This window comes from Magallana gigas, chromosome 3, assembly GCF_963853765.1.
Source record: "Magallana gigas chromosome 3, xbMagGiga1.1, whole genome shotgun sequence".
In the NCBI taxonomy this organism is placed as follows: Eukaryota; Metazoa; Mollusca; class Bivalvia; order Ostreida; family Ostreidae; genus Magallana; species Magallana gigas.
The window spans coordinates 430,907-547,514 of NC_088855.1; the positions used below are offsets into that span (position 1 = coordinate 430,907).

Genomic DNA, 116,608 nt, shown 5'->3' on the forward strand with positions numbered 1-116,608 from the left:
GATGGGGTGATTTCTTGGAATTCTGATATTGACTTTATTGCTTGTATCAATAAATGGGCAGGCGTTGTTTGATGAAATGGGAGACAGGCAGAGATCTGCAGACTTCGCGTTACACTTCATAAGAACCGAGCTACAGCAATTTAGTCAAGGTATTGAAACGATTGTGACAAAACAACTCGAGAAAGTCGAAAATATCGAGGAAAAGATCAACAATATAATAGCGACACAGGGCAACGAAAGTCTCTCTACTATTCATACCGAGCAGAGACTCTTGAGGCAGGAAATGGTGTCTCTTTCGACCAGAGTTGATACTCTGTTGAACAATAGTGAACCCAATAATTTGATGAAAACCGAGAACGTTCCTTGACGATATAAGAAATGCTAGCTTGTATGTGGTCGAACAACTTTCTTCAGGAGAAGCTATTGATATGCTTAGAAATGTGGAAAGGATAAGCCAATTTCTTTCAAAGGTACATTACATAAACGGTTCTTATTGCGCGGGCATTTTGGAGAAATATCCAAACACCAGATGGAGGAACGGCGTGTATAATGTTACAGCTTCGTCAAATAGATCATAGGCCGTGTTCTGCGATATGACCACTGACAACGGAGGGTGGACGGTAAGGTCTCTCTCTCTCTCTCTCTCTCTCTCTCTCTCTCTCTCTCTCTCTCTCTCTCTCTCTCTCTCTCTCTCTCTCTCTCTCTCTCTCTCTGAGTTACATGTGTGTCTCTTTGATAAAAGAAATAGCTTTTTCCAAAGATTAATTCATTTTAAGTCAGTTCAATAATGCAGTCATTGTTTATGCAATAAATTTTTTTTGATTGGTGCTTTTGAAAAATATATGTTTGTATTGTGTTGTCGTAATTCGGAACAGGTGATTCAGCGGAGAGTAAATGGTTTGGTGGACTTTTACCGCAACTGGACGGAATACAAGAACGGATTTGGATATGCTGATCACGAGTATTGGATAGGTTTAAATTCTCTTTTTTTCAAGCTTTTTAAGGTACATTTGAATAGAAAATTACAAAACTGTTTACCTTCAAATTTTTTTAAATACACTAAAATAGAACATTGTTGCGAAATAAGGGCACTGCTATGATGTTGGTTTTTTTTTTTTTTGGTGCAGTGCAATTGCATTTGTGGTAGTACATGTAGCACTGCCATTGGTTATATTGAAAGTGATCTGTCGGCGTGTAAACATAAAAAAGCGGACGGAACTCATCCATTTGTCATACTGAGCACCATTTTATTAGCAAATAAATAAACACTTTTGGTTTAAAAAAAAAGAGTGAAGTATACCGATGTGTGAAAATAGAATGCAGAGAGAATTTTTTCGATTTGCCATGCTGATCCTCACTTTATTCTGTTTCTCATATAGGAGACTTTCTTTCAAAAATATTAAAAGGCATTATTTTGAATCCGTTTTGCGACTGAAAGGAACTATATATATCTTTCTTAACATTAAATAAAGGTCTACTTGGTAGCTGTTATAAATATATTGAATGATGAACGAAATTATTTTGACAAGAATTAGCAAACACACATTTTCAATTACATTAAGTAATACGGTAGCTATCATTAGACATTGAATTTCTTTCCTAAGCGATTATTGTAATTAGCTAGATTTTCAAAAATATGCAGCATTGTTGCAACCACTATTGAAATAAAACCACTATTGAAATAAATTATTTCAATAGTAGTTGGGAATGTATTTCATTAGAAAAATCACCTTGCAACCACTATTGAAATAAAACCACTATTGAAATAAATTATTTCAATAGTGGTTGGGGACGTATTTCATTAGAAAAATCACTTTGCAACCACTATTGAAATACAACCACTATTGAAGTAATGTTTTAATAGAGGTTGGGGATGTACATGTATTTTATGATAAGAACTACTTTACAGACACCATTAAAGTTCAACTACTATTAATTTTTGTTTAATTGTAGATGGGAATGAATTACTTATAATCATAACTATGTAATCACTGTTACACATTTGGAAAGAAAGAAGTTGTATATCATATTTGCAAACTATTTTGAAATGCAAGAAATCTAACGAATAATATCAAATAGACAATTATGGTACAATTTTCACTGCTGTGTAGAAGTAAATAACCAATGCTCGCAGATAAACATGCATATACATTTGTTTTTATTTAACAAACAATTCAAATACACAATTAAGGTACTAAAGACTTGCATATTTTATGGTAATTGTAATCAAGACTATGTGTAAATGTACTTAATTTAGGATTGTCACTGTTGTGCAGAAATAACCAATCTTCACAGATTAACATATAGAATTGTTTTCATATTTTTCTTTACCTTTCTCTTTATATAGATAAATCATGTTTTATGGAAATTGTAAATTATTTGTACTAGAAGACAACGTTGTAAATTGCCAGAACTTCTATTCAAAACCCCTGCATATTAACATTTTACACCTTGTGCAACTCCTCTTTCAGCAGGTATTAATGTCTTTTGTCAAGATATTAGAAAGGAAATCAACCCCTATGTTTTTTCTCCCTTTGGATTGATCTTTCCTATTATTTGTTTACTCGAGCAGCAAAAGGTCATGTGTACGATAATAGTTCCTATAATGGAACCCTTACCTATATGGTGGCCAAAGTTGTTAGCTAATTCTATAGGGTCATTTTGTATTGATGTAAACGGTGAAAAAGAAATAGTTAAGATTCCATCTAAGAACGGTTTTGTGTTGGATAATTTAGGTTTGAGGTGGCCGTTGTTTGCTTTTATGGTTTTATTTGTGTGACTTATTTGAAGTTATTTCTACATCTGGTTTTTATTGCAGGATAATCCAGGACAAATTGAGATTGACTGGGACATAATAGATAGGAGGCTTTTGGAACTGGACGGGAATATTGATACTGATCTGATCCTCTAATCAACATGCTAGGATGTTTTGATTCTGTATAAAAAATTCTGAGCTGTTCTTACCTTGTATACAACACACTTAACTGTTCTGATCCTTAATCAATATTCTCAGATGTCATGATCCCTTATAAAACATTATCAGCTGTTTTGATTCTTTGATTCCTAATACAGCAATCGCAGCTAATATGATCCTGTATAAAGCACACTCAGCTGTTCTGATCCTTTATAAAGCATTCTTAGCTGTTTTTGGTCCTTTATAAAGCATTTCAACATGGATTGTAAAGATTTGAATTAAGAATTACCTCGGTTTGTTTTTGAAATATAAGCGATAGCCCTCGTTAAAATGGATGTCTTGTCATTTTTTTTCGAGGGGGGGGGGGGGAGGCGGAAATGCACTTATTATTTCAAATTCAGGAGAAACTGAAACGCAAATAATTACCTTTCGAACCTGTGTCTTTGTGTTGCTTAGTTTCCTTTCCATCTTTTTTTAGCACAAAGATTAATTAGGGCAAGGAAACGTGAATCAACGGTAATGATTGTGATAGTTTTGTAAAAGGACAAAACAGGTAAAAACTCGGTGATAGTCCTAGGTACCAGTGAATTTACTTCTTTATATTCGTAATACGTTGTATCTATTTAACGAATTTGTAATAATTATTTTAGCGAATTCGGTATATACCTGTTTTTTCACATGACTACCATTTGTGCTTATGGTTGCATGAAATATGCCTTGGTAACCTATAATAATTAAATTGTAAATTTAAGGATTTCTGAGAGAATAATCAATAGCTTCATTGGTAAGGCTTTTTTTAAAACTATGAAACACTTCGATATAAAACTAGTTTTACTGAAAAGGTACGGTTATTCTTGTTTTCACTCACTGAGCAAGTGTATTCAAAACTTGCCGTACACTGTATATATCATCAACAAGGTTAGCATTTAAAAAAAGGAAATAAAGTCAGCCAGCGGAATATTTATTTTAGATCAAAAGTGAATATACAACCTATAAAAATTCAAGATATATAATATCCAGAACGATAATATTTGCGGGTGTACATTGAGTTTGCACGCTTTACTTTTATAACTGTAGGGTAGGAGACAGGCGTGCAGCGTTACAATGTATAACTGCACACCAACTTTAATTATTTATAATTAGACTTTTAAAATTGCAAAGGTTTCTGAATTTTAAACCACACATCCTCTCAAATTCGAGGAATGTATTTATGTGGACTCCGGAACCCAGGGACAGTCAGTTTCATAACTTCGAATTTCATAAACGTGGGCTGACTAATCAGTTAATATACATTACAAACTTCTCTCTTCACATTGATTGAAATGGTGTGGTCAGGATCTCATGTATATGATGCATTTTCATGAAACTGGTTTTTTTTTCTTTCTGTATAATTATGATTTAAAAATATTAACAATTAACAATGATTTGGAAAAAAAGTAGCATTGAGGCTGGCTTAGTAGTTTCCAGTACTTTGAGTACTTTGATTATTACACATAATTAATAATTAATATAGTTTTACATTACTGAATATCGGAATGATAATGCTTCGAGTATCACCTGAATTAAGAATTATAATTAAGACATGAAAAACCTGATTTTAATTTATAAAAGAACTGTTCTTCCATCATGTTTTCAATGCTAGGTTTTCCTGCACTCATGCGCAGTAATAAATGAATGGCGGACCACAATATATTTATCAGACGTGTAGCAAAGTTTAGAGACAAATAACTAAAGACAGAACATGTTTTATGGGCCAAGAATTTGTGAAACGTCTAATTATAAGAAGCATAATGTTTATTTTTACTCAAACTCATGTAAAAAAAAAAAAAAGAACACGCCACAAATACCTTTAAGATATCTAGTTTACAGACATTTTGAATTATCTAGAAAGAGAAAATGTGCGAGTATTACACTTATTCCATAATGTTATGAATGGACCAGTGTGGAATGTAGATTTTTCTGTCACAAATCTTCTTATAGTGTCTGTTTCTTTATAGTCAATATCCATCCACTAGACTAAGTATAAGGAAAGGGCGTATTTTCGAAAACCTGATATTTGTTTTTTCTGGCATGGGAACACGTTTAGTCTAGAAAATGTTAGCGTTATTTGATAAAAAAAAAAAGAAGTAAAATAAAAATATAAAACCATTAAACAAACTATTAAACAAAACAAAACGACTACCCCCCCCCACCCCCCCCCCAAAAAAAAACCCACCCTACCCCCTAAGAACCGATTAAAAATTCAGAAAAAAACTAGAGTAGTTAAACAATACAAGTGCTAATGTCATATGAAGCCCTGACAGTTTGACAAGACACATATAGCCACCACTCTAAGATAGATAACTCCAGCAGAAAAAAAATTAATCACCAAAGCAACCGACTATCAACCTTTTCGTTTGAAAAAAGGCGTTTCTGACAAGCAAAAATTGACACATATTTTTTTTAAAAGACCTGAGAAATTGCGATTGATAAACATACACTTTAGTTTCGTTGGTTTTAACATTTTACGTTTTTTTTTTCTAAACAGCTGAATTCGTTTCGAGTTCCAAAAACTGAACTGCTGGCTGTAAGCGAATGTATTAATTTGTGAATGTTATCGATATAAATAAAAATTTGAAAGATGGATCGAATACAATTGTATTATTCTCTAAGAGACCCTGTAATGTATTGTCCTTTACAAATATTTAGATAAATAAAAAAGTAATAATTTGCGCAAGAAAAGTTCGATTATTGAGAATCAAAAGTACATAACAGTTTTGTTATGTCAAATTCTGGACAGTATGCTTACATGTAATATGAATATCTCATTCATTGCAGTTCACGTGTTTGAATTCCTGAAAGAAATAAGAAAAAAGTGGGTTATAAAATTTAAATTCTATTGAGTTTTACTATCTTTTATATAATGAATTTCGTTGTTTATGTTTTACCAGAAATGCCTGCGAAATTTCACACTTTGTGAAATCCATTGTAACATATGACATAAGCATAAGCAGTGAACACAAAAATACGAGATGGAGTACGCAATAATATAGGGTGAAAGATTGTGTATCCTGACTCTGTCATTCTTGATATACATGTATATCCACTTTTTATCATAACTAGTATATGATTTCAGTGACGGAATTGAACACTCATTTTAGTCACGCTACTCTTGGGATTAAATGTGACTATTCAACTGCCTTTGAGTATATGGTTAAGGTAGTCCTATACTCGGCACTAAATGGGCTCAAGCATTAAAAGCTTAGCTTTAAATGATAGATATACATTCTAGCAATACATATACAAAAGAAAATATGTATGTTTACATGCTAGTTTGTTTGCTATCACCTCTCAGACGGGTGTACCCCCTTGCGAAAATTATTGACAATTATGAAATTTGCCAGACGTCCGTTTTTCCTAAAAATAATTACCAATTTTGGGAAAATTAGAACTGAACATACAAAATAGAGTATAAATATTTATCTAAGCCATATCTCATCAATAATTTTGCGCAAATTTTTGTAAGTAAATACGCTTTATGGACCTGATGTATCAAAATAGAATACAGAAAATGCAATGCTAGTATCGCGTTTGGTAATTTTTTACTATTTTATGGACTCAAACTTAAATTCATGGTGTTTATTCTATAGATTGACATCTTAGAAAAAAGATTTGGTAAAATAAATTATATGTTGACGGATTACTTTTCACGCTATAAGCTCTAAACCAAGTAGACCCTGACGAAAAAATCCGTAAAAATCACATTTTGCTTGTTTTCTGCCTAGATCTGTCAACAATGTTAGATATCATTTGAACATTAATTAATTGACGATTGATTAAATTCGAAATAGCTTCTGTCTCTAAATTTAAACCGTTTTAGGAAAAGAAAAAGAAAAATTGGGGGGGGGGGGCAAAACAAAGAAGATATAAGCATACCTGAGATCCTGGTTAATCAGAAACTTCGTTTTTCATTTTACTTTAACAGAATCGAGTTTCTCAACATTAATAATTTCTATCTCTCTTAGAATACATATATTACCGTTCTAATTGCTTATTATTGACATTGTTTACAACAGCGATGTAGGGCAAAATCAATACCGGGTATCAAAAACGTTTTGTAAAAGTCGAACCAATATTGTAAAATCCGTATTATGACGTAGTGTGATACTCGGACTACTTTAATAAACGAGCTAGTGTTTAAACGAATCTTTCATGTTTATTATAATACAAGCTGGCCTGGTTATCTTTGTATGATTTAATTTAATTTCACATACAAAATCTCAAGAATCCGGGAGCTTCAGGGGATTTGCCCCTGACCCACACCAAGGCTCTGGACCCACTTGGGCCGCTTAGACGCCCCCAGATCCCCTGAGTATAACTTGCGCCTTTAACGTCAAATCCTGGATCCGACTCTGGAATTAACTTATACCTAATTTATAGCGGCTAGCGAAGCGAGCTCTAAGAACCAGTGTGTGCGGGAAAAAGAACGAGCGAAATCTACAGTTTTTTGTCTACGTCCCATAATGCTCTCTAATGTTTTCACCCGTGGTGCTATGCCAAAAATGGCCGACTTTTAACTCGTAATTTACGGTGACTTAAAGTTTGAAGACACGTTTTAAGTACAGCATATGCTTTGGCGAGACTCAAAAGATTTGTTACATGCTTCCATACCTTCGTATTGAGTCGAGACGAACAAAGTCATGGATGACGTCACAGTGCACTCGCGCTATATTTCCCGCGATAAATTTAGAGGTGGATCAAACATCTGTAATGAGTGTACTGGCTATTTCAGTAAAGTCTGCGATACCTGCCTCATTGACATATGATTTGTTTTTAATCTTTTTTCATAGGCGTCGGAACCGGGTGGGGGGCTAGGGGGCCCCTTTTTTGCTAAGTTAGACCTAACCATTTTGCACATAGCAGAATAGAGGGTTCAGCTCCCCCTCCCCCCCCCCCATTTTTTTTTCGCAGGAAATATAACTATTCCGTAATGTACGTTTGAAAGATGGAGAAGTTGGAGTCAAAGGCATACTATTTTTGGAAAAAAATCCCCCCCCCCCCCCACGGATTAGGATTTTCATGATTTGGGGAATTAGATTTTTTCTCTCAGTATTTCTGAGGATCAGTCTAGCCCCCCCCCCCTTTCAATTTGCTTCCGACGCCAGTGGTTTTTAATATATAATATAGAGATTTTATATATATATATACTAGCAAGAGCCATACTATACTGTCATATCGATCCATTTTTAAACTAAATAATTGTGCATGCATGTACAGTAACGTTAGGCAGGTAAGTATATGAATAGGGAGGAAATAAACAATAGGACATTTTGAACTAAATAAAAAGGAATGAAATGAAAAAATAAACAGGTAAAAAAATTACGTAGATACTGCATATAGTCAGACCATAAATCTTAAAGTGGGAAATTACACACCTACAAACAGGTACCGCGGTCTCTCTCTCTCTCTCTCTCTCTCTCTCTCTCTCTCTCTCTCTCTCTCTCTCTCTCTCTCTCTCTCTCTCTCTCTCTGGGTTGCGCTGTATGTATCATAACCATTAAGATTAGTACCTTTGGCATACTTATTGTAGAGCAATACTCTCTCAAAAATTCTTTGACGTTCGTTGATACCTAAATAAAACTATAAATTGACAATGATGCAAGGTACAGTATGTGTAATTCTTGCTGCGCTCGCCAGAACGGTAGCACCGTAAAACATATTATAATAATGGATACATGTGATACTGTACAGTGACTGTTTTGGCACACAAAATGGTCACGTGGGTGTCAATAATCAATTACAATGAACAAATTGGACAAAAAAAAAATGTTTAAGACCGCGCAAAGATAGTCAGGAAACGCCGCATGTCAAGTAGAGGCTTCCGTGCATCACAAAAACGTAGAAAAAAAATTCACTTCCGTGTCAATAACAAGACGTGCACACACACGTCAGTCTTGTTAGAGGTCACGTGATGTGACTCCAGATTCAAAGAGAACTACAGAATCATCTACACATACAGGCAATAGACAAAGTTAAAGTAGGTTAAAAAAAAAAGAATAAACAGGTTTTAATAAATATTTCAGAAAAAGTAGGCTCATAGAAGTTATGAATACGCGTCTTTGGTTCGATGAATAAAGCATGTACAACATTTCACTTCTAGGTCTGGTCGATCAGATTCCTGATAAGTGTTACTATTTCGATACTTCTCGTGATAAACATTTCGTTGAAACAGGAAAAAACAACTTTTTAAAATATATCAGTCGAACACATCTTTTGAACACTTATATCAACCCGGACGAAAACTACCCTTAAAACAACCCAGGGGAAAACCCAATTATTCATACTCTATTTGGTTGCTTGTTTTTACCGAAGAGCTTTAGCACGTGCTTCAAAAACTCTGCAGGCGAAATCTAATTCGAAGAAACCTAATTTCAAATGTCAATTTAAAATTGATAAAAACACATCGTGTTAGGTTATATTCATAGCAAACATAAAATATTTTCTTAAATAGGCTCGATGCTCACCAAGTCCTCCCGCAGACTTTCTTTAGAATTTAACGAGGCCGAGTACTGATCGAGTACGCACGCTTTCGCGCAGCGTTTTATTTCTATTGTGACGTCATCATTTTGCTTGGTTGACGCCATGGCGTGATAGTTTCAACTACAGTTATTCATGAAAATTTGTTGAAATTAGCTCGTTTGATGCGTAAAATTGATATTATATTGTGGAATAAACATAAATGTCTCGAAGTATGAGCGATATCTGGGCTCGGGTCGAAAACGTGAAGAGGGTTCAGCAAGCTTAACCCTCTGTCACGTTTTCTTAACCCGCCTAAATATAGCTTAATTCAATTAGTTCAAGACAGTAACCATGTATTTTATATTAATTACGCTTAATATGTGATGTTATATATTTTTTTTACTACTTAAATATGTCTGAATAGTTTAATAATACTATAAGGATCACCATTTTCGCCTTTGTCAAATAAAAAATAGCCATTATCTGACCATCTTCGCTAGCCAAGGGTTTTCGGTCCACTTTGCTCCCCATAAACCATTGGCGGATTTCATTGCCAAGACTCGGTGACGAGCTCCGTTTTATGATTGGCTGCAGCTGCGAGTAGCTGATCCAATCGCAGTGCTTGTAAATATAAACTTTAAAAGAAAACACATGTGTGATCTTTGGTAAATCATTCGGTGCTTTTAACAAATTGAGACACAAGTTCTCGAGTACAGTGCCTCGCCAACGATGGTCTAACCAGGTCGCTTAAAAAAACTATATATTTTACTGGGATTGAACATAGTTCTACAAACTCGTCAAGGCTCGCGTGATAGCATGGGAAGTAAACATGCCGAGTGTAGAAGCTGCCCATCCCGTTAGTATATACGTTCCTGCTTATGGTTATTGCTTTTAAATGTTCAATGAGATTTATTTTATTTAATTTCTTTGGTTCACAATATTTACGACAACGATACCTGGTTTTATGACATGAAAGCTTTCATATAAATCGGCGACTTTTTCACTCCTGGTACAGGTCCTTACAAAACACTATGAATAAAACATTCCATGCTTTCCCTAGTATATAACTTATGTCGTATTTAATAGCATCGTTAATTATGTTCCGATATTCGGTAGTCAACATGTTTTCAAGTTGTATTAATGCCGTAGTGTGTATATAACCCGTTGTTTCATTCGATTAAAATGTAAATATGCAAGGGGCGCAACTCAAGTTGCTCGCTAGATAGCGCCACCACATCACCGAGTTTTGGCAATGAAATCCGCCAAGGGTTTATGGGGAGCAAAGTGGACCGAAAACCCTTGGATAGCGAAGATGTTATCTGACAAATCTGGAAAATTGTATGGATCCAAGCAATATTGAACTCTAGCCTCGTTCAACCAAACGCTCGGCTGACACCGTAAATCTCCGAAAACGATTTACAGAGATAGCCGAGCGTCGAGTTGAACAAGACTATATTGAACTCTGGCGTAGGAATACATACGACTACAAAAAATATTTAAATTGTTCGTACCATTTAAAATCTGACTATTTTCAAGGTATCTATAAATAAGTTTCCTTGAAAAACAATGCTTTAGCATACATTACATCGAATTCATCAATTATTTTCAAGAACTGAGTCTTGTCAGCAGCAATGATTTGTGCTGAGGTCCAAGCACTGTTTCACTTTCGGTTTGTCTGAGTAACTGCATAGGAGAGTTGATTAAAATTAACTCCCCAAAAAGGTATCAATAAAGTCAATGTTACAACAATAAAGAAAATACAAAATACGGTTACTGGACAAATATTTTACAAAATTTAACCCTAATTGGTCCGTAAAAAGTAGGTTATAGGGTTCTTATAAATATAAATGAAAAATTGATTTTAAAAATATAGACAAGAGGCCATGGGTCAATCAGACATAAGCTTCCAAAAAGTTGTAAATGCAGAAGTGAAGGAGTGGTCCACTCCCGCAACACTTTTGCACAATTTATAGATGAATGACTATCATCATTTGCATTTCCTACCTGAACTCAAACACAGTAGTTGTGTAGGACATTAATCAATCTAGCTGTAAATGGTGGTACGAACTTATTAATATAAGAGATCTTTATTGATATTTTTAGTAAACTATAATATTATTTTGAATTATGATTTCCAATTATTTTAATTATACATGTAACTGTAAAATTTTGTTGTGGATTAATGATTTTCTTTATTTCGGGGGATAATTGTCTAAACATATTTAAAATTGGTCCAATACAAATCATTTAAACATAAGTAATGCATGAAACTCATATGTACAACAAGTATTGGAATGGACAACTCATACGTTAACAACTAAATGATACAACAAGACACCGAATGGACAACCCATAGGTATGACAACTAAATGACACAAGTCATCAAATGGACAACTCATAAGTATGACAACTAAATGATACGACAATCACTGATACTCACAGACACTCATCGAAACTTTTTGAAACAATTATAATACGTTTTGCTTTTATTTTCAAAGACAAAATTGATGCTTTAATAAAAATGTTTTACGTCAAGCATCCAAGGCTATTCATAAAACATATTACATTAAATTTAGGTCGAAATGAATCTGAAAAGCATAGATCACACAAACGAATGTGTAAATCCGAGTGAGTGGATATGGTGTTTTATAAAATCTATTTTGGTTTTTGGATTTTTTTGTTTTAATAACTTCAAAGAATGCCATGATATTTTCTATCTCATAATGGGATTTGAAATTATTTGGAAAAACCTGCTTACAGAAAACCCTCAAGTCAAGTAGGCGAAATCGTTGCGTCATTGCGTTCATCCCCCCTCCCAACCCCAACCCCCTCCTCCAGAGCTCTAATCGTATATAACATATTAAAATAAATCTTGGTCGAAATAAATCTGAAATAGCATAGCTCACACAAACGCGTGTGTAAATCTGAATTAGTGGATAATTCATTTTGGATCACTTGGCTTTTTCATTTTATTAACTTTAAAGAACGCCATATATTCTATCTCGAAATGGAATTAATCATTTTGGAAAACCTGCTTACAGTAAACTATTAAGTCAAAAGGACGAAATCGATATAAGTTCATCCTCTAAAACCCCGAGTTTGTCAACATTTCCTAGAACTCTAATCGACTGTTTGAGAGTGTTAAACTTCCTTGTGATACCCAAGATAAATTTTGTTAATTTTGCATCAAAATTAGATATCCGGACGAAATATGAAATATAATCAAGATAAACCTTGTCAGATATAAAGGGTGGTCTGCCAGTGTAGCTTCAGTGACACACGCTCACTTAGTTAGATCTAGTTGGATCTCTTCCGAAAATATTGAAACAACTACCACACTAACATCCATTTGTTTCACAACACCTTACGGTTTTATAACTTGATATCGGTTTCACAGCATCGTAAGCGGATCTTACTGATAACTCGGCGATGGGAAGAGTGATTGGAATTCTGATTTTGACTTCTTTGCTTGTATCACTTAATGGACAGGTGTTGTTTGACGATATTGGAGACAGACAGAGGTCAGCAGACTTGGCCTTACAATGCATGAAAACGGAGCTTCAGCAATTTAGTCAAGGTATTGAAAAGATGGTAACGAAAAAACTTAAGGAAGTCGAAAACGTCATCGAGACAAAAGTCAGCAATATGATAGAGACAAAGACAACCAATTTGTCTAGAAAAGTTGAGAAAATCAGTGATCTTATTACCTCAACTCAGACCGGGCAGCGACTCCTCAAGCAGGAAATGGAGTCTTTAAATTATATTCTGGTGAACAAAGCAAACTGTGCCGACATTTTGAACAATTATACACATACCAGAGGGAGGGATGGTGTGTATAATATCTTTGATTCAAATAAAACAAAGGCTGTGTTCTGCGATATGACCACTGACAATGGAGGATGGACGGTAAGCTCTCTCTCTCTCTCTCTCTCTCTCTCTCTCTCTCTCTCTCTCTCTCTTCTCTCTCTTGAGAAAAGAAATAGCTTTTTTTTCATAGATGAATTTATTTTAAGTCGGTTCGTTAATGCCGACATTGTTAATGTACAAAAATATTTTAAGGTTTTCGATCCATATTAGGATTTAATTTTTCTAACCTTGAATATCCATCACGTCTTAAATACTCTGATATTAATTTAAAGCATTTTATAGTAGAAAAAGATTTACAGAGAGAAATTATCAAAAATATTATTAACTAAGCAGTAATTAATTAATGAAGATTGTATTAAAATCTATGGGGACAAGCACATTTTTTAAATAAAATAATTAAATACTTAATATCAATAAATGCTTAAGTTGAAAATATTTTTTATCATTAGAAGTTACTGTACATAAACTATTGAAAAAAAAAATTTATATCGTATAAATATTTTTTTTTAGATATTTTTTTCTCTTCAAGAAAAGGAAAAGGTCATTTATTAGGACACATTCTGCTTTTACATATTGATACTTAACCATGAAAATTATGTCTAAGTATACTGAGTATGAATGAATGAGTATTAAGCCCATTTCTACTTCAGTTATTGCGTAGATCAAAGAGATGCCGCGGACATTATTCTCCAATATACCACGAACGTCATCAGTAAATTATCAGATCAGAAATACCTATTTGTCTCGCACTGATCATGAAAGTACAACTTCAAACCGTAAAATGTTTTAAAATCATTTCAATTTCACGTGTTAGTTTCAGTCAAAACGATGTGTATTGCCTCAAATGTTTATTTTTAAGATATCAATGCGACTGTTCCTAGGACCTCCCCAGCACATTTTCACTGCGTGTTTTTACAGATAATATATAACGTGTAGTAGTAATAATCGTATTAAATTGCCCTTAAAAATTAGGAATATAACTCAAAGATATTTTATAAATAAGTGAAGAGTATTAAAAATCCAAAGAAAAATTCTGTCGTCTGCATGTGATTCCTTTGATCGATACACATATAAACATATTACTAACAAAACCGTTGGGGTCACACGGAACAGCCGTCAAAATGACCTAGATCGTCTCTCTATACATGTAGGAGAAACGAACTGTAGAACTACTGGGCTGTTAGTAAAACATGGTAAAATAGAAATAAAGTTCTTGTTTTCATGAATGTTGCAGGATAACCTCCTCGGTCTCGAAATGTTGTTTGAAATATAAAAGCCTCGGCTAACGCCTCGGCTTTTATATTTCAAAACAACATTTCTTAACCTCGGAGTTTACTCTGCAACATTCACGATAACTCGTACTTTATTTCTTAAACATATCTGTTATGTATCCAGATTCATTGAAAATATGGCTATTATAGATCGGATACCATAATTGATGTTGTCTTAATTCGGCAGGTGATTCAGCGGAGAGTGAATGGATCGGTGGACTTTTACCGTAACTGGACGGAATACAAGAACGGGTTTGGATTCGCTGATCACGAGTATTGGATAGGTAATTTATTCTCTCTCTCTCTCTCTCTCTCTCTCTCTCTCTCTCTCTCTCTCTCTCTCTCTCTCTCTCTCTCTCTTATACACACATACACACATCACTTATACGTGCTGTTTTTAAGGTACATTATAATGAAAAAAAATACGAAATTACAGCAAGCTCAAAGTGTAACCACATTACGGCGTTTTGGTGACCATCTGTGTATGAATACATCGGGAAGACCAATATGCTGTATGAAAATACAATTGATTAGGTGACTTGTTGGTTTTGATTTCATAAAAGATGTTCGTAATTGCACATACATTTCATGACGTAAATTTATACTGACCCCTAAATATTGAATGTAGAAGTTTCAATGACGACGATGGGGGAAATGTAAAAATTGTCGTTATGTTTACCGTTAGTATACCAACTGACACAAGATATAAAAGAAAGCGGACCTATTGGCTAGACTAAACCCGTTCTCGCTTTTGTGTGTCCGCCCGGATTTTGATTGGGTCCACAAGGGCGGACCCCGAGCGAACCTCAGGCGGGCCATGAACGAACAAGGAAAGCGAGTCCGATATCAAGAGAAACCAAGAAGCGAATCTAGGGCCGGTTCTAACCATAATAACTTTCAATCACAATTTTCATTAACATGCTTCTTCACCAAACGCCAAATTTATAATTACCGGCCGTCAACATCATTTTGATTATTGGTTATTTTCCAGGTGACCATTTCTTTTAATGATACATGTTTTCGTTTTTATAAGCGATCATCCTAACATGCTCAGTGATCGATTTTATTTTTACAGAACTAAGAGGAGGGGGTTACGGATCAGTAAGGTCCGGACTCTTCCTAAGTAATTCAAACATATAAACATATTGATTCATAGGAAACTCACATAGTCAGTTTACTTGATATAAACCATATCCCTGTTCCTTACTAATTTTTTTTTGCATCTGTGCATGTGCAAATATCAGGCATTTCGCATCAGTGGGAGGGGAGGGGGACCTACCCAATTTTTCTCGCAGCAAACATTTGTCTTAAAATAACATATAGAAAATTAAATAATCATGGAGTTATCCCCCATTAATTTGGAAACAAATATATACAAATTGTTTTTTCTCCTTGTCAATAATTTTTTGGGTTAGCCTGCCCCCCCCCCCCCCCCCCCCCGAATAGTTTATGGCATAATATCTCTATAACTGTAATAAGAGGCAGAGTATTGTAAATAACACTCACTGACATCAATATGAACAATTAGCACAAGTTGAAGTAATCCCCACGTGTACAATTCTGAGCTCTTCTCGCAATGTAACATTATAGAAACCAATTAAAGGAATAACATCGTTTGAAAAAATTCGCGTAATAAATATATAAAAGTATCATTATTTTATTTAATCAAATGCTGTATGTTGCATGTTTGTTAACAATATTGTAAGGAAATATAATTATATATGTCATTTTGACCGACTTTCATGTGTGCTTCCATTAAGTGCAAAATTTAGTGAGAGTCCGAGAAGATTTGGAAGAACCGCTACAGAACAAAATTGGGCCTCTGTGTTGCACACTGACTTATTCCTTTGTGCATAAAGTCTTTCCTGTCGAAAAAGGTGCCCGTGTTAATTAAACTCAATCTCAAATGATCCGGAATATTAGTGCACGTTTGATTTATGAATTATTTTTATATACTGCACCCTCACTCTTTTTTCGTAAGTATCTTGCCGTTTCCGGTTCCATTATTGTAGTTCACTCAATTCGTACCCAAAAGGCATGTGGAAAGAAAAGAACTCAATAATATTTTAAACAGGAAAACATCTTTATTTTTCAATTGATCAGACTAAGTCAAAGTGTTTTCAAATGTCAGCGGACTGTCAAAAATGATTTCGATACTATATATATTTGTATAAGTGTCAATATCATAAAATCTATCGTTTTGCGTTTCATCAAAAATAGTATAAACTGCGTTTTCGATTGATGTAATACAGATTCAAGTACCGAATAGAGAGGACGCATGATGGTACATATGTATATGCATTATAAACAGGCCTGCTTTTCCTAGAGAGGACGATGCTAGTAAGCAGGGCGATGTTTATGCTACAGTAACTATTCCTTTATGGCGTAGCTTACGTCGTACATGTCATTCACAAGAAGCAATCGCAACTTCTCGGGCCTTTCCGGCAAGCTCGGAAAAACACCTCGAATGTATTACCTAGGCGTCCATGACAACCCCCTTTTTATAAAACTTGATATAAATACAACACATTTTACGACCTGTTGAGATGTAAGCTAGACTTCAATAAAGTAAATGATATACCCTAAAATATAGCACAGAAACGACTTATAAGGCTGTCTAGTCGATTCTTATTTTAATGGGAAGCGACTCCATTTTGTATAAAATTCTAACACCCGGTAATGTTAATACATTCGAGGTGTTTTTCCGAGCTTGCCGGAAAGGCCCGAGGAGTTGCGATTGTCACAAGAAGTAAACCATCTCTCAAAAGGACCGTTAAAGTGGGTAAACGGGGAAAAACCAGAGCTTGGAATCTGCGTGGAGGAAACAGTAACTGTGTATGCAATGGATATGACTTGCCTGCTTGGTGAAGGGTTGCCGTGTGAAAAACGCTCATGTAAATTTACGTAAATATACACTGACGTGCACTGGTAGTAATCGACAATATCGTGATATTTGTGAATATATATGATCAAGCAAATGGAAAAGGTAAAAGACTGCAATTGTCCAACCTTTTAATTCCCCCTTTTGAGTGAAAATTGTGCGTTTGAAAGAAGTGATTAATGCATTTTAAGAACAATTTTAAAACAATTAGTAACTACCGGCTAATTGTTCTGTAACTACAAGGACCATATGCCAAATGAATATTCGGAGGTCGGAACGGCTGTATTTAGCCTCTGTGTATACTATACTCTGTCCCGAGCTTCTTTCGATAATCAAAAATGTGCCTTTGTGCTCAAACTACGTTTATCCACTAATATGAAAAATTTCCAGATTATCTGTTTTGAAACGCCCCCTCTACCGCTTCAGGTTTCATCCAAAATCAGAAAGTCTATGGGTCGGGATTTTGCATTGCATCAGCCGTTATATTAAGGTTGAAAAATTGCATGATGCATTTCCGTAAGAAATTTGTTTTCGTTCCTGTAAACTTTTATGAGTGAAAAATGATAATTGTTCACGAATAGAGAAAAGACGTAAACATTTCCGTAAGAAATTTGTTTTCGTTCCTGTGAACTAAAATGAAAATGAGTGAAAATGATAATTGTTCAATGAAGATATCTTGGATATATTGCCTTTTATCGTTTTCAACTGTATTTCTTTCACAGGTATGTGTATTTTTATTAAAGATCATCAAAAAAGTGATGGAAGCAATAACTTGGGACAGACTATAGGATGCAGATCAATTGTTAGCGATCAAATAACGTTACATACGTATTATTGCCATACCATTTGACATTCTGACCTCCACTCTCATCCTTATACAAAACGTTTTACCTTCAAATTATTTCTCAATACACTAATACACTAAGTAGAACCTTGATGCGGAATAAGGACACTGCTATGATGCTTTCTGGATGCAGTGCGATTGCATTTGTGGTTCTATATATAGGCACTGCCAGTTGTAATATATAAAGAAGCTGTCGGCGTGTGAACATAATACAATGCAGACAGAATTCATTCAATTATAATGGTGACCATAGTTTAACAGGCACGTAGCATCGTTTTTGAAAGTGGGGGGGGGGGGGGGGGGGGGGGGGGGGGGCCAGACTCATCCAAAAAATCTTGACAAGCCAAAAAAAAAAAAAAAAAGGAAATTTAAACTTTTTCTAAATCTTCAAAATCCTAATCCGGGGGGGGGGGGTATATAACTTCAATTTCACTCCTTATTTCCTTATTTTCATTTCAATTCTTTACACACTCCCAAAAAAGTGGGGGGGGGGGCAACTCCATGATAATTCAATTTTTTATATGTAAATTTTTTAAAAAAATTTGCTGCGAGAAAAAGTGGGGGGGGGGGGGGGCAGGCCCCCCGTGGCCCCCCTGATGCTACGTGCCTGTTTAATAAGCAAATGAAACACTTTCGGTTGAAAAAAAATCAAGGACACTGGTTTGAATCTGTTTTGCGGGTGAAGGTAACTATATGTAAATTAATATAACATAGATGTAGTAAGTTATATGTGTGTTAAAGAGTGTAGTACAGGTAAGTGCCGATGTGGGGGCATAAAATGCGGACAGATTTCATACATGTACGATTTGTCATGCTGACCTTCATTTTGTTCTGTTTTTCAATAAATAAACTTTCTTTCCAAAAATTTCACAAGACATTGTTTTGAATCCGTATTGCAGGTGAAGGGAACTATATATATATATATATTTTAACATAGATAAAGTACTACTCGGTAGCTGAAAATATTAACGAATGAACAAAAATATTTTGACAAGAATTAGCAAACACACATTTTCAATTACATTAAGTAATATGGTTACTATCATTAGACATTGAATTTCTTTCTCAAGAGATTATTGTAATCAGCTAGATGTTAAAAGATATGCAGCATGCACAGATCTAATGTGAGGGGCCTGGGGTAGGTAAGGTACGGACTCTCCAAACATATAAACATGTAGAGTCAAAAATGATAGACTCACCCAGTCCTCACCATGGACTTCCTCACCCAGTCCTCACCATGGACTTCCTCACACAGTCCTCACCATGGACTTCCCCACACAGTCCTCACCATGGACTTTCTCACACAGTCCTCACCATGGACTTCCTCACACAGTCCTCACCATGGACTTCCTCACACAGTCCTCACCATGGACTTCCTCACACAGTCCTCACCATGGACTTCCTCACACAGTCCTCATCATGGACTTCCTCTCACAGTCCTCACCATGGACTTCCTCACACAGTCCTCACCATGGACTTCCTCACACAGTCCTCACCATGGACTTCCTCACACAGTCCTCACCATGGAATTCCTTCATTTTTGGAAAAAATTCTCAGCATATAAATATACGTTCGACGGAACTAAGAAAAAATCAAAGTACTGAAGTACTGAAAGCCGGGCTCTTTTGGTCTGTCTTTATGCATATTGTGTAGTAAAGACTGAAAAAATATCTCTCTCTCTCTCTCCCTCTCTCTCTCTCTCTCTCTCTCTCTCTCATATGCTTTTAATGTCGGCAAATCATCAGAGAGCGACCAAGTTTTGTAAGCGGCTATAAACAAAAAAATATGTCTGTCTAGTAGAAGTTAAAAAGTTCAACAGTTGCTGCCTTGAATTTTGCAACAAGCATTATATATTCAATCCCCATTTCTTCATCGCGCAGCAAGGTAGTTCATAGATTTCATGCGCAGTGTATGTGTCCAAAATACATAGTAATGTTTTAAAAACACGTTATTAATAAGAAAACTAAAAACGATAGACAATTCATTCGAAATTTAAAAAAAAGAAACAAAATGCCAACACTTTTGACAAAACGTGGCTCTTTGTGTAACTATTTGGTATAGTGGAAGCTTTTCTATGACGCTGTTTGGTTTTTTGTTTACTTTTGAAGTTGTGCTATTTAAATTTACATTGGCGATTTGCCTGCCTATAGCCAGGACTCTGCTTTCAGCAGAGCCCGGCTAATCATGTAATACACATTGGATTTTTTTTTTAGGAAATGACATGCTACATAGATTGACATCAACGAACCCCCAAGAACTGCGAGTAGATATGGAGAGATTTAATGGAGAGAAAGCCTATGCTGTATACTCTAATTTTTCTGTCGGGGACGAGGCCAGTAAATATCAGCTACAGGTGACTGGATACAGTGGGAATGCAGGTAACAATTATACAGCGTGTCTATCGTTCAGAACTTTAATATTTTTCTGCTCATTGACTGACCAAGTAAAACTAAAACAAAATTAGTCAGCACTTAATAATGATAAGTAATTTTTCTTTAGTCATTTTTTTTAGCAATTCAAATTGTCAAGTATGGTTATTGATGGCAACTTTTTTATTTGAAATACAGGTGTATGTTTTAGGGTTACACTTTTTAAATTGATTGTCCTATTGACATAAATCACTCATCATAACCAGTGTAACTGTAGGGATTAGCCTGGATTACAACAATAACAGCTGTCATAATAACGACAATGATCAGTAATGGTTCGATTCGATATCGAGATTATTTTCTTAAATCATACAAAGTGTAAGAGAAGAGTGTTTGTTAAACAAAACTTCAATATGATATACTAGTATACATCTATGTATAAGTATTTTAATACCATTCATATTGATTGTTCTATTTATTGAAATAATTCACACAGTGATGTACAACCAATGTGATTGTAGGGGATAGCCTGGATTACCACAACAACATGAAGTTTACTACACTGGACCAGGATAACGACGGGCACAGCAGCAGTAACTGTGCCACCATGTGGAGATCGGCATGGTGGTTCAACGCCTGTTTTCACACCAACCCTAATGGAGAGTACGCCGACTCTGAGAAAACTAGTACTGAATACATTGCATGGTATCACTGGAAAAACTCCTATATATCTCTGAAATCAATGCAGTTGATGATCCGCCCCCGAGCCTGACATCTAGGTTGAATGTTAACATTGTTATGAAGCCAAGAGCATTTATCTCTGCATTGATATTTCTGTAAATTTAATCGTCAATATCCGATTGTGTTACATTTAAACAATAAAATGTTTTCTTTGGTTATTCATGCAGGATATGAAGGAGGCGGCATAGCAGAAAAAAATAGATAACCCGCGTTAGCGGATTATTTAATTTTTTTCTACAATGATTTCTACCATCATAATAAAATTGATTGTAAAAAGTAAGTTTAATTCACTATATTACTGTTATAGAACATCAGTACGTTAAATAAAAGAAACAACCAAATCGTCTCCTGTGAAACTTTTGAGTCCAACATCATCTTGATTATTTCGTGCAGTCCGTGATCTTTCTTAGGTCGCTGTAGGATTCGACCAATCGATAAAAGGGAGCGTGTAGATTTCAGTGTGATTGTTTCTTTAGAACTATGAATTGATTATAAGTTTCCGTAAGAAATAGAGGGAATCATACTCAGTAGATGTAAATATTATACTGTAAACAACCGTTAATCAATCAGAAATGTATAAACATTGATATGCAATAACTTTAACTCAAAGATTTTTTTTCATTTTATAGTATTACATGTAATATAAATATATATTAAATCAATTCTTGTATTGCCAAAATAATATTTAAAATCAGAACAGAAAACAGTTTTACAATTTTTTTGTTTCGCATTTAATTGCAAAAATATAGCTCATTGGTTTAATATTCAAGGAAATCTTTTTTTTCTTTAATGTGTACAGTTTATTACTTATATTATGGTTCTATTGACAGGTCGAGTTTGTTATACGCCATTTAAATTGGAATTTCATTTTTTTTTTTTTAGTTTTCCTAATAGCTACACTCATATATAAACCATCTGTTATTCATTGTACAATGAGATATCAATTATTTGTTTATGGCCACGATGAACATTTTCAAGACTATACTGTTGAAGTTTAGTACATTTTAAGAATTGCATGATAATTGTTTAGCCGTGGATTGACTGTGTGGCTATGACGTCTCATTGTAAAATCTGGATCGATAACCAGGTGATTACTGTACATTGTATTCTTTACTGAATAAAGATTCATTTTATCAGGACTGTTTCTTTACTCTTATGATTTTTTTTCGGGGGGGGGGGGGGGGCAGATGAACTGTAGAGTTAGAACACAATCCCTCTTATTAGCTCATCTTCCTGTTAGATGGAACTTTTTTTAAGCAATTGACCTTCCTAACTATCTGTTTTTGGACATCTTTTTCTAGGACTATTTCAACCAAACTAAATATGAAACATTAGAGCTGACATGAATTCATAAATACGCATTATTTCCCTTTTATCACCGACTACCGCCATATTAGTTGTCGATTTCTATTGTTCTGCTCATCGCTACACACCCCCTATATAAGGCCGAGAGCACCATTCATGCTTCACCGCATTCAGGAATTTCATACACCCGAACACGTTACATTGGACGAAAAGACGTGTAGAAACGCGTTTTGAACAAAAGTAATATGACAACCACTGCACTGGCAAGGAATATCCAATGAACGACGAAACAAGACAGACTGAAATCCAGGCACAGATACTTCAAAAATTCTTCGAAATTGTAGACCGTTTTCTTGTGTACATGCATGTTATAACATCGCACATGCGCAAACCACACACTGTGGCAGATCAAGCAATGTCAATGTCACTCAATGATCGCATGGATTTTAGAAACGGGGCATTTTGTAGGAACGGATGGACATGATGTTACGTTGTTATTTTCTTGGATTTACTAACGTTTAGCTACTGTGTTGGATGTAGTGCCGCCGGGGTTTTAAAAAAAGATGCAGACGTTATGCACTCTGTATAAACCTCACACGTGTTCGATGTGCATGCGAAGAAGGGCAGCACTGTCTGCAAAATAATACGGATACCTTGAAAATTCGTTCAAAGAATAAATATATTTTGTATTTCATTGATTGTTTTTTCCTTTATTCTTTATTACATCATTTTACTTCAATGTGTAGTTCATGCATTTAGACGTCCATGCAACCTGAATGCCTCGATCGGAAAGCAACCGACCGTAACTTTCACAACCGGTATATATACCCCAGTGGCAGTAGAGGAGCGATCGAAACTAATATGGCGACCAAAAGCTTTTATGAATTCATGTCAGCTTTAATAAAGGGCTTTAATTCCTTAAAAGATATAGCAAGGCTCACTTCCAATGAGATATATATAGGAAATTATTTAGTTAACCTAGTATCACATTTCCAATTTGTTCAAATCTTGACCATCATGGGTAAGGAAGCGGTTCCCTTGAGACCATCTTGGGTTAGGAAGTGGTCCCTTGGAGACCATCATGGGTTATGAAGCGGTCCCTTTAAGACCATCATGGGTTAGGGAGTGATCCCTTTAAGACCATCATGGGTTGTGAAGCGGTCCCTTTGAGACCATCATGGGTTAGGAAGTGGTCCCTTTGAGACCATCATGGGTTAGGAAGCGGTCCCTTTGAGACAATCTTGGGTTAGGAAGCGGTCCCTTTGAGACCATCATGGGTTAGGAAGCGGTCCCTTTGAGACCATCATGGGTTGTGAAGCGGTCCCTTTCAGACCATCACGGGTTAGGAAGCGGTCCCTTTGATACAATCTTGGGTTAGGAAGCGGTCCTTTTGAGACCATCATGGGTTAGGAAGCGGTCTCTTTGAAAGCTAAACATGCATCATAAAAGGTAAATAAAAGTGTTTAGTTTGTATGAACCATGTCCCCTGTATGTCTGAAAGGAACGAAACAATCTAAGTAAATTCAGCATGCTAGACCTCCTATTTGTACGTACAATCAGAGAAAAGGCATCCCGTCGACAGATTTTGGCAAGCGTTGCTTGGAGGTCGTCTTCCATTGAATCTTGAAGTAAAATGTTTGCTATTGCTAGTTCCTCAAGTATTGATTCATGTTTTCAAAATGTTGTTATTGTTACAATTTAGAAACAGTTTTGTGCAAGTCCAGTGATGCGTTTTCTATAGTTAAGCCGCTTTATGAAATTGCATTATACGCCCCACTACGTTTTGGCGCAAGTCCTTGAATTAGACTAAAGCTGGGGGGGGGGGGGGGGGGGGGGGTGCGCTTGTTATTTCAATTTCAGGAGAAACTAAAACACAAATAATGACCTTTCGAACCTGTGTCTTTGTGTTGCTTAGTTTCATTTCCATCTTTTTTTCCAGCACAAAGATTAATTAGGGCAAGGCAATGCGAATCAACGGTCATGGTTGTGAGAATTTCGTAAATAGACAAAACAGATAAAACTCGTTTATAGCGAAGTCCTAGGTACCAGTGAATTTATTTCTTTATATTTGTAATTTGTTGTATCCGTTCAACGAATTTGTGATAATTATTACAGCGAATTCGATATATACATGGTTTTTTCATTTGACTACCAGTTGTGCTTACGGTGGCATGAAAAAAGACCGTCTTTGGCAACCTATAATTTTAATGATTTTTTGTGAGAATAAACGTATTCGAAGAATAGTTTCATTGGTAAGGCTAATTTTTAAAACAATGAAAAAACTTCCATGTAAAAGGTGTACATGTCGCTATTGTTCACTTCTACAAGACTCAAAATCAATCCGCTTTATCTGGAAATTAGTTGTAACCAAGTTCCTAAAAATTTGCAAGAATTTGTTAAGAATTTTGTAAGAGGAAGAAAAGACTCCATAAAACCAGTTTTACTGAAACACTTGTCGATTATCTAAAAAATTTTTTACTTAACCTACCGCTTTTGGCTAATATGAGGCCAATATGAGAATTGTAAGCAGTGATATGAGAGAAAGGTTTGTCAGCAGAATGTAACCTATACAGTTAAATGTAAAACCCTACAAGTTTGCTTAGCTTTAGCTGCAATATGTAGCCCTCTTCTACTTTGTTTTCTAAAAAGATGGCCGGAGCGAAAGAAAACTAAAGACTACATTTCGCATTTGTATCACGTAACGGTTCCTTTAAACACCATTTTTGTCAGCTGTTCAGATCCGTAGAACAATATGGGCGGTTCTGATACTTTATCCAGCATTCTTGGCTGTTTTGATCCTCTATCCGGCATTTTCGGCTGTTTTGATCCTCTATCCTGCATTTTCAACTGTTTTAGTCCTCTATCCGTCATTCTCGGCTGTTTTGACCTTCTATCAGGCATTCTCCGCTGTTTTGATACTCTATCCGGCATTCTCGGCTGTTTTGATCCTCTATCCGGCATTCTAGGCTGTTTTGATCCTCTATCCGGCATTCTTGGCTGTTTTGATCCTCTATCTAGCATTCTCGGTTGTTTTGATCCTCTATACAACATTTTCAGCTGTTGTTCAGCTCCTTTTTATCCTGTAAAAGGCTGACCAGTTGTGTCATCTAGTAACTATCTAATGAATCATTTTTTTCCTCACAGATATTTGCAGAGTGTAAAATTCTGAAAACTAATTTTTGACACTGTCTACTGAAACAGAATACTGAACAAAAAGAAAATTGTTATTCATGTATTTGGTATTAACAGTAACGAAACTCCTTTTTATATTAAATTAATGCTTATTACAGTTAAAAGCGTCATATTACAAAACATAACAAGCACCTGCTAAGCATTCCAAAAATAAGTGGATTTCTGTCACTGCATTAATTAATTCAATCCACTGTAACTCATGAAGCACATCATAAACAACAACAAACAATCCACAAATGTGTATCAAAACACAGTTTTGAAAATTCCAATGCACTTCAAATTAAGTTTCTTCTATCCATGACCAAGCATCAGGCAGACATAGAGACGATGTAAGAATCTGTTGCCATCTATGAAACACTTAAACATTATACCGTCGGACACACAGACAATGGAAGCATGTACTACGATCAGGACACACTACACATATCGTCAGACACAAACTTCATCTCCCCTTCCAGTAAGTTGTTGATGACAGCTTTGGTCAGATACCGTGATGTTCCATGTTTGACGTTTGGCGGCGTGCTATAGAACTTGGTCATCTCATCCTGCTTCTCATGACCTTCACTTTTACTAAGGTCACGCTGAAACTCCTCAAAAGCATCCATGATTATCTGTTAAATAAAAATATTCCAATAAACAGACACATTCAATGGAACATTTAAAATACAAATAATAACCTAACTTTCACACAAAGTAGTATTGTTGTTTATTATATGAAAATAGTGTCACTGAATGACTGTGCCTAGCATTAACAGAGCAGAATTCAACATGATAACCTACAACCACCATCGTACCTTGCAATAATCATGATAACCTACAATCTACATGGTAACCTCCAACCTTCATGGTAACCTACAATCTTCATGGTAATGTGTGCTTATCATATAGTAATGTATTGTCATCATGGTAACCTACAATTATCATGGTAACCTCTAACCTTCACGGTAATGTGTGCTTATCATATAGTAATGTATTGTCATTACGGTAACCTACGATCATCATGGTAACCTACAGTTATCATGGTAACCTCCAACCTTCATGGTAATGTGTGCTTATCATATAGTAATGCATTGTCATCATGGTAACCTACAATCATCCTGGTAACCCACCTTGTCCATGTTGACGGCCTGATCAAATGAAGCTTCTGGATTCCTCTCTAACATTGTGGAGACCACCATAAATGTCTGTCAAAGTTAAAAGATAACTTGAACACTGACATCAAACACATAATATATATAGGTATCAAGTTAATTACCATCAATGTCTATAGAATTTAGGAAAAAACTGTAAACAACTAATATCAATATATGATTATCATAATAATCAAAAGAATATTGATGAAAGTATACATTACTGTAATATTTCTTTCCTACCTCCTCCATAATCTGTCTGTAAGCTATAATACTGATTACATTGAGAGTGTGGAGTGCCTACCACCACCATAATCTGTCTGTAAGCTATAATACTGATTACATTGAGAGTGTGGAGTGCCTACCTCCACCATAATCTGTCTGTAAGCTATAATACTGATTACATTGAGAGTGTGGAGTGCCTACCACCACCATAATCTGTGTGTAAGCTATAATACTGATTACATTGAGAGTGTGTAGTGTCTACCTCCACCATAATCTGTCTGTAAGCTATAATACTGATTACATTGAGAGTGTGGAGTGCCTACCTCCACCATAATCTGTCTGTAAGCTACAATGCTGATTACATTGAGAGTGTGTAGTGTCCACCTCCACCATAATCTGTCTGTAAGCTATAATACTGATTACATTAAGAGTGTGGAGTGCCTACCTCCACCATAATCTGTCTGTAAGCTATAATACTAATTACATTGAGAGTGTGGAGTGCCTACCTCCACCATAATCTGTCTGTAAGCTACAATACTGATTACATTGAGAGTGTGGAGTGCCTACCTCCACCATAATCTGTCTGTAAGCTGGGTCCACAATCTTACTCAACATCTGCTCCACCAGCAGCGAAAAGTTGAGCTCATACATAGTCATGTCTGACAGTGTGGGTTGCTAAGAAAAGGAAAAAAAACTGTGTTATTAAAAGTATGTACATCATTTAAGTTTTGGGTATGCATTTAAAAAACAACATCATATCTGTACTAATTTCATTTTGTGCTACCTCTGGTCAGAAATTTAAAGCACACACACACTTTATACAATTAAAACAAATAAAAAATTGATGCTGTTCTCCAAATACCTAATTTATAAATGATGATGAAATAGCCCAAAACTTTAAATACACTAATTTGCGTACACTTGCAGTAACAAAACTACAATTAATAGTTGTCCTTAAAGTGAACTAGATATAAATACAGTTTCAGTGAACTAAATATTGCTACATTAATAATACAGTATCAGTGATCTGGATATTTTTATCTCATTGATAATACAGTATGGGTGTATGTACCTGAGGTAGGAGGTAGCCAGCCACTTTTATTCCGTATGGAGTTTTCTCCAGGATGGACCACACCCTGTCGTAGAAATCCTTGGGGACCCTATTGAGGGCCCCGTCTAGTTGCCGTTTCTGTAGCGGAGTCCTTAAGTCTGCTTCGTAGACATTCCGCACTAGAACAGCAATCAACATGCCCTTCACATCGTTAGGGGAAAGGTCATGGAGTTCAATTCCTTCATCGTCCTGCTCCAGTTCAAATCTCATGGCACGCACAAACCAGCTGAAGAGCAAGATTTATCAATGTGAAGCTTCTGATGTGGTTATCATCTTTCATTGCTAATGATTTTTATTGACATGAAAATCATGATGTACAAGTCAGCATCATTTTTGCTTATAATTTTCAATTCAAACTGAGAAGTAATGTAGATCTTTAATATTAGATGGTAATGCCTATTTTTTCCTATGATTTTGCATATATATGCATGTTAATCTTATTATATATTTTGTTAAACAGTTACAAATATGATCTCTAAATTCAAAACTTGAGAGAACTAGAGGTACTGTGAGCAAGCTCACAATTGATACCCCCCGCTAAGAAAAAAATCATAACGCGTGTATTTTTGCTATTATAGAAAATATTGGATGAATCTATTTCACTGACCATTTTCTATAAATAACAACTGCTCTATTTTTTAAAACTGTTAATGCTAATAGGAGTAAACAAACCAATTTCTATACTTTAATTCCATTTTATTTTAAGTTAACTGTTAATGCATGAGGACATTTGCATCCTTCCATTGACAACCATGACTCTAATCAAACGAAATCCACATGTCAAGCAGCCATTTAATATTTAAACAATTCGAATTATTAGTATACTGAGCCAGATTTTTTCCGAAATTTTTTTTCCACACATTTTTTTTTTCCAAATAAAAATTTCATCAGGGCAGGCCATTTTTAGAGAGACGGGGATGAAAATCTAAAAATAATTTTATGTGGCCTGAGAAGAGCAAGCTTTGTGTCAAATTTTAGCTTCTAAATTTCAATTAATACAAGAAATGACACAGACAAAATTTAGCATTTGCGAAACAATGACCTTGAACTTCCTCAATTGACCTTGGGTCAAGGTCATGACACACCCTTATGTCATAAGCAATATTTGTGTGAAGTAAGAACATTCAAAAGAAGATATGGACCGGACACGAATTTTGCATTTTTTCTGCCAGTGACCTTGACCTTGCACGAATGGTCTTGGGTCAAGGTCATGACACACCCTTAGGTCATAAGCAATCTTTGTGTGAAGTAAGAACTACTAATATTTCTCCATAAGAAAGATATGGACCGGACACGAATTTTGCATTTTTTCTGCTAGTGACCTTGACCTTGCACGAATAACCTTGGGTCAAGGTCATTTCACACCCTTAGGTCATAAGCAATCTTTGTGTGAAGTAAGAACTTCCAATGTCAATGTTTCACTATAGGAAAGATATGGACCGGACACGAATTTTGCATTTTTTCTGCCAGTGACCTTGACCTTGCACGAATGACCTTGGGTCAAGGTCATGACACACCCTTAGGTCATAAGCAATCTTTGTGTGAAGTAAGAACTTCCAATGTTTCTCCATAAGAAAGATATGGACCGGACACGATTGCACAGACAGACGGACAGACAGACGGACAGACGGACGGACGGACGGACAAGGTGATTCCTATATACCCCCCCAAACTTTGTTTGCGGGGGGTATAAAAAATTCAAAAGTGAGTGAATTCACCAGAGGAAGGAAAGAAGCTAGTACCCAATTCTTATTTTGAGAATTCCATCAAACAGGTCGGGGGATGTGGCAATCAGCTTTCCAATTCCAAGTATAAGTTCCTGCTGCAGAACGGCCTCTTGTATGTTGTACGGTAAACAAATCTTAAATATCAGATCCTGTAGGAATCCGGGGCTAACAGGCTTGTCCAAAACTTCCTCTTCATGGCCGTACACCCCCACTGTTACCTAAAAACATACAGGTTAATTGTCACCTGTAAACATACACCCCACTGTTACCTACCAACATACAGGTTAATTGTCACCTGTAAACATACACCCCCACTGTTACCTACCAACATACAGGTTAATTGTCACCTGTAAACATACCCCCTCACTGTCACCTACAAATACTACAAATATCAAGATCTACAAAAATACAGACACACTTTCATACACAAACATACAAAACATCTGTCATTATAAAAAAAATCCAACACACAATTCCTATGTAACCAACAAACATACAGACCCATTGTCACTTAGAGAAATGTAGACCAACTGTCACCTACATACATACAGACCAACTGTCACTTATAGACATACAGACCAATTGTAAACTACAGACATATAGACCAACTGTCACCTACAGACATATAAACCAACTGTTACCTACATACATATAGACCAACAGTCACCTACAGACATACAGATCAACTGTTACCTACAGACATATAGACCAACTGTCATTTACAGACATATAGACCAACTGTCATTTACAGACATATAGACCAACTGTCACCTACATACATACAGACCAACTGTCAACTACAGACATACAGACCAACTGTCACCTACAGACATACAGATCAATTGTCATCTTCTGACATACAGAACAACTGTCACCTACAGACATATAGATCAGCTGTCACCTATAGACATGCAGACCACCTGTCACCTACAGACATATATACCAACGGTCATTTACAGACATTCAGATCAACTGTCACCTACAGATATACAGATCTACTGTCACCTACAGACATATAGACCAACTGTCACATATAGACCAACTGTCACCTATAGACATACATATCACCTGTCACCTACAGACATACAGACCAACTGTCACATATAGACCAACTGTCACCTATAGACATGCAGACCACCTGTCACCTACAGACATATAGACCAACTGTCATTTACAGACATACAGATCAACTGTCAGCTACAGACATTCAGATCAACTGTCACATAGAGATCAACAGTCACCTACAGACATATAGACCAACTGTCAACTACAGACATACATACCAACTGTCACCTACAGACATATAGACCAACTGTCACCTACAGACATACAAATCAACTGTCATCTACAGAAATGCAGACCACCTGTCACCTACAGACATATAGACCAACAGTCACCTACAGACATATAGATCAACTGTCACCTACAGACATACAGACCAACTGTCACCTACAGACATATAGACCAACTGTCATTTACAGACATAATGTATTGACCAACCATATTTACCTGTTTGCCCCTGACCAATATGGTGGTGACAGAGGGAGCCAGGCTGTCTACAGTCTTGTGTAGGAGAGCTGACTGGAGCCGCACTACGGACCACTCCTTGTAAAGTCCAGCCAGGTGAATCAGGTGTTCCATCTTCTGGACAATGGACTCCCCCTCGATCCAGAAGTTGGCGCCCTCCCGCTGGAAGAGGACCCTGAGGATCTGGCTCTGGGAGTAGATGCCATCAGTCAATTTCAACATGTGAATCAGGTCCCAGTTAGCTTTACGCATTAAATCCTGTAACATGAAGAAGACATTAGGGGCGACTACATACAAGTCTCAGTTAGCCTTACACACCAACTCCTGTAGAATGAAGGGGCAACATTAGGGGCATTTACATACAAGTCCCAGTTAGCCTTACACACAAACTCCTGTAGAATAAAGGGGCAACATTAGGGGCAACTACATACAAGTCTCAGTTAGCCTTACACACCAACTCCTGTAGAATGAAGGGGCAACATTAGGGGCAACTACATACAAGTCTCAGTTAGCCTTACACACCAACTCCTGTAGAATGAAGGGGCAACATTAGGGGCAACTACATACAAGTCTCAGTTAGCCTTACACACAAACTCCTGTAGAATGAAGGGGCAACATTAGGGGCAACTATATACAAGTCCAAGTTAGCCTTACACACCAACTCCTGTAGAATGACGGGGCAACATTAGGGGCAATAACATACAAGTCCAAGTTAGCCTTACACACCAACTCCTGTAGAATGAAGGGGCAACATTAGGGGCAATAACATACAAGTCCAAGTTAGCCTTACACACCAACTCCTGTAGAATGAAGGGGCAACATTAGGGGCAATAACATACAAGTCCAAGTTAGCCTTACACACCAACTCCTGTAGAATGAAGGGGCAACATTAGGGGCAATAACATACAAGTCCAAGTTAGCCTTACACACCAACTCCTGTAGAATGAAGGGGCAACATTAGGGGCAATAACATACAAGTCCTAGTTAGCCTTACAAGCTAACTCCTTCAACATGAATAAGCAATATCAAGGGGCAACAACAAATTTCCAGCATTTTTCAATCCTTGCCGGAGATGTCTTATTGGCTATTTAAAACTCAGGATAGGAATCACAGTAACCGATGTAAATTTAAGATACATAAAATAATGTTTTGTTATATAATATTTGAGAAAGCTTATATAATACTAGTAAATTTTAACTTGTCACTGTTGCTTTCTACTACTTATTTATTGGTGTTTTCTGTTATCAATATTATATCATGCATATTATTATATAAAATTAATACATGTAGTTAAGAAAGAAGCCATTTACCACCGCTTCTGATAATGTTATCACATCAAAGTATTAAAGTGATCAACTTTTGTTTGAGCCTGAGCACCATTCTTATGGAGGTACGAGATCAACACATTTATAACTCGATAGATTCAAGTCGATAATTCCTGCATAATTTGCTGTCTTTTATTCCCACTTTCTTTTGTGAAAAGCTGACAGACATCACATGTATAAGTTTATATTTAGGTACAATAATCGTCTGATACAAAACATACCACTCACTTAGATAATTTCTACATGTATTCTTCCTTTATGAAATTGTAAAGTTAAAAGGTTATTCATTTGGTATCTTATGCCAAAATTTTGTGCTCCCATCTGATTTAGATAATGATATCTTCTGAAATATCATAATTGCTAATAAGGCAAATTTTACGTAAAAGCAAAGAAGGTAATTCGTAACTTCATAAGTTTAATTAATAGATTAGATCATATTTCATCACCAATTGGATTTGTTTTCACCTGTTCATTGTATCTCAGGGTGGCATCATTCAGCTCTGGAAGCTTGGGGATCTCAGTCAGACTCTTAAAACTTGCACCCACAGTTTTCTCCTCAAAAGGAACAAAGATGTCCGAAGGATCTCCAATCTTGTCCAGGAAATCCAAATGTTCCACACAGCCAGAGGTGATGAGGGACTGATAAAACAAAAGTAGCATCATTGCCAGCTACAGGGAGCTGATTATTTATCAGTACATCTACATTAAAATTCAACTTAAACTATCAGCTCAGCTATCTTTACATTTCAAAAAAATGTAAAAATACAACAGAGTTCAAAATTTATGTTGCCTAAGAAAATGAAACTGTCATGAATTACAGTATCAACAAGATTTTCTTTTCTTTTACAAACTACTACAATCTTCTGTTTTAATGTTATATTCTACCTGCAGCTTTCCTAGTCTAACCCTGATTCCATCGACATCCCCACGTTTAAACTGAGCAAGCAGGTTTAAAAACTCCTCAAAGTTAGGTCCCCTGAATCAGAAAGTCATTCAATTATTCATAAATATCTACAAAGTGCTTAATGAAATGACGGTTTAATATCTGTTACTTTATTTGAAGAGATCTTATTATTTCCAATTATACTAAATACTGAAGTTTAGACAAATTTCCACATACTAAAGAAACATCCAAAAGCTTCAAGATTTATGTATACCTACCATCGGTACATCTAGTGCATAACATTATGTACATGTATGAAACGGACGTTGCTACAACCTGTACAGAACAATACGGAATGTGTGTATCCAACATTGTTATATCTTGTACCTGACATCCTATTACCTGATTACCTACACAACTCATTATGTGTATACCTGACATTGTTTTCTCTTATGATCATGCAGAAAGTGGGCCTCCCTGACAACTTCCAGCACTTAGACAAAAACGCCAGATCATTCTGCAAAATCAAATTATCTTGTTTCTATATTTAATGTCTGCCCTCGTCATGAGTTGAATAAATAATCATAAGTCTACATAAGACACTGAATCAAACAAGTTATCAAACTTGAATAGTAAGCCTTATTCATTACCATACTTTATGTATTGATTACACGTTGTAATCCTGATAAATACTGCTGATAAATGGACTTACCTTCAGATCGTCCAGCATGATGGGAACATCCTGCGCCAGGTAGAAATCACTGACCTCAAACACCAGGGGGTAGCACAGTACTGTGGAGCCACACACACGGTAGATCTAAACCACAACAGCGTCAGAGTTACATCAAAACAGTGAAAGATCTAAACCACAACAGTATCAGAGTTACACCAAAACAGTGAAACCACAACAGTATCAGAGTTACACCAAAACAGTGAAAGATCTAAACCACAACAGTATCAGAGTTACACCAAAACAGTGAAACCACAACAGTATCAGAGTTACACCAAAACAGTGAAACCACAACAGTATCAGAGTTACACCAAAACAGTGAAACCACAACAGCGTCAGAGTTACACCAAAACAGTGAAACCACAACAGTATCAGAGTTACACCAAAACAGTGAAACCACAACAGTATCAGAGTTACACCAAAACAGTGAAACCACAACAGTATCAGAGTTACACCAAAACAGTGAAACCACAACAGTATCAGAGTTACACCAAAACAGTGAAACCACAACAGTATCAGAGTTACACCAAAACAGTGAAACCACAACAGTATCAGAGTTACACCAAAACAGTGAAACCACAACAGTATCAGAGTTACACCAAAACAGTGAAACCACAACAGTATCAGAGTTACACCAAAACAGTGAAACCACAACAGTATCAGAGTTACACCAAAACAGTGAAACCACAACAGTATCAGAGTTACACCAAAACAGTGAAACCACAACAGTATCAGAGTTACACCAAAACAGTGAAACCACAACAGTATCAGAGTTACACCAAAACAGTGAAACCACAACAGTATCAGAGTTACACCAAAACAGTGAAACCACAACAGTATCAGAGTTACACCAAAACAGTGAAACCACAACAGTATCAGAGTTACATCAAAACAGTGAAACCACTAATACAGGACTAATATATTTACTGACAACTTCATAAGGCCTATTAAAAAAACATTGTGTGTTTAGGGTAAATCTGACGAAAAAAATAGGTTAGGTAGGTAGGGATTTTTTTTTTTTATCATATTTTTTTTTGCATGAATCCTAAGAATATTGTTTGTGTCATATTTAGAAACAGATTTTTTTAATAGAAAAAATATATTATTCACAATCGGATAAAAACAGTCATCTAAAAATGGTAGGATCGGGGCATTTTTGTAGGTTAGGTCGGGTTACCCTAAACACACAACTTTTTTTTTTAGGCCTAAGGTACAGAGGAAAGAGCTTAGATATTCGACACTTTAAATAAATGTGCAGAACAAATGACTGACTGAGAATCCCAGTATAAATACAGGTGCACAATGACCTTGGAAGTACTGAGGACACCAAAGGGGCGTTTGGGTCGCCCTGTGAGCCCCAGTTTCCTGTTGACCCCAAGGTACTCGTAGGCCTTTGACAACTCCTTGGGCGACCAGATCTGGATGGGCTCAATCTGGTGGGGAGTCTGCGTCTGGATTCCGTAGGTCGCTAGGAGCTGCTGTAGCCGGGCACTCTCAGCAATCAGGATAACCTGGATCACCAGGTCAGGTGGTGTGATCTATAAATAGATATCTAATTCTACCCACAATGAACTCTACTGTCAGTTTTCTTAAAGGCATGTTGGGATTGAATTTTGTTGATTTTTTTCCATATATAAAATAAAGTGAATGAATATCATAATTTCCTAGGTAATAAGCATCAACAATCTCAAAAATATTCACTCCCCCCCCCCCCCCCCACAAATGTGTTCCACATGTACATTGCATTGCAGTTTGAACATATTTTGACTAAATCCTTAACAAAACTTTGGAGTTCGTACAAAATGTTTGAATGACTGTAGTCTATTGACATAAACCTGACCTGGAAAGATGAGTATCTCATGTTGACCTTTGGCCTCTCTGATGCAGGCAGGTGTCTCCTGATGGGGTCAAGGTCATTGACATTCAGCAAGCCATTGACTGTACAGACAGAGAAATAAAATCACAGAGAGCATACTACAGTAAGGACTGACACCTCTGTGAGTGGGCACACTACAGTAAGGACTGGCACTTCTGTGTGTGGACATACTACAGTAAGGACTGACACTTCTGTGTGTGGGCACACTACAGTAAGGACTGACACTTCTGTGTGTGGGCACACTACAGTAAGGACTGACACTTCTGTGTGTGGACACACTACAGTAAGGACTGACACTTCTGTGTGTGGACACACTACAGTAAGGACTGACACTTCTGTGTGTGGACACACTACAGTAAGGACTGACACTTCTGTGTGTGGACATACTACAGTAAGGACTGACACTTCTGTGTGTGGACACACTACAGTAAAGACTGACACTTCTGTGTGTGGGCACACTACAGTAAGGACTAAGACTTCTGTGTGTGGACACACTACAGTAACGACTGACAGTACAGTAAGGACTGACACTTCTGTGTATGGACATACTACAGTAAGGACTGACACTTCTTTGTATGGGCACACTACAGTAAGGAGTGACACTTCTCTGTGTGGACACACTACAGTAAGGACTGACACTTCTGTGTGTGGGCACACTACAGTAAGGACTAAGACTTCTGTGTGTGGACACACTACAGTAAGGACTGACACTTCTGTGTGTGGACATACTACAGTAAGGACTGACACTTCTGTGTGTGGACACACTACAGTAAGGACTGACACTTCTGTGTGTGGACATACTACAGTAAGGACTGACACTTCTGTATGTGAGCATACTACAGTAAAGGCTGACACTTCTGTGTGTGGACATACTACAGTAAGGACTGACACTTCTGTGTGTGGACACACTACAGTAAGGACTGACACTTCTGTGTGTGGACATACTACAGTAAGGACTGACACTTCTGTGTGTGGACACACTACAGTAAGGACTGACACTTCTGTGTGTAGACCACTACAGTAAGGACTGACACTTCTGTGTGTGGACATACTACAGTAAGGACTGACACTTCTGTGTGTGGACACACTACAGTAAGGACTGACACTTCTGTGTGTGGACATACTACAGTAAGGACTGACACTTCTGTATGTGAGCATACTACAGTAAAGGCTGACACTTCTGTGTGTGGACATACTACAGTAAGAACTGACACTTCTGTGTGTGGGCACACTACAGTAAGGACTGACACTTCTGTGTGTGGGCATACTACAGTAAGGACTGACACTTCTATGTGTGGGCACACTACAGTAAGGACTAACACTACAGTAAGGACTGACACTTCTGTGTGTGGGCACACTACAGTAAGGACTGACACTTCTGTGTGTGGACATACTACAGTAAGGACTGACACTTCTGTGTGTGGACATACTACAGTAAGGACTGACACTTCTGTGTGTGGGCACACTACAGTAAGGACTGACACTTCTGTGTGTGGACATACTACAGTAAGGACTGACACTTCTGTATGTGAGCATACTACAGTAAAGGCTGACACATGCGTGTATGGACACACTACAGTAAGGACTGACACTTCTGTGTGTGGACACACTACAGTAAGGACTGACACTTCTGTGTGTGGGCACACTACAGTAAGGACTGACACTTCTGTGTGTGGGCATACTACAGTAAGGACTGACACTTCTGTGTGTGGGCACACTACAGTAAGGACTAACACTTCTGTGTGTGGACATACTACAGTAAGGACTGACACTTCTGTGTGTGGACACACTACAGTAAGGACTGACACTTCTTTGTGTGGACACACTACAGTAAGGACTGACACTTCTGTGTGTGGGCACACTACAGTAACGACTGACAGTACAGTAAGGACTGACACTTCTGTGTATGGACATACTACAGTAAGGACTGACACTTCTTTGTATGGGCACACTACAGAAAGGACTGACACTTCTCTGTGTGGACACACTACAGTAAGGACTGACACTTCTGTGTGTGGACATACTACAGTAAGGACTGACACTTCTGTGTGTGGGCATACTACAGTAAGGACTGACACTTCTGTGTGTGGGCATACTACAGTAAGGACTGACACTTCTTTGTGTGGGCACTCTACAGTAAGGACTGACACTTCTGTGTGTGGACATACTACAGTAAGGACTGACACTTCTGTGTGTGGGCACACTACAGTAAGGACTGACACTACAGTAAGGACTGACACTTCTGTGTATGGACATACTACAGTAAGGACTGACACTTCTTTGTATGGGCACACTACAGTAAGGACAGACACTTCTCTGTGTGGACACACTACAGTAAGGACTGACACTTCTGTGTGTGGACATACTACAGTAAGGACTGACACTTCTGTGTTTGGACACACTACAGTAAGGACTAACACTTCTGTGTGTGGGCATACTACAGTAAGGACTAACACTTCTTTGTGTGGGCACTCTACAGTAAGGACTGACACTTATGTGTGTGGGCATACTACAGTAAGGACTGACACTTCTGTGTGTGGACATACTACAGTAAGGACTGACACTTCTGTGTGTGGACATACTACAGTAAGGACTGACACTTCTGTGTGTGGACACACTACAGTAAGGACTGACACTTCTGTGTGTGGACACACTACAGTAAGGACTGACACTTCTGTGTGTGGGCACACTACAGTAAGGACTGACACTACAGTAAGGACTGACACTTCTGTGTATGGACATACTACAGTAAAGACTGACACTACAGTAAGGACTGACACTTTTTTGTGTGGGCACACTACAGTAAGGACTGACTTAATTTGGCGGAAATTAGTAAAATGCACCGACAATGGATTTTGACATCAGGAAATATCTATCATTTTTGAGTTTTATCTTTTCCCTATCCCTTGTATATAAAGCTACATGTATCTTTCATGGATATAAAGAACTTATAAAATGTTGTAAAGACTTACTTGCTAATAAGATTTAGCCTATCATCAATTCTAAGAGAAACATACTGATTCTGAAACACTTTTTACACTTTCATACATGTTTATTGTTTTCCCATTATAATGTTCAGTTAAATATAACTACATTTAATAAAGTAATCTATGTATTTTCAGGTACATGTAGGTATGTCAACATTTTAATAAAGGCAGGTATTCTGTCATAGTACAAATTGAGTCAATATTCCTAGACAGTCATACGTCCTGTTAGGGTATAAAAGTGATTGTTTATAATGCTGTACTCATCGAGTTCTATAAGATGCATTGCATTCTAATTCTGAAGCATACATTATGAACCTTAAGTTAAGGCTTAACGGAGTAAAAAACTCTTAAGCAATAAATATACAAGTTTCAATGAAATAAAATCATTAACATCAAAGGGAATTTACCGAGAAGCTGTGAAATGAAATAGACGGACTGTCCTAGCATGAAAGTTCCGTCGGTCGTTCCCTCGGCACTGGGATATCGCGTCATGCTGCCCGGCACTCTCTTTTCCTCATCAATATTCTCTTTTGGAACATAGAAGAACTTTGGCACCAGTTTACCTTTAATACAATGTACTCTCAATATGAAAATTTGTTTTGAAAGAACATTGAAAATGAAGATCGATAAACAAACATTAATGTGATTTTGGAAAATTATACAAGTGCTTGCTGAATTTTTTTAAACAATTTGATTGACATATACACCAAACTGTCCCCTGAAATTAAGTCTAAATCATATGGCAGAAATCATACAGCAGAAAGTTTGAATTGCAATTTAAACACATAAATATTTCATGTAAGTGCTTCACCTTCTTCCGAGTTGTACAGCAGTGGCTTGATCAGCTGCGAGTAATACTCTATACCGTCCTTGTCATGCTGGAAGACCTCTGTAATCAAACCACACAATGCTCTAAAATAGTTAACCATAAAAATCTCAAACATCTGGTACATGAATATTAATTTTGTATACAGTGGTTTCATCAATATCTGATTAATAACAATTTTCATTGATTTCGTTGAACTGATCAACAAAATTAAAATTAATGTTCATTGAAGTGCAATATCTAATAACAACAGACTGTATTGATAAAATCACTGGCTACAAATTAATGAATCCCTAAAACTGTGATTCACGAAAATTGATGTCCACAAATTTAGTCACACAGTATATAAAACAAAGGCATTTGTATGTACCAAGTTAAAGGTAATTAGTGATACTTATGTTGTAGTATAACATACTGTCACACAGTATCCAAAAGAATGGACATTAATATGTAAGTAAGTAAAAGTAAGTAAGTAAACAACAATAATGCTGTGCTGTAACTCACTGTCACACAGTATTACATGGGTAAATAATGAATCCCTAAAACTGTGATGTAACTTACTGTCACAAAGTATTACATGGGTAATTAATGACACTTAATGATGTGCTGTAACTTTCTGTCATACAGTATTACATGGGTAATTAATGACACTAAATGCTGTCCTGTAACTTTCTGTCAAACAGTATTACATGGGTAATTAATGACACTAAATGCTGTCCTGTAACGTTCTGTCAAACAGTATTACATGGGTAATTAATGACACTAAATGCTGTCCTGTAACTTTCTGTCAAACAGTATTACATGGGTAATTAATGACACTAAATGCTGTCCTGTAACTTACTGTCAAACATTATTACATGGGTAATTAATGACACTAAATGATGTGATGTAACTTACTGTCAAACAGTATTACATAGGTAATTAATGACACTTAATGCTGTGATGTAACTTACTGTCACACAGTACATTTCATGGGTAATTAATGACACTTAATGCTGTCCTGTAACTTACTGTCACACAGTTTAACATGGGTAATTAATGACACTAAATGATGTGCTGTAACTTACTGTCACACAGTATATTTCATGGGTAATTAATGACACTTAATGATATGCTGTAACTTACTGTCACACAGTATTACATAGGTAATTAATGACACTAAATGCTGTGCTGTAACTTACTGTCACACAGTATTACATAGGTAATTAATGACACTTAATGATGTGATGTAACTAACTGTCAAACAGTATTACATGGGTAATTAATGACACTAAATGATGTGATGTAACTTACTGTCACACAGTTTAACATGGGTAATTAATGACACTAAATGCTGTGCTGTAACTTACTGTCACACAGTTTAACATGGGTAATTAATGACACTAAATGATGTGCTGTAACTTACTGTCATACAGTATTACATGGGTAATTAATAACACTAAATGATGTGCTGTAACTTACTGTCACACAGTATAACATGGGTAATTAATGACACTAAATGATGAGCTGTAACTTACTGTCACAAAGTATAACATGGGTAATTAATGACACTAAATGCTGTGCTGTTACTTACTGTCAATCAGTTTAACATGGGTAATTAATGACACTAAATGCTGTGCTGTTACTTACTGTCAATCAGTTTAACATGGGTAATGAATGACACTAAATGCTGTGCTGTTACTTACTGTCAATCAGCATCATGATGTAGAAGATTGGCCACTCACACTCAATTCCATCAAACAGCTGTCAAAAAAGAGAGCACCTAAGTATATCAAATATACAATGTAGTACAGTAGTAAGATACACCAATTGAAACTAGTCTACACATTTGTCAAGATACGATACTTTGTTTACCATTTATATAAATATTTCTGCATTGATCTAACTTTTACTTTTTTGGCGATGACATTCTAATGAAAAAAATACATCACACAAAATTACACAGTCATGATGTCATTTGATATCAGAAAATTTTAAGATTGCAAAATAAATGAGTGAAACAATGGAAAAGTGTATCACTTCTACCCCATTTTTGCAATTTTTTTGAAAAGTGATAAAAAAAAATGGATACGGGGGATCTACAATCCAACAAATAAATCATTCACAGTTACTGATACATTTCAATAGAAAGATTTACAGTCTAATTTTAATTCAAAACCCTTTTGTTCATCTTTTAATTTTCTCCTGTACTAATATTTTGAATTTCACATTAGACTCTTAAACATGTACATTCATGTAAATTAGCTGTATCGTGATAGCCACTGTTGATCTCATCTTAACCTCAATCAACAATGGTTCCTTCAGAGTTAGGATTTACCATGTACCCCTTCCTAGCATGCAATATTCATGTAATATCAACAACACATACTTTGATCTCTGCGGGTTTGTAGAAACGTCTCTTGTTGTCTTCCAGTACTGTACGGTATCCGTCTCTCAGATATCGCTTTATACCATATTTCCCTTTTAGTTTGCGGAGAACTTTGCTAATTGTACGATTTTTTATGTCCTCTTCGTGTAAGGCAAAAGCAGGCCAGCCTATGGTGGAAAGAAGGGCAGCATCTGTGTTCTGTCAGAGAAAAACATTGCTACAGAGAAATCGCAAAGTCTCTAAACAGATCAACATGTCTTTTTACAATCATTTTCTTCCTTTTTTTATTTACCAACTGACTATCGTACATGTACAATAATAATTCTTAATACAGTGTGATTGGTATTTAATAAAAACAAAGTAATAATATCCTTTATTTGTTAACATTTTTTATATAGGTATATATTAAGTAGATTTTTGCACATGCATGCATTAATGTAAAAGCTGCTCCTTGAAACAGGAAGAAATCTTATTAACTAGCTGTCATGCAATAACAAATTTACATGAAACACATAATTAATGAAGGTATAGATACGTGTATATAATTATAATGATGATCCACGATACTTTGTAAAACATAGTAATCTACATTTTTATTTTTTTTTGCATTCTGCAAAAGGGGAATACCAGCAAGCAAATATTTTGAAGAGATGAGGAACTTTTAAAAAATCTAATGAACAATGGAAGGGGAGACTGCATGAGAAACATGAACATATAGATATGGAGGGAAAGGATTATATAACAGAGAGTAAACTCTTCTGATGATGATAGATGATAGGGTTATGACACAACAGTTCTGGGTTGTTTTATCAATAGAATGAGATTTCCATTCTTGTGCACCATACTCTGGACTATTAGCCTATTACTGATAAAATCGTTACTTTATCTTAGATAAATTTAGTACACAAAAAAGAGTAAAAACTTGAATTTCGAGCTCATTACTACCCATTTAGGTAAATATTATACATGTAGTACCAAGAAGTGTCAGTAATAGTTAAACTCCTACTTTCATGGTTTAATTCGATGTTGATTGACATTTTAATTGTTGAGTGACAGATCTGTAACTGTGTACATCATTGAAGACAGACCTTGGAGTTGGACTCTCTTGGTAAAATGCCTTCAAATATGGTGCGGTTTCTATTGTGGGCGTCGTAGTCCACAAAGACGACGGACCAGGAAGCCCCCTGCTTCCCGAACAGATTTTCTCCGTTCACAGCTTCCAGGGCGGCCTTAGCTATACCTATAGAGCTACAGAAGAGAGAACAGGCATTATCAGACCCACACAGGATAATGGTGGAGCCACCAGCACACTTACACCCCACTGATCTACACCCTACAACAAGCACCTGCTGAACTTCTTCTAACAAATTTATGCACTGGAATGCGACTCCATACAAAGTTCTAGGTAATGAAATACAATGTAAACCCAAAGTATTTCTGCCTACATTATCTAAAAGGAAACATATACACTTACAGAAGATGGATTTCTGATAACTGTCAGCAAGGCACTCTTATTTGGGCCTATCCTATACATATGTTTTGCCCCTTGCACTCGCTTGTTGGTTCTCATCGACTTGTAAAACTCAAAACACTTAGTTTACCACAAAAAATAAAGATGTATATCTACCAGAAAGTTAAATAGTTGTTTGGATTCTCTCAAACCATTTATACGGACATTGAGGTCCTTATTTTTCAATCCTCTCACAAATCAAATCTTTTGAAATCTTGGTGTAGTGACAAAAACTAATTTTTAAATTTGTTTGCCAGACAAAAATATCTCGCTTATTTTCCCGATCTGAATCCAGGTCACAGTCACCCACTGACCACCTGATTATCTTACCTGACCTTGTGAAAGCATATTCACTCCACAAATGGGTAGGCTTTAGGATATACTTCATGTGTAGAAAACAATAGATATTTTGTTTGCAGCTCATTTTACATTGGATTGACTTGTTTAGTTTGTTTTACATTGAGTTGACTTGTCTGGTTTGTTTTACATTGAGTTGTCTTGTCTGGCTCGTTTAATCATGCCAAAGACTTGGAGATGATGTAAAAGCGATACTAATTTGTTCTCATTTCAAAAGAGAAGCTGGCATGGATGGATGAATGAATGAATGAATTAATGGTCGCATTGATTATGTAACATTCAATAAAAGAATCTTTACCTACAATGATAAACGAATATGGATAGTATAAAGTGATATATCAAGTTAACAGTTAAACATATCATACAGACAAGTGCCCGCCAAAGGTTAACTACTGATACATATAGCAGTAAATCTGTTACCCTGGACTTGTTTCACCAAGATGTGAAGTGTACCTAGACATGACGGTGTCTGTGGACGATTCAAGATTAATGATTTTGTAAAATATCAAGGTACATGGCACTGATAGTTCTCTAACACAAGTGTCAGCGAAAAATCTGAAATAAAATGATTTTTTAAGATCCTACATGTATTAGCTATAGAGCAGGGATGATGGAGGCTACAGATGGTTAGACAGACACACGGGTAACACACCGAGCAGACGTGCATCAGCGGAGCTTGGACTCGTGCCAACAAACCTTAGAATTTGATTCTCGCGGTAAAATTGACTCAAAGATAGTTCTGTTCCTGTTGTGTGCATCTATATCAACATAAATGACCGAGGAAGACGTTCCTTGTTCACCAAACAAATTGACTCCATTGATGGACTCCAGCGATGACTTGGCCAGACCGATGGAGCTACGGACAGACAACCACACTTTTACAGGAACCTAACTACCGCCATACCCACATATATACAAACATAACAATGATTTATCTACCTCTATCACATAATCAAAAATTTGAAGTACCTGTGAAAGTAGTGCTAGTGCCATAGTGTTCAAAAACTATCATAAGAACATCTGAAGTTGTTATATTAAAAATATCACCAAAATACATGGACATTCAGACATGTATATACCTAGTTAATTTCTGCATAACTAGTTCAATCACATTACTTAGATCAAGATATTTTAAGTATGACATATTGTACTTTTTAATACGACAATATACAAACTTTTTACTCATTTTGTAACTGCCTTTGATAGTTTGATGTAAACTATAATATATAAAGTGAACCTTGCATGGATTTCTGTTGAGCCATTGTTGTACTTGCTTCCTCTTTCCCAAGTGCCGTAATCAGGGGTTCTGTATGCCCTCTCAACATAAAACACCAAATTCTGTACAAAGTTTACTTCATCCGTAGTAAATATAATCTGAAACCAAGTCAAAATTAGAATTACAACAAAGAACACCAATTATGAGCAACAGTTGATAAGTGATGTCTTACAACGATAGCCCAATGTTTTCTCCAACAAAGCAATTCAATTCAACTCATTAACCAATTGACAGCAATAAAGGGGCAACAAGATGGCAGTCATATTACTAATTTTTAAACATTTTCTAACATCAACACTGACCTGTAGTCCTGAGGTGATCATCTGGACCAGGAATATCAAGTACAGTCCAATCACATTAATCTGTTGGAAACAGAGGACACTAGTAAGAATATCAAGTACAGTCCAATCACATTGATCTGTTGGAAACAGACGACACTAGTTAGAATATCAAGTACAGTCCAATTACATGGATCTGTTGAAAACAGAGGACACTAGTTAGAATATCAAGTACAGTCCAATCACATTAATCTGTTGAAAACAGAGGACAATATCTAGAATATCAAGTACAGTCCAATTACATGGATCTGTTGAAAACAGAAGACAATATTTAGAATATTAAGTACAGTCCAATTACATGGATCTGTTGAAAACAGAGGACAATATTTAGAATATCAAGTACAGTCCAATTACATGGATCTGTTGAAAACAGAGGACACTAGTTAGAATACTAAGTACAGTCCAATTACATGGATCTGTTGAAAGCAGAGGACAATATTTAGAATATTAAGTACAGTCCAATTACATGGATATAATAGAGAGAGACAGCATATAGTTGAACCAAAGCTATACAGATATCCATGTATAAACCATATTACATTGAATACAAACCATGTGACAAATTTATCTTACCTACTGCCTTTGTCTCTAACAATACATACACAGGTATCCATGATTTAGTCTGACCAAAGATATACATTACCTCTAAGATTTTCTGTGTTTCCGGTTAAACAACCTGTAGTGGATACCTTGATTCTACCTGTAGTGGATACATTGACTTCTACCTGTAGTGGATACACTGATTTCTACCTGTAGTGGATACATTGACTTCTACCTGTAGTGGATACCTTGATTCTACCTGTAGTGGATACATTGACTTCTACCTGTAGTGGATACATTGATTTCTACCTGTAGTGGATACATTGATTTCTACCTGTAGTGGATACATTGATTTCTACCTGTAGTGGATACATTGATTTCTACCTGTAGTGGATACATTGACTTCTAGTTAGAATCTTAACACACCTGTAGATGACCATACTCATCGTCCCTGTACACAGGATCACCTGTCACCATGTGGAAGGCCGAGTGAAGGGCAAACTCTGCTCTCTGATTGGCCTTAAAGTCCTCAACCTGTTCCATTAAAACAAGCATTCCAGTCATAACAATGATAATGTCTGATTCAACTTACACTGCAAATTATTTACATTTGACTATGTGTTCTATTTAGTATTTTTAAAAAGGAGCAGCCTCCGCTAAACTCATTAATGTCTTGTATAATCATATGATTATCTTCATGACTGTATGAATACATAGACACATCTACTTATAATGAAACAGGATAATCAAATTTAAGCTAACATGTAACAAATAATTTTTGGTTAATTTAATTGATACACAATAAAAATAATACATTTACAGTATTTTTGCCTTGGTTTTAGCTCTATATTATATCAATGAGCAGTCTGTCTGACCTTGTCTGCCTGTCGAATCCAACAGAAGAGAATTCCACGCATGCATTTCACCGCGCTCTGAGCCAGCTCATGAGTCCTTCCCTGATCATCATCAACTTTCCTAAAAATGAAGTGCATGTCAATCATTTACTGTAATTAAATATATTACCTGTTCTGTTATTGTTGGGCAAAAGGTACAGGTAAGTCTTATTTACACACATGTATGTATACCAACAAGGAAGAGCATCATTCTATTTGAATGCCTAAAACAATTTGACTCCATTAAGTTCCTCGAGCTGTAAATTTCTGTTTGGTAAAATAAACTCTGTAGTCTGTTTTAATATAGTTGGTCATTCATACCTGTATGCCTGCGATAATGCCCACACAGCCACAGCGCAATAGATGCTGGCCCGGATGTGAGCTATATGGGTTGGATTATCTTCTTTTCCAATGTCCGGGAACAACCCTAAAGTGGGGCTCTGGTACTGAAGAATCTGTTTCTTCACTGAAATAAAAGCTCTTCTTTAGCATGTTAAGCTGATCAATTAGGACTCATTCCAATCAAAAATTAGTTTCTTTGAAAATTATAATTACATTGGGTATGAATGTATTTCTCTGTAAAATCATTTTAAGCTCTCCTTGTTGTTACCCCCACCCCCCAGTTCCCGTCCTTACACTGTATATAGTAGGTGTTCAAATTTTTAACGAGTTCTTCTTGTTGTTCAATCTGAGTTGACTTCTCGGGAACGCCTAGAGGTAATGCATAGTTTCTGCTATCTAGGCGATTGAACACTTGGCTGGATCGGTAAATTGATCCTCTTCTACCAGAACCCGAGCCCGACGAATGTCTGCGCGGTGGAGAATCGGCCATGTTTCTTCCTACTCGATATTTACCTCTGTAATTAGTGGAGACATATTCGAAATATGAGCTGAAGTTGCGCGGACTTTATCTTACATCAACAAATTTCCGTAATACGCGTAGAAATGTTCGTTCTCTAGTTTTTTCAACAGGAAATGTTTATTGAAAACTAAATTCAAAATAATACCGACGGAGTACAAAGATCCGGCAAATTACGTAAAATTTAGAAACTGATATACCAAAATATATGCATAAAGATTTCATTTTCAAGTTTATATAGTAAAAAAAAAATCGCTATTAGAAATGAAATCTTAAAAAATCACGTGTGATATTGTGTAAATGTATTTAAATCATAAGCACCTGACGTATATTGTATTCTCATAATAAAAAATCATTTACCCTCTACTATAGCAAATAATACAATTGTGAATTATTAGGTAGAGGGTATGAGAAAAATAATTATAACATCAGGTGCCTGTGATTTTTATAGGTTGTTCAAAATAAAACGTATTCAATACAAAATGAATACTTTTCTGATGCACAACCATATTAAATGATTTGAAGCAGGGATATGAAGTTAAAAAATTGTCTGTTGACTATGCTAAAATAGTATAAGATATGATAAAAAACGAATCCACAAGAGCATTGGCCACACATAAGCACGTAAGAATCATAGGCGTCGGAACCGGGGGGGCTAGGGGGGCTTAGCCCCCCCCCCCACTTTTTTTGCAAAGTTAGACCTATTAACCATTAGGCACATAGCATCATAGACGCCAGTAACAATACTGGTTGTTTAGCATCGCATACTAAAATACCAACACAAACGAATAGCAGTGGCCTAGCTACAACAGGAGGGCCATATATATTGAAATGTACATTCCTGCCAGATGCCAAAATGCTTGTATTTAAAGTAGTATTAAGCATGTGCCATTCCTCCTAACTTTGGCTAATGAGTAACCCTCTAATTAGCTTTATTAATAGAGTGCTGGATTGGTATTGTAAGCCTGAGGACCTGGGTTCAAATCCAAGCAGATCAAGGCAATATTCTTTGCTACACATCTTGCGCCATGATGTGTTGAAATACGAGTCTGACTCAATCTCTTCTTAACATAGCATTCAAAACAATACGTGTATATTTACAATTTTTTATGGTTCAACAATTTGCCTTGAAAAGATTTAAATAAGAAACAGCATGAAATTCAAAATGTATAATTTCACACGAATATTAATTAATATGATAATTTTATAACAAGACAAACAAAGAAAGAAAAATCAACAAATCACTTTCTGGAAAAATGGATTAGTCTTTATTTGATTTGACAGAATTGCTATCCATTTTGTTTAATTTTTCATAAATAAGATAGGACACATAAGCATCCGTGGCTGCGTAGCTCTTTTGTATATCCGTCAAAGGAAACTCGGACCAGTCACTTTTTCGAACAATTGGATTCTTGTTTATTTTCCTTTGGAATAAATGCTTCACAAGCCCATCTAAACTCCATGTTTCCTTTGACCCAAGCACTTGATTAGCATAGTGACTAAGGTCCACTACACAGGACTTCAGAATGGGTGCCACTGATAGTCCGTAATCCCGCTCTAGCTTCCAGAAGTCTGATTGTATTCCAACCCCAACCTTTCTGACCCTAGGACTTGAAAGAAGTTGTCCAAGCACTGGGGGAATGCCTCCAATGCATGATAAGTGAAAAATGTAGCACTTGTCAGCTGAGGTACACAGCTGTAACACTGCTGTCTTCTCTTGTCTACCTGGTCTATACGACACCGGCCATTCCATATCAAACCCCACAAACGACGGCCCATCCACATCTGTGAGTGTTGTGTTCAACTCCTCACACAAAAGGTTACAGTCAGATTTGTGGTGGGAGTAAACCAGTGAGCCACTAAAATGCATTTCCCTGAGAGAATCATTAAGAATTTTATCAAAGGTCCCTGCAGCCTCCTGAATGCGAGTCTCGCGAGACTTTTTAAATTGAGGCTCATCTTGTCCCTCTTTTGTTGCTGTCTCGCACAATTTCATCCAAGGCGGAAGCACCCGTTTCTTTGTATGACTGTCATACTCCGCTGACATGATAGAAGTTTTTGAAACTTTTCCCTTTCATCACTTATTTATTTAACTCGAACTTCGAACCCGAACAAAAGAGAGATACGAACTCCGCTCTCGATCATAATAAAACGCAGATGGTAATTGTGACAATTGTATCTTTGTTTAATCTCATTGAGACGAAGAGATTTTTGTGAACTATAAAATATAAATCTAAGGAAAGTGTTAAAATTTTAAAGGTTAAGATATTTAGATTTGTTCTATACTAAAAAAAATACTTAATGTCAAAAAATAATATGGATGTACAATACTAGTATTTAAATTTTAATGTTGATTGGTGAAAAATTTATTGAACATTGGGCCTCCACAATGTAAATTATTTAGTATTCTAAAATATAAAGGGCTTTTAAAAAATTCGAACTTATTTTACTTCATCTGACGTTGAATGAATTCTTTTAACCGGTTATACACGCACTCTCTGTATTTTTGTTACGTTCAGTTTATATTATCAATTTAGGGTTAGAATTAAGGAGTTGATAATAGGATGTTAACCTTTGATTAACACATAGTTTTTTGGGTTTTTTTTTTTTTGGGGGGGGGGGGTTAGGGGTTACCCTGGCAACAAAGTTTTCCTTAAATTTAGTAGTGTGAACTTTAATTAAAGGAGGTGCCCCTCCCACTTTTTTTTAAAGTAGAAAAGAAGATGGATGAATAAGACGTGTAAAATGCCCATATGAGAAATCATTAGATACTACAAAATTAAAATATCATTAAATCTGATACTTAAAAAAAATTTAAAAACAATGTATATTTAACGTAACATCGGCTTGTAACCCTTAAATATTTAAATACTTGCAACAGGTTGATTTAAACAGGCGTATTCGTGTCAAAACCTCCAAATGGTGTCATTTTTATACCTTCAATGCATTTTCTTTTATAGAGCGAGTCTGAGCTCCATATTTTTGTCATAGTCTAAATGCGGTTTAATGGAATTTAAACCGATTTTAATCAACAAAAATGTGGAGAGATGACCCTCTATACTTAAAAATGTAATTGAACGATATAGAAAAATTATACAAGGCCAACATCTCATATAGCATTAAAGAACGCAATTTGTTGTGATTGAAATGGCTCAGGGCTTGGAGGGTTAACCGGTGCACCAGACATTAGGTAACTTTATAGATCTTGGGGTTTTAGGTTTTGGGTTCGATACCACCAAAACTTATGTATTTATGATTTTTTTTCTCATCGTTGTTTGAAATATTCAAAATTAATATAGTTAGCAATTACCCTTTTGTAAACTTGTATTATAACATATCAAATATATTCAATTTAAAAAAATGTTAAATTTGAAATTGTATATTTTACGACTAAACCAAATGGGCAGTTGCGCCCCATCTTTTTAGGGAAATTAAGAAAATTAACATTAAAACAGAATATAGTTTTTTTCTTTCTTTTCTGCAAGATTTCGGACAAGTGATTTTGTCTGTCCCCTTACAAAAATGCTTGATGCCTGTGGAGTTACGACAGGCGCGTACACTTCCGTAAAAAAAATAAGGGCCCCATTGGAGGGCTCAGAGTCAGCATTTGTACATCAAGTCGAATTCAGTAAGTCTTTGGTAATCCACTCTTTGCTACACTCATAGGATAAACTGGTGTGACATTTTGATCAAGATTTCTAATATAAGGTTCAGTAGTATGGAACTTTTGATGTGTAATTACTGCTCGGTAATGAAGTTATCATTAACACACTTTTCCTCACGACTTTATTTTAGGAATAAGAAATAATTATTTGAGTAATACTTTATTAAGATCGGGCGTGGTCAAATCCACGTGTTGATCTAGTGGTGCGGGGGTCCAAACCACCCCCCTCTCCCCTGAAAAATTCTTAAAGTCACGTAGTATAATATATTATACCGAAAATATGCATCGAACTAACCTCAACCCCCACCCCTACCTCACACCCCACCGCCGCCCGCGGACAAACATTATCATCCCTTGGACCCCTTCGGGAAAAAAATTTCTAGGTCTGCGCATGAAATCCAAAGCAAGAAAAGTTTCATTTGTGAGATTTATAAATACGTTACTTTAAATCCCACTTGTGCTCCAGCGCAGCATTACGTCATTTGTGCCATGGATTGAACTATACGTTACGAATTTATATGATTCGTACGTAGAACATACCCAGGAAAATGTAATTTACAAATCATTGGAGAGAGGCTCGTAGAGAGATGTACAATTTATGTACAGTATTATGCTTTCTTTGGTGGTTATTCAACAGGGATATGATGTATGACAAGAGTTGTGTTCTTACGATGTTCGCTTCCTTCATACCGTATGAACCACTAAATAATTTCATTGAAAAATAAGTGCCCTAACCACCCACCCCACCATCCCCCCAAATTCTGGTCATTCATCTAAAGGGTAAAAGAAGCCTCAGTTGTGGCAACACTACGGAATGCCGATGGACTTCTAACCAGCCACCAAAAACCAAACATCTTGAATGAACAGTCCAAGGTATTTCCGACGGAGACAAGGGTTCAAGTCCCTTATCGACAACGAACAGCATTGTCATCAACCCACATATATAGAGAGTGTATAAACTATTGTCTCCAACCACGCAACACAACAGTAATGGGTCTTCTAGCTGCTTTTGTTGGTCTACGTACATCGTGGCCTCCCAGAAGTGATGTGGTTGAATACAAGGTTAAACCATTTGCAGATACCTGCCTGATATACAGGTCACCCCGATCAGTCAACGATACAGTCCAACTCCAGCAGGACCTAGGACCGGCTCTTGAGAAGTGATCGAAAAGAGGAATTTAGAGAGTGATTATTATATTTCTGAATAAGTTAGAATAAATTGAATTGAATTGAATTGCAAGTGCATGATGAATAATGAAACAATGAATAATGAAAATGTTATCGATAATAAAAGAATATTTTTATAATTACTCATTGCAGAAAACCAAAATATTGTCAATAATTGAAAGGTTTTGAAGAAATAGATAAGATACTGGTATGTGGATGTTCTATATTTTAGTTATACTTTTTCACAGAAAATTGGATTTATAAAATTCAGGAACGGTGGATCTGCGACAAACTTGATCGTAAACAAACTGGTAGAGGCTTAGTTTTAAATCTGATACATACTATTAGGTAAAACATAACCCTTTTGCATCTCGCGGGAGACTCACAGTGGCTTAAAAATCTAAATTCTAGATTCTCTTGATATAATGTACAGTACACCAATTTAAGCTTATGATGAATTTCTCGAAAAAATCGTACTCCCTAACAAACGTTGTTTTCCATATATATATATATATAGATAATATGATATCTATATCAATTTGTTTATTCCGTCCTCATTCCGGTCACTACAGCCTTATCCATCAGTGACATCACTGTTTCCATATATGGTCATGTCAAAATTCGACAAACTTGTAGATAAGATACCGATACCTTTATGCATACACAAATGTCTGAAGGCTTCCCTGCTTCTACTCTCAGTGCAATAGTCCCAAACTTTTTTGGACTGGACATTGCCAAACGGATCCTCCCACTGCAAGCGAGTAAACGTTCCCAACTCTCATATCAACGACGAAACCCGTCACGATAGTACATATTGCACCGAAATCTTTGGTCTTGTTTGGAGTGAGTGAGTAAGTAATTAAGTAAGTAAGTAAGTAAATGATTTATTATAGTGACATGTGTTTTATAAACAAATATCGATACATGCATATTATATAATAACTTGATGAATAAACACCCGGCCCATCGGACCTATATGCCACTTTATAAACATGAGTATACAAATAATAATAATAAGTTTAAGCATTGTTATTTTTTATACAGGATAGATTGTCTGCACATAAAAGCCGAATATACAAATTTTGCAGTTTGTCTAGGAAAGTTAGCCTGATAAGAGAAAACCAGTGCAGTCAGAGTCTGGCATGTGTAGTAATCGATTATTGAAGCCAATACTTGCGAAGAATTCGGTTCTAAGTTTTGAATAATATGTACAATGTAATAAAAAACGAAATTCGTATTCTATTGCTTCTACAGAACATATAAAATACATAGCCTATCGTTTACCCCCCCCCCCCCCCCGCCAAATCGCCCTGTTTCTATTCTGATAGGAAGAACACCACACCTAAATTGTGCTAAAATAGATCTGTGAGGTCTGGGTATGTCCATTGTAACGTATTTTTCTAAATTAAAAATCACTTTTTTGGAAATATCATGATATGCTCAAATTGATTTTGTGAACCTATCAGTTAGGCTATATAGTTAACCGTACAGTTTACGTTAAATTGTGAAGGAATAAATCAATAAGATCTGACACATCAGGCACGTAGCATCAGGGGGGGGGGGGGGGGGGCAGGGGGGCCTGCCCCCCCCCCCCCCCACACTTTTTCTCGCAGCAACAAATTTTTTTAAAATTTACATATAAAAAAATGAATTATAATGGAGTTGCCCCCCCCCCCACTTTTTTGGAAGTAAGTAAAAAATTGATATGAAAATAAGGAAATGAGGAGTCAAATTGAAGTTACCTTCCCCCCCCCCCCCCCCCCCGGATTAGGCATTTCATGATTTGGAGGGGGAAAAATTTGGTAGAGAAGAATCTCTTTTTTTGGAAGTATAGTTTAGTCTACCCACCCCCCCCCCCCACCCCCCCCCCACCCCCCCCCCCCCCCGGTTTGATACGTATACGCCTGTTTGAGTCAACATATTCCAAGTATTGAACATACCTACAGGTTACAAATCAATAATTCGTTAAATATATATTGTTTTAAATGATTTTTAAAAAACCCATCAGATTTGTTGATACTTTAATTTTTTAGTAGCCTGTCCGACCGCGTATGGGCATTTTACACGCCTTATCCACCCATCTTCTTTAAATTTCCTTTTTTTTTTTTTTTTTTTTTTTTTTTTGCTTGTCAAGATTTTTTTGATGGGTCTGGCCCCCCCACTTTCAAAAACGATGCTACGTGCCTGCACATTCAACACATTCACTGCTTGCAGTGTATGCTGTTAATCTTTTAGAATGGTAAATTCAAAATGATTATAATAAATTATAAATATGTCCCTCACTGTAGGTCAATTAATGCTGAGACCTGAATACGCATTTGAAAAGACCAAGAGCGACTAATATTGATAATTTCTTTGTATCTGTGTTCAACATTAGCTATCATCGGTCATTTTGTGCGCTAATTGGGTTATATTTCAATCCACTTTTCTATCTGATTACATTTTGCGTTATTACATTTTGCGTTCAACAAGATTCAAAATGTAATAATGAGGGTTTTGTTTTATCACATTTTTCGTTGTTATATGTACTACCATGTACTACATGCCCGGTTTAACTGTTTAATAAGTTACGCGATCAGAATTACACTTACTCTCTCAGATTAAACAATCACGATTACATATCCCGATTTTTGACGCAATAATCGGGCATATCTTTGATCCGCCAATTTTTTAAGTGACCTGAAATTGTCACGTGACAAAATAGCGGATATGTCAAGCGCCCTCTTGTGATAAAAACATAGGCGACATTTTGTGTTAAAAAAATGTTACCGGAATTTGGTGAATTTGTCGCATAAGAAAGGTAAATATTTAGGATTATTCACTTTCGTTGGAATTAAATGGAAATATACAGATTTGTTCAATAATTCCAGGTATCGATTGTGTTTAAAAACATAAAACCCATTTGTTTATATCCACCACAGTGAAAATGCAACCGATTCACCTGTTCTCACCTGTGAAAAAGGTGTATTTTTTAAATTTACAGCAACAAGTTTGTTTTTACAGTCATATGTACTCCTAGATATGACCACATACAAGAATTGTGTTTACATTTCATCATTGAAATCCCTAAAAGTGTTAAATTATTAATGCAAAATGTCCAACATGTTTTTGTCTAAGCGCTACCTGAATTTCCGGTTTGGATTATCGTCTGTTTATATAAAGCAGCAATTTATATAAATACACCGGCTATGATACGTATAGGTATTACATGAAATGAAATTACCACTTTATTATAGGACAAAAAACATAATAGGCCTATATATATCATATATCTTGATGAAACAACAATATGTAGGGAAAGTGTTTTAATACCGGTAATTATATTCTTTAAATGTAAACGCCCAATGTGTATGGACTTGATGATTCACATGAAACATGTTTTTGTATGTCACAAACATCTAGATCTATAACTTCTTCGGAGATTTTCCTAGGTATAAATTAATTTTCTAAGGTGTGCCCCTAATAATCAACAAGAAAACTGGACTTATAAAGTAAGGATTATTATTCATTGATCAGTGAAATAAATGCAACATTGTGTTTTACATAAGAAACACAACAGAGAAATTAAAGCTTATAGAAATGAAATGCAAGTTTTGAAATAAAATAACAATGAAATGATTGATGTAAGATTTGATAGATATGTCACAGTTAATCGTGTTAATGTTCTCTTATAATAAAATAAAGACTGTTGAAGTGGATAGATGAGCACCACCCAGAAAATATGTTGATGCTGGATGTGTTCCTACAGATAAATCTGCATGTTTATCCATATGATCAGCTTGCTAAGCTGGAATTATTATATATGTGTGCATAAGCGATCGTCCTATGGGAAATAAAATGTTAAAAAGTAGTGACTGCTTGGGAAATCAATTTAAGGTTTGACTTTTTTTAATTGTTTGATAATATTTAATTAATATGAAAATTATTAGGTTGGAGGGTCATTAAGAAAACATCTCATATTGATTGAAGTACTTTTACATTAAAATGGGAAACAATCTTCTTTTTTTGGTTTAAAACTTGGTTCATTTGGTGTTTCATCAATATTTATTGATCCAAATGGTAATTGTCTTCTTTTGTGGTCATTTTTATGAACTGTTTATTGACAAGCATTCCTCATGAAAATAAACTTTCTCATTAAAAACAGTACTCCATTCGCCTGCTTATGAGCTATTTATTTCACTGCGGCTATTGTTAGTACAGAGCTAAGTTTTAGGAGAACAACCCCCCACTGTTGGGATCAGCTGATATTATCAGATTAGGGTTCCATTTAGTAGCTGTGTAGTAATTGATGAAGTTCTGTTCTCAATGCTTAATTAGTGAATACTTAAGTTGGATAAATCGCCCATTTCCTGCAGTCTTTGATGGTGTCTGTTAGTTAGGGGTATAAACTTCATCTTATCTGTATTAGCCACTGTAGGATCTTGACGATGATAAATGTGCTCTGTACGTTGCTATTGATACAGAATTGTCAGATGTGTAGAACCTAACAGCCTCCTGTACGGCAGCTAGCAAGTAAAGTGCACCACGGAATTACTGTGTGATATTGACAAGTTGAAATGTGTTAAAGTAATTAGATACTAATATGATATTATAATAGTTATTGTACAAGTTGGAAGATGTGATGATTTGTGGGAAGGAATTCACAAGGAATGTGTTCAAGTAAGTAAACAGCTTACCATGTCAAAGAGAAAATGAATTCGACATGTTGTGTATTTGTGATCAGATTATATTCCTGTAAAATACACAGTAATCTTGTGTTTTGCATATTTGGAATTGCTTTATTGACTTCAATATCAATAGGAGGTGAGATCCAAAGATTGATGGGCCTGATGAAAACTTAAACTCAGACACTAACCTATAAAGGGGAGGGTGTCAGACAAAAACTCAGATACTCTAGTGTATTGCATATTAAACATTTATTTTTTACACTGATGAGTGTAAGTGAAAGCTGGGGGATGTTAAACTATGTGAAAGTAGGTCATTTTATAAGGTATCCAGTACTTCTAATAACTATTCTTTATTGTGTCCCCTAAAGTGATATTGAAAAAGTTTGTGAACTTTGTGTATTTATTAATAAAAAACAGTTCATTCTATTTATTGACCAGTTGAGGGGCAACAGGAAGATTGTACAACAAACATTCACAATGCCCAATAAACACATACACAAGAGGGAAAGGGTTGTACATGTATAATTAAAGGAGACGGATATAAACATTGGCATACATGTGTATTTATGTACTTAATATGTATATTTATATATATTAAACACCCATATATAGATGTGCATGTGTGTGTCCAAATACATACAAATCTTAAATAATTTATCACATGATGAGAAACTTAAAATATTTTATTTGATTTGAAACAGTATAAACACAAAATGCCGGTAGGCAACGCTCTGCCATTAGGACTTCATATACATGTAACCTATATTATTGAAGAACAATAGGTATGTAACATAAGTTAACTGTAGGAGACTGACCAGGTTGGTGTTTTGATAAAGCTGGTGTTTTATTTACATTGACTGTTAAGGTTAGACCTCTAGAGATATCACTGGATAATGGGTTATAACACTGTAAGTCTACAGCATCCATCCCTTACGTTACAGGATGTTGGGGTTAAAGAGATCTCTAGTTGAGACATATTGATTCATTTGAATAATACCAATACAAGGGAGATTTTTTGTACATTATTTTTTTGTAATTAAATGTTTGCTTTGATTGTTTGTTGTGGTAATTAGTGAGGTAAATAGTGGCAGGATCCGGCTGGTTGATTGCAGTGGATGTTGTATAAAGACTCTGCGTCCTGCTGATGTTAAACATTATTCGGCTTCATGGGTCCAATTGATTGTCAGAAATATGATTGCTTCAGACTGAGACTCCCTGCGGGTTCTTAGTTCCTGTCATTTACATACAGATGTTTCCTACTTCTGTACCAATAAGACCATGTTGCTTGTCTTCTTCTGAAGGACAATTATAGTCAGAGCTGCTAATGAAAAAACAGAAACCAAAACATAAAATGGTCTCCAAAGAGAAACTGTGATCAAAATCTACAGATTGATTTGAAAATGAGATTTGTATTGATATACTAATGGAGTTGCTTTTATATTAAAAACAACTGACACTTACATATATTTGTGGATAGGCATGCAAATTTCGGCCAATAAGGGAGTCTTGGAGAGAAGCTTGAATTTTGTTAAATTTATAACAATGCTTTTGTTTAAAAGACATCTTGAATTATTTTAATACACTTTTTTATTGAAATTTGCTGATTGGACAATTGATTGAGCATCCATATTAGCATATCTCGGTTTGAGTTGTGTAAATGAGGAGATTATGATGTCCATTGTATAAACACAAGCCTAGTTCTGTACTCGCTAATGCATTAGTGGTTCATGTATCTATAAACTTTAAGACAGGAGGGAATTTAAGATCGATGCAACGGCAATTTAGTTTAAACTTTTATCAGTGGAAATTTCAATTTACTAATCTCTCCTTGCGCAAAGCATATCGGTTATAAGATTTGATACAAGGGTTAATGCTGAATGTGCATTAAGAAATCTAAAGGTCTGGATGAGGTTAATTTTTATGCATCATTTGCATCAGGACACCATTAAGCCAAAACCAATTAATCCAGTAACAAAACTACTTTGTAGCGGTTTGGCTTCATTGACTTGTTGTTCAGTTTCTCGATTTCTCCGCGCGTGTTGTCTAAAAAGTAGAGCTTTCTTGCAAAGTTTATTAAAAGAAGAAAAGAGAGAATGCCAATTAAAGGCAGGTTGTGGTGATGAATGAACAGCCAGCAGGCAATTGTTCACTAAGACACGAGGAAGCTTCCTCAGTAACGTATAAACCAGAGGAAGTCATGAACGTATTGAGCAGCTATCAGGGCAGATCTTTATAGTTTTGTCTTGGAGCCAATACTATAATTCAACAGCATTGTATTAGTGTAAACAGAATGTAAGCGTTATTGATGTAACTGCCCAGTGATGGATGTACTCTCTGTCTGCTCCAGGCAGAACAAAGTCCTTAGTGCTGCACTAAATACTGTAGGAAAGTGACTTGTCTTGTGTATTATTGATGACCCGATCTTTGATTTTTCAGACCAAAATGCTATAGACGGCAGCATCCTCTGAACATCCTGCATATAAAGGAGTGAATAGCCAGAATTAGGATGGATAAAACTCATTCCGCCAGGACTTTTGTGTTTCTCTCTGACATTTTTCTCGGTGTATGACCAGACTACAAATTTGTTTCCTTGACTGAATATTAGGACAGAATGGCGGACCATCAAGACTTGGTTCAGGAAATCCCGAGTGTGGAGCGCATGGGAACGCAGGAACGGTTGAAACACGCTAAAAAACGTCGCTCCCAACAGCTGAAGAAATGGGCTAACTATGATAAACAGCTTGATAAGGACCATTCAAAAAAGGCAAAAAAAGGTCAGCCACCAAAAAAGCATCCACGACGGCAAAAGACTACAAGAGTTCGCTTCAAAGGAAATATAATGTTGCTGGAGTCAGCAGCTCGCAATGATCTGGAGGATGGTAAGTTTTTGTGATTAATTATTATTGCAAGTTTGAAAAAATCAGGGAAATATTTTCTTAGGAAAATTATTTCATCTAAAAAAAAGAAATAAATATCACTTTACCCACTTAGTTGATAAAGGTAAATTATCAGACTCATCTACAATGCATACAAAACCTACAACATTTCTAGGAATTTTGTTTTCGGTGTTTTGATGTTTTAATGCAGAAACTGCAGGGAGTAAGATCCTTTTTTTTCAGGGGATAAAGAGATTGATGATTGTTTGTGTAGCCACAATTTATGATTATCTCTAGATAGTGTTAACATCACTGTCTAGATTTGTAATAATAATATAAGCCACAAAGTGGAATTTTGACTCTGTTAAACAGTGATCCAATGTACAGGACCTGGGTTAAGGTTCTCCGACCTGGGTTCTCCGACCTGGGTTAAGGTTCTCCGTCTTGTCACAGAGCCGTAACAAGAGCATGGATAACTGATATTGTTTCTATTTGTAGTGAAGCGTCTTTTGAGTGCCGGAGTTAACCCTGATGTAACCAACGAGGACGGACTGACCGCCCTACATCAGGTCAGATTACCACGGAAACTGTTTACTTATTTACAGGAGTTATATTCTCTATAGAACACTCGGACCATTAAGGAAACTGTGTATCAACTTATGTATGAGATTGTCTCTCTAAAGCCTTTGTAGCTTAGAAGTCCTCCATTTTAGAAAACATTAGGCCACCATGGAAACTATTTATATTTGAAGACTGAACCATCTCTCTAGAATATATTGTAATTTAGAGGTCCTCTTTGTTTGATTCTCTCAGTATGCAACCTGGGAAGCATGTGTCTCTCCAGATTTGTTCTGTCCTATATAGAATTATCTTAAGGCTAAGCAACAGGGGACTTGCTCTAGTAGATAATACACATGCATCTTGATGCACTATGGTGATAAGCCTCAGGAGATATAAAGGTATAGAAGTTGATTACATCATTTCTGTGACTGGAAGATCAACGGTTTGGCAATATTCTTGTTATCTTTCAGTTTGTAAGCATGATTTAGAAGTTAATTACATCGGATGCATCACTCAGACAGAGTTACCTCCCCTCTCTAATTAATGAGAGGAATTTTCATTTTACAATTCTGTGAAAAAGTAATTAATAGAAATCTGACATCAAAAGACAAATTCTTAAGGCTTATTAGATAGGGAAGTGTTCATTATAAATCTATAATATCAAATGTCAGTAAGGACTGGTCTCAAAAACTATATTATCCCTGAGATCTTCCTTCTGATAAAACAATAACTGCTTCCTGATGCTTCATGGTCTTTCCTTTATATATTAATTCCTGCTACCGCCATAATTACTGTTCCTTTAAACCACATTGTCTTCCATTAACAATTCTGCTACAGTTTCTAAATACCACAATGTTCTACCCCCCCCCCCCCCCCCCCCCCCAGATATTCCTATTACTGTCCCTGTCACCTCATTATCTGCCCTTGATCTTCCTGCTAATGCCACTATTTATCTCTGTGCATCTGACCGCAATAACTGCTCCCTGTTACTGCATGATTTCACAGTGACATGATCTTTCCACTGCTACTGCAGTGACTGCTCCCTCCGATACTCGTCTTCTGTTACTCATAGATCCATCAACTTGAATGTCAGCCACTCTTAAATGATGTCTTTTCCAAACTCAAATGCAAAAAAGCTACATCTCTCCAATCAAATGGTACACAGCCATATTTCACCACCCAGCACTCATCAACAAATACAGAACTATCTGCCACTTGTATTGATCACAGAGGCACACAGAAAATTCTCCCAATGTGATGCATAACTTTAGGCTAATTGTTTACAGATGGAGCTAGCTCTTTTCAGTTTATTACTAAAGTTCATGTTAAAACACAGCAAGAAAGGAACATAGTGATTTTATTTCTAATACCCACCAAGGATATTTCTTGTAGATTAAACTCTTTACATTATTATAAACTTAGTACTAAGAAATAAAAATTCTGCTGACTGCATGTTTTTGATGTTCTTTATCTGCAATATTCTTTTGAAATCTATTTTTGATATTCTATTTTTATGGTTATTCTTTATCTGCTAGATTCACATACCCAACATGTTTAACAAAGAATTCTGTTGAAATTGATTTCTTCTTCATACAGAGGCGAGCCGACCTTTCCTTTTTTGTGTAAACATGATTTAGACACAAAGTGACAACCCCCTTCCTTTCTCTGTCTGTGTAATCATTGTAGATGTACATTGCATACAAATGTAATCAAAATGTACAACATCAGTCATAGATTACCTAAGGTCTCGGTGTTGAGCCACAATGATCTTTAATGCAACTTAATAGCGAATATATCATAATCTAGTCAAACAGTGAGTTAGATTTGAGTTTTATCAATAATAGGTCAGAACAGTGAGTTTGATTTGGGTTTTGTTTATTTCAGTGTTGCATTGATGACAATGAAGAAATGCTGAAGCTACTATTGGAGTTTGGCGCGGCTGTAAATGCACGAGACACAGAGCTGTGGACCCCACTGCACGCTGCGGCAACATGTGGTCATGTACATTTATGTCGCTACCTCATAGATAAGTAAGTCACAGACCTGTAGGCTGTACATCTATGTCGCTACCTCATAGATAAGTAAGTCACAGACCTGTACATCTATGTCGCTACCTCATAGATAAGTAAGTCACACACCTGTACATCTATGTCACTACCTCATAGATAAGTAAGTCACACACCTGTACATCTATGTCACTACCTGATAGATAAGTAAGTCCCAGACCTGTATACATCTATGTCGCTACCTCATAGATAAGTAAGTCACACACCTGTACATCTATGTCACTACCTCATAGATAAGTAAGTCACACACCTGTACATCTATGTCACTACCTCATAGATAAGTAAGTCACATACCTGTACATCTATGTCGCTACCTCATAGATAAGTAAGTCACACACCTGTACATCTATGTCGCTACCTGATAGATAAGTAAGTCCCAGACCTGTATACATCTATGTCGCTACCTCATAGATAAGTAAGTCCCAGACCTGTACATCTATGTCACTACCTCATAGATAAGTAAGTCACACACCTGTACATCTATGTCACTACCTCATAGATAAGTAAGTCACACACCTGTACATCTATGTCACTACCTCATAGATAAGTAAGTCACACACCTGTACATCTATGTCACTACCTCATAGATAAGTAAGTCACACACCTGTACATCTATGTCACTACCTCATAGATAAGTAAGTCACACACCTGTAAATCTATGTCACTACCTCATAGATAAGTAAGTCACACACCTGTACATCTATGTCACTACCTCATAGATAAGTAAGTCACACACCTGTACATCTATGTCACTACCTCATAGATAAGTAAGTCACACACCTGTACATCTATGTCACTACCTCATAGATAAGTAAGTCACACACCTGTACATCTATGTCACTACCTCATAGATAAGTAAGTCACACACCTGTACATCTATGTCACTACCTCATAGATAATTAAGTCACACACCTGTACATCTATGTCACTACCTCATAGAAAAGTAAGTCCCAGACCTGTATACATCTATGTCACTATCTCATAGATAATTAAGTCACACACCTGTACATCTATGTCACTACCTCATAGATAAGTAAATCCCAGACCTGTATACATCTATGTCACTATCTCATAGATAAGTAAGTCCCACACCTGTACATCTATGTCACTACCTCATAGATAAGTAAGTCACACACCTGTACATCTATGTCACTATCTCATAGATAAGTAAGTCACACACCTGTACATCTATGTCACTACCTCATAGATAAGTAAGTCACCCACCTGTACATCTATGTCACTATCTCATAGATAAGTAAGTCCCACACCTGTACATCTATGTCATTATCTCATAGATAATTAAGTCACACACCTGTACATCTATGTCACTATCTCATAGATAAGTAAGTCACCCACCTGTACATCTATGTCACTATCTCATAGATAAGTAAGTCACACACCTGTACATCTATGTCACTACCTGATAGATAAGTAAGTCCCAGACCTGTATACATCTATGTCGCTACCTCATAGATAAGTAAGTCACACACCTGTACATCTATGTCACTACCTCATAGATAAGTAAGTCACACACCTGTACATCTATGTCACTATCTCATAGATAAGTAAGTCACACACCTGTACATCTATGTCATTATCTCATAGATAATTAAGTCCCAGACCTGTATACATCTATGTCGCTACCTCATAGATAAGTAAGTCACAGACCTGTTCATCTATGTCACTACCTCATAGATAAGTAAGTCACACACCTGTACATCTATGTCACTACCTCATAGATAAGTAAGTCACACACCTGTACATCTATGTCACTACCTCATAGATAAGTAAGTCACACACCTGTACATCTATGTCACTATCTCATAGATAAGTAAGTCACACACCTGTACATCTATGTCACTACCTCATAGATAATTAAGTCACATACCTGTACATCTATGTCACTACCTGGTAGATAAGTAAGCCAAAGTACATGTACATCTGTTTGTGACAATAAATGCACTTTAAGAATCAATGGTATTTTCACATCCAAGATTTAGAGGTTAACAGTTGCATTTAGAATTTATGAGGTTTGCTGCTTAGCTGGGTCTTTTTTAATAATATGGATGAAGCAGCAAGAGGATTTTTCAGCTTAGTATATGTATACAAAACACTGGATTTTCAGAGATCTGGCCCCAGGATCACGCAGCAATCTTAGACTTAAATCAAAACCTGTACACTCTTAACGTCCTTTAATGATTGAAAACACTGACAAAGTTGAAATGCCACTAAAAGTGTTTAATATAACACTGCTAATTGAAAATTTCATTAGTCATTTAATGATAAGTAAACCAATAATTTTATTACTGACTGAAATTTTGACTTCAGTCTGAAATTGCCTCATGATCCTTAGGCCTGTTTGCATATACCGTATAACGGGTATTTTCTGCGGTTTTATTTTCTGCGGTATTTTGCGGATAAGAAAAATCCGCAAAAATTCAAAACGCAAAATATTCTTTTAAAAAAATCACTAATTTTGACACTATTTAAAATACAAGCTATAATTTTCAAGCGTGATCAGTCCGTTATTAGGGGGCTCTGCGTCGTATTTCACACCTAATTATCTCATGTTACCTGTGCGATATCAATTATAGCTGAACAGATGTAAGGACTGTGTGTTTAGTCGAGTATGAAATAAAAATGATCTGAGAAAAGTTCACAAGCAGTATTTAGTAGACTTGTAAAAGATTTGAGAGTTAGTTCTCATTCACATTGAACACGGTAAGAATGTCGATTTTAAGATATGTAAAGCGCGGAAGTATTCTTCCAAATCCTAACAGACAGTTATCGGCAAGTTTATCCCCTAGATCGATCCAAGAGTGTAACACACGGGTGTCTGAAGTTATGGATAAATCTACAAACCAAATTCGTTTTACGTTCCCTAAGGCAAATCCGGTAAACATATGTATTTTTTTTGGCGGTCTAATGTAACCGCAGAAATTAAAAACGCAGAATATAATTTGATATTTTTTAGGGGTTAAACCGCAAAAATTTCAAGCCGCAGAAAATACCCGTTATACGGTATTTCTGATATGAGATAAACATCATCATGTATTCAACTCTCTTTCTCAAGGGGTGCTGAACTTTTGGCGGTCAATGCTGACGGAAATATGCCGTACGACATCTGTGAAGATGAGGTCACGCTAGACTACATAGAGACAGAAATGGCTAAAAGAGGTAACGTCTCAAATACGACAAACCCCAAGTCAGACAACTTCAAACCAGGTCATGGAAAGGCAACTAAAAACATAATTTGTCTTCGGGAAATTATTTTTATTTTTTGCATTAAAATGTTGGTATTTGTAAGAATGTTGGCTTGAAAAAGAGAATTATTATCAATAGGCTACAGTTTTTAAAAACATAATGTTGGCCTATATGATTTCTTTACTGGCCAGACCTTGCCTAATCAAACTGTAGGAGACTCCTGTTTGATTTCATTTTTTAATTATATCATGCCTGGTAATTATTAAAGTAAGATAGTAGTTTCAGACAATAATGGCTTAGGGAATAATTCAGAACCCAGGAAGTCTATCTCCTTAGATAAGATACGGATCCTCTCCTTGATGAGTTGGCAGAGGATAAATCTGATGATTTGGCAGCTCCTCTACCCCCTCTCCCTGTGTTACAGCTGTGGCTTATAACCAAGACTTGTTACAGAACTCCCACATTCTCACAGGACACCAGCTCTTGTGCAGGAAGCTCTCTCTGTAAGCTCCAGCCAAGTTGACACACTTCATGTGAGCTGTGTTATGTAACCCACCAATTCATTCAGCACTCTGCACTCTGCTGTGCTGCATCAGATCCTTGACATGTATTAAATGGTATCTCTTCAATCATCTTTGTAGATACAGAAATGAAAACATTTTCAAGCCTCCTTGTGGAATGTAAAACTTTGTATCTCTGAAGTACATTACTTCTGCACGTTAATGTGATGGATGGCAGTCAGAATATCTAGATGTGTCTAAATACAATTACAGGAAAGGACATTTTGTGATTATATCAGAGAGTAGTTTGAACTTGAAAGCTCCTTTATTGACTTATCTAGTCCAGAATGCGTAGGAGTATTGCCAAAAGATTTCACTTTTCTTGAAAATGGGATCCTGGGGAACTTACTGACTGAAACATGAACTGTATATAGTTATATACCCATCCATCAAAATCAGCAAGACACACAATAGAAAACCGAACTCTGGCTCCAGCAATATAAGCTCCCATGTGTCCATGACTGGTCCTGCTTTATACCCCACTGGTATATGACCAAGTTCTTTGACTTTAGATTCCTACGTATGATTATCATAGGAGACACATTGACTTCTGTCGCTTTCTTTGAAGCTTTATGGGGGGATCATGTTTTGATAGTAGTTAAACCTTTGATTAAACCCTTTAATTATCTCTTTATATTATTGATTAAACCCTTTATTTATCTCTTTATATTATTGATTAAACCCTTTAATTATCTCTTTATATTATTGATTAAACCCTTTAATTATCTCTTTATATTATTGTCTGAAGATGTTTTGTAGATGAGATCTAATTGTGAGGTTTCATGTTGTAGGTATAACACAAGAAGACATCGACGATACACGACTGGTTCCTGAAAAAAAGATGCTGAATGACCTTAAACAGATTGCAAAGAGAGGCGGGGATCTAGAATTTATCAACTCCGATGGTGCCACCCCAGTAAGTATAATCACCACCCAGTGGATTTAGTCAATTTTTATATTAGGTCATGATTTGTATTTATATACAGCCTCTGTGCTAGCTGTAATTAAAGAATAAACTCGAGATTATGGAAAAATAGAAAGTTAGGTTTACATTTCTCACCAACATATTGAGACTTGGTGGAATGTATATTCATGGGATAATATGATCATTAAGGAGTCATTTCTGCTTTGCTATTGGGAAATGATAAATACTTTTTTTTAAAAATTCTGCGAGGGGAATAATTGAGTTTGAGGAAATAATTCTTCAATTGGATTTAATGCTCTCATAGTTACAATGCCACAATGCATACTCATGTTGAAAGTTGCTCTCATTACAAAGTTTACACTGTGATGTGGTAATCTTACAGAAATAAGCATTCAGAGTTCATCAGTTCTAAAATTGTTTTCCTGGGGCATATTCATTATAATTTTTAACATGCGTGCTATTGTTATGTTAGTAGCAAATTAGATTGTCCAGCTTTGCCTGATTAATCTTGTTTCTGTCAGTAATTTGTGTATTGATTGAAATATAACTTTAACAATTCTTTGTGTGTAAGTTAGTTATCATAAATGCAGATAACAAGTGTGCTGTAAAATCAGACTTCCCATTGGGGTAAATTTTCATTCATTTGCGATCTCAAATGGTTAAGTAGGAGTTTAAAGTTCCTGATTTATGAATTGTTTAAAAATGTAATAAGAATGAGAAAATATCTGGGGATTGATTTTTGTTCATAAATTTAAAAAAAAGAATGGAATATAATTTCCAACAGATATACATCTCCTTTAACAGATCAATGTGTCTGTACTCGATTTGTACCTATGGCAGTTGTTCTTAGTTAATTTTAAGTTGTTTGATTGTTTCTATGTGATTATTGATTGACTGATTGATTGATTGATTGATTGATTGATTGATTGTTTCATTGATTAATGTGTTGTTGTTTGTAGTTACATGTTGCTGCTGCCAACGGTTACCAGGAGGTTGCCGAGTTTCTACTTGACCACCATGTTTCAGTAGATAGGCGAGATTTCGACTCATGGCAACCAATCCATGCTGCTGCCTGCTGGCTACAGGTATGTCTCTCAGGTGATATACTGTTACCTGTATAAGTTTGACTGGTCTGTACCTATCCATACTGCTGGCTACAGGTATGTCGCTCAGGTGATATACTGTTACCTGTATCAGTTTGACTGGTCTGTACCAATCCATACTGCTGGCTACAGGTATGTCTCTCAGGTGATATACTGTTACCTGTATCAGTTTGACTGGTCTGTACCAATCCATACTGCTGGCTACAGGTATGTCTCTCAGGTGATATACTGTTACCTGTATCAGTTTGACTGGTCTGTACCAATCCATACTGCTGGCTACAGGTATGTCTCTCAGGTGATATACTGTTACCTGTATCAGTTTGACTGGTCTGTACCTATCCATACTGCTGGCTACAGGTATGTCGCTCAGGTGATATACTGTTATCTGTATCAGTTTGACTGGTCTGTACCAATCCATACTGCTGGCTACAGGTATGTCTCTCAGGTGATATACTGTTACCTGTATCAGTTTGACTGGTCTGTACCAATCCATACTGCTGGCTACAGGTATGTCTCTCAGGTGATAAACTGTTACCTGTATCAGTTTGACTGGTCTGTACCAATCCATACTGCTGGCTACAGGTATGTCTCTCAGGTGATATACTGTTACCTGTATCAGTTTGACTGGTCTGTACCAATCCATACTGCTGGCTACAGGTATGTCTCTCAGGTGATAATCTGTTACCTGTATCAGTTTGACTAGTCTGTACCAATTCACGCTGCTGCCTGCTGGCTATAGGTATGTCTCTCAGGTGATATACTGTTACCTGTATCAGTTTGACTGGTCTGTACCAATCCATACTGCTGGCTACAGGTATGTCTCTCAGGTGATATACTGTTACCTGTATCAGTTTGACTGGTCTGTACCTATCCATACTGCTGGCTACAGGTATGTCGCTCAGGTGATATACTGTTATCTGTATCAGTTTGACTGGTCTGTACCAATCCATACTGCTGGCTACAGGTATGTCTCTCAGGTGATATACTGTTACCTGTATCAGTTTGACTGGTCTGTACCAATCCATACTGCTGGCTACAGGTATGTCTCTCAGGTGATAAACTGTTACCTGTATCAGTTTGACTGGTCTGTACCAATCCATACTGCTGGCTACAGGTATGTCTCTCAGGTGATATACTGTTACCTGAATCGGTTTGACTGGTCTGTACCAATCCATACTGCTGGCTACAGGTATGTCTCTCAGGTGATAATCTGTTACCTGTATCAGTTTGACTAGTCTGTACCAATTCACGCTGCTGCCTGCTGGCTATAGGTATGTCTCTCAGGTGATATACAAGCTTAATTGGTCTGTCAGCTGTTCAGTACCTCCAGCTAAGGTTACTAGTGATTTTATTCAGATTTTCCCCAGTTACATGTAAAAAGTTTAGAGGATTCAAGGAAATAAGTCATATTAAAGAGTATTTGTCTTTTGATTCAGTTTATCTATTATTATTGTAAGCATGATATCCTCTTCATTTTCTGATGATTAAATGTTTCTGCTATGCCTTCCAGCCAGAAATCCTGGAGATTCTGGTGAAGAACGGGGCTGACATTGATGCCAAGACACGGAATGGGGAGACAGCATTTGGTGAGCAAACATAAATTCGGAATCCTCACATTGTTGACTTTCCAATCGCCAGTTGTTTTAATTTTTCCTACTTTTACTATCTTTAATTTGCTGTTAGTTGAATGATTGTTAATCTGCTGGTGTCAATAAATTACCAGTACTTAAAACTATATGTGGGTTTATTATTTTCAAAGTCTTGAGATGCATCAATAAACAGATTCCTTAGTTCAGATTTCAGCTCTCACTTCATAAGCTGCATGTTTCCCTTAATTCTTCAGACTTGTGTGAGGATGCTGAAATTCGACAAAAGATCTTAGACATGAAAGATGAAATTGAGACGAACAAAGCAAGTCGAACGAAGGACAGTGTTCGTCGTAGCGCACGTCACACCAGTAGATCGTAAGTAGACCAGTGGGGTGGAGGGTGACCCCCCCAAAAAAACTAGTTCCATGTTACAGTCCTTGAAAACTCTGGAATTTTAGGCACAAACTGTTAAAGGAAGCTTCTTTTAGCTAGTAATTTTGCCTAGCTTTTTATAGACCATTGTTTTGTATATCGTGCTTTGATCCCTTCTCCTTTTAGGGGGACAAAATTGTTTGTTTAAAGGACAATGGAAACAAATAGATATTCATTATTTTGTTGGAGAATAAATAAAGTCATTTCCATTAATCTATAACTTTAGGAGTCTCCGAGATTGTGCAGTAGTTACAGCAAAGATGATCTCAAACCCAGATTTGTAATTGATTATTCATGAAGAAACATTTGGAATTACAAACATCAATTTTTTAAAAGAATTATATTGCTAATAGGATTGTAAATGCAATTTATAAAAATAAAATTCAAATTTTATACATAAAGTTAACTAAGTATCCATAATTAGTTCCCAGAGTTATTCTGAAGGCGAAGATAAAAATTAAGATATTGTAGTTTTCTCTTGAAAAGTCCCATTCCTCTAATAGTATATAATCTAGCTAGTACCATCTCTTCCAACATGACCCTTGACCTTTAACCTCTTATTTTTACCAGAGGCCACTCCCACAAGTAAGTACATCTGTACTAGCATTCTTTAGGATTGTTTTTTGCTTTATTGAGTCACCAGTTATTCATAATTTTATACATATAACCCTCTTTAGTTATTTCTGTGTTCCTTTGTTAAACATTGCAATGTTTCATTAACTGTGTCACCCTGTTTGTATCCTAATGTATTACCCGAGGGCTAGCCCGAGGTCTATGTGCTGAGGACCAGGGACTATTTATACAGTATCAGGAATGAGTTACTGTACAGTATGACAATGTAATCAATGAGAATGTGTATAACTATGTATATAGCTCACATTGTACACATAAATGTAGACATTTACTGAATAATTATATAAAGTGTATGCTTCATACCATACTGCAGAGACTCTGACCTAGGAGTCAGTGCTCCGCTTGCTTTCTCCTATGTATCAGGATTACTGTGACTTACTAGTTATTGGCCATTCCAGTTAGCTCTCTGTCCATATGTCCGCCCATCTGTCTGTCCGTCTGTCTCTGACTGTCCATCTGTCTGTCTGTTATATGTGCATGTATCTTCAGTTTGTGTTCTTCATATTGTATTATACATTGTGCATTATTCTAGTATTCAGGCTGCATGTTGTATAAAAGATAGATCAGATTTTAATATAGAAATGCATAATAGAGAGATGTTGTCATATTACGAAGAATAATAATCACTGGGGTATTGTACACTAAAGGTCCTCACTCCATTAATAGTTTCTTGTAAATGCAGCTATTATGGGAATTGATATAATGATATGCAACACATACCAGTAATATTTCTAAAGGTTTGTGTGCCAGTATTTTTGGTTCTGAAATATGGTAACCCTACATCCATGGTTAACATTTTAGGTATATTTATTGCTAACAGATTGAGCAAAGAACAGAAAGTGAAATACAGGTGGGAATTGTGTACTATTTGTAGCTGAAGATTGCATTGAAGGTGAACACTTTTCAGAAGTTGAAATGAGGTCTATTAAGAAATGAGGGCATTATAGCTAAGACCAGTTAATGGGGCTATGGAAGTTGGTTAAAGATGTTTCTAGTCGCCAGTAGTCGGGAAGGTTTTAAGTCAAAGCTAATGTTTTAGTCGAGAAGGTTTAAGTCAAAGCTAATGTTTTAGTCGAGAAGGTTTATGTCTAGGTCAGAGCTGATGTTTCTAGTTTGAATGGGTTATGTTTAGGTCAAAGCTGACAATTGTCTTAATTCAAACCATATAAAGGATCATTGCAAACAGACTTCAGTAATCAGACAACTAACCAGTTATAAATATTGCCATTAAGTACGCTTCTTATATATACCAGTTGATCATTCCAAACAGACATTTAACAGATGGCAATATATTCAAAACCTCTACCAATTTATCTTATTATGAATGAAAGTAGATTTTCTGTGAGTTATGACTGTGCTTTGTAGTGTGTTGTGTTACCAGGTGTTGCCTGTTTTCTGTTTCAGCTTATCAAATAGCTCAGGTTCAGTGACAAACTCCAACACGTCTCTGAACGAGCACTACGAACACCCTCATCACCACCACAAAGCCAGCAACAGGTGATGATGCCGCCGCCATTAACCTCACTAACTCTCTCTCTCTCTCAGCTACTACTCACAGCTAGAAGCTGCAGCATTTCCTGTAGTGTTTTTATCAACCTTATGATTGCGCCTAAGCTCTCATGCAAAATCCATTGACACCATTCCTAAAGACCTGTGTAGCAAGGGTGTGTAGAATAATATCGATTAAGGGTGTCTATATATTAATTAAAACATATGGGGGGGGGTCACATAGGGTCCTTGTCTTTAGTCTTGGGGATGGAGTAGAAAAAGCTGATATATTGTGGGACAGATATGTATTGCATTAACTGCTTGCATGTCAAGTCAAATTAACCAGGCAGTAATAAATCTCTGGCGTGTCACTTCAAACCAAGCCTTGGATTGTGAGCCAATATACCGGTATATTTTTTTCTCTCTGTCTTTCTTTGCAATGCCATCAAATTTCTCGTTTCCAATAATTTAAGATAATAACTTAAGAATGCTTGCTCAGAAGTTAGGATCTGAAGGTCTAGGTCCAACCTTGTAAACATGGTAACAAACTTTCTCAACACCTTAATAATAAGTTTTAATATGAGAGTATGAATTTCAAGCAAATTTAGCCAAGAGAGATAATTTAGAACCAAAAAACTAGCCATTAAACCATCATTAGTTTAGATCACTTGGGCAAATTCTTGACTATTCTGCATTAATTGGGTTGGGGTATAGGAGTCCCTGCATCAGAAGTCATTAGAGTTCTATAGTGCTACAATAAAAGGTGAATCCCTTGCTCACTGATGGAATCGAGGTGGGGTATAAGGGGGGAGGGAGGATAGGGGTTAATAGGTGTTCACTAATGGAATAGGATTGGGGTACAATAGGGGTTATATTGGGATTAAAATGCCTTGTCACAGTAACAGTAGTTCTTGGTGTTTTAGGCATATATCTGTATTAGCAGTGTAGAAAATTGCCTGGAAATGGATGCTGGGTGGAAATGTTTGACACTAGATTTTATATTTACTCTATCTCTTCTGCTTGCTGATCAGTAGTGTAGGTGTTACGTTAACTTTTGCTTTTGCAGTTTGCTAATTTTGTTTTTATCACAATAGTAGTTTTCTTTATTTTAAAAGTTACTGTGGGTTATGTATTGGGATCAGTAGATCTGATTATAACGCTTATTCGATAATGACGATTATTTTTAAGTGTCTAGGAACCAGACTTAACACTTGACATGGAGAAGATACCTTTGTATGTGACATTTGTGAGTTTTCTAATATTGCATGTGGCAATTTGTCGAGTTTAATTTTTAAATAGAATATGATCATAGAGAGGAACATTTTTTGTACCTCTTCCTTCATGTCAGGAATACCATGTGGAGTGTATTTATATATTTATAAATTTCCATATGGAAAATTTTATACTTTATTTTCTGCATCGTATGCTGCATCATATACAAATGTTTGAGGGTATCTTTGGTTTGACTCGACAGAGTTATCCCTATTGCATGTTATCTCTGAGTTTTAGAACCAGCAATCATGCTTTACCTTGTGAGTGAAAAAACAAACATTTGAGTATCTGATTTTGATCAAAATATCTGTCCTCTATCTTATTTCTCTCTCTCTCTCTCTCTCTCTCTCTCTCTCTCTCTCCCTCTCTCTCTCTCTCTCTATTTGAAATCCAAACAATCAGCAATAGCATGTATCTTACTTCCTGGCAGATAGACCACTGGAGAAGCCATCTTGGTGTGGTGTAGTAGCTACCATTCTTCCAGTCGTGTTATCAGGATTGAATTGTCTTCAGAAAATCAGAACTAGATCTTTAGAACTTATTTGTAATTTTTAAGCTTTTTTGTATTTCTGAAATATAGTTTTGTAGTTTTTTGTATAGATAGCTATTTTTAAAAACTTGGTTGGTTTAATTTTTTTTTTGCTTTTAATTTTACTTTTTAACACAGAGTGTCTAATCCACCAGAGTGACATACTAAATACTTAATTGTACAAACTTGGCCGCCATTTGTACTGGTTCACTGATTTGTTATGATCAATACTTTGGTGGGAATTAGCAAGCAACATCTAATCATTTGCCATGTATCACATTGAATTTAACAATTGTTTTTCGTGTTTTGAGTATGTAATGCTTTGCGTAAAAATTAATGATTCATTTGACTTGTAGAAACTCTGCTATATAATAGCATATATCAGTGACAATCTTGTTTAACATGTTGGTTTACCTATACATCTACTGGTGTACTATATGACATTGAGTTAAATAAGGTTGTCGATGCCACCTAACTCTGTAATAAAAAATAACTTTTTTATATAGAGCGCTGTTCATTGATTCCTGTGAGATATGTTTTTGTCGCCACATATTTGATGAGTTCTTATTGCAGTATGTTTTTGACTGAGGTATCTAATGTTGATGGTAGACTATTTGAAATTTTCTGTTGGCTTGTTGCTAGTATGGCTGTTGTTATTATGGCTGTGTATTCACTGCTGCTTTGTGATGAACTAATTGGTGACGTTTTATTTCTGCAGTGCGTCAATCAGAAGAAGCAGCATGAGGGGAGACAAATCTCCGCTCTTCATGAAGGAGGCTCGGGAGGAGGCACTTCACTTTGGATGGCGACAAAACGGCGAAGAAGAAGACTTGATGGTCAGTGCATAGACTTATTTACTGATTGATAAAATAATTCTCTAAGAATAGAAATTTATAAAACTTTGAGACCAAAATTTTGTCACCTTTGGTTTTGCCTGATGGATATTTTAATTTTGAATTAATATATTTAAAAAATCTCGAGTATTTATTGAGTAAAATAACCAGATAAATTTATAAAACTTAAAGACCTTTATATTGTAACAGTTTTTTTAATTTTTGCAAGATGGATTATTGCCCAAATTTTTATGGTGATTTATAATTGTAGGAGGATGATAAAGAGAATAGCCCGGCAACAAACATTGATGATGTCCAGATTATCATAGATGAAGAGAAACCTGAACCACCAAAGCAATCCAAGCAATCATCACAACCACCAAAACAGGTATCACAGCCGCCTAAAACCACGTCACCGCCAGCAAAAACCACATCACCACCAGCAAAAACCACGTCGCCCTCATCAACACGGCAACCAAAGACTGTTGATACTACAGCACCCTCCAAAACTTCTCCTAGAAACCGGTCCACCGACAGACCACATGGAGAACGCCAGTCAACCAACTCAAGGTCAAGCAGACACGAGAGTCCGCCTCAAGGTCAGAAGGCTCGCCCCCAGCCTCCCCCTGTGGGGCGACAGGAACGCCCAAGTTCACAAGCAGAAACCGTGTCAGATAAACCCAACATTCCAAAGTCTGTGTCGGAACAGGAAGTTGTACGGCGAAGGCAGCAAGAAAAACGGGGCGAGGCCCCTGGTTCTCGTGCCAAGTCAAACTCGTATCAACTGAATAATAGTGAATCAGTGCCCGCAGCCCCCAATGTCCGCTATCCCTCTGGGCCGCAATCTATAACTCTAGCAGATCTAAAAAGACAGCGCGCCGAGTCAAGGAGCAGGGAGAACAGTTTAACAGACATTAGTTCTCAAGTGCAGAACATGTTTATCCACAGTCTTAGCTCGAATGACAGCAAAAAATACAGTTCGTCTTCCCTTCCCGGTAAGGAGGTCCCACACAAAGACAAGAACGGTTACAACACCAACAACAATACGCAGGGCTACCATCACGACGCGGTCCACAAATTCAAGGCCCCCAACAGTGCCCCCGTCATTGGGGAGGAAGAGAAACATGGCTGCTGTGTTGTCATGTGATCATAGGTGGGCGGGGCTTCAATGGTTTGGTCACATCGTAGGATGTAAAATACATTAGGAAATCGTTAGTGATTCTAAGATTGAGAGGACCCTCGGTCCTGGAAAGTGTGCAGCATCGTGTCATAGTGATTCATGCTGAATTGTGATATCATTTTTTTATATAAAAGAGAGAATTGTTGTGTGTCGATAGATAAACAAAGTTTAATGGTGTTATATTCCAAGATGTGAATTGTATTTATAACAGATTGCTTTATAGATGTAAAGCTATATTTATTTTCATACAAATGTTGATCAGTTTTTTGGAGATGGTCTTGTTGAACAAATGCTTTGTAACTTTTTTCCAGAGTTTGTGCTCATATTCTTCTATCATTGCTCAAAATATCAAAATGGCCATTCTGTAAGAATATTGCCTGGCATATAGATACATTGAATTTTGTTTTTTATAATTTTTTCTACAAAATTCTAAAGGTTAATGATAAAATTTAGATGTGTTATGAATCATAAATGTTATATGTCACAACTGCCTTGGGATTAGTGAAACTCCATTTTCCTGTGTCATTGAAAGGTCACATTCCAGACTCTCCTTCATTGAAATAAGGCATTCCCCTCTTTCCACATGATGTCCATACAAACCCTTATTCACCCTGAATATAAAGCAAGTTACGGTAATATTGTATAAGGAGTAAGTAACTGGGAGAGAGTGTAACATTGCTGTCAAGAATTTGTAGAACTGAGCATATCCCAATGAAACCTATTCCTTTGATTTCCCCCTAGAGAAGTTTATCCAAGTTATCATTTACTTAAGGAATGCATAAGGTGTAGAATTCATGACTTATTTTGGAGGCAGCCTAGGGGGGATTATGGGCCAGGAGACACCCCACTCCCCCCTTCCCATTAAGCACTGATCTGGAGCCACATATTTATGTATACTGAATAAAATGAACACATCTACTGCACGGCAAATTGTACCACAGGGTTTTTAGTGTATATATGCAATATTTTTCTGTATATTTTATTTTTAGAAGTGCTGTTAACTTAGAAGCTTTTTGCACATTTATATCGAAGCTATTTTATTTATGCAGTATTTTTATGTCAAGCACTGGTGTTTTGTTAGGGGTAGAATGTGATTAACAGAATGTAAACAAGATCAAGTATCAAAATAATGTCTCCAAGGAATGTAACTTGGATAGAAATCAGTTCATTGAGTATGTTTCATGGTTAGGAAGTTTTTTCAGAGGCAATTCTCTTGCTAATTATTTGATATCAATTCCAGATGTGATTTTGATACTGAGTTTTTAGATCTCTAATCAAATTTTTTATGACGTGTAATTAAATGGAGGACATTTTTGAGAGTGAGCAATTACTTGTCCAACACTGCTGGTATTGTTCAGTATTTAGTGCAATTTCCCTCTTAATTCATCATCATGATGTCTGCTTAAAGACAAATCAGTTAAACTGGTGTCTGGTATTATGTCATACCATGGCCAGATCTTATCCTGATTTTAAGCCAACCTACAGATATCTTGTCAAAAATTATTGAAATTACAAGTGGCGAGATAATTTGAGAATGAGAAAATGTTCTGACTTTTCCAGAATTAGTCAATTTCAGCAGGTTCTTGGCCTGGTATGTGGCTGTCAGACATCAGGAATGAAATTCTATGCAGATAATATGCATTAGTTTTCCATTTTTGTACCTTTTTGACCCACAATATAAAATTTCCAAGCAACAAATCTATTTTCAATCCATCTTGATAGGGAGATGTCAATGTAATTATGTTGGAAGTATTCGTACATAGGTCGGTCTTCATCATTCATTGGTCAAACTCCTCCTCTTCCTGTGTTTATAAGAGTAAATGTGATCAGATTATACAGTATGCAATGCCTTTTGCTACTTGTACTTATATCAAATGTACTCAATGACAATAAAAGGTTGCCTCAAGAGATATAAAAGAAAATAGATATCGGATTTTTCTATATTAATTTGGAGAGTTTTGTTATGAGTTCTTGTTTTCATCAGAGGAGCAATGTCACGAGAATCAAACTTTTCTTCATGGACTGTTTATCAACAATGTCTAGAGAATGACTTCTTTAAACTGTTAAAAAAAAAACAAACAGGTTGAGTTGTCGCGTTATGATTTCACTTTGCTAAAGAGGAAAGCAAACATAAACTGCACATGCGGTGATGCCAGTTTTTGTATATTAGGACATCCAATCTATATAGCTGATTTCATGAACAAGTAAACAGACAATGCAGTGCTTTCATCATTTGTTGGATTTTGATTTAGAATATCTTGCAGAAAAACGAATTATCTTTCCATTGCTGTCATAGGTGCTTTCACACTGACAAGTTTGTAAGGCTGATGGCCTTGTAAGCAAATGTGAGGGCAATAGCCTTTTGAGCAAGTGTGAGGCCAATGGCCTTGTGAACAAGTGTGAGGCTCTGTGCAGCTCTGTGAACACAAGTGTAAGGCCAATGGCTTTGTGAATAAGTGATCAAATATGAGGCCAATGGCGCTGTCAACAAATGTGAGGCCAATACTGTGAGCCCAATGGCCTTGTGAACAAGTGTGTGGCCAATGACCTTGTGAACAAATTTGAGGCAAATGGCGCTGTCAATTGTGAGCCCAATGGTCTTGTGAACAAGTGCAAGACCAATGGCCTTGTGAACAAATGTGAGGCCAATGGCTCTAGATCAACTTCTCAGTGAATGGTTCAGTGAACAAGTGTAAAGCCAGTGGCTTTGTGAGCAAGTGTAAGGCCAATGGCCTTGTGAGAAAGTGTGAGGCAAATGACCTTGTGAATAAATGTAAGGCCAATGGTTCTGTGACCAGTGTGAAACCAATGGTAACAAGTGAGCAGCCAATGGGCTTGTGAACAAGTATAAGGCTAAAGGGTCTGTGGAAAGTGTGAAACCAATAGCTTTGTGAACAAATGTGGGGCCAATGGCTCAGTAAACAAGTGTTTAGCCAAATTGTAAGCAAGTGTGAAGCTAATGGCTTTATGAACAAGTCTGAGGCCAATGGCTTTTTGCGCAAGAGTAAGACCAGTAGCTTTGTGAGGAAATATGAACCCAATGGCTTTGTGAATAAATATAAGACCATTGCTGTTGTGAATGAGTATAAGGCCAATAGCTTTATGAATAATTTTGAAACTTATGGCTCTGTGAACAAGTGCAATGCTTGTGGCCTTATGAGCAACTACGAGGCCAATGGCCTTGTGAACATGGATCAATGCAAGTGTTAAGCCAATGACCTTGTAAGCAAGTGTAAGGTCATTAACTCTAATCAAGTGTGAATCTATTGGCCTTGTGTGAAGATGCAAGGCCAGTGGCTTTATGAGCATGTGTGTAACTAAGGGCTCTGTGGTCAAGTGCGAGGCCAATGGCCTTGTGAGCAAGTGTGAGGCATTTGCTCTGTGATCAAGTGTGAGGCCAATGGCCTTGTGAACAAGTGTGAGGCCAATGGACTTGTGAACAAGTGTTAAGCCAATGGCCTTGTGAACAAGTGTAAAGCCAATGGCCTTGTGAACAAGTGTAAAGCCAATGGACTTGTGAACAAGTGTTTAGCCAATGGCCTTGTGATCAAGTGTGAGGCCAATGGCCTTGTGAGCAAGTGTGAGGCATTGGCTCTGTGTTCAAGTGCGAGGCCAATGGCCTTGTAAGCAAGTGTGAGGCCAATGGCTCTGTGAGCAAGTGTGAGGCATTGGCTCTGTGATCAAGTGTGAGGCCAATGGCCTTGTGAGCAAGTGTGAGGCATTGGCTCTGTGATCAAGTGTCAGGCCAATGGCCTTGTGATTAAGTGTGAGGCCAATGGCCTTGTGAGCAAGTGTGAGACCAATGGCTCTGTGAGCAAGTGTGAGGCCAATGGCTCTGTGAGCAAGTGTGAGGTGAATGGTCTTGTGAATTAATGTTAGATCAATGATCAAGTGTGAGGCCAGTGGACATGTGAACAAGTGTTAAGCCAATGGACTTGTGAACAAGTGTGAGGTCAATGGCCTTGTGGGCAAGTGTAAAGCCAAAGGACTTGTGAACAAGTGTGAAAGATGACCAGAAATCAATAAGGTCAAAGGCTGTGTGAAGATGAGGCCTATGTGTGTTGTAAGTAATTTGTACCAGTATATTAAATTTTTAAAAATCATACAAAAACACAACAATTGAGCTTTCAAGTTTAATTGTTTTTTTATAAATAAACAGATAATATATTCTATAAAAATTTGGGTAAAGATAATTCAAAACACATGCTACTTACATTAAATACATGCCCAAACATCCCAAAGATTATTCACAATATTGCAAGATTGGATTTTGGGGTCCTAAACCCTCTAGACACACTTATCTAGTTAGTAGACTAGTATCTATTGAAACAAATATAAAACTACTATCTCTAAAGCTTTACATATATAACATATGATACAATTTACAAATTGAATATTTGAAAATTAACCTTTACCTCGATTTATCCAGGAATTTTTTATATAATATTTTGTTCCATGAAGATTTCCTAAAACAATCAAAAACATTTTCTACTTGATAAGATTGTAAATTCTTCACAAACTTTGCACATTGATTACAGAATCAAACTGGTACAATGGACACAACATGAAAGGACTGGACATACAAGACATATCACTGATGTGTAAACATGACATCGTATCAACACATAAATTGCACTTCTCTCATCCTGGACCACTAGATCATTCTGTATACTGGGTCTGAAATGTCTGAAAACTCTATTTTATTTTTTTATCATTTCCCTCTCACTATCAGTGGGTGAATTTAAGACAGGGCAAATTTAAAAGAAATTTCAAATCACTGTTTAATTAGGAGTTTATATTTCTTAATGTGTCCGGGTGAACTCCAGATAAGGTTTGTAAATGTAGATGGGCCAAAAAAATAACCAAGAGGCAAAAATAGCCTTGTATACAGTAGATATAAATAAACAGGTATGTATATGCTTCACCAACCATTACATCATATACCATAAACAACATACAGAAGTATATATATATTATGTGACAAGACATTCTGTATAAAAAGGAAGCTGTGTATTAGAAATGTCACATTGTAATTCAACAAAGCAATGTGATTGAGCACTTCCTGTCCTTAGACAATAAATTTAGATTTAGAAATATACAGCCAGAGACCAGCTCAAAAGAAATACATGACTTGTACTTTGTTCTTTGATATGCATTAAATTATCAAGAATAATTCATAAAATCAGGAAATACCCATCATACAAGTCAAGCTGAATAAACATTTTTTAAAAATATTAATATAATCTCTGAGAGAATTCACTGTGAGACATAATCCAAAATAATGTCTAAATTAGGTCCACATAAAGAGATCAAGAAATTAAAATGGTTGATTAATTTGGTTGTTTTTAAATTGAAATGGGATATATACTTTTCTGGGTTCCCAGTGAATCTCTCTCTCTCTCTCTCTCTCTCTCTCTCTCTCTCTCTCTCTCTCTCTCTCTCTCTCTCAATTCACTGAGATTTCTCCTTCAGTAGAGCGTCTATCTTCTCCTTGTCTGACTCGCTTCTGTGAATATGCTACAATAACAAATCAAACGTTACTTGTACAATATCTGCTAAATTTTCAAAATCATGGAAATGCATGAACTATCAGGCAGCCAATTGTATAATGGGATTTTGATTCTAAAATGCTTACATATATGAAGACAGTGTTTCATAATTTGTAAGGGATTTAAATTCCAGATTGAGAAAAATCCACAAAATCCATGAAAATTACACCATCAAGAAATCTAATGATTCTGTTTGTACTCAAATAATATCAGTTGCATATCAATTCTAATTCATCTTACATGCATATACTTCACAAGTTGCATGTCAATTCTAATTCATCCAATGATGCAAATATATCACTGACAGTACATGTATCTATTCATTAAGAAAGTTGTGAGACAGTACAGAAGCCTGGGGACGACATAGCTTTCAGGCTTGTGATCCGATTGGTCTGTGAATATTTACGTGTCCCTGACAACATGTACGAGGAGTGGAGTTTTATATACTAAAATTTGTATATGACCGTTTATAATTGGGATGTGACTCTGGTTAACAAGGAAAGATGTACTTGTCAAGGTAATATGGTATGAATTAACCTGATAGTGCTGTATAGGAGTAGAGATGTACTTGTCAAGGTAATATGGTATGAATTAACCTGATAGTGCTGTATAGGAGTAGAGATGTACTTGACAAGGTAATATGGTATGAATTAACCTGATAGTGCTGTATAGGAGTAGAGATGTACTTGTCAAGGTAATATGGTATAAATTAACCTGATAGTGCTGTATAGGAGTAGAGATGTACTTGACAAGGTAATATGGTATGAATTAACCTGATAGTGCTGTATAGGAGTAGAGATGTACTTGTCAAGGTAATATGGTATGAATTAACCTGATAGTGCTGTATAGGAGTAGAGATGTACTTGACAAGGTAATATGGTATGAATTAACCTGATAGTGCTGTATAGGAGTAGAGATGTACTTGTCAAGGTAATATGGTATAAATTAACCTGATAGTGCTGTATAGGAGTAGAGATGTACTTGACAAGGTAATATGGTATGAATTAACCTGATAGTGCTGTATAGGAGTAGAGATGTACTTGACAAGGTAATATGGTATAAATTAACCTGATAGTGCTGTATAGAAGTAGATATATATATATATATATATATGACTGTAACAAGCTTACCTTGTGTAAAGTGACCCCATAGTGCTGTGTAGCATATAGTAACAAATTTCTTTTACTGTTTTCTATTTCTTAGTTATATCATTAATCATATAGACAACAATTCAAGAAATGTTCCGGCAATTTAACTATTTCTCCACATATAAATTCTTTATTTTTGAAAGTTGCTTGTTTTTTTTAAACATTGCTATGTTCAATATTTAAATTAAATTTGACCCATTTAAATCATAGGGTTTTTAAGTTTCAGAATCCTCTTAACAGCCCTTTTTTGACGACACTATGTACGGTGAAACACACTTATAAATACCAAGAATGGAACATTTTGCTTTGTTTAAAGTGTAATTCATTATATCCATTAAGTGTTCATATATTTTTAGAGTAAAGGGGAATGACAATCACTTTGCTTTAAGGCTACATAAAATGAATTTGTAGATTCTCATCCCCGCCCACCCTTCTGAAAATGGCCCGCCCCAATGCATTTTATTTTATTTTTCAAAAAAAAAAAATGTAAAAAATTTGGGCTTGGTATACAAAATTTTTTAAACATTTAATGGCTGCCTAATTATGTGGATTGTCCTTTTGATTTCAGTCATGATTGTTATCATAAGGACACAAATGTCTTCGTGCATTAACAGTTGTGTTGAAATAAAATGGAATTAAAAGATTAAAATTGGGTTTGTGTAATCATGTAAGCAACAACAATTTAAAAGAATAGAACAGTTGTTATTTCTAGAACAAGAACATTGAAAAAGGTGTTTAAAAAAATAAAAAAATAATAAATAAAATTTGCCCCCCCCCCCCATCTTTTTTGCAAATCAGGATGAGAATCTAAATATTAATTTTATGTGGCCTAAGCATCATTTTATTATATGCATGTTCTCTAAAAGCATGTTTTACTGTATGTAGTTTAGGCCAAAAGAAATTATGTGTAATAATTGGTTTTCAGGCATCAGGTCAAATGCTCCTTCATCGATTAGTTTGATTGCATTTATATTGTAATAGAAAAATACTGATTTTTTTCATTTTAAAACTAAAATTTAAAAATTGAGTTTTATTCCCTTTTGCAACATTACCTGCCTGCCAAATTATATTTGAAAATATTAGGCCCGAGAATCAAAAAATTATTTTGTAGAGAAAGCAAACATGGCTGATGTTAGTGATCCTAGTAACAGACCTTTTCCTGTAGGGCCAGCTTGGACTGGTAGGCTATCTTGGCCAGCTCTATCTCCACCCACTTTGGCTGATCCGGTATCAGACAAGCCACGGCTACTTTGATAGCCAGGATTATATGCTGCAATGAAACATTTCTAACTTTGACTGTTGAAATAAAGATCCTGTTGATTGTTTTTTGTACTGAAATCTAAAATTCACAAATATGCATTTCAAGAGTAAATCAACAGAGAAAGAAAACTGATGTTAAACATATAAAACATATAAGCATTTACTCATTACTGTGGTTCATACCTCCACCGCCACAAAGATGAGGACGATGTTGACAGCTGTGATGTCAGAGGGCAGAAGTTTCCGGACCTCAGGGTTCATCCCGATCAGTGCACAGTTTGTCATGACGGCCATGATGCTTATCAGTTCAAAGGCGACCTGCCGAATCAATGACATCATCAAATATAATGAAGAGTATGAAAACACCTAGTGTGAACAAACTTCACAGTTTAAATTAATATTGATGGCACTTTGTTGTCTTGACAGCCATGACACCGAACTCAAAAGCAACCTGCCAAAACAGTGACGTTATCAATGATGTGCAGTAGATTAGTGATTAGTGATCATGTTTTTTCTTGATTAAGCACTTCAATTGATAGAACTTTTGATTAATAGTACATATCAGTTTATAGGACTTTTGAAAGTAACTGATCTATACAGACCTGCCAGGCCCCGATATTAGAAGCTGACTCAGCAAAAGGTCTCTGGAAGATGTTGACCATCTTAAAGGCATCAGACCGAATCTCTGTCACATTGTTGATCAAAGCCCAGAGAGCAGCCAGAGGAAATGCGGAAGAGAAGAGGAAGACATAGCCAAACTGCAGAAACATCTCCAAGTAGTCATCCATTGTACCCTGACAAAATAATACTCATGAGTTTTAGTTACTGGTACATGAAGTAAGCACAGGTAACACAGAACATAAAGGTGTATCAAGCTTTGATGTTCATCTCTTGATCATCTAGTGTACATAATAATTCACTTTCCTGACAGTACACACTGTATACATATACTATACAGTACCTCCATTGTACCTTGACTGAACATATACACTGTACATCTAGATTTAAAAGTACATAAAGAAATAAACACTGTACACATAGACTATATATACTGACACACAGACTGTACAAAAAGACTGTATGTCTACATTTTGAATATGTACAGTACGTATTATTCGCCTCGCCAGGTATGAAATTTACTAACCAGGTATCATCCCGTACCTGGTCACTACATGACTATGTAACAATTATATCTTAGTTACCGACTGCCTTTGTGTAAATGACATAAAGGTAATTAAACAATGAAAATCAAGCCTTTCATAAGCAAGTTACAAGTTTCAATTTGGGTACAAAACCTGACGTCACAATACTCTAAAAATGAAGTCATAATGCTCAAAGGGGGTAATATTTCGTACTGACTGTGTATGGAATATACATAGTCTCCACATGACTCATGTTAACCAATGATTTCCTTACAAATTAACAGGAGGTAAGATATGAACAGATACACTATACACAAAAACAGAACATGGGTATAGACATAGACTCTAGACATAGACACACATAAAATAGTATGTGTAGACAGTACAAATTGACTGAACATATACACCTGCATAGTACATACACTGTACATATACACCTACATAGTACATATACACCTACATAGTACATATGTACATACACTGTACATATATACATACACTGTACATATATACATACACTGTACATACATACATACACTGTACATATATACATACACTGTACATATATACAAACACTGTACATATATACATACACTGCACATATATACATACACTGTACATATATACATACACTGTACATATACACCTACATAGTACATATACACCTACATAGTACATATGTACATATATACATACACTGTACATATATACATAAAGTGTACATACATACATACACTGTACATATATACATACACTGTACATATATACATACACTGTACATACATACATACACTGTACATATATACATACACTGTACATATATACATACACTGTACACGCACTGTACATATATACACACACTGTACATATACACCTACACTGTACATATACACCTACATTGTACATACACTGTACATATACACCTACATTGTACATACACTGTACATATACACCTACATTGTACATACACTGTACATATACACCTACACTGTACATATACACCTACATTGTACATACACTGTACATATACACCTACACTGTACATATACACCTACATTGTACATACACTGTACATATACACCTACACTGTACATATACACCTACATTGTACATACACTGTACATATACACCTACACTGTACATATACACCTTCATTGTACATACACTGTACATATACACCTACACTGTACATATACACCTACATTGTACATACACTGTACATATATACCTACATTGTACTCTTCCATCTCACTCTCCATCCCGGCCTGTTTCTGGACTTCTTCTGTCACTTCTCCGTTGAAGTACTCCACTTTCTGGAGTGCATCCTGTTTTTTCATCGAAGCATCCACCTGCTTCTTCCGTCGCGTCAGGAACAGGAATGGCACCATGGCCTCCTGCACCTGACCAATCAGCTGCTGTGTTATAAGAAGGGCCGCCAAATGCTGAAAGTCGATTAACAAAGAAACACAAAATTAGGACCTATGAGCTGCTGTGTTATAAGTGGGGCCGCCAAATGCTGAAAATCAATGAACAAGGAAACACAAAATCTAGAGCTATCTTTAACAGTTAGAATTTGGAGTTATCAATCTGGAGACAAACTGATGCAGGGTTGTCTCTAAGACCCGGGAGGCGGGGAATTCCCCCACGTATAATGCCTCAATTACCCGGCTATTTTTGCATTTCAAACACAATGTAGCTATAAGCAAGACCCCCAGACCCCCCTTCTACTTTTTGATTTCCTCCTCCTACTTCAATTTTTAGAGACAACCCTGCTGATGGGTATTGAGACATATTAACCTGATGGCGGATTGAATGTAAAAAGGCTGCCAACTGACAAATATCATAGAAAAACCCTGAAATGAGGCCACATAAAATTAATATTTACTAATAGATTCACATCCTGATATGCAAAAATACGGGGCGGGTGGGCAGATTTTATTTATTATTTTTTAAAAACACCTTTTTCACCATTCATGTTCTTGAAATAACAACTGCTCTATTCTTTAAAATTGTTGTTAATGCTAATATGAGTACACAAACCCAATTTAAATCTTTTGATTCCATTTTATTTCAACTTTACTGTTCATGAACAAAGACATTTGTATCCTTATGATAACAATCATGACTGGAATCAAACAGTAATCCCCAAGTTTAGGCAACCCTTAAAATGTTTTGAATTTTTTGTATACCGAACACAATTATTTTTCTCAAAATAAAATAAAATGCATAGGGGTGGGCCATTTTCAGAGGGGCGGACAGGGATGAGAATCTAAAAATAAAATTTATGTGAACTAACATGTAATGTGTTGATGGATTCGTCACTTAGTAGGTCAAAAAATAATGTATAAAATTCCCTCAAAATTTAACATAAAATTGATGAGAGATTTTAGTCTTACGACAGTTTAGAGAATGGATGTACAACGTCTTTTAATTATTGATTTCTCCAAATTTATACAAAACACTTCATGCAAGACAATGATGTTTGACAATTTAGCAAAACAAAACTCAATTTATATTGTGGCTAGTTTTCAGTTAAGCCATAAACTGATTTATGTACTGTGGAATCATTTAAATTCGTGGGGGCCAATTTTCGTGGATTGTGTGTTTTTTGCTTTTTCGTTGGGGTGTAAATTCGTGGGTGCGTCCGTTTTCAGTTTCAGTAACGAATATAACTCTTCCTAAATTTGTTTTCGTTGAGGATGTAAATACGGAGGGCTACCCACAAATACCACGAAAATTGAGCCACCACCAATTCTAATGATTCCACAGTATACAGACAAATTTTACTCACACTTCGTAGGAGGGCCATGTCTTGGATGTAGAAGGCCACATAGAACAATGAAATGAAGCAGTTCACAAAGTCAAACTGAAAAAAGATTAAAGTTTATAGTTGAAACATGTCCAACATATACAATTAATTGATTTGAAACATCGCACTTAGCACTTACATGTATTATAACAGATATGCATTTTCACAATAGATTATCTATTTAATTGAATGTATTTAAAATGAAAATGAAACACAGATGACTCACCAAAATAAGTTTGACAATCAAATGATTGTCATAAGCTGACTGAAGTCTGTGGTTTTCTGTTGAGGTAAAATATTCTGTCAGATAACTTGTGTCCATACATAAGTAAGAAGGCAATTTGTTAATTGTACCTCACATGTTATTCTTCCATGAGAATTTCGCAGGAAAAGAACACTCACATATATCATTTATACTTGAGAAATTATGATGTTAAATTTATCAATGTCATCCAAATTTCAATGTAGTGAATTTTATGTTAAATGCATTTATAATATTTAGTATATGTATGACATAAAATTCATGTGAGAAAATTTCCGTTATCTGGCTAATCAAAGGTATGAACTGGTTTTATACTTACCCCAGTCATTGAGCTTCTTGGCGACCTTTCTATAAATAGAGTTGACAATGCCTATAAGTACAGCGTAGATGACAGTAGGTAAGTACAAGACAGAGAAATTGACCCATGATTTCTCTGATGCATACTTCTTGTCTGCCCATTCCTGCATCACAAAGTACCCCAACATGATGTAGAAAGCAATGCCAAGGGCCACAGAAACAATTGGCACCGTCACACAGTAAAACCGAAAACTACGCTTCCACTTGGGGAAAACCGGTTCTGGTTTTCCAGTGACTGGGTTTTCTCCAAGCGTGCCAAAATAGTTAGCTCTAGGTTCGTCGTATGTAGAGGAAACCATATCTATAGTACCCCAGCGATAGGATAGCTCAGAGCAGTACCGCTTCCAGACCTCTAAGAAAATAGTGGCCCAGATCAAGTTGAACACAGCAAAGATGGCCTCCCTGTACATGCTTTGCCAGGAGGTGATGAAGTAGATGATTCCAATGAAGGCGGGCGGGATCAGAGCAATTGTGTAGTAACCCAGAAAGGCAAAGTACAGGGCTATCTTCTCCCCGAAGTAGTGGCGTATATCATCTAATGATAGAAAAAATTATACAGACATTCTGCTTATTGTCATACAGCACTTTTTCAATACAAAAGTTTTAATAAAAATCAAAAATTTCATTTTTTTTTTTTAGATCTTTAAAACACAGCATTCACCAGTTATAATTTTATAAGATACTTATAAACTGCCTATAGAGAAGTAGAACTCTTTGATTTTATATGTAATGGTTTTGTACACACCTATAGGCTGTTCTTTGATTTATACGTAATGGTTTTGTACACACCTATAGACTGTTCTCTGGTTTTATATGTAATGGTTTTGTACACACCTATAGGCTGTTCTTTGATTTATATGTAATGGTTTTGTACACACCTATAGGCTGTTCTCTGATTTATACGTAATGGTTTTGTACACACCTATAGACTGTTCTCTGGTTTTATATGTAATGGTTTTGTACACACCTATAGGCTGTTCTCTGGTTTATATGTAATGGTTTTGTACACACCTATAGACTGTTCTTTGGTTTTATATGTAATGGTTTTGTACACACCTATAGACTGTTCTTTGATTTATACGTAATGGTTTTGTACACACCTATAGACTGTTCTCTGGTTTTATATGTAATGGTTTTGTACACACCTATAGACTGTTCTTTGATTTATACGTAATGGTTTTGTACACACCTATAGGCTGTTCTTTGAAGATTCGTTTTATCTGATACCAGTCTGCCCCGAGTTTTTTCAGATCCTCAGGTTCATGGAGAGGATACATCTTGGTTATGATATCTCGACTGAGATACTTTTTCACTGTAAACAAATTTATAACAACGAAATGAAATAAAGACAATTGTACATACAGATACTGTATAAACAAATCAGAAATGAAACACTGTTTTTAAAAATGACATAATACTTTTGGGACAAATGCCAGTTGACAGCTTATCTCCAGTTTGATTTTATTGTAGCCTGAGATACTCATATATGCTCTTGCCTGACACAGTTTACTGTAATTTTGTCATAGCCTGAGATATATGCATATGCTATTGCATGACACAGTAAACTCTTGCTTGACACAGTCTGATATTGTCGTAGCTCATGATACACACATATGCTCTTGTCTGACACAGTCTGATATTGTCGTAGCTCGAGATACTCACATATACTCTTGTCTGACACAGTCTGATATTGTCGTAGCTCGAGATACTCACATAACTCTTGCCTGACACAGTGTGATATTGTCGTAGCTCGATATACTCACATATGCTCTTGTCTGACACAGTCTGATATTGTCCTAGCTTGAGATACTCACATATGCTCTTGCCTGACACAGTCTGATATTGTTGTAGCTCGAGATACTCACATATGCTCTTGCCTGACACAGTCTGATTTTATCTTAGCTCGAGATACTCACAAATACTCTTGCCTGACACAGTCTGATATTGTCGTAGCTCGAGATACTCACATATACTCTTGCTTGACACAGTCTGATAATGTTGAGCTCGAGATACTCACATATGCTCTTGTCTGACACAGTCTGATATTGTTGTAGCTCGAGATACTCACATATGCTCTTGCCTGACTCAGTCTGATATTGTTGTAGCTCATGATACACACATGTGCTCTTGTCTGACACAGTCTGATTTTATCTTAGCTCGAGATACTCACATATACTCTTGCCTGACATAGTCTGATATTATCGTTGCTCGAGATACTCACATATACTCTTGCCTGACACAGTCTGATATTGTTGTAGCTCGAGATACTCACATATGCTCTTGCCTGACACAGTCTGATTTTATCTTAGCTCGAGATACTCACATATACTCTTGCCTGACACAGTCTGATATTGTCGTAGCTCGAGATACTCACATATACTCTTGCTTGACACAGTCTGATAATGTTGAGCTCGAGATACTCACATATGCTCGTCTGACACAGTCTGATATTGTCGAGGCTCGAGATACTCACATATGCTCTTGCCTGACTCAGTCTGATATTGTTGTAGCTCGAGATACTCACATATGCTCTTGCCTGACACAGTCTGATTTTATCTTAGCTCGTGATACTCACATATACTCTTGCTTGACACAGTCTGATAATGTTGAGCTCGAGATACTCACATATGCTCTTGCCTGACACAGTCTGATATTGTCGTAGCTCGAGATACTCACATATACTCTTGTCTGCCACAGTGTGATATTGTCGTAGCTCGAGATACTCACATATGCTCTTGCCTGACACAGTCTGATATTGTCGTAGCTCGCGATACTCACATATGCTCTTGCCTGACATAGTCTGATATTATCGTAGCTCGAGATACTCACATATACTCTTGCCTGACACAGTCTGATATTGTCGTAGCTCGAGATACTCACATATGCTCTTGCCTGACACAGTCTGATATTGTCGTAGCTCGAGATACTCACATATGTTCTTGTCTGACACAGTCTGATATTGTTGTAGCTCGAGATACTCACATATACTCTTGTCTGACACAGTCTGATATTGTCGTAGCTCGAGATACTCACATATACTCTTGCCTGACACAGTGTGATATTGTCATAGCTCGAGATACTCACATATACTCTTGCCTGACACAGTCTGATATTGTCGTAGCTCGAGATACTCACATATACTCTTGTCTGACACAGTCTGATATTGTCGTAGCTCGAGATACTCACATATACTCTTGCCTGACACAGTGTGATAATGTCGTAGCTCGAGATACTCACATATACTCTTGCCTGTCCACAGTTTGATTTTGTCGTAGCCCGGGATGTGATCCTCCTCATCACTGGCTCGCACTGCCTCCATCTCATGAAGAATCAGCTTTTGTTTCTCTGCCGTCGTCAGGAAACTGTCCACATCCTCTATGTAATATGTAAAATTCTCTTGTAAAAGTAAATCTAGCAAGTCTTATCTACTGTTAATATAATTTAAAAAACTTAAGTATAAATTTCTGATCTTTTTCCAGCATACAATTTGATGAAAAAAAAATTTGAGGCCATGAATTCTATATTTTACTGAAACTGTTACTATAAATAACATACTGCTGTTACTTTAAATAACTTGCCAACATGACTATCAATAGCTCACCGATGCCCTTGAAGTTGGCCATGTCTTCAATGGAGAACTCGCGATAGTGGTTGTCTTTGTATATTTTACTGAGCCCTGTCATGTCCGCCGCAGTCAATAAGCGGCTGTTCTTCGCCCCAATATACAGCACAGTTTGCTGGAAAATTCAAGTGTGTTGAAGTCTCAAAAATCAATGTTGGTCATGAGCACATTGTCGAAGCTGGGTCTTACAGAATTTGTGTAAGCTTTCGTAGCAAAACTTAAACACAGAAGTCATCCCTAAAGAAAAGTGTTTCTCTACACCCATTAAACAGCTCTCTAATAACTTGCACTTTAAAGTTACTGGATCAATGCAAATTTTCTAAAGTTACTTTTAATTTCACTAATAAAAAATATTAAAACAAACAAAATCAAAATAAGGCTGACACAAATGCTCTGGTGACAAATTGTATTACCAGTACTTTTTCCTGTGTTACACTAAGATTCTTCCTTTCTAGTGACAATCAATTAAACAACAAACCACCAAACCTTACACTGTTAACAGGTTGAATATGCAATACATCATACTGAACTACGGGTAATAAAATGTACTAGTAAAATGTATCATCTAATAGGCATGCCATATTAGTGAAATGCCTCACAATAATACAAAAGTTAAAGTAGTACCATATTAGTACTACAGTAAGCCATAAAAAAAAACTAACCAGTAAAGCCAAAAATGAGAAAAGCACCAACAGTATAAACAGGTTATGCTGTGAAATCTCATTTATTGGTGGGGGTCAATGTTTGTGGGGAGCCAAACATGTCCTGGTTTGTGGGGACGTAATTTCGTTGGTAGCAGGTTCTATTTTGTTAATAAAAATTAAACAAATGCTTGTATATACGTACGTGGGGATGGTAATTTGTGGGCAAGGATTACCCATGAAAGCCACGAACATTGGTCCCCCATGAACAATGATTAGATTCCACAATATATGCATATGCCAGCCGATTTGCTAATTGTTCATTTTTTCTGCTTCACATATTATAATACTTGTTCTATACATGTATAAGAAACTCGAATCCATCTCTGAAGCCAAGAAATGAAAAATATGAACCAAAGCTAAAGACCATAATTCTGCTGAACAAAGTATAAAGGTCACATTTTTAGAAACTTGCACATGGTCAGAAATTCTACAAACAAAAGGCTGGTTACAGGTGAACTACTGAAGTTACAAACTGTTTCAGTATGTAACTATTTTGTACCAGTCAAAACACATGCTGTTATTGTTTCACATCAAAACCATCTCAGATTGCTCCTATAATATTTAGAGTGGAGAAGGTGGGGAGGGGCAGTTTATCATAAACAGGTACTTGTACTTGAATTTATGATAGTTAACATGCATTTTTTTTCATCATTTAAACCATTTATCTTCCCATTTGCCTATGTTTAATCTCAAATCTATTCCTTTGTCACTATGAATTTAATCCAATTGTATTCTTGTAGTACATTCCAATTCAATATACCTGTATTTAAGGAACTCTATATATTCTCTTTAAAAATTGTTAATAAAAATAGCCCTTCACTTGTGATGTAATATGGATTCATGAGAATTTATTTTAATGACCATTCTAAACAATGACAAACATTTTTACCAATTAAATTTCTTAAATTGCATTGCAGTTATGCCATATTGATAAAATGCCTAACAATTTGCTTAACAGTACAATCATATAGATTTATAAATATGACTGACTTTCACAATAGTAAAATTAAAGACCATTTAATACACAAATACATCAAAGAACATACACCTGAATCAAAGAATGTACACCTGAATCAAAGAATGTACACCTGAATCAAAGAATGTACACCTGAATCAAAGAATGTACACCTGAATCAAAGAATGTACACCTGAACTGTCATAGCTCTGTTTACTGAGCTAGACACAGCAGTAACACCTGTTGTAGGTAACAAGCTGTACAAGTAACACAAGAGATGGTGTAGTCATTGTGAATAAAGCCCAGAATGATTGTAGGCTGTGATGGAGTATATGGGCTTACAAGTCTCGCTAAAGGTACAGTTGTACAAGTCTGCATGCTGTCGTAGGTTACTCACCGACTCGGACTGTGAAAACAATAGTTAGCTTGACTGTAAGTCGTACACAAGTCTAACTTACAGGTTAAACTGATGACAAGTGCTAAATCTTGACACCTGAATTTATTTACCCTACTATCATAGCAAGCATATTGTAGTGAACTAATTCCCTAAATGATAAATAAAATAAAACTGTTCAGTTCTTTTCTGAAATCATAAATATTTGAAAACTAGAGACACACTCTTTTGAAAACAGATACTCTCCTTTGCACCCTTCACTAAGAAAATAATAAATAATACATTGTTTCAAGATCCAGAAAACCCTGTATCATAATCTATTTTTATTAAAAAACACTATTATATGCATTAGTCTGACTCTTGCAGAGGGGTTAAGATGGATCTTAAATCTTGATGTCCTTAACCTGATAGCCTATCTAATGTCTTTGACCTGTTACCTACCTTCTTGAAGGTCATCACCACGGCGCTGACCTCTAGGTCGGCCCCTCCAGAGGACTCTGAGGCCTGTAGCTTGGAGATCATCCATTCTATGGCCGGCTGTTTGGCTCCCACGGCAAACTCCAACACCACATAGGGACGGAACCGGGAGGGGGTCTTCTGGCGAAAAACACTCTGTAACCCCCTGGTCTCCTCCTCTCCCATGACTGAAACTGAAAGAAATGCCATCAAAAAGCTGTTCTGCAATACATGTATTTGTAAAATTCAGACACAGGAATTGTAAGTAAAATACATTTGGATTGAGCAAGCATTTCTATGTGTGCATGCACACTTGCTAATACTTATATGTTTATACAAGTTTAGCCACTGTGCAGCCACTTGAGTCTATGCAGTGTTAGAATGTTTTAACACCACGTACCAGTTATAATCTGAAAACAAGTTTAAGATGGTCAAGGTGGATTTATCACACATTTATATCTACATACCTACTGTTTATAGTACCGCACTATACACTCTACTCACACCTTTTAATGTTTGGAACACACAATCTACTACAGTCATGCACCGTTCATTAACAATTTGTGTTCAATATTCCATTAGCTCAAAAATGGGCGTGGTACATTTTCGCCCACAGCATTTTTGTCTCGGTCCGTGCAGGGTTGATAGATTTAATTTGTCCAACACTTGCATTAATTGTATATGTACACGCTTTGAGTGTTGTGTGTACGTATATCTACAGAGACATCAGCTGATCGACTGATGCTGCCATGTTTAACACACCTGTCTAATAAATTCGTTCATGTCAACATTACCTTTCACCTCGCGCTGCTCCATTCCAGCGCCACTCAAGCGGAACCGTACACATTCAAAAGATGGCGGATTCGTCCCGAGACAGAGACGGGTGACAAAATAAATGTACGCGGTATTCCGGAATATCGGATGGAATTCGGTCAGAATTATCTAGTGTTGACCCTGGGAGGATACAAGAAGAAAGATGTTCCCATATTTCTGTGATTTTGTATAACTCACCTGTTGTAGCGTGAACTCGTCCGCAGGTGCGAGAAGGTAAATTACCAGTCTCTTTGTTCTTAACTAACGCCAATCACGTACCTCAGTATTGCAAATATAACCAGTGTGTATCTGGAAACATTTATAAAGCCTTATAGTAAAGAGAAGTTTACAAAATAGCTGGAAAACGAAGCTTCAAAATGGCAATTTACAGATGATCAAGCAATTCATTTCTTAAAGGTACGGATCATGCTCTTCAAAATATTTTAGGTGTACATATAAAAGTGGCTTCTTTTTTATATCAAAACGGACACGTCACGAAGCTTTGAACCTAAATCTTTTTCCATGACATTACATTTATACGACATGATCGAAGCATCAACTGTCATTATGACACTGGACTTTACCAAAAGAATTTTGTCAAACACAGAAGTCGTCTCTTTTTCTGCACCTCTTTCCTGTGTGGCAGCTATGAGACATTCCCACTTTTGAAAGCATCAATTTTTTAGTGAAAAAAAATTAACTTGGGACAGTTTATAATTTATAAACCTATTTGCAATTTATAATTAACAAGGCATAATTTTGTGCGGGACAATTTTAAAAAGATGAGTTCCCTAAAAAGTGGCTTTGTAACAGTCTGACTAAAAGCGACCTTATTATTTCACTTTGCTGTACAATGAAATAAATGCATGGAGCTGGATTTAGTCCATCTGTGCATTTTACAAACCTAAATGTATAAGCAGTCTGCAGGCCTATAAATGTTTATTATAACTTATATTGTACTCGGAACAGAGACAACCCAATTTAAGTGATATCGTAGCCTAGCAAAAAGCTCATCAAACTATAATACTAATACTCATATCAAAGAGACTTTATTACACAGACTGTTAACATAATTTGATTTTCAGGTTCAGCCATGGGATTTCGCCAAGTGCTTCGACTTGTTGCTATTCTGGCGTGTTTACCGCTTGGCCAAGCTTGTCCTCAGTTCTGTCAGTGCCCAGGTACCAGTCAGACGGAAGTCAGGTGCCAGCAGGCGGAAATGAGAGACATCATGAGTGGGTTACCTCCCAAGACTTATAAGGTGGAGGTGAAGCAAACGTCTACAAACTATCTAACTCCGATCCACTTTAACTCCTCCCACAATCTGATTGAGCTGGAAATTTACGACGGATACATTAACGGGATAGAAGACAAAACGTTCTATCTTCTGAACAACCTCCAGATCCTGAATCTGACCAACAACCACCTCAGAATGATCTCCAAAGACGCCTTCCTAGGGCTGAACCGCCTCACAAAGCTAGACCTGTCCCACAACAATATTCAGAGCATCGACGAGGTCTTCTACAGCGTGGACAAGTTACAGACGCTGTACATCAACAGCAATTCCTTGACAGCCATTCCGAGCAAGGCTTTCCAGGCCCTCACACAGCTACGCTACCTTCAGCTGGACAGAAATGAATTCCAGAGTCTGATTGGAAACCCCTTTCAGGGTCTCTCTGTCTCCCTACAGATGCTGTTCATGAGGGGGTGTGGCCTAAACTCCATGTCCAGTGTCCTAAGTCTTCGTTCCTTGAATCTCCTCGACTTGGGAGAGAATTCTATATTTGAGATGCCCTCCAATTCTCAGCTTCGCTCGTCCTTTCCGAACCTGCGTAGTCTTTACTTGGACCACAACAAGCTGACTCGTCTCGCCGATGGTCAGTTCTCGGACATGAATCTTGACACACTAGATTTAGCTTATAACCAGCTGGATCAAGTAACCAATACCTTGTTCAACAGATTTAGAGTACATAACTTGAATCTATCCAGTAATGTAATTATCAACATTGGAGAAAAGGCATTCCAGCTCACAAAATCAGTGGGAAACCTAAATCTTGCCCATAACCCCATCGGAGCACTCTCACCAAAAGTGTTCCGTAATTTGTATGCTTTACGAGAGCTGAACCTCTCAGAATGTGCTTTAAACGGTTTAAGTGATGAACAGTTCAGGGATATTTATCTGATAAAGTTAGATATTTCTCGAAATTCTTTGCCATTTCTCTCCCAGGGTCTTCTGGATCACTTGACAATGATAAGCAAATTCTATATCAATGGTAACCCTTGGCACTGCGACTGTCGCATAGCTCCACTTAAGCTGTGGTTGGAGCAGCCCTGGCGGTGTAATGCAATGATGAACCCCGCGGAGTGTCAGCCTCCCACATGTATGTCCCCCGACACACTGGCTCAGCGACCTATCCTCGGTCTGACGGAGGCCGACATTGACACCTGTCAATCATCACAGCTCTCGGCGTCCACTGATATAGGAATGGTGGTGGGACTGGCTGTAGGGGGGGTATTCCTGCTCCTATTTGTGGTCATCATCATCTTTATACTCTGTCGGCGGAGACAAAATCAAAACAAACCAGGAGGACAATTTCATATCTGTAGGTCTCCTGCTTCTGACGTTACGAGTCATAATGAGGATTTTGAGAAATCATCGCATCATCATATCAAACCTTTCAATGATGGAGATCAAGTGTCCATTGAGTCAGACAAAAGCTTTGTTGTAAGGCATTTTTTTGAGACAATGGTGTCCACTGACCCTAGTGGAATGTCAAACCAACCAGAAAGAATGCGGAGGGATACATTTAGGACTACATACAGTGGTTCTAATCCCTCATTGGCTAGCTCTGCCTATAGCTATCCAATCGGAAGAGAGACAGCAATTTAATGTTTAGCGATATTTTCACGTTTAAATAATCAAGATGTCATATATTTTTTTTGATACTGATTTGAATATTGCCCCATATTGGGATGTGGTTACAACAGGGAAGTCTGTGGACTTCGTTTTGTCAAACAAATCATTGACAAACCCAAATTTAACAAATGTACTTAGCAAAGACACAGTTCAACAAAAATGTCAAATTCTTGACATATATTGTAAACCTACCTAGTACATATTTACTCAGTGCTCATACATTACATTACTAATATTGTAATGTACAACATGTACAAAGGAGTTTAAACTGAATGTTTACATTGTTATTTTTCACTGCGCAAGTTTATACAATTGTCAATTATTTTTATTTACAATGTGTGCCATGTTACAAATTTAGTCATGTAAAAATTAGGGATTCTCTATACAATAGTGAAAAATTTTGCATAATATTCAATATGTTGCATAAATTAAGGCGTGCATTTCAAGTTTATCTACCTCAATTTCAAAATAGGGTATGTGCCATTTCAACCCGAAAAAGTTGTCATAACAAAAAAACACTTATCAGTTAAACTTGCTCTTACTTAATAAAATAAGGAAAATGCAGTCAGATGAAGTTTACAAATATGTTTATGACTTGGTCTTATCTAAAGGATTGAAATTTCTGACATACACTAAGTGTAACACCTTTGTTTTTCTATTTTACATAAATGGAAAACTATGTTAATTTCCCAAAACCTAAAAATTGTATAGAGGGTCCTTACGAAATGTTTGCTATGCTAATGTTATGAGTTGCGAGAGTCATCAAACTTTTTCTCTATTTTTGTAGTCTTGTGAAAGTTTAACTGTGGTGCTTACTTAATTGAGACCATATCTGTCTATCTTACACTGTTTGTAAACTATATAGATAATGTTTGAACATAAAAGGTTCATATCATTAAGATACTCTTACCATAACCCACAACTACAAACAACTAAAAATACAGAATTTTTGTCTATATGATGAAAACTGTCGCATTTGTATTAATGTAGTAGAAATGGTTTTTTGCAGTCAGAAAATTATTTTCTTTTTAAAAAATACCAATTGTTAGCCAGTCAATTTTTTTTTATTTTTTACAAATTTTATGCTTTCATATTATAAGTCATGTGAAATATTCAAAATAACATAATAAAAAAAATTATTTTGGTATTTACACAAAGTTGTCTGTTTCTATAAGAATAAAATTTCAAAATACGTAACGGTTTCTGATTATCACAAAGGCAGAGGGCTGCAAGAAAAAGAGACGAGACTTGCTTTAAACACTACGGGCTACTAAAAGTGGCTGTAAAATATGACCTAGATCTTGAATAACATCTAGCTTTTTCAATTTGAGAGCACTGTCGAATTGGACTAGACTCAACAAACCTTTCCCTGAATTGATGTGAGCAATTTTGGTTTTCTTGGCCAAAGAATCGGTAGATATTGGATTTGAAGAAAGAACATCAAAGATGAAATAAAAATACTAGATTAAAATACTTTATAAAGGTCCTCAGTGGTTTCTTAATGAACATGATTAAATGGCAAATACTTTTTAAAATCATTTCCACTCAAACATATGACTTTGAGACCTAATATATGCAGTTAATAACAACAAATTTGTTCTAAAAATGTATTATCAACATATTTCATTGCTCCTATTAGAAGTTTTAAGTTATATCAATGGACTAAATTATAAAGAAAAAACTTTCAGAGGTAGTAATAGGTATTTGGGTGCAAGTTTTCTTGGGTTTTGCTTAATATATAAGCATGCAAGTATTTTTGGCCAATATATGTTTGAAAAAGATGATTTGTATAACATCTGCATGGGATAGAAATGTATCGCAGGCACCTGAACTTATACTTTTTAGCTCACCTGAGCTGAAAGCTCAAGTGAGCTATTCTGATCACATTTTGTCCGTCGTCCGTCTGTCCGTCCGTCCGTCTGTCTGTCTGTCCGTCTGTAAACTTTTTACATTTTGAACTTCTTCTCTAAAACTGCTTATCCAATTTCAACCAAATTTGGCACAAAGCATCCTTATGGGAGGGCAAATATAAATTGCAAAAATAAAAGTCCGATCTGTATTCAAAGCGGAGAAAACCTTGAAACTGTAGAAAAAGGGGGGTGCATTTTTAAAAATCTTCTTCTCAAGAACTACCGAGGCAAATTCAACGTAGTTTAGCATAAATTATCCTTATGGGAAGGAAAATATAAATTGCAAAAATTAAGGGGTAATTTTGTTTCAAATCTAAGTTATTACGAAAATAATAATAAAGGAAAGGCGTGTTTCAATCAGTTTAATAGCATCGGGCTCGGCATCCGATAAAATGGGTAGGCAAGACTTGGCCTGGGCAAAACAAAAGATTGGCAGTTATTAATCTGCCAATCTCATTAAAATTTCAGGATATTTGATAGACTAGTATATTTGTATTCGCTGTAGATATTGCTGCAAAATAATGCGTATTTGGAATTGACGATTGCCGATCTGCCCCGGCATTTATTTTGCCACGGCCCCATTTTACCAAGACTCGTATTCCATACTTCTAAAACGAGGTTCTTTGTTTAAAGCAGCCATGACATTATACGAAAAAGGGTCGATCTGACTATGATGAATTTGCTTGTTGTGCAACAGTTCGCGTATGAAGGGAAATTTTGAAACATGAAAAATATATTGGTGCCGATTTTGTGAAGTAAATTGAGGCTAAATATTTCAATGCGTTGACAGTTTTCACACATGATGTTGGTGTTAGCTTGTTCTGATTTTCGTTTCGTTTTCATTTTTTATGCTTTGTAACCTGGAAACTATCGTCTGTATTTCGTGATTTTTACGTATCAAATCAAACAGAGACTTCGGTAAATCAAACAGTTACGTTAACTGTTTACCTGCGCAAATTAAGCAAAATCTGATGTAGGGGTACTGAAATACAATTCATTCTATCGGTAATTCGGCATTATCTTTTGCGTAATGGTAGATTAATGCAATAGGTTTTGTTGAGATGCTCGACATTTTCTCTAGTTTATTCAGTTTAAATAGAGTTTGATATCGCTTACGGAAATATGTAGGTATATACATGTATATATATAATTCATTATACATGTAGTGCATGTTTCTTGTGTTTAATTGTTTACAATTTCTATTTACTAACCATATTTGAGTGTTAAGCTTCGAATTATAAGCGAGATACAGAGATTAGCTCACAATTCTATGTTTGTACACAGATCTTAAAAGCTAAAGATTAAAAAAGTAACAAAAATTGTCAATATTTATTACGAAAATTTTCAAAATCTGTTCTTCCAGAAACCAACTTATTGAATTGTAAACTTAACCTTTTTAGCTCACCTGAGGATTGGGCCACAATGGGGGGGGGGGGGGGGGTCGAAGTTTAACAAGTGAATATATAGATTAAATCTTTAGAAATCTTCTTCTCAGAAACTAATCGGCCAGGAAAGCTGAAACTTGTGTGGAAGCATCCTCAGGTAGTGTAGATTCAAAGATGTGAAAAACATGACCCCTGGGGGTAGGGTGGGGCCACAATGGAGGGTCGAAGTTTAACATATGAATATAAAAAGTAAATCTTTAATAATCTTCTTCTCAGAAACTAATCGGCCAGGAAAGCTGACACTTGTGTGGATGCATCCTTAGGTAGTGAAGATTCAAATTTGTGAAAATCATGACCCCCAGGGGTAGGGTGGGGCCACAATGGGGGATCGACGTTTTACATAGGAATCCACAGTAAATCTTTAAAAATCTTCTTCTCAGGAACTATTCAGCCAGGAAAGCTGACACTTGTGCGGATGCATCCTCAGGTAGTGTAAATTCAAAGTTGTGAAAATCATGACCCCCGGGGGTAGGGTGGGGCCACAATGGGGGATCGAAGTTTAACATATGATTATATACAGTAAATCTTTAAAAATCTTCTTCTCAGAAACTAATTAGCCAGGAAAGCTAAAACTTGTGTGGAAGCATCCTCAGGTAGTGTTGATTCAAATTTGTGAAAATCATGACCCCTGGGGGTAAGTTTGGGCCACAATGGGAGGTCGATGTTTTACATAGGAATAAACAGAGTTATTCTTTAAAAATCTTCTTCTCAGAAACTAATCAGCCAGGAAAGCTGAAACTTGTGTGAAAGCATCCTCAGGTAGTGTAGATTCAAAGTTGTGAAAATAATGATCCCCAGGGGTAGTGTGGGGCATCAATGGGGGGGGGGGGGTGTCAAAGTTTAACAAAGGAATATATAGGGCAAATCTTTAAAAACTAATCAGCCAGATGATTCTTTATAATTGTTAAGACTTTGGCCCCAGGACAATTCTTTGGCCTCACGAGAAGGTTCAGAGTTTGATGTACGTTTATATCCCATATATAAACTATTGTTACGGATCTTTTTTAGAACTGCAATACTCAACATATGATATGGCTATAAAATCATCCTGTTAGAAAAGGGACTAATGATTATAAAAATAAGAATATCCAGGGGAAAATGGATTTTATTTATACAGGATTTACATGAATTATTGTACATTGTCCAGATAGTTTGTATTATGACTCCATTGAGCTGATTTTATCATACCTATTGTTCCTCAGGTGAGCGATGTGGCCCATGGGCCTCTTGTTTTTCTTATAATAAAAAATATGGAGGGTATATATAATCTTTTATCATGAGAAAAGTATATAATGTCAGGTGCCTGAGAAATGTGTATACTGGTATTTTCTGTAATGTTAGGAAATACTAATTGACTTTCTTACACTGTAGCTCAGCAGATCAAAAGCCTTGAATTTTGTTCTCTAAATCCAAGGAATTTAAGTCAACAATTCATGGTTTTTCTAATAAATGAACCAACCTTATCAAGGACAGATAAAAGCAATACTAGTCTTATGTCTCAATGTTATCAAAGAAGTTGGATGAGTTTTCAAGCCTTGGATGCTATCTCTCTGGGAGTGTCTATAATCTGACTTCAAAGTACATGTCTTACATACATCTAGTAATCTGAAAAAAAAGACTTGAAGAACAGGAAGCCAAGTCTTGCCTTAATAGAATGATAAAGATTTGTTTGTTCAAACCATGATCCTATCAGTTAAAGACAGACAACAACAGGGCATCAATATTGTTACAATAACAAAAGGAATGGTTATCAAAAATTATTCTTGAAATCATTGATAGTTAGGAGGGCTCTCAGGTGAGCGATATGGTCTGCAGGCCTCTTGTTTAATTGCAGAAACTCTGCATGTGTGTTTAAACTAAAACCTCTGACCTGGGATTTCAGTTTCAGTAACTGCATGTTCCAAAATCTATATTTTCTGTCAACTATTTAGTCCAACCTGACATGAATGCCCTTCATAAAGCATTGGCATCAACAGCTTTCACAGCATTGATTGCATCACTAGTTATAAAATATTGACTTAATTTTCAATAAGATTAATAGTAAAAGGTGTGCTGTGTGATTATGAAGTTTGTTGGCCAAGGACATTACATTTTCAACTCTTTATTAATCATATATCTAAAACAAAAATTACAATCTAATCCATAAACAAACTGATCCTCAAAACCTAACATGAATTGATGATTGCTTATAAGTCGCATGCCTTTGTCATCTTCTTCTGCAGATTCAGTGGAGGGAGTGAAGCCGACCACCCTACTTCTTCTCTTTGAGTAAAACATCCTAGTTCTGTCCATACTGAGGACTGGTTGTATGTACTGTGGACTTTTGAGACCGTGCAGACGTTCCATTTCCCCGATACTGTGGACTTGTGAGACCGTGCGGACGTTCCATTCCCCCGATACTGTGGACTTTTGAGACCGTGCCGACGCTCCATTCCCCCGATACTGTGGACTTTTGAGACCGTGCCGACGTTCCATTCCCCTGATACTGTGGACTTGTGAGACTGTGCGGACGCTCCATTCTCCCAATACTGTACACTTGTGAGAGCGTGCCTACGTTTCATTCCCCCAACACTGTGGATTTGTGAGACCGTGCCGACTCTCCACTCGGCCTGCTGTCCACCACCATCACAGCTGTGATGGAGATAGAACTGGCTATTGGTGGAATTCTTCTTCTCCTTATTGTCGTCATCATCGTCTTCATCATCTGTTGGCGAAGGCAAAAACAAATCAAAGCAGGCCAAAAATTTCATCTTTGCCAGTCCCCTGGTTCTGCTGCTACAAGTCATAATGAGGAATTTGAAAAATCATCCAAACCCAAAGCCAAGCCTTCCAATGATGGAGATCAAGTGTCGATCCAGTCTGACAAAAGCTTTGTTGTGAGGCACTACTTTCAGACAATGGTGTCTACTGACCCAAGTGCAATGTGTAACCCACCGGAGAGGATGCGTAGGGACACACTGAGGACTACATACAGTGGTTCCAACACTTCGTTAGCTAGCTCTGCCGTCAGTATAATCGGGAGGGAGACAGCCATCTGACACATACTTCGGTGTTTCCATATCCAGAATCTCGTAACCCAGAGGACAAACGGTCCAGTTATTCCAAGTTGAATGCTGGTCATAACAATAGTCACAGCAATGTGTATGAATGTGCCAGCGTTTGTGAACTTCATTTCATATTTAATCTGTTTAATTGTGATACACAAATAACAGCAGTATTAACTTTGTCAATCACAGAACAGGAAGCTTTGATTCATGAAAATTAACACTGCAATGTAAACAAGCTTTTATACTCATTACTTTTATAAATATATCAAATTCACAACACAATGGTAATACAATCATTGATTTTGACACAAAGTATGCTAATCTTTCTGTTGCAATATACATGTCATAAGAAATTTATCTGACGTTGTTTACAATTTGATGAACTGCAATGTCTTTTATTCTATTATAATAGTACATGTAACAACGAGTTTATCACAGCATTCAACTTATAAAATGCCACATTTTAAATAAAATATATGATTTTACATGGATTTCTTTTATCCAGTTAATAATCTACGTTACTTGTACCAATGTGTGACCTTCACACATAATTAACTGTTTCTGATATAATGATACTGTACATTCTGTTGACAAGTTGTTCTTAGACTTCGCATAGCCCCCTAACTCTGTCACTTTCGGGAAATTCCTCGCCGTTTGAAATCGAGTGCGATTATGACTTCATTTTTTGCATGTCAAAAATCTTCAATCAAATGTTAACAATTTACAATGGTTAAATTTAAGAATGTGTGAAAAATAACAAAATTACACCTTGTTCATTTTATGCAACAATAATTGCGTAAAATCAGCTAACACTTTTTCACGGGTGCACTGAAATAACGGTTTTTCTGACACGCGGGCCTATTTGATTATTTACCGTGGTCAGTCATTTTAAGAGAGGTCAAGATGAAACATTCACATGTAATTTATTTTTCATTCAGGTTATTCATACATTTTTTTCAGTCCACAATATCGTTTATGCACTACACTTGATGATAACGTCAAATCGCTCATGCCGTAATTTTTGCCTTATACAGGGTTACAGATATATACGGTATGTCAGTATTTAGAATATGCTACATTTATTAAAAATGTAATAAATAAATTATATAATTATTAATATATTCATTATTGATGCGATATATTTGAAATATGTAAGGACATAAATCAAACGGCATCCATACATTCTGAAAAGGTAATTGTGATTGTTGTTACAAAGGCCCATTTTTTTATTCTGGCGATCATTTCACTTTGATTAAATGATATACAATTTTATATTGTATACACCGATTTTACTTAATTATAACTTGGCCTAGATAGAAGTTGAGTTTAAACTAAATTGATAATGTGTCTTCATTCCCTGGCGTATCATAGATCATGTGGGTGACAGAGTTAGGTTCATAAGTTATGATAGCGCGTGTGATAAACGTCGTATTCAGAGGGCTTATTTGAATAATAATAATAAAATTTTGGTTAATAATTTTATAAATTATAATGTTTCAGGTTATATTTTGTGATTGCAAATGATAAAAACCGCAAACAATAATTTGCAGAGAAACTCGGAATGTTTTCTGCTTATGGTGACAGAGTTTGGGTACTCCGGGATATTTATTTTCTAAAAGTTGATTCTTCATGATTATTCATGCATAGCTTACAGATCTTTGTATCAGCTTGCAACTTCACGAAAAACTGTTCCACATCAAGCAAAACATTCAAAAAAATTCCTGACATGACCTATGGCATTGAAATTCAAGAGTGTATATACCGGTAGACAACATGCATCCCTGGTGTCCTATGTTGACAAAGCATGACAAGTTAATTTATGTTATAATCTCGCTCCAAAAAATGAATACATTTTTTTCTGCAGAAATGTTTTGATATTTCCATCATTTTAAAATAATGCATGCATGTCCTTGGTTACCATGGTTATTAGATGTAATACAATGGTCCATAGAGGCTGGTCAAACAAGTGAAACACAATATTATTATTTACAGTACACCTATGTACAATACTAACCAGCATGAAAAGGGTTAATTTTTATCTTAAAATGTGTACTATCTAGTTGATATAAAAAGAATTGGGGAGAACCATTTAAATGTAATACATTAACTTATATTTATGACAATGAGTCAATATAAACCTGTATGGATTTATAATAGCTACAAAACATCCTGTTTCGATCCTATGTAAATATGTTTATCTTCAGCTGTTGGCGACCGAAATACAATTCATTATTTCATTATGCAAGCTTTCGTATGTTTTTCAATACGTTTTTCTTCCTTTACATTTAAACAGTTACCTTATTTTTATAAACAGTCCGCAGTATGTAAAGTTTACAAAGTTTTTACAGTTCCTGACCCGCATCCATCATCATCATCCAAAACAAAACGTATTGCGAACCCGACCAAAATTACAAAAAGTCGAATGCGCGGATCCAGGATTTCTTTCGGGGCCAATCCTTACTCCAAAAACCTTATTCCTTATTACCTAACCCAAAAATAATTTATAGCCAATACAACAAAGTTATAAAATATATATATATGCCAGCTTACAAAAAAACAAGAGGCCCATGGGCCACATCGCTCACCTGAGGAACAATAGGTATGATTGAATCAGCTAACCCTGTTAATATTTTTAATGGGCGAACGGGGCCCTTTCAGTTTGCCCCTGTAAAGCAACAACGTTATAATGATTCATTGTATGTACAATGGTGAACGTTCTTCTACGCTGTTAGCAATTTTGATATAGAAAAAAATGTTTTATTTCACTGTTTATTTTGATAGGATGGGTTGTCACATACCACCTTAATTTAAATTTGAATACTAGCTTAGGTGAAAGGGACGCTCAAAATTGACCAAATTCGCCGGGATACAATTAACTAAAATTAAACTAAACTTATTACACACAGAATCTAATAATATTTTGAGTAAAATTCTGGTAAAAGACACAGTTGTTTCCACCAAAGCCCAAACGAAAGACGTCGCGATTCAGAATTCTCACTAGTAAAAGAATTTCGGGATTGGTTGAAAAACTACGACAAATTGCATTTCTTTGAAGTGAGTATAGTGTTTTCAAATGTTCTTTACATTGATTCACTAACATTTTGCCAGCTTACAAAAAACAAGAGGCCCATGAACCACATCGCTCACCTGAGGAACAATAGGTATGGTAGAATCAGCTAAATGGAGTCATAACACAAACTATCAGGACAATGTACAGTGATACATGTAAATCCTGTATAAATAAAGTTCATCCCCCCCCCCCCCCCCGGATACTGGATATTCTTATGTTTATAATCATCAGTCCCTTTTCTAACAGGATGATTTAAGAAATGAAGATAATAATTTTTCTATTGATCGACGTATCAAAGAAAAAATTGACCGGAAAACTTCATCAATGCGCGTAGATCCGGCACAAATTTATTGATGCAGGTATCAAAGAAATTTTTCGACCAATCAGAAGCGGCGATATCTCATCAAATGAATAAATATTAAATGATTTTATAATCATATCACATGTTGAGTATTGCAGTTCTCAAAAAGACCCTTAACAATTGTTTATATATGGGATATAAACCTACATCAAACTCTGATCGAGCCTTCTTGTGAGGCCGAAGAATAGTCCTGGGACCAAAGTCTTAACAATTACAAAGAATCGTTTGGCTGATTAGTTTCTTAGAAGAAGATTTTTAAAGATTTACTCTATATATTCCTATGTAAAACTTTGACCCCCCCCCCCCCATTGTGGCCCCACCCTACTCCCGGGGGTGTTATTATTTTCACAACTTTGAATCTACACTACCTGATGATGCTTCCACACTGATTTCAGCTTTCCTAGCTGATTTGTTTCTGAGAAGAAGATTTTTAAAGATTTACTCTATATATTCCTATGTAAAACTTCAACACCCCTCGCCCCATTGTGGTCCCACCCTACCCCCGGGGGTCATGATTTTCACAACTTTGAATCTACACTACCTGAGGATGCTTCCACACGAGTTTCAGTTTTCCTGGCGGATTAGTTTCTGAAAAGAAGATTTTTAAAGATTTATCCTATATATTCCTATGTAAAACATCGACCCTCCATTGTGGCCCCACCCTATCTCCTGGGGATCATGATTTTCACAACTTTGAATCTACACTACCTGAGGGTGCTTCCACACAAGTTTCAGCTTTCCTGGCTGATTAGTTTTTTAGAAGATTTTTAAAGATTTACCATATAATTCTATGTAAAACTTCGAACCCCCCCCCCCCCATTGTGGCCTTACCCTGCCCCCATGAGTCATGTTTTTCACAACTTTAAATCTACACTACCTGAGGATGCTTCCACACAAGTTTAAGCTTTCCTGGCCTAATGGTTCTTGAGAAGAAGATTTTTTTATATTTCTCAAAATTTTTCATTTATATCTAATTATCTCCCTTTGAAAAAGGGCATTATCCTTAATTTTCACAACTTTGAATCCCCTTTGCTTAAGGGTGATTTGTGCCAAGTTTGGTTGAAATTGGCCCAGTAGTTCTTGAGAAGATGTTGGAAATGAGAAAAGTTTACAGACAGACAGACGGACAGAGAGACGGCAGACAAAATATGATCAGAAAAGCTCACTTAAGCTCAGGTGAGCTAATAAAAACCAACAAAAGGCCAATGCACCTTTAGTCAGTCAAAAATTAATTGTTAACCATACCTTAGTGGTTTTCTATAATGTCCTGGCGGCTTTTAAAGTGAGTGAATTTGGTTTATACCACTGTTTTCTGATTAAGGTGGGCCCCTACTCAGACGCGTCATCAATTTAGTAGATATAATAAGCTTTAAAATCGAAAACGATATTTGTTCGGATTTACCTTTTTTTGCCCTAAAATTTAATGTTTAATTGATAATTCTGAATTTGATAGAAGCAGTCAAGTGTAAATACAGTAAAACTAGTTTAGTACGAACACGAGTATTGCGAATTCACGGATACAGCGAAGTCATATTGGATCCCCACCTATGTAAATTTAATGAATTTCTTATACGGTTATAACGAATTACGGATATAACGAAGTAATTTCTTAGGTCCCAGTGACTTCGTTATAACTGAGTTTTGCTGTAATGTCTACAAGTACATGTATATAGAGGTTTTGATCTTATTGAGTCCAATAATTGGAAATCGTGAATTTTTGTACTGAGATTTTTAGTACGTTTGTGTCTATATATGCAAAGGAAATGTACTGTTTGTCCAAAAACTTAATTTGTACTCAATACATGTAGTTTTGAAAGAAGAATTTTAGGGTTTATCAAAGCAAAGAAATAAAATGCTGTTTTCTGATGTATTTTTAAATTGTGTTTGTGACACTTTTTTAGCTGCATTTGATAAAGGGGTATACGTGTTCTAAAGGTCGTAGAAAAAAAGAAGCATGTGAAGTCCTATATTTGTTTTGCTTTTTAGTTGCAGTAGACATAAATCTAATATTTTAAAGTTTAAAAAATGGTGTTTAACCATAAAATTTTTAAGACAAGTTAAAAAATGTGAAATTATGTAAAAATTTTGAAATAGCATTTTTGTAACATTTCATTTTAAAATTCAATTCTAATCAATCAAATAATGATAATCACACTTGTTATTATTTTTTTACATATTTAATGATTAATTAAAACATTAGAATCTTTGTTTTGCTTTGATATTTTTTTTTAATATGAGCCAATTAATGATTTTGGTTGAAATCATGTGATCGAAGAAGGGGGTATGCATATTCTGGAGACTCTAGTGATAAAAGTAAATAGTTACGGCATGTATTTTTGGGGCTTTTTTATTACATAAGGTATTATTCTACTTGATTAATGAAAAAAACCCTTACTTTAACCACAAAAATCCTGAGTAACAGATGTGGTTAAAGCATGCTCACTTTGTTTCTGTACTGTGCATTGACCCCCGGTACTGATCTATGGTATATGTTTTACACCCCAGTCATTCCCTAGCGCGGATACTGTACAGGAGTTCAGAAGCTGGGAACAGTCTAAGAAAACGCAGTCTGTCCCAATTACAAACACTCGTCCCTCTTATGGTGAATTTTATATATAAAACAGCAACTCTCGATCCCTTAAAATATTCTCTCAGCAGCCTCACGGGAGAGGAGCATCTCTAGGCCCTTATTATTTTTAACATGACACATATATGTCATAATAGTGTTTTCACTATTTTTCCTCATTGTTTCAGGAGGAGAATGAAGACACTAAAGGTCAAGGACGTCACTGATTCAGACGTGAGTTCAGCCTAATAATTATCGGGTTATGTAAAATTTTTGCTGCAATGATCGCTACCTGCATAGCCCGCATGAATCATCAAAGAAAGTCTAATAATTATCGGGTTTGTAAAATTTTTGCTTCAATGATCGTTACCTGCATAGCCCGCATGAATCATCAAAGAAAGCATTTTATTGTTTATGTTAACATTTTTCTTTTAAATAATCAATAAATTGATTATAAAAAGTAAGTAAAACTCATTAAATTACTGTTAATTTACATAAGTATGTTAGCTATAAGAAACAGCCAAATCGTCACCTGTGAGACTTTGAGACTTATATCATCATGATTATTTCGTGCAGTCCGTGATCATTTTTTAGGTCGCTGTAGGTTTCGACCAATCGATAAACAGGGCGTGTCAATTTCAGTCCTGACAGTTTCAGCCGCTGTGGATTTCGACCAATCGATAAACTGGGCGTGTAGATAGTAAACGGTATAACTGCAATATAACTACCTGAATCCGGTGTAACATGCTTCCGTAGCAAACCATGTAACCAATTATAATGGATTTCAACCAATATTCTGTAACATGTTACCGATTACCTGTAACTGTGTAACATCTCGTTTACCTGTAACTAACATATTTCCTACCAGACCCGTTGATTGTGTATCAACGTTTTATTTTAATTTTTTATTTGTAGAAGAAAGAGAAAATGAGAACTCCATCCTTTTTGTCCAGAATTTTTTGCTGAATGATTTTCCATCAAAGATCGAAGTTCAAGTAGTTTTTTCATGGCCGTGTGATTGCGCGTTTCTGATTCCACTCAAAGACAGACATTTCCACTTACACTGAATTATATTTAATTCAACGCTTAAACACCTGAACCAATGAATTAATTTTGTTCACGTATTGCTGGTTTTTTGCTTGACAAAAAATTAAAAGATGCGACATACTGGTAGGTTGTACTGGATTTTCCCCAAGTATTATATTAATGTTTAATTTTAATTAGTCTAACATTACATATTGACCTAGAAACTTTGTTCAAGGTCACTGCAAACCTTTTACTATGGGCACCCTATTGGTGAAGAATTAGCCAGATTGTGGCAAGGGTGGAGAATGACCTAGACAGGGAATTTATTTACACAAGGGTCTGCTATGACCTTAACCTAAATAAACCCAGACAAGGATTTTAAATGATGGTCTGCTATGACCTTAACCTAAAACAAGAGGCCCATGGGCCACATCACTCATCTGAGGAACAATAGGTATGATAAAATCAGCGGATGGAGTCATAATACAAACAATCTGGACAATGTACAATAATACATGTAGATCCTGTATAAATAAAATCCCCCCCCCCCCCCCCCGGATATTCTTATGTTTATAATCATTAGTCCCTTTTCTAACAGGATGATTTTATAGTCATACCGGTATCACATGTTGAGTATTGCAGTTCTCAAAAAGATCCTTAACAATTGTTTATATATGGGATATAAAGCTACATCAAACTCTGAACCTTCTTGTGAGGCCGAAGAATTGTCCTGGAGCCAATTTTAGTCTTAACAATTATAAAGAATCATCTGGCTGATTAGTTTCTCAGAAGAAAATTTTTAACGATTTACTCTATACATTCCTATGTAAAAATTTAACACCCCCCCCCCCCCCATTTGGCCCCACGCTACCACCAGGGATCATTATTTTCACAACTTTGAATCTACACTACCTGAGGATGCTTCCACACAAGTTTCAGCTTTCCTGGCTGATTAGTTTCAGAGATGAGGATTTTAAACAAGAGGCCAATTGGCCTTAACGGTCACCTGAGTAGCATATATCCAATACACAAACTTGTCATGGAGTCTCATATATGCATCTAATTCATTAGGTTTCATACTGGAGTAGAAAAATTATAAAGAAAGTGGGCGCACAAGATTGTAAGTTTGCAGGAATCCTCGACACGAATCAATTGGGATTTAAATGTCTATAACCTCGAAAGGCTATGTACAGGTTTCAACAAAAATATATTATGTTGAGAGTCGAAGTACATGGCTATTCCGGTTATTAAAAAACTCACAAAGCTTTCAAAAAATGGCAATGAGAGGTAAACCGATAACTAGTTGGAAATGTTAATGCAAACATATTTTAATGAAGTTATATTGTGTATATCCTAAAAAACTAGTAATAAGAAAATAATGTTTTTATAGTGTTCATACAGCAGATCTAGAAATCAATAACAACAAATTAAAATATACAGGTATATTATAATTCAACATCATGTTATAATAACAAACATTTAGAACAAAAAAGTTTTTTTTTTTTTAAAAAGACCACCAGGTGGATTTGAACCCAAAACACTCAATGTCTGTATTCACTAATCCAGGACGAAACCACTAAGCCATGCGAGACTTGTCAATATACATGATATATGCTCTATAAAGTACTGTTTGAAACAACACTGTCATATCAATGGACTTAGTTTTTTATCCTTCAAAAAATAATTTGAAAAAGTACATAATTAGTCATCTCTGGGTCATCTCTCCATCTTTTTTTAAAAAGCGACATTTTTAATGTTGAAATATGTTATCTTTACACGTTTCAAATTTGTGGAGAGAAGACCCAGAGACAACAAAATCATTTAAAAACAGTTGTAAATAAGTAGGATTTTGCATGAATTGCATCGTGTTGCTATATTTAGACCCATATTATAATGAAACCTTTTGCATTTCAAATATTTTTCCACTCATTCCACATCCAACAGAAACCAAATAACGGTTATAATTCGAAAAATATTCAAAATTAATTGATAAAATTTTCACTCTCCTTGTGCGCCCAGATTCCTGCCGAATCTACATCTTAAGCGCCCACATTCTTTGTAATGACAACCACATTTAATTCAAAAAGAACTGTGAAACCTATAATTTTGGTGAAAAACTAAAAGATCTGGTCTACAAAATAATGAATTCAGTTTTCCTTTTAGGTGTGTGGGAGTAAAGAAGATAATTTTTTAACGTTATATGCATTAACATCTATATACATCCATTTTGGCCCTGCCCTAGAGTCAAAACCCATACCCCAGGGGACATGAAAATTAAAATTTCAGTAGAGGACTTCCTGGTAAACATAATTATTAGTCGTTCTTTTTTATACAGATGTGTGAGAATAGAGAAGAAGATTTTTAAACATTATATGCATTAACACTTTATTGCCATATTGCCCCCCCCCCCCCTCATGTCCTGAACCCCTGACCCAGGGGCCATGAATTTCACAATTTAGGTAAAGGAGATTGTGGATATCATAACCATGTATTCAGTTTTTTGCCCACATGTGTGGGAGTAGAGAAGAAGATTTCTAAAGATTTAAATCATTTTTACTATATGGCCATTTTGGCCCCACCCTAGAGCATGAACACCTGACCAACGGGTCATGAATTTCACAATTTTAGTAGAGAGCCTCATGGACATCATAATCATGCATTTAGTTTTTAACAAATATAAATGGGAGTAGAGAAGGAGATTTTCTAAGATTTAATACATTTTTACTATATGGCCATATTGGCCCCACCCTAGAGCCTGAATTCCTGACTGAGGGGTCATGAATTTCACAATTAAAGTAGAGGGCTTCATGGACATCATAACCATGCATTTAGTTTTTAACAAATGTATATGGGAGTAGAGAAGAAGATTTTCTAAGATTTAATACATTTTTACTGTTTGGCCATATTGGCCCCACCCTTGAGCCTGAACCCCTGACCCAGGGGTCATGAATTTCACAATTTAGGAAGAGGGCTTCATGGACATCATAATCATGCATTTAGTTTTTAACAAATATATATGGTAGTAGAGAAGAAGATTTTCTAAGATTTAATACATTTTTACTATATGGCCATATTGGCCCCACCCTAGAGCCAGAACCCCTGACCCAGGGGCCATAAATTTCACAATTTTGGTAGAGGGCCTCATGGACATCATAACTATGCATTCAGTTTTTTCCTCACATGTGTGGAAGTAGAGAAGAGGATTTTTGAAAATTTGGCTTTTTTTGCATATTTAGCCCCGCCCGTGGCACCCCAGGGGTGGTAGAGCCATGAATTTCACAATTTAGATTCTTCTTACCATAGAGATGCTTCACACCAAAAATGGTAACGATTGGCCTGGTAGTTTTCAAGAAGAAGTTAAAAATTTAAAATTGTTAACGCACGACGCACAACGACGGACGAAGACCAATTGCAATAGGACACCTGAGTGACTCAGGTGACCTAAAAATTTACTCTGTATATTCGTATGTAAAACTTCGACCCCCCATTGTGGCCCAACCCTACCCTCGGGGTCTTGAATTTCACAACTTGGAATCTACACTACCTGAGGATGCTTCCACACAAGTTTCAGCTTTCCTGGCTGATTAATTCCTGAGAAGAGGATTTTTAACGATTTACTCTATATATTCCTATGTAAAACTTTGAGCCCCCATTATGGCCCCACCCTACCCCCGGG

The 116,608-nt window shown here is 36.2% G+C and overlaps 7 protein-coding genes and 1 long non-coding RNA gene across 20 annotated transcripts in view; 5 read left to right on the forward strand and 3 right to left on the reverse strand.

The window, feature by feature from the left end:
* LOC105330805 (microfibril-associated glycoprotein 4-like) overlaps window positions 1-5,009 on the forward strand; it is a 12,670-nt gene extending 7,661 nt beyond the window's left edge. Inside the window, exons 2-4 of the mRNA XM_066077950.1 lie at window positions 1-620; window positions 876-1,004; window positions 2,819-5,009. The exon at window positions 1-620 is cut by the window's left edge and continues 113 nt beyond it. Of these exons, the coding sequence (XP_065934022.1) occupies window positions 594-620; window positions 876-1,004; window positions 2,819-2,911 (249 nt within the window). The 5' untranslated portion in view covers window positions 1-593 and the 3' untranslated portion in view covers window positions 2,912-5,009. The remainder of the gene's footprint in view (window positions 621-875; window positions 1,005-2,818) is intronic.
* Window positions 5,010-12,658: 7,649 nt separating this feature from the next.
* On the forward strand, window positions 12,659-22,524 carry LOC105317554 (fibrinogen-like protein A). The gene is made up of 4 exons (XM_066077949.1): window positions 12,659-13,318; window positions 14,738-14,834; window positions 20,489-20,653; window positions 21,166-22,524. Exons 1-4 carry the CDS (start codon window positions 12,842-12,844, stop codon window positions 21,414-21,416), a joined length of 990 nt encoding a protein of 329 aa, XP_065934021.1. The 5' UTR covers window positions 12,659-12,841; the 3' UTR covers window positions 21,417-22,524.
* A 3,384-nt stretch (window positions 22,525-25,908) lies between these two features.
* Window positions 25,909-48,494, reverse strand: LOC105338503 (phosphorylase b kinase regulatory subunit beta). 3 transcript variants are annotated; one of them, XM_066077940.1, is made up of 23 exons: window positions 48,148-48,494; window positions 47,833-47,977; window positions 47,494-47,593; window positions 47,045-47,152; window positions 46,043-46,102; window positions 45,702-45,838; window positions 43,686-43,845; window positions 42,598-42,795; window positions 41,915-41,972; window positions 40,215-40,292; window positions 39,811-39,966; window positions 36,381-36,478; window positions 35,848-36,078; window positions 34,523-34,627; window positions 34,245-34,327; window positions 33,813-33,903; window positions 33,393-33,566; window positions 31,585-31,860; window positions 30,091-30,293; window positions 28,310-28,574; window positions 27,805-27,912; window positions 26,992-27,066; window positions 25,909-26,493 (listed from the first exon to the last, which is right to left on the reverse strand). In XM_066077940.1, the coding sequence occupies exons 1-23, from the start codon at window positions 48,341-48,343 to the stop codon at window positions 26,290-26,292; spliced, it is 3,309 nt and encodes a 1,102-aa protein (XP_065934012.1). In that variant the 5' UTR covers window positions 48,344-48,494; the 3' UTR covers window positions 25,909-26,289. The 3 variants fall into 3 exon arrangements, with proteins under 3 accessions (XP_065934012.1, XP_065934011.1, XP_065934013.1); XM_066077939.1 differs by lacking the exon at window positions 43,686-43,845 and adding an exon at window positions 45,161-45,320; XM_066077941.1 differs by lacking the exon at window positions 43,686-43,845 and adding an exon at window positions 45,161-45,320 and having other exon boundaries at window positions 27,783-27,912.
* Window positions 48,495-49,462: 968 nt separating this feature from the next.
* Window positions 49,463-50,471, reverse strand: LOC105338502 (bifunctional 3'-5' exonuclease/ATP-dependent helicase WRN). Its single transcript, XM_011443665.4, has one exon. The coding sequence runs from the start codon at window positions 50,415-50,417 to the stop codon at window positions 49,632-49,634; it is 786 nt and encodes a 261-aa protein (XP_011441967.3). The 5' UTR covers window positions 50,418-50,471; the 3' UTR covers window positions 49,463-49,631.
* A 5,419-nt stretch (window positions 50,472-55,890) lies between these two features.
* On the forward strand, window positions 55,891-79,041 carry LOC105338501 (protein phosphatase 1 regulatory subunit 16A). Of its 5 annotated transcripts, none has more exons than XM_034482114.2 (13): window positions 55,891-56,001; window positions 60,305-60,747; window positions 61,243-61,313; window positions 63,190-63,335; window positions 66,445-66,548; window positions 67,927-68,051; window positions 69,020-69,145; window positions 70,674-70,749; window positions 71,007-71,127; window positions 71,755-71,769; window positions 73,222-73,314; window positions 75,825-75,942; window positions 76,211-79,041. In XM_034482114.2, exons 2-13 carry the CDS (start codon window positions 60,480-60,482, stop codon window positions 77,084-77,086), a joined length of 2,139 nt encoding a protein of 712 aa, XP_034338005.2. In that variant the 5' UTR covers window positions 55,891-56,001; window positions 60,305-60,479; the 3' UTR covers window positions 77,087-79,041. The 5 variants fall into 5 exon arrangements, with proteins under 5 accessions (XP_034338005.2, XP_034338008.2, XP_034338007.2 ...); XM_034482115.2 differs by lacking the exon at window positions 55,891-56,001 and adding an exon at window positions 57,837-57,860; XM_034482117.2 differs by lacking the exon at window positions 73,222-73,314.
* Window positions 79,042-81,238: 2,197 nt separating this feature from the next.
* On the reverse strand, window positions 81,239-108,354 carry LOC105338497 (anoctamin-10). 6 transcript variants are annotated; one of them, XM_066077945.1, is made up of 14 exons: window positions 108,207-108,354; window positions 95,763-95,971; window positions 93,248-93,383; window positions 92,884-93,021; window positions 90,836-90,958; window positions 89,609-90,181; window positions 89,254-89,309; window positions 89,010-89,084; window positions 87,451-87,660; window positions 85,679-85,870; window positions 85,260-85,394; window positions 84,970-85,086; window positions 83,799-83,822; window positions 81,239-82,636 (listed from the first exon to the last, which is right to left on the reverse strand). In XM_066077945.1, exons 2-14 carry the CDS (start codon window positions 95,961-95,963, stop codon window positions 82,571-82,573), a joined length of 2,046 nt encoding a protein of 681 aa, XP_065934017.1. In that variant the 5' UTR covers window positions 95,964-95,971; window positions 108,207-108,354; the 3' UTR covers window positions 81,239-82,570. The 6 variants fall into 6 exon arrangements, with proteins under 6 accessions (XP_065934017.1, XP_065934015.1, XP_065934019.1 ...); XM_066077943.1 differs by lacking the exon at window positions 108,207-108,354 and adding an exon at window positions 96,572-96,704; XM_066077947.1 differs by lacking the exon at window positions 108,207-108,354 and adding an exon at window positions 96,540-96,558.
* Window positions 96,684-105,490, forward strand: LOC105338498 (carboxypeptidase N subunit 2). Of its 2 annotated transcripts, none has more exons than XR_901809.4 (2): window positions 96,684-96,824; window positions 105,085-105,490. XR_901809.4 is itself a non-coding variant. In XM_011443656.4 (2 exons), exon 2 carries the CDS (start codon window positions 97,684-97,686, stop codon window positions 99,478-99,480), a length of 1,797 nt encoding a protein of 598 aa, XP_011441958.3. In that variant the 5' UTR covers window positions 96,685-96,824; window positions 97,676-97,683; the 3' UTR covers window positions 99,481-101,344. The 2 variants fall into 2 exon arrangements, 1 of the variants encoding a protein (XP_011441958.3); XM_011443656.4 differs by lacking the exon at window positions 105,085-105,490 and adding an exon at window positions 97,676-101,344 and having other exon boundaries at window positions 96,685-96,824.
* A 4,146-nt stretch (window positions 108,355-112,500) lies between the features above and the next one.
* Window positions 112,501-113,075, forward strand: LOC136273489 (uncharacterized). The gene is made up of 2 exons (XR_010711652.1): window positions 112,501-112,613; window positions 112,822-113,075. It is a non-coding gene; the product is annotated as an uncharacterized lncRNA (long non-coding RNA).
* Window positions 113,076-116,608: the final 3,533 nt, after the last annotated feature.

Excerpts from the sequence above, each read along its gene's own strand:
- LOC105317554 (XM_066077949.1), top strand. The coding sequence starts at position 12,842 with ATGGGAAGAGTGATTGGAATTCTGATTTTGACTTCTTTGCTTGTATCA. Across the intron at positions 14,835-20,488 it reads TGATCACGAGTATTGGATAG|GAAATGACATGCTACATAGA; the intron begins GTAATTTATTCT and ends TTTTTTTTTTAG. Across the intron at positions 20,654-21,165 it reads TGGATACAGTGGGAATGCAG|GGGATAGCCTGGATTACCAC; the intron begins GTAACAATTATA and ends ATGTGATTGTAG.
- LOC105338503 (XM_066077940.1), bottom strand. The coding sequence starts at position 48,343 with ATGGCCGATTCTCCACCGCGCAGACATTCGTCGGGCTCGGGTTCTGGT. Across the intron at positions 33,567-33,812 it reads TTAGACTAGGAAAGCTGCAG|TCCCTCATCACCTCTGGCTG; the intron begins GTAGAATATAAC and ends TTGTTTTATCAG. Across the intron at positions 27,913-28,309 it reads CTGGCTACCTCCTACCTCAG|CAACCCACACTGTCAGACAT; the intron begins GTACATACACCC and ends TCCTTTTCTTAG.
- LOC105338502 (XM_011443665.4), bottom strand. The coding sequence starts at position 50,417 with ATGTCAGCGGAGTATGACAGTCATACAAAGAAACGGGTGCTTCCGCCT.
- LOC105338501 (XM_034482114.2), top strand. The coding sequence starts at position 60,480 with ATGGCGGACCATCAAGACTTGGTTCAGGAAATCCCGAGTGTGGAGCGC. Across the intron at positions 63,336-66,444 it reads TGTCGCTACCTCATAGATAA|GGGTGCTGAACTTTTGGCGG; the intron begins GTAAGTCACAGA and ends CTCTTTCTCAAG. Across the intron at positions 68,052-69,019 it reads ACTCCGATGGTGCCACCCCA|TTACATGTTGCTGCTGCCAA; the intron begins GTAAGTATAATC and ends TGTTGTTTGTAG.
- LOC105338497 (XM_066077942.1), bottom strand. The coding sequence starts at position 96,320 with ATGACTGTAGTAGATTGTGTGTTCCAAACATTAAAAG. Across the intron at positions 90,182-90,835 it reads CTTCAAAGAACAGCCTATAG|ATGATATACGCCACTACTTC; the intron begins GTGTGTACAAAA and ends TTCTATCATTAG. Across the intron at positions 82,637-83,798 it reads ATGGGGTCACTTTACACAAG|CATATTCACAGAAGCGAGTC; the intron begins GTAAGCTTGTTA and ends TTGTTATTGTAG.
- LOC105338498 (XM_011443656.4), top strand. The coding sequence starts at position 97,684 with ATGGGATTTCGCCAAGTGCTTCGACTTGTTGCTATTCTGGCGTGTTTA.